The 129,604-nt window shown below is 40.0% G+C and overlaps 2 protein-coding genes across 3 annotated transcripts; both read left to right on the forward strand.

The window, feature by feature from the left end:
* The first annotated feature begins 26,050 nt into the window (after nt 1-26,050).
* On the forward strand, nt 26,051-90,549 carry gnaz (guanine nucleotide binding protein (G protein), alpha z polypeptide). Of its 2 annotated transcripts, none has more exons than XM_079805163.1 (3): nt 26,051-26,752; nt 68,557-69,833; nt 87,162-90,549. In XM_079805163.1, the coding sequence occupies exons 2-3, from the start codon at nt 69,111-69,113 to the stop codon at nt 87,504-87,506; spliced, it is 1,068 nt and encodes a 355-aa protein (XP_079661289.1). In that variant the 5' UTR covers nt 26,051-26,752; nt 68,557-69,110; the 3' UTR covers nt 87,507-90,549. The 2 variants fall into 2 exon arrangements, with proteins under 2 accessions (XP_079661289.1, XP_079661290.1); XM_079805164.1 differs by lacking the exon at nt 26,051-26,752 and adding an exon at nt 67,411-67,566 and having other exon boundaries at nt 87,162-90,466.
* Nucleotides 90,550-109,762: 19,213 nt separating this feature from the next.
* Nucleotides 109,763-126,609, forward strand: rab36 (RAB36, member RAS oncogene family). Its single transcript, XM_079804206.1, has 11 exons — nt 109,763-109,834; nt 110,290-110,376; nt 114,831-114,922; nt 124,530-124,604; nt 124,688-124,789; nt 124,887-124,951; nt 125,036-125,087; nt 125,165-125,246; nt 125,797-125,887; nt 126,004-126,120; nt 126,211-126,609. The coding sequence occupies exons 2-11, from the start codon at nt 110,323-110,325 to the stop codon at nt 126,264-126,266; spliced, it is 786 nt and encodes a 261-aa protein (XP_079660332.1). The 5' UTR covers nt 109,763-109,834; nt 110,290-110,322; the 3' UTR covers nt 126,267-126,609.
* Nucleotides 126,610-129,604: the final 2,995 nt, after the last annotated feature.

Consider the following 129,604-nt stretch of genomic DNA (forward strand, 5'->3'; position numbering starts at 1 on the left):
TTTCGTTTCTGTACTGATAGCTTCAAGACCTTGACAGACATTGTGCTTGGTACATTTTTCATCTTCAAACCAAACTTTAAGACAAAGTTTAAATCCTGCCTGGCTAGTGTACTTCCCATAATGTTTACGCATTAAGTCAGTAGGTGGAGAGTAGGCATCTTTTGCAGCTGTTCAAACGCATTCGACCACAAGAGCATTTACACTACGAAAACAATCAGGTCAAATGTGTTTTCGACTACCTCTGAAAGTGGTCGAAAGTGGACAAGCTCAAAATGCTTTAGAACTCGTTTACACCTGTATTTATCGTTGTCCACTTGTGATTATTCGATCGACCAAAACGCATCTTAATACCAGGTGTAAACAGGGCCTATACTGCGTTCATGCCATAACTACTGTAATTTGGAAGAGATGGAAACCTGTGACGTTATACTTGGAGTGGTTCGTGACTCGAATATGCATTTCATTGGTAACACTATTAACGCTAAAATGACGCTAAAACTCTGTACCAGTCAGGTCATCTAACCCAACATTGAAGGGTTCATTTGCAGGGTGTAATGATTATATTAGTAGCATATGTATACACTAATAATCACACAATATTAATAATTGGACAAGTCATATTTTTATGAAAAATAATTTATTATAAAAAAAAAATTCAGATTGTGTTTACAAAACATGATGAACTGAATGAAAATGTTGGCATTTATGCGATTTAGCTACGTTCATAGCCATATTCAGTTATGATAGTCCCAAAGGCAGTTCTTGTCCTCTGAGAAGCAGAGGTGGACATTGCACTTGCTGCAAAGTGTGTTGGTGTAGCCTTTACCACAGTGTCTGCAGCGTCCTCTATTTTCTTCATATCTTCTGACACAAACTTTCAGAAATATTCCAGTGGTATATTAAGTTCGGCATCAGTAGTGATATCCTGACCTGAAATATCAGTGTTAGGACTGATAAAATCCTTTATCAGCCAGCGATACCTGTCACGGGGCATGGTCTGTGTTCTTGAGTGACTTCATTTTGTTGGCATGATGTCCACATAATCATCAGACGGGTGGTCAATGGGTTGTTCATTTTACTTTTCCAGTTCACCGGCATCTCCACATTAATCTTCTTAACTTGTATCAGAATCCATTTCAAAATCACTGTTCCCATTTTGGATGGCATCAATGACATCATACACGTTGTTGATAATACAGTCTTTCCTGGCTGGTGGCATTCTGAAATGGAAAAAACAAAAAAACACTGGTTATTTTACATATCCCAATGACATTTCCACATATAAAGAATTCACACATTCCACATAATTCATACAATACAGTCTGGCTAGCTTATTGTGCCCTCTACTATCATGCTAATAGCACTATTACCCCCCACATTCCTGAACATTATCACCTGTCCCTCATGCAGGAAGCAGATATTTGGGCAAACAAAGCCCATAAAAGGAAACAGGACCAGTTAAAGGACAACTCCGGTGAAAAATGAACCTAGGGGTAATTAACACAAGGTTACCGAGTAGATCGTTCTCTGGGATGCGTTTTCATGAATATCGAATGTAAAGAGTTTTATCTCTAAAAACAGATTAGCTTATAACGCTAGTATATGGGGCATACAATAAGTAAAATTAAATCGCTAGTTAATACCACTAACAAGGCTCAAAATAGCCTCACACTAACACAATAATGAGGGTCCCTACATGCAAACCGAAGCATTGAGAACGTTGTAAGTGTACAAACAGTTTAATAAGAAGATACTTTATAAAGACAGTACATTACGCGTATACAGACAGGAGCCATCTTGGAAAACAGTCTCGACAAGTCTAGTCACGAACGCTGTGCTAAGTGAAGAACTGTGACTTGGAATCTCATATGGTCTGTTGTTTCCGGAAGAAAGCACTGAACGCAACAGAGAAAATAGCCATTAAAATGTCCTAAACCCCCTAGAACAGTGTTATATATTTTGTTGACTTGTGTACTTACATTATCCCAGATGTTTCCAAGAATGTTTAAATCCAAAGAAATAAGCCTTTTTTACCGGGAAACTGACTGAGTCGCCTATCAATGACATCATACCCGGGTTACCCTCGATTTCCGAAAACTATCCATCCATCTTCTTCCGCTTATCCGGGGCCGGGTCGTGGGACACCCAGGCTTCCATGTCCCTAGACACGTCCTCCAGCTCTTCCGGGGGAATGCAGAGGCCTTCCCAGGCCAGCAGGGAGACATAATCCCTCCAGCGTATCCTAGGTATTCCCAGGGGTCTCCTCCCGGTGGGACGCGCCCAGAACACCTCCCTGGGAAGGCATCCAGGAGCACACCCTCCCATCCCCCTTCTTGAAAAGAGGGACCACCACCCGGGCTGCCAGTCCAGAGGTACTATCCCCAACTGCCACGCGATGCTGTCAGCAAAGTGATGCGTGTCAGCCAAGACAGCCCCATAACATCCAGAGACTTGAGGTACTCAGGGCGGATCTCATCCGCCCCCAGTGCCTGGCCACCGAGGAGCTTTTTAACACCTAGATGACTTCAGCTTGGGTGATGGGTGAGTCCACCTCCGAGCCCTCAGCCTCTGCTTGTTCAATGAAAGACATGTCGGTGGGATTGAGGAGATCCTCAAAGTATTCCTTCCACCGTCCGTCGAGATCCCCAGTTGAGGTCAACAGCAGCAAACCTCCACTGTAAACAGTGTTGGTAGGGCACTGCCTCCCCCTCCTGAGGCGTCGAATGTTTTGCCAGAATCTCTTCGAGGCAGCCGATAGTCCTTCTCCATGGCCTCACCGAACTCCTCCCAGGCCTGATTTTTGCTGGTACCAGTCAGCTGCCCCAGGAGTCCCACAAGCCAGCCAGGCCTGATAGGACTCCTTCTTCAGCTTGACAGCATCCCTTACTTCCGGTGTCCACCACCGTGTTAGGGGATTGCCGAGAACGACGGAGTCTCCAGTCTGAGCACTTTCCAGCACCCCTCCTAGAGACTCCAAGAGGGCCGGGTACTCTGCACTGCCCTTCGGCCCGTAAGCACATATGGCAGTGAGAGACCTGTCCCGACCCAAATGCGCAGGGAAGCGACCCTCTCGTTCAATGGGGTGAACTCCAACACATGGCGGCTGAGCTGGGGGGCTATAAGCAAACCCACGCCAGCCCGCCGCCTCTCACCATGGTAGAGACTCCAGCCTCTCTCAAGCAGTGTGGTTCCAGAGCCCAAGCTGTGCATGGAGGTGAGCCCGACTATCTCTTGTCGGTAACTCTCAACCTCCCGCACAAGCTCAGGCTCCTTCCCGCCAGCGATGTGATGTTCCACTTCCAGATCGGGTCGTCGGGGGCCCTCGTATTCTATCCACTATGCACCGGCCCCTTACGATCCCTCCTGCAGGTGGTGAGCCATGGGAGGGTGGCCCCACATCACTTGTCAATCGTCACGTCGATCGGGCCCCTTGGGGGGAGGGCCTAATATCGATTTAGCTAACTGCAGTGTGCAACAAGTGTCTCATAATAGCCACAGAGCAAATGCAGAGTAACGTTACGACATAATTTAACCCGCTCAAATGTATCTAATATGATAAAATAACGCTGCGTTACCCCGAATACGCATGACCGGAAGAAGCTGAAGCTGTGGCATAATAAAAGCTCCGCTGCTGTCGAGCCAAGTGTCGCGTTCGTCTCTCATTAGACAATTGCTCCAGCAGCCAACTACAGTAATGTTAATAATCTCCTCCATGAGCATGATTTTTGCCTGAGCTCCGTCCCTATTCTTTTCCACCGACTGATAGGTGAAGATGACATCTCCCATGAAACTGCGCTCTATCTCGGTGTAATAAAGCTACGCCATCGTTTTGAATAGTGCCTCTAGTGGTGAAAAACTACATAGTGTACCTTTAAGGAATATTAGTATAGGAATATTAAAGGTCCCGTTTTTCGTGTTTTTTTGAAGCTTTGATTGTGTTTACAGTGTGCAATATAACATGTGTTCATGTTTCGCGTGTAAAAAAACACAGTATTTTTCACACAATTTACTTATCTGTATACCGCTGTTTTCACTGTCCTCAAAACGACTTGAAAGATTTCCCTGTTCTATGAAGTCCCTCCTTCAGAAACACGTAACGAGTTCTGATTGTGCCAGCGGTTTTCCGTGTTGTGATTCGACAGCAGTTTAGTGCACGCAGAGCGCATGTTACCGGAAAGGTCACGCCTCTCACCATAACGGGGATGCATGATCTCAATGATCTGTAAGTACAGCGTCCCTGGGAAAGCCAAACAAAGGTGACTTGACTCCGGGATGAAAATAACAGCGTCTCGACGACATGGCGACAAACAAACTATACGAACGCAACACTTCCTATTCTCCACGCGGGAGCAGCAAGACCACGCCCCCTTTTTCGCGTGTTCTTGTGGGCGGAGGTTAGTCGACAAACTGCTCTACTGACGTAATTAAAGCAGGAAATACCAGGATGTAGTCCAGACCGGCCGTTCGCTGTAGGCTTTGAAAGGGAACTTCTGTTAAATAAAATATCTCGCTTGGCATTGAACTTTGAGCTTTATAATTTTACAGGTATTATAAATGCTCTAACAGCAACATTACACACTAACTAAAGTTTGAAAAATGGGATCACGAAGAACAGGACCTTTAATACAGACATACTGTCACACTGTATAGTAGAAACACCCGCTGAAAGCAGGACTTCAAATCCACAGAAGTTTTATTTCAATTCTCAAACAGAAGACTAGGGAAACACAGGAGAAAATGCCACAACTAAACAGCTTATACAAGACCAATACCAGACAAGGGGCAAACTGAAACTGAGGGCTTACATACATAGAAAACAAGCTAATTAACAAAACACACCTGGAAAAATAATACTCAAATCAATCAGAAACCATAGAAACAAACCAAGAGAACCAAGGACAACTGAATTACAGTGGGGAGAACAAGTATTTGATACACTGCCGATTTTGCAGGTTTTCCTACTTGCAAAGCATGTAGAGGTCTGTAATTTTTATCATAGGTACACTTCAACTGTGAGAGACGGAATCTAAAAAATCCTGGAAATCACATTGTATGATTTTTAAATAATTAATTTGCATTACATAAGTATTTGATCACCTACCAACCGGTAAGAATTCCGGCTCTCAGAGACCTGTTAGTTTTTCTTTAAGAAGCCCTCCTGGGCCGTTTCTCAATACCAAGTACGCGAACTTCTGACTTGCGTCCTTGGTAGTTCAGACTTGCAAGTTCGACTCGGGAGAACGAACTCCAGAGGACGGGAGGAATCGCCATCAATCGTCAATTGTGAACGTCATCAGTTGCTGCCCAAGTACTGTTCCAATTCAAAGTTCACATCTAGCCAAGTCCAGTTCAAATCCCCGGATGTGTCCTTGATCCGCCCGTTTTATCGAGGATGCATCAGAGGAGACTTGTGTGCTGCGTCCCAATTCGCATACTATCCGTACTAAATAGTATTCGAAAAAATAATTAGTATGTCCCAAATCTTAGTATGTTGAAAAGAGTATTCCAAAGATTCCCGGATGGTTTACTATTTCCGGTCAGAATCCGAAGTGCAGATCGATGCGCACTCTAACGGCTGATATTGCCCACAACCCATTGCGAGATGGACGAGGATTCGATTAGAACTACAAACGCGGATAAAAAGTGTTTAAAAAACTACAAACATGACGGTTACGCGAGTCTGATGGTTAAGTGGAGAGGATTAGATAAAGTGGTTTGAGTGAGCAATTATCAGTATTTAACCTGACGAAAAGATATTTATTCAATATTATCCACATTATATTTCTCATTCAGCAGCATTGAGAACTTTTGTAATGATACGTTTGGCCATTAACTTTGCAAACACATGAGAGGAGTCTCTGCATTAAAGACCCACGAAAGGCAGATCAACGAGCGACTACATTTCTCTCCGATACGGTAGGAAATTAAATTGAAAGTGGGGGATTTGAACTGTAACGATGATTGACAGGGCAGTTTAAACGGTGACGGGACGCACGTAACAGAGTCCGTTAAAGATGACGAAGTAGTATGTCCCAAAGCTTGCATACTCTTCTGCTACACACTCAAAAGTATGTACTTTTTCTTCACAAAAAGAGTACATACTTTTAGGACGTATGCCGCGTTCCAGGCAACCCGTAACCCTTGTTTTTCCAACCTTCTACCCGTGAAAGTGCACTGGAACGGCAGTCAAACCCGTGACTTCCCACCCGTGAACTCGTACTAGATCGATGTACTCCCAGTTACGAGTTTTGACGTCACATAGCCCGCGAAGCAACAATGGCAGCCCCCTACAGATGCGGTGTTTATGAAACAAATATACAAATAACGTAATATAAAAGGTATAACAGCATTTCTTGCCGTCTGCGCTATTTTTCTCCTCCGTTTCCCTCAAATAAGCAAGGAGTAAGCACCTTTGGCGATAGAAATTATTGAAAATGAGCCTACACCCCGTACGGTCCGCCACGCTTTGTTTACATCAAACTACCACACAATTCCTTGCGCTCAGGCAGTTTGGCGTGACTTTGCCTGGAACACTACAAAGTCGTGAGTCGTGGTTTGAAGTTGTAATTTACGGGCTGAAAAACCTGCCTGGAACGCAGCAGTAGTATAAGTAGGCGAATTGGGATGCAGCCGTGGACTTCAGACAGACCGGTATCCCAGAATGCATCTTGCACCAACCAGCAAACGTCAATAGCGGATGAGAAACCCCTCGTAATTTAAAAATACTACTGTTAATGTTTCACAAAATGTAGTTTTAAGACTTTTTCAGGCGAGAATGTATTTGTTTAAAGCTCAAATCTGTGGTTTATTTATAAAGAGAGCGCCTTTTTGAAAATTTTATCTGGCGTTTTCGGAGTTGTGAGATCCAGTCAATCAGCGGCGATCAGCGGGCGCTCTCCCCGCCGAAACCAGCCTTAACACGGCCAGTCCTTCTGCCGTCTGCCGCTGGCTCTGATGTCTTCAGATATAATTCGTCTTCTAACGGGCGATCTTTGGTCTCATGAATCTATAATTTGTTCCCTGGCTAATCGTTTTGACTGAGGGCAAAGTGAAGTTTCATAACTTTATATTTTTAGGCTATTAAACACAAACTGACATTTAACAAAAATAGACTGGGTTGTTTTATGTCATAATTCATTTTATATAGTGATAATCACACACTTGTCTGATCCACATATTAAAGTTTTTTTTATGTAAACGAAAAGAGGCAGGGTTTTTAATATTTCGTTTTGTTAGGCCTATTTATAATATACATGCAATAACATTGCCTGCACTACATTTGTGTGGCTATAATATGTTTAATATTTTTTAATGAAAATGAAAAGAGGCAGAGTGGTGTTTTATCATATATTTCGTTTTATTGTAGCCTAAAATATACATATATATATACTGAATAACACTATCAAGAACGCTGCTGTTCCATTAGCAGAGTAACGGACTATTGTCCTCCCGTCCTCGGGAGTTCGTTCTCCGGAGTTGAACTTGGCGAGCCTGAATTAACCACGGACGCAAGTCAGAAGTTCGCGTAGGCCTACTTGGTATAGAGAAACGTATATTTTAGACTACAATAAAACGAAATATGTCATAAAACACCACTGCATCTTTTCATTTTTTTTTTTTTACAAAAAAATCTTAAAACATATTAGCCACACAAATGTCGTTCAGGCAGTTACATTGATTATCTTATATATTTATAACAAAACGAAGTATAAAACACAACCCTGCCTCTTTTCGTTTAGATAAAAAAGGCCTATATTAAACATTAATATGTGGTTTAGGTAAGGTGACCAGGGGCACGTTCAACGCTCAAATCGGTGCGCAACGTTTTGCTACGGTTTCCGGTTGAACGTCATGTTTCCTGGAAACGGTGCGCACCGGTGTGCAACAGGTTTGAGATGCGTTTTTTCTCGTTTGGTGGGTGTGTCAAATATGTCAGTCCAATCAGCAGCAACATGTATATAAACCACGCGGTATTAAAGAGACAGCTCACACAATGGGTACAAGTGAAGATGTTTACACAAATGTGTCCGCTGCAGCTCAGTATACACAACAATTGAAGATATTAGAAGACATGATTGTCGTAAGAGTTTATATATATATATATATATATATATATATATATATATATATATATATATATATATATATATATATATATATAAATAATCAACATGATGATGTATTTATTTATATATTTAGCTTCATTGCAAGGCAAGTTTATTTATATACCAAATTTCATATATGGTAATTGCTTGATATGCAGTGAGAAAGAAAATACAAGCTTTTAAAAAAGTAAGAACTAGAAATAAAATGATTTAAATTAGAATTGATTACCAGGAGATTAAAAAGTTAAATAAATGTGATTGGGGTGTTGTCATTTATTCTGGATGGCAAGGGAAGTGATTGCGTGTATTTTGCAGTATTAAACACGTATTTATATCGATTTTATCAGACTCTGACGAAAATTCCTCAAAAAGAACACAAAGAATGGCCTTCTCGGCTGCCATAGTTACAACTCTTGCGTCAACAGAACAGGGTGTTCAACGCAGCACCGTTTCCGTTTAAAAAACGTTTTGCAACGTTTTGTCGGGGCTGAACGCAGCCCAGATTTCGGAAATGGAAACCGGGGACATTTCCTATTTGAGTGGTCAAAATATCACTAAAATCTCATTTGTTATTATCTTTTAATTAAAAAACGGGATTTTTAAATGTTTTTGTTTGTTTATTTGTTGTTGTTGTTGTTGTGGGCTCTCTATATTATTATAATATTAACATTAATAATTATTATGATTTAGTTTGATTATTAGGATTTTTATGTGGATTTAATACAATTCAACGCACCCGAGAAAAAAAAATTAAATTAAACAGTTAATAGTTGCCATTGTAAATAACAAGCAGTTCAAAACAATATTATAACATGACTTAACAAAAACACATTACAACAATAAAACATAAATATGCTAAATAAAACTATTTAACAAATATTTAAAATGTTTATAATTGCATTTAATATTTTAATTTTCACAAGTTTATACTACAACATAAGTAATACATAAAAAAACATTATTTTACTTAAAATGTTTTTTTAGGCTTGTGCTTACTCTTACTATCCTAAATTGGTCTTGTTTTGCATTTTAGGCTTATTTTAAGCAGAAATGATGTGTATTTTAGGTGTTTTGCATGTGACAAAACAATGCCGTTCCCCGTTGACTGTTATAAAGCACATGCAAACAGTATTATTATATGATAATGTCGCTCTGCTCTCGGTTACGTTCTTAGTAGTAGAGGCTCGCGCACGACCAAGTTCAGCTTATCATGCGGGGGTGTTGGGGGGCATTACTGATCGTTGCGTCCGTCGGTGCGAGATGCATTCTGGGATACCGGTCTGTCTGAAGTCTCCTCTCGATGCATCCTCGATAAAAGCGGATCAAGGACACATCCGGGCATTTGAACTGTACTTGTCTATGGCTAGATGTGAACTTTGAATTGGAACAGTACTTGGGCAGCGACTGATGACGTTTCACAAGTCCACGAGAACACAAGTACAGACAAGTACGCATATTGAGAAACGGCCCTGTTCTCCACTCATTGCCTGTATTAACTGCACCTATTTGAACTCGTTACCTGTGTAAAAAACACCTGTCCACACATTCAATCAAACAGACTCCAACCTCTCCACAATGGCCAAGACCAGAGAGCTGTGTAAGGACATAAGGGATAAAATTGTAGACCTGCACAAGGCTGGGATGGGCTACAGGACAATAGGCGAGCAGCTTGGTGAGAAGGCAACAACTGATGGCGCAATTATTAGAAAATGGAAGAAGTTCAAGATGACGGTCAATCTCCCTCGGTCTGAGGCACCATGCAAGATCTCACCTCGTGGGGCATCAATGATCATGAGGAAGGTGAGGGATCAGCCCAGAACTACACGGCAGGACCTGGTCAATGACCTGAAGAGAGCTGGGACCACAGTCTCAAAGAAAACCATTAGTAACACACTACGCCGTCATGGATTAAAATCCTGCAGCGCACGCAAGGTCCCCCTGCTCAAGCCAGCGCATGTCCAGGCCCGTCTGAAGTTTGCCAATGACCATCTGGATGATCCAGAGGAGGAACGGGAGAAGATCATGTGGTCTGATGAGACAAAAATAGAGCTTTTTGGTCTAAACTCCACTCACTGTGTTTGGAGGAAGAAGAAGGATGAGTACGGAGGTGCATGGAGGTGGAAACATCATTCTTTGTGGATGATTTTCTGCAAAGTGGACAGGACGACTGCACCGTATTGAGGGGAGGATGGATGGGGCCATGTATCGCGAGATCTTGGCCAACAACCTCCTTCCCTCAGTAAGAGCATTGAAGATGGGTCGTGGCTGGGTCTTCCAGCAAGACAACGACCCGCAACATACAGCCAGGGCAACTAAGGAGTGGCTCTGTAAGAAGCATCTCAAGGTCCTGGAGTGGCCTAGCCAGTCTCCAGACCTGAACCCAATAGAAAATCTTTGGAGGGAGCTGAAAGTCCGTATTGCCCAGCGACAGCCCCGAAACCTGAAGGATCTGGAGAAGGTCTGTATGGAGGAGTGGGCCAAAATCCCTGCTGCAGTGTGTGCAAACCTGGTCAAGAACTACAGGAAACGTATGATCTCTGTAATTGCAAACAAAGGTTTCTGTACCAAACATTAAGTTCTGCTTTTCTGATGTATCAAATACTTATGTCATGCAATAAAATGGAAATTAATTACTTAAAAAATTAGATTTTCTGGATTTTTGTTTTGGATTCCGTCACTCACAGTTGAAGTGTACACTCTAAAAAAAAAGGGTTCTATATGACACCAAAAATGGTTCTTCGTCGTAATCATAGAGGAACCACTTTGGTGCTATATAGCACCAGATCTTAACATGTTCTGTATATGGTAGCGGTGCTATATAGCACCTTAGTTAGCGGTGCTATATAGCACCTTAGTCAAAGAACCGGTGAAGAACCTCTCAAGAACCGCTGAAGAACCAAAATTGGTGCAATATAGCACTTTAAAAGGTTCCCCTATGATTACGAGGCAAGAACCATTTTTGGTGCAATATAGAACCTTTTTTTTTTTAGAGTGTACCTATGATAAAAATTACAGACTTCTACATGCTTTGTAAGTGGGCAAACCTGCAAAATTGGCAGTGTATCAAATACTTGTTCTCCCCATTGTAATTAAAAGACTAGAAGATTAATAAAGAAACTCAAACACAAACAAAACAGAGAAACAGATAAAAAACAAATTCAAATGTGACATACACTTGCTTTATTACTTATTTTTTTAATTTCTACCTATTTATGTATTTGCATATACTATTAAATGTGATGTGATGTTATATATTTAATAGGAAAGTAAATAGTTGTATTGTAAATTGCAAGCATCACATTCTTTATTCATCATACAAAATGGGCCACAGGTTGTATTCAGGCTTCTTTTTTATATATAAGACATACTCAGTTGACACTGAAGAGGACAGTGTTTTCCACTATATCGTTCGGTTTTGAATCAAATCATTCTCTACGTTCAGTTGTTTTCTTATGTATAATCTCTATTTGAAAATTCATATATCAATACTGTTTTATGCTTAACACAATTTAGTTATTTAATTTGAATAGCATTTTTTTGGCAAGGGTCACAGGAAGTTTCTACAATGAGTTTGGTTCTGGGTTTAGTTGGAATCGGCCGCTATTTGTATGGCAGAGGTTACACTAAACAGATGGTACTCCAATTATCGCTGTCTTTTCCTGAAAATGTTTTGTGCATTGGGTGAATAATCACTGACTCAATCAATAAGAGGATACAAGGGCAATCTCCTGCTAATACCAAAGCCAAAACTACAGGAAAGGGCACATCGTTGTTCTTTTTTCTCAGTCCAGAAGCTCAAGCGAGTGTAATAGAGCTCAACGGCAGGGTCTTTGTGTATAAGGTATAGAGGAGTCAGACAAATCCCCCCTCCACTTCCAACCCTAGGGGGTTCATCCTGGGATTACAAAAATCTGCAAGGAGCTGTTGTTCCCAGAGATTATTCCCAATCTGCCCTTGTAACCACAACAGTTGCTTATAGAGAAGGAGCTGCCCAGTGTCAGCGGCCCATTGATGCTGAGAGTATGACCTTAACTCCCCCATTCAACCATCTACGTATATCTGAAGGGTGTTATTTGCCCATTTAAAACTCACTTCCCCAATTTTAAGGTTTGGTTGCCATATATATATATATATATATATATTACAAATTGTTATCCTGTTTGTTGCTGGGTAGTTGTTATGGCATTTCTACGCACCCTTCCTCAACAAGCCATATGATTTAAAGTATCATTGATATCTGTGTAGCACAAACAGTTACACTCCAAATCCCTGACTCTGACCCTGTTATAGTAACAACAGTTATAGTGTTGCTAGAACTCTAACAAGACATTTTAAACCGTCTTGTGTCAGACTTGTTTGTTTGGGAAGTCCTAGCATTTTTACAGCCCCCTGAATGCTTGACAGAGTGCATGCAACACATTATATTGTGTGATAGTTTTACACTGTTTATTAAAACTGCTTAGGTTTTGACATCTTTTGAGACATTTATTGTGTATAAAAAACATGCCCACTTCCTCTCATAGCTAGTATTATGTATAACCACTAGATGGCAGGCCTGTGAAAGAGAAAATCAAGCATCAATGACTAGGGAATGACAGTGTGGGTGAATTCAATGATCATCATTGTCCTAAATATATTTACAAAACAGTGCATCATATTAGTAATTTAATCAAAATGACCTTTGTTGTATTCACCCGATTGTAACTATAATAATGTCTAACTCAATGTATGCAGTCAGATTTCTTAAAGTGACTCAATAAAATGTCTTTCATGACTCATGAAATACATTTTTTGAGATGTTAAGAAGACAGTTAGCAGGGCTAAATGATTTGGGGGAAAATTAAATGCGATATTTCTGATAAAAAAAATTGAAATTGTGATTCAAAATATAGGAAAAGAGAAAAATAACTATTTTTGCTGTGCTTGTTTGCAGGGCTGCACAATTTGGGCCCAAAATGTGTGAATATCAATATGGCAATAATAATAAATATTATTATAAGCAATATTATTATTACTAAATAAAAGTAGTATTAAACATAAGAAGTTATATTACTATTGTTATATTTCACTGTAAAATAAAAAAATAGTATTTAAGAGAAATATAATAATGATACTACTACTAATAATAATCTTTTTATTTTACATTACAACCTATTAATTTTCGAACTGTAAACCATTGAGCTTTTGATTTGGCAGAAAACTGCAGGGAGCCCTTAATGTTGTGGTAGTCTTTTCTTCCCTATTGTTGACGTACTGTATATCCTAGGGAAATGGTGCCTGGAACAAGAAATGTAGGACGGGAGTTGATTTTGTCCATGAGGAATTGATTGGATGTTTGGATGGTTATGGTTTGCTATTGGTGGATCTCATGTGAGTGACAGGTTGTCCCGCCCTCGTGCCAGTAAATAATGCATCATTTAAGAAGAGAAGAAGAGAGGTCACTGCAAGAGGGAGGGCAAGTTATTTTGATTAAAGATTACAAGGACACATAAATAAAAAAATAATAATAATAATAATGATATGCACAGATAAATTTTACAATAATTACTGTAGTATAAAAAAAAATTGTCCATTTTGATTTCATGGCGACTTTAAAGCCTCTCTTTTGATGACAACAGTGGGTTTATAAGCACTTTCATTACAAATTTGACCAATGGAACATACAGAAAAGAACTGATTCAAAAGAGTGATTCATTTGTGAATATGGACTTCTTGAGGTCAATAGGTCAGTTTATGATCACTCTTTAGTTACATCTTCATGTTACTGTAATGGTGAATTTAAAGGTTTAAGGACAAAAAATAAAATGAAATGTTAACAAAATGTTTTTTTTTTTTCTATCAAGCAAATGCTATTCAGATGAATGGGAATTCTAACAGATTAAGTTTGTTGTGAGGCAGCATACATAAAAAAAAACATGCACAGATTGATTGTTCACAATAACATCTATATTATGCATTTAGAAAGTAGACAGGGTGAATTTTCATTTCATAACAACTTTTATTTATTTATTTTTTATTATTCAGTTTTATGCTTGTGGTGCAGAAATGCTGTGGACACATTGTTACAACCGAGTTACAGACAAAGTGAAAGAGATGGTTCAGAACGAAAGAGAATAATGTGTTAGCTGTTGCATGCTATCTAGGTCATAACTGGAGAGAGAGTGAACCCTTTTCTTATCATGGCTTAAATAATGGATTTCTTTATAGCCCGCTGACAATGCGAGGACTAATGATCCTCATCTGAATCAACAGGCATTATTGGACATCCGTACCCATTAGCACACTTTTACCACTGTCAATCTGGTTTAAGCCTTAAACAGAAAAAAAACAGTGTTGATGGGAACTGATCACTATTACTTGCTGAAACTGCAGAAAGAGATCAAGGAGATAGTGGCTCGTCGAGGTGGTTGACTATCAGATGCTGTACTTCCTGTACACATCTGGGGCGCACCTATGCTCACGCAGCTGAACTGATACAAAGCACATGATTACAGATCACATGCACCTGCAAAATCTAGTGGAAATATATAGCTGCAAGCAGCCATTATGGGGTTAAGCACAAAGAAGGCAAGATAAATTATGCCAGTGTGGCTGGGAGCATCAGACCAACTGCAACACTGAGCAATGAAAGGCATATTAGTGGACTAGACTAGTAATGTGATTTAATGATTAATCACTTTTGACCAATAGATGGCGCTGTTACGAAATTGATGTGGTTCGTAAAGCCAAAAGTATACTTCATTTGTTACGCATGCGCGATTGTATGCGCACAGTTGAACGCACAGCCTTCACGTACACAGCCGTTCGACACGCAGTTTTGAGCAATCTCGCGCCACGGGTTACAACCCATGTAAATACTGTAAATAAAATTAAATGCGCATGTGCAACCTAAGCATACAAAGTTTGCCATGTGGTTAGAAAAATCCGGAGGTGCACATACTCTTCTGATGACAAAATTTGCATCACGTGCACTGTTCGCTGACCCTCGCATACGCGTAAAAAAGTGAAGTATACTTTGGCCTATTGAAAATGTGGTGTATATGGCTAAACATTGTAGAGATACAGCCTCGGAGTCGTTTTGGCATCATGCCATCAACTTTGTTGATGCGGTATTTGAAAACGATTTCGTCTATCAACTGGCATATTTTGCTGGCAAGTCCTGAAGATGATACAAATTCAATCTCGAAACTTTTTGAGTGCAGTCAGGGCATGGTGCCAATGACACTTACTGAGTTTCGTAATGATTCGCCAATGTGTTCTTAAAATATAGCCTTTGACGACATGGCAGACTCGCAAAATGGCCGATATTGGAAAATTGGGAATCGTTCGACTCGGCATGCCGCACCAAATCTTTTGTGATTTTTGGCCGAAACCTTCAGAAGTTATGAGAGAAAATTTTAATTTTACACATCTCTTGACCACTAGGTGCCACTATGCCAAAACTGCATGTACCCTCAGGTCATAGTTGACTTTGGCCTTGTCCCAAATGGCACCCTAAACCCTCACAGGCTTCCTCTGAGTCTGCACTTTCACGACGTAATGCCGCTTTGACTGCCAGGAAGAAGTCAGCTGCGTAGCTTGCACCAGTGCGGGCTCGGCAGAAGTGCGCATCGAGGGCACATAACGACCTCAAAGGGGGCGCTCGCGAGTACCCTTCTGAGACCTAAAATGACAATGGAACGCCCTGCGTTCTCATGGATTTAACTGACACGCGCACGCAGCGGCCACATGAAGTGTGCCATTTGGGACAGGGCCATAATACACACCAAGTTTGGTCAGAATACGCTACAGCGTATAGCCTCACATCCTTTTTGGCATGCACTTCGTCAAATTCGTTTGCATGTTATTTGAGAAAGGTTTGACGAATCTACTTGATTTCCATAACTTTTTGTCGGCATAGTCTGAAGATGATCTGGCTAAGTTTTTGTGAAAATCAGAGTCTAGGAGGAGTTAGAAAAAGTAATTTTTTTCTGAAAATTCAAAATGGCGGTATAATAGAGTGCAATCCAACCGCTATGAGCCAAGGTGGGGGAAATTTTGTTTCAGCCATTATGGTTCAAAAGTTAGTGCAATTTTGGACAGTTGGTGGCGCTAGAGCAATTCAGTCCACATTTGCAGTGTATATCTATCTATCTATCTATCTATCTATCTATCTATCTATCTATCTATCTATCTATCTATCTATCTATCTATCTATCTATCTATCTATCTATCTATCTATCTATCATCTAAATAAAGAAATAAGGTCTGTTAAGCTCTGTGACAGGAAAAGTTTGGCCTATGAATGTGCCTTGGGGAAACTGTTGACATATAACAGATTCCTTTAAAACACACAACAAACCCAATGCTATGCTTAACTCATGAGATAAGATGTCCGGCTTTGCTAAGTTCACTTCCCTTGAGTATAAAGTTTCTGTCCATGTCAAATGGGCACCCTAGTTACCCGTCAGGGTATGAGATATCACTGTGCAGGATGTGGAAAGTCTGCATCCCCTGGGCGAGCAAAGCTACTCAACAGCAGACACTCAAAGGGTTTGAGACCAGCGCAAAACAAACACCACACCTGCTTCAGCAGATATATATATTGAAGGAATATGCCTGGTTCAATACAAGTTGACCTCAATCAACAACTCAATTTTAATGTTGATTACTAATTAAATAATTCTGACTTGGCTCTTTTTTCTTTAAAAAAGAAGCAGAAATTGAGGTTATGTTGAGGCACTTACAATGGAAGTGAATGGGGCAAATGTTTTGAGTATTTTAATCAGAAATGTGAAGATGATTTTTAATTTTATAAAAGCACTTACGTTTTTCTGTTGAAACGTGTATTATTTGTAAACCGTTTTAAGGTTTTAAGTATAACGTTGTCATGGTGATAAAGTTGAAACATTGGATATAAATTTACACAGGAAAGATTTTCACACTGAAATCATGTTAACGTGCATATCTTTTTTTGTTTTGTGCCTATACTATTGAAACATTGAGAATTGTAACATTTATGCTTCCTCTTGTAAACCGTACTTTTGTAAAGAAAAGAAAATCAACATCTTCTATCACTTGAGAACTTGAACTGGAATATTCCTTTAAAATTAAATCAAATAAATTTATCACAGAGGCTCCTCACTTAATGTAGCATTTAGCAGCTCAACGTGAGCTAGGGTGTTTTTGATTCTATTACGCAATTTCCTATGACGTGAATCAGTGTTATTTCAGTATATCATTGAGATAGTGTTCAAGTTTTTTTCTGGATTTAGTTTAGTTTTAGTTTCAATTAAATAATAACCCTGACATGAACAATATATCGTGAGCATGCATTGGGCACTAGCAAGGGTCTTGATCTGCACTCATCATTTGTTTTTTATGGGGTCTTTATAGCGTATAATAATGAGAAATCCAGTTGCAAGTTGTGATGCATCATAAGGTCTTTAGGATGATGGCGTCTGGCGTTGATGAACTGCTGTCAGGAGCGCCTGTGCCAGGGCTCCAGGGTTCTGTGGAATCCGGGTGAGCTGACACCGAATCCACCGTTGATAAAAGAGCCTGATCAAAGCCGCCCTGTTTCGCCTGAGCGATTTTCACAGGATTACGGATTAGGGAGACAGGAAGCAGCGAGAGAGGCGCGGAGACAGGCAGAAAGAGAGAGAGGGAAGATGGAGAATGAGAGAGACAGACAAACAAAGGGATAGAGAATGCTATAATTATGTGGAATCAAATGCTGAATGCAGAAATGCGTAGTAAAATAGTTGTGAAATGTGTGTAAGACCCAAGAGGTGGGTAAACAAATTTGTAATTGATTGACCGTTGACCTCTTGAAATACAGACACCGATCCGTCATAACATTATGATGACAGGTGAAGTGAATACGTAACCTGTTAGGGGATGGGATATATCAGGCAGCAAGTGAACATTTTGGCTGTGTCCGAAAACCTAGGCAGCTGACTTGTTGCCTCACTGCCATATCAGACAATGGCTTGTAAGGCAGCGTTTTTGGATGGCACCTCACATTTTTTTAAGGCACCTCACGAAACAAATTTTGGACAGACTTCTTAGGCAGTGTAACCGTTTAATGATCTACAGCAAAATAGAGAGAGCTTGGTGAGAACTAAACAAATATTTAATTACTACATTAGTAATTTCTCTGTAGAAATGACATCAGAAATGGAAAATGTTGGTAAAAAAACTTACATTTACACACAAACTGACCAGCAAATGCAACTTTCGGACGGCATCTTTTTTTCCCAGCTCAACTGTCACTGAATGGAACGCACGGGATTGTGGGATATCAAAGGCAGCGAAGGATACAAATAGGCTGCCTTCAAAAATTTATCAGATGAAGGTATCTCAGGAGACAGGAAGTGAAGCTAACATTAGATTTGGATGTGCCTTGATGCCTTCCTGCCTTGAAATGTGTCCTCCGAAGGACACATTTTGTCCTCAAAGTTGATGTGTTAGAAGCAGGAAAAATGGGCAAGCATAAGGATTTGAGCGAGTTTGACAAGGGCCAAACTGTGATGGCTAGACGACTGGGTCAGAGCTATCGCCAAAACTGCAGCTCTTGTGGGGTGTTCCCGGTCTGCAGTGGTCAGTATCTATCAAAAGTGTTCCAAGGAAGGAGCAGTGGTGAACCTACGACAGGGTCATGGGCGGCCAAGGCTCATTGATGCACGTGGGGAGCGAAGGCTGGCCCGTGTGGTCCTATCAAACATACGAGCTACTGAAGCTCAAATTGCTCAAGAAGTTAATGCGGGTTCTGATAGAAAGGTGTCAGAACACACAGTTTGTTGCGTATGGGGCTGCATATATATTTATTTATTATATATATATTTATGCATTTGGCAGACACTTTTATCCAAAGCGACTTACAGTGCCATTATTACAGGGACACTCCCCCTGGAGCAACATGGAGTAAAGTGCCTTGCTCATGGACACACTGGTGGTGACCGCTGGGATCGAACCAGCAACCTTCTGTGTATCAGTTCCATGGTTTAACCCACTGGACCACCATCTCCACTATCCTTGAAAAAATTTTGTTGAATGGTTTGAGGAGCACAACAACGAGTTTGAGGTGTTGACTTGGCCTCCAAATTCCCAAGATCTCAATCCAATCGTGCATCTGTGGGATGTGCTGAACAAACAAGTCCGATCCATGGAGGCCCCACCTCGCAACTCCAGATCCCACAGCACCCCTTCAGGAGTCTTGTGGAGTCCATATGCCTTGACGGGTCAGGGCTGATTTGGCAGCAAAAGGGGGACCAACACAATAGTAGGAAGGTATATATATATATATATATATATATATATATACACCGATCAGGCATAACATTATGACCACCTTCCTACTATTGTATATACACTCACCTAAAGGATTATTAGGAACACCTGTTCAATTTCTCATTAATGCAATTATCTGATCAACCAATCACATGGCAGTTGCTTCAATGCATTTAGGGGTGTGGTCCTGGTCAAGACAATCTCCTGAACTCCAAACTAAATGTCAGAATGGGAAAGAAAGCAATTTTGAGCATGGCATGGTTGTTGGTGCCAGACGGGCCGGTCTGAGTATTTCACAATCTGCTCAGTAGTGGTGTCAACAATAATCGATTCGGCAATGCATCGCAATGCGGGGCATGCACGATTCAGCATCGATGCGGCTAAGTGCCATAATCGATTATGTCATCGTTTATTTTCTGGCCTTGAGTTGGACAATAAAGTTGTGAAGTTTCAATTACTTCCGGGGTCATAACAACAACAAAAACAATCAAGATTGCTGAGGCGGAGGGAGATTACTAATGAATTAGAACACTTATGTTCACTACTGGAAAAAGTTGGCTGTTATTATTGCTCTATTTAATTTCAAATGGTTCTAAAGCAGAGAAGAGAAAAAAATTCTCATTCAAAGCACTGAAAGCAGATTTATGTTTTCTTTTTCAGGTTTGAAAATGCCATATCCAATACCCTGTACCATTCAATTTTATTTTATTTAATGACATTTATGTCAAAGATACAGGAGAGTGATAATACACACATAGCAGCCAATAAAATCTGTTGTTCAATATCTGACTGCTTGTATTGCCTCATGACTGATTAAAAATTTGCCTTGTTGTGTGCAGTAGAATTTTGATGCATTGCAATGCATCGTAGAATCGAATTGAATCGAATCGTTACCTGGTGAATCGTAATCTAATCGAATTGTGAGGGCAGTCCCAATGCACACCCCTACTGCTCAGTTACTGGGATTTTCAAGCACAACCATTTCTAGGGTTTACAAAGAATGGTGTGAAAAGGGAAAAACATCCAGTATGCGGCAGTCCTGTGGGCGAAAATGCCTTGTTGATGCTAGAGGTCAGAGGAGAATGGGCCGACTGATTCAAGCTGATAGAAGAGCAACTTTGACTGAAATAACCACTCGTTACAACCGAGGTATGCAGCAATGCATTTGTGAAGCCACAACACGCACAACCTTGAGCCGAATGGGCTACAACAGCAGAAGACCCCACCAGGTACCACTCATCTCCACTACAAATAGGAAAAAGAGGCTACAATTTGCACGAGCTCACCAAAATTGGACAGTTAAAGACTGGAAAAATGTTGCCTGGTCTGATGAGTCTCGATTTCTGTTGAGACCTTCAGATGGTAGAGTCAGAACTTGGCATAAACAGAATGAGAACATGGATCCATCATGCCTTGTTACCACTGTGCAGGCTGGTGGTGGTGGTGTAATGGTGTGGGGGATGTTTTCTTGGCACACTTTAGGCCCCTTAGTGCCAATTGGGCATCGTTTAAATGCCACGGCCTACCTGAGCATTGTTTCTGACCATGTCCATCCCTTTATGACCACCATGTACCCATCCTCTGATAGCTACTTCCAGCAGGATAATGCACCATGTCACAAAGCTCAAATAATTTCAAATTGGTTTCTTGAACATGACAATGAGTTCACTGTACTAAAATGGCCCCCACAGTCACCAGATCTCAACCCAATAGAGCATCTTTGGGATGTGGTGGAACGGGAGCTTTGTGCCCTGGATGTGTATCCCACAAATCTCCATCAACTGCAAGATGCTATCCTATCAATATGGGCCAACATTTCTAAAGAATGCTTTCAGCACCTTGTTGAATCAATGCCACGTAGAAATAAGGCAGTTCTGAAGGCAAAAGGGGGTCAAACACAGTTTTAGTATGGTGTTCCTAATAATCCTTTAGGTGAGTGTATATATATATATATATTTGTCAGTGAAAGGAGGTGCTTTGCCTTCTGAAAACCTCAGGAAGTCAACCCAAGTATTTGGTTTGAGAGCTGTTTTATTTTCTATTAACTGAAGTTCCTTGAAAACGTGCAGCAATATTCAATGTGTTTACATAACTTCCACTGAAACAGGAAGACAGGTGAGGAGATATCGATCAGCTCCTCCCCTTTTTTAATATAGCCCAATAGTATTTAGTTTATATCACAGCTCAGCTAAGTTAAGCCTTAGTTTCCTCCTAATCTCTAATCACTTCTCCTTCTAATATCCTACATTATTGCATAGCATTTTGTATAGAAGTCAAATGGGTCCGATATGTTTTGTGGTCTGCACCGAATCGTGCATATGATCCGCTCTGTGCTATCATGTCTCTGGACCAGAGCAGACTGTGTGCACGTCGCGGCGATTCACGTTACAACGTGAAACCAGACTTCTTTCCCCTCAGTGGAAAGCATATTTACACTGAATGAATTGTTCCCTATAACTTAAATAGTGCACTATGTGCCATTCACCATGTAGAAAATAGTAAATGTGTGAACAAGTGACCGATTTTAGCCGCAGCTTCAGCGTCTATTTGGGGGCGGGGCACTTTAGATTGTAGAGAGCATGATTGGAGAGAATCCTGTTGATGAGAAGTTGAAGTGCAGCGTGATGTCATAAAAAAATCCATATTGGCGGAAATGAGAGATTGTATGAACTTTGAATGAATGAAGCTGACCAAATATTGTTATTGATAAACTCAGATTTCTCATACATTTTTCTTACAAAACTTGTTAAATGGTGTTTTGAGGAATATTATTTTTCATAATAGTATGAATCGTTTTTTTTAATGTGGGAAAATGCACGCAATATGACCACAGCTATTTTATGTTTTTGGTCATTATAATTACTTAATAATTAAAAATGATTGTAGTACAATTACTTGAATGTCAATATCACTTCCATCCATATAGAGTGACGTGTTTAAAACTAGCTACTTCTCATGCTAGACTAATTTTACATTGATAATAGTTTATAAAACATCTGTTTTCATAATATTTGTGCCACTAATGTCATATTTGTAGAATGAACCTTGACGGTATGTTTTGGAACTACAAAACAAATATTTTTCAATGTCATTCTTTGCCTGGTTCGATCTGATAAGACACATAAGCCTGAGGTCACTTCTTGCATCTGTGACATCTATTTCCCCTGAAAGCCTTTCAGTGAGGCCCTGTATCCGCCAGTCACACAGCACAACCGCAGGTTCATTAGGGTTGTGCTTGTGCAGTTGTATGCACTGAAAGCTATTAAACATGGTGCAAGCAACCGAACACATGGGTCTTGAATAGCTCTAATTAAATAAAATGCTGAACCAATTGGAATTGAACCTTTAGTAATATCCGTGCAAAGACAGTTATTGTGAATTGCATCCCAGCGTGCATGAGCAGATTAGGCAAGCAATATGATTGAAAAAAACAAAATATATAAAAATGTGGCCCACATGAATTTTTATGCCTTGTGAGATCAGATGACATGCAGCAGTATTCAAGCAAAAAATACATAATTTTGTACATAAACTCATGTTACCTGTTCTCTCATGGAGATGCGAGGGCCAATCCGACACTGTTGTGTGACATGATGTTTTGCACAGCATTTTTCATATGCCAGACTTTTCCTTTTGCCTGCATGGACAGACTGCACACACATCACGCCTCCCACAGGAGAGCTGTTTATAGAAATGTAGCATCAATTCTCACCCAGAAGACAAGTATACATGCCCAACATGTACTTGGCTTGCTACAAAACAGCTCCTTATTCTTAAGGCCCTGATATACTCACAGCAAAAGTCCTTTTCATTCTTCACTTAGGGGTAAAACAAAGTTTGAAATACTTTTGCAGTGATATACTGTTAGCGAACATATTGGCACCATCCACATTTACATATGGAAATATGCTGTGCGGTTTCCTCTCAATAACAAAACAAACATACAACAAAAATGACAGCGGTGAGAAAACAGCCGTTAAGAAAGCATCTGATCAAAGGCATGTAGGCATGTATTCGGCACTCCATAGTCAATAAAGTGTTCATTGTATGCACACTTCAGAATCTCGCCAGAAGAAGGAGGTCATCTGGGTACTTTTTGCCTACTCTTTTACGAGTACTGTGAATTTGGACATGCTTCTTTTGTAACATACTGTATTTCGCCTACTATATAAGTATGCGATTTTGTAGAGGGTTGAAATACCTGATCAGCGATATACTGTTATCGAACATCCAATGCTGCATCCACACTGCTGAGAGCAATGGTTATGAATATGTAAATATGTGCTGCGGTCTGTTTCGAAATATCATTGCCCCCTAAACAGTTTTACCATTCTTGTGCCTCCTTTGTTTGCCTCATTTTGGCTAAATTGTAAGGCCTTACATGTTCCTTGCAAGCTGTTTCGAACTTCCAAAACGAACTCCTACTGAAGTTCATTTTGGCCTCAGTTTGTTCTTTGATTTTACTTGAAGCAAGCAATAACCGTAATTTCACAGTCTCGGTTAACCTGATATAAGTCTGGCTATGAATAATCCACTTCTAGCCAAAATAACCTTGAATTTGGTTACATGTCATTTTTACCGATATAACTTGCGAGATGTATGATATTCCATCATGTAAGCAAAATCAACAGTGATTACAAGGTGTTTGGTTTCATTTCTTTGACATGTTCTATGTGTTGATAGTCTATTCTTGGGCTATGGTTAGACGTCGATTAAATTTTCACTAACAGACCCAATTTTGCCTTGTTTTATCCTAGACGTCAAGACTGTATTGGGTTAGCGATTATACATCTTTTAAATGCAAAATTGATCGCTGGGCTTTAGCATATTGCTTTTGCTAACAGTGTGATACTCTATGGCTGCGTCCGAAAACCTAGGCAGCTGACTCGTTGCCTCGCTGCCTTTTCAGAAAATGACTTGTAAGGCAGCAATTGTGCATGAAGGCACCTCACAAAACTAATTTCGGACAGACTTCTTAGGCAGTGTAACAGTTTAATGATCTACTGCAAAATAGAGAGAGCTTTGGTGAGAACTAAACAAATATTTAATTACTACATTAGTAATTTCTCGCTAGAAATGACATCAGAAGTAGAAAATATTGGTAAAAAACGTACATTTACACACAAACTGACCAGCAAACACGACGCCATCTTTTTTCCAGCTCAACTGTCACAGAATGGAACGCACAGGATTGTGGGATATCAAAGACAGCGAGGGATACAAATATGCTGCCTTCAAAAATCAATCAGATGAAGGTATCTCGGGAGACAGGAAGTGAAGCTAACGTTAGATTCGGACGTGCCTTGGTGCCTTCCTGCCTTGAAATGTGTCCTTCGAAGGCAACATTTTCCAGGTTTCAGACGCAGCCTAAGTAGCAAACATAGCAATGACCAAAAACACACAGCACACACAAAAGGTTTATGATTAAATGAAACCATTTTTTGGTGATATTTTAAAATGAACTATATTTTTAATTCAGAATTTCTCTCACGTCAATCCAATTTCTATGTTTTTTTTGTCCACTGAGCTTATTGCAATGCACAGTGGGTTTGCATTTTCCACAAAAAAAAAACATGCAAGGCCTTACAATTTAGCCAAAATTAGGCAATCGAAGGAGGCAGAAAGGTAGGAGGCACGAGAATGGTAAAACTGCTTGGGTGTCAATGATATTTCATATGAATATTTCTTGTTTCCTTTAGTGCATTATTTTGAAGTGAAATCACGTTGCGCTCGCCTGGCGTTGGAACGACAGGTTTGACAGCTGTATGCAAGGGAAGCAACAGGGCAGCGGCACAATCTGATAGGATCAGATGTCAGAGTTTGTTCATTAATCATCCACTGACGCTCACACATGACCGAAGACCGCAGGACGATCCTTGCCACAGTCACCTACAACATAGAAGACCACCATGCAGGTAGAGAACCCATGAGAATAGTTGCATGTGCACCCAGTTGTCATTTGTAAGACTGTATGATACACTGTCAGGGGTACACTTTAGGGGTACAACAGCATGTCACTGCTTTGTAACTCAGATTAGTAATATGTACCCTTAAGTTACTACTTTAAATTATCCTTACCATTTTGAGGGTGCTGCCCCAGGGACAAACGGCTGTCCCCCGGTAAAATTTAGTGTATGTTCTTCTGTGAAAGACTGAACATGTCTGCACTTCGTTGAGAGACTAAGATTCGTCACACAGGCAGATAATCAGTCATCAGTAATTATGTCACACCAAGCAATCATAGACTACTGATTTTTACTTACAGCAAGAGAAATTTCCCAAAACTGTAGCTAAAATCATACAGTGCTTAAGCTGAAATGTACTCTAAAGAACATTGATGGGTTGCACTTTTATGTTCCCTACACCTCTCCGAACGTGTAGTGCAACCAAACGTGTGCATGTTAGTGTCCATGAAGTGTTGTTTGGGATGCAAGGCGCAAACGCACTGGATGTGGTCCTCAGCTGCCTGGGGTGAGGCAGAATCTTGCCTCAACAGGGGGCGGGAGGTGAGGGGTGGGAGGGGAGGGGGAGCATCCTCCAATCACCCACAAGCGACTGCTGGATATTTTATTTGTCAGCACATCTATCCTTATAAGCAGGGGACCAATGGCTGTAGAGGAAGCGGTCCTTCTGTCACAGAAACAGTTGGCACAGAAGCAACATATTACAGCATTATCCAACCCCCCTCCTGGTCCCTTGCCGTCATCTCCTCTCTCCCCTTCAACTCCCTCCTTTGCCTCTATCTCTCGCTCTGTATCATTTTCCAGCAAGCTCTTTCAGCCATCAATGAAATCGCAACCAACCCTGCTGTGGACTGACTCCTGCAGCTGGCCGAGCAAACCAGCAGGGCTGCAGAACATCTGCCATATCTTGCATGCACACAGATAATTCATACCCGTCGTTCTTTGCGATACGGCTTGTATTTTCTCCTCCAGAGATCTCTCTGTACCCCGCTCTGCTTTTTCTTTTTCCTCAGGATTTAATCCTACTAGCTGTTTTCCCCTCTCTTCTCTATCCCTACTGACTCCTCCCTCCGTTGCTCTCATACTCCCTCACTCACTCACTCACGAACACACTTGAACACAAGCACACATACATACGCACACACACACCCTCCTCCCCCATCGCTGCAGTGTCTCTTAACTGCCTTGGAGCTAACAAGAGGGGAAATAGCACACCGACAATTATAAGAGGAGGAGAGAGCACGACACAACGAAAGAGTGTCAGTGAATGAGTGCATGTGTGAGAGGAGATTCAGGCAGATCGGAGGATGTTGGCGATTCAGGACTAGGGGGACGGATCGCACGCTCCCTCTGCCTCCCAAGTGAATGTTTGTCTGCAGTGTTGCTGGTGAATGGACGGCAAGCGGTGAAACGGTGAGGAAATCTTTTCCTTTTTTCACTCTTCTTTTCACACACCCTTATTCCTGTTGTTACACCAAGGCTAGCGTAGTGTCCTTGGGTTTGTTTTTGGCTTGGGAATGTGACCGTGTTTAGTACCTCGGGCAGGAGAATGGTATTTTCCTCCATCTCTGTGAGGTGATGCTCAGGGATGATGCTAAAGCAGCCCCCGAGTCCTGAATTGGTCTATGTTTGAGGACTAAACATCTTTGGTTTCTTGGCCATGTATCGTACCAAGTGATTCAGCTTGTGCAATGTTAAATGGTCACATATTATTGAATCTCAAATGGAGCAGTGCACTAGGTGTAGTGTGTTCATGCCACGCTCTGTTGGCTGGTGAATATGGAAGAAGATGAATAAGGTGCACACCCCGTGAAGCGACAGTGCTGCCGCTTCTCCTGGCAGTGTACCGAAAGCCCCGTGTCAATATTCTCCGTTCGGCCATACTCCTGCTGATCTTTGACTCCCACTGCTCCATGTTAAACAACGACACATTTGCTTCCCATTGATCGCCGTCGATGTGTTGGCCTGAGTGTTTGCGTGTGCCAGAGGCGGGTTCGCGGTTCCCCCGTAGGCAGGCCCCCTTCCCTTCCCCAGTAAGTGTCATTTGAAGCATTTTTGCCCTATCTAAAAATTCCTGGGATTGTTATTAGGGCAGCGGAGGGCGGTGTAGCCTAGTGACAGGGTTGTGCGTGCATGTGTGCGAAGGGAACCTGCACAGGGAGGGGTTAGGTGGCTGGGGTGGGGGTATAATGGTGGAGAGATAGTAGGGGCAGAGGGGCGGAGGATGATGCGGTACAAAAAAATGAAAGGAGAGAGAAAGATGAAATATATCCTAAGAGGGCTTTGCGAGAACCCGCCACAAGCAAGGGAACGGATGTACGGGGAGACCCACGGACCCATTACAAATGAAATCTCATTAAAGTCTCTATTGTTTCTCCTAAATAGCAATGGGATTAAAGGGGAAGCAAATTGCCTCTCTTGAGTAAAGAGAGTTTGCTTCTCTTGAGTAAAAGACTCTGGTAATCTTGCACTTACATGTATTGAGTTTCTCAGCAGTGTCTCAGACTCTGCTCCGATTTGCCTAGATACTAAAGTCAGAAGTTTCAATATAAACTCAATTATTTCTCATCTCATTCCTTTTAATATAATAATTCATAATTTGAGCAATGGTGTCCACATTGATATTTTTGATCTTACACATACTCTGTTAACATCTTAAAAATATGATTTCAAAAGGGTTTTTCTTTTCCAAAGCGATACCATAGAATAACTATTTTGGGTTCTTCAAATAAGCTTTCAGTAAACAGTGCTTTCTTTTTTTTAATCTAAAGAACCTTTTTTACACTCTTAAGAATCTTTGTGCAATGGAAAGATTTATGGAACCACAGGTGCCAATAAATAACCTTTATTTTTAATAATGCATTTTTGTTTCTCCAAAGGAACATCTGAGACAAAATTGAGACGTATATTAAATGTAGCTGAGAACTCCTGAGCTTTAACTGTTGAGCAGTATAATTTTCCTCTGGGGAGGTTTGGCAAGGCCAGCGAACAGTTATGCTAGCTAAGTTCACTTCATTACAGCATAGTAGCACCGGTGTTGCTCAATAGAGTGCTAATACAGTAAAGATGCTGTGTTACTTATAAAGAAAGGAAAACACAGCACTCCCCCCTCCACAACCCACAAACTGCAGGATGGTTGTGCAACATCAGCTAGTACCAGTTAATATTTGTACATCCTGTGCTGTTGTCTGATATGACGGCCGTTATGGGAGGCGTACCCTCATTTTCATTTTGCTCCCCATTTGCTTAGAATGAGAGAATAATCATGGATGTAAAAACACAGGCGTCAGTGTCAGTGATATTCAAACACTACAAACGTCCGAAATGATCACAATGAAAGCTCAGATTCAAATGATGGTTAAAAATAAACTTCACAGTTTGACTCGCTACACTTTGCTTGCCAGGTAGCTCATTTAACTGTGAACCGAGATCGTGGCGTAAACAGAACCATCTAAAGCACTGAACGTCGGATTGTTATGCATTTGGGTCATGTTTTAAAAATACCTGAGCTTGGCGCTTTGATAGCAAAGCACGGCGTGCACGCGGGTTTCATTCCGATTTATATTTTACAAAAGAAAGTCATTACATTTATTATTCATCATGTTTCTGTCACTGAAGCGTTCACTGGAGTGTTTAATTTGTGGCTTCATACAATCTACATGAGTCTGATGGAGACTAAATAATTCTGCCCATGTTATTGAGAATGTGCTTAAAAGAAACAAATGGGATGCATGAGCATAACATTGATAGGAACATTCTTGAAAGGGAAATGCCAAAATATACACATGCTACTTGCGGAGTGAATGCTTGAATGATCACAACTAGTTTTTGGCACTACAGAAGTGGTTTGGCAAAACACCTCGCTGGTGACCTTACATGCTCTGATAGCCAGCTGTTCATTAATGCTCAGGACAAATCACACATCTGCCATTGAGGATAGAGTTTCTAAAGGGTACTGCTTATTAAAACAGTAATTAGTTTTATTTAACACTCCTGACGCATTGTTTATGATTACTGACTGTTTTTCAGTAAAACGTGTGACATTTTTAAAGGTTCGCAGATTAGTCAGATCATTTATAGTGTTAAAAGCGAACAGTGATTATTTAATAGCTCAAATGTGCAGCATGTTACAAGCATGCTAAATCTACTCTCAGGAAGTCAGTCAGTCTTTTTTAATGACAATGATGTGTGTAATTTGTTCAATGTTGTTTAATGTGCAGAGTATAGGTTGAATAACCAGAAAAGTGTTAGCACATGGCAATTGAACATTTCACTGTTTGAGCGTTTTGACATAGCACCACTGGCTCAACCAATGGTGGAAGCAATGGAAGATGGACAGAGTGTTTGGAAACTGATTTGAAAAACAGTCATTATCTGGTGCCACTAATGGCACAAAAATGGCTTTTTTGCCCATACATAACAAAACTTTACGGTTATAATTTACTCACCTTCGTGTTGTTCTTAAATATGACTATTTCTTCTTTAAAAACCAAAGATGAAATTCTGAAGGATGCTCTGGTTGCTGTTTTACATGCATTTACAATGAATGGGAGCTGAATTAAAAGAGTGATTCATTTGAATCAACAGAGTGATTCATTTGGACATCAGTACTACAAAGCTGTCAGTACTTCAAATAACTTGAAGTATAGCGCACTGCACAAATGATATGGACCGCTTTTATGGTGCTTTTGCATCCTTTTTGAGGTTTTAGTTTCCATTCATTGTATTTCAAGGAAAAACAGTGACCAGTAAATTATTTCAAATGTTTCCTTTTGTGTTCCATGAAACAAACTCATACGGTTTTGGAATGTCATGAAGGGTCTGACTGATCATTGCAATCCCACATAACACAAATAATAATCTCTCGTTTCAGATGGAGTTTCTTTTTAAGTGATATCATATTGGAAAAATGCAGCGTACATATTGTGCAAGACTTGTCTTCTGACATAGATTGGCCAGAATTGGTGTAGCTACTCTGTGAAGTCAACTGAAGGGGCTTTTCTCAGTGAGAGCATGGAAAATCCAACACTCTGACAAGTTTGGGGTCAGGAGGTGACCAGGCCCTTGTTTTATGGAAACACATGTGAGAGAGGCCCTTTGTTGAATTGAAACAAGTCATTAGCTATAATCAAGTGGTCTGCTTATAAGAAGCACTGTGGAATTCTATATGATATAGGTCGCATTCCAAGTCTTAAGTTGGTTCTGTTAAACATCAGTTTAAACATTGTTAGAAGAGTGTTAGAAGATTCAAAGCAAAACCAGGAGCTTGTGCTCATACGGTCTGGGAGAAAAGTTGCTATTGAATGTTGCCCAAATGGTTGACTTCATGTTACTATGAACTAAACAAACAGGCCCTGCCAATGCCATTCCCATTTGAACACGGATATATTATTGGTTATCATAAACGATAAACATTATACACTTGTAAGGTGTTCTGGGTGATTCTTAACGTGTTCTCAGTTGCTAGATGATTGCCAGAGTGTTCTGGTTGGGTTACAAGTCAAAAGATGCAAGTAGACTATACATGACATTTTAAATGAAGCCACCCTCCCATTCATGATAAGTTTGTATCTGTATCATCTTTACATGTTTGCTTATTGCACCTTTATGCGTGTTCATTTACAAAGCAAAGTGATTTGGCATAAAAGCACAGTTGTCATGACATCAGCAGGATGAAATGGATCCGACTGTTAATTCTGTAGTCAAGATCACATTTCTCCTGATGAGTCAACTCGCTATTGGCTTTTGTGTACAGTCGTTATCAGCAGTTTGTTCCACAGTACAGTTTTGCATATCACAAAGAAAAGGTTTTATAATACCGTATTAAAATGTGCAGAAGGAAGTAGGTTCGAGAACTGAAAAGACATGTTCGATTTTGGCTTTTGCAAACAATGTTATCTTAGACTTTAGCCGCAGGCTACAGAATGTATTCTGTTTTGTTCTTATATATTTACATGAACTTAAAGCATTTATTAGTCTTAGTTAATTTCAACATTTACCATTACTTTATTAAAATCAAGAGTTGTTAATATAATGTACCTGAGCTAACATGATCTAACAGTGAACAGTTGTGTTTGAGATTAATAAATACTATACAAATGTATTGCTCAAGTAATGTTATTTATTTTTTTGTACTCGTTTAATTTTTTTGGGGGTATTTCAAATTGCGTGAGAGCAGTGTGGCATGCTATATATATATATATATATATATATATATATATATATATATATATATATATATATATATATATATATATATATATATATATATATATATATATATATATATATATATATATATATATATATATATATATATATATATATTTTTTTTTTATTATTATTATTTATTTTTTTATGTTTTTTAACTATTATACATGTTTCAAGACTAAGTTTTATGCCCTCATTAAGTGAGAAACTACATGGAATGTCTGTACTTTTATCAAAATGTATCTGTCACTATCTAAGTTAACTGAAAAATATTAAAATGAAAACTAAAATTTTAAATTAAACAAAAAAATATTTTAATTATTAATTTTAGAGCAGGTTTAATGAAAACAGAAGATTTTTTGTTCCATTAGTATCACCATCATGCAAAAATAATGATAATTTCAAACAGGTTTCCTGAACACTCCCCCTTCTGCCACTGGTTGGACAAACAGATCCCCCAAATTCACTCCATTGGTTGAGCCGGTGTTGCTATGTTGAGCTGGTCGAGCCAGTTTTTAAATTTTTCAGGGAAATCAACCTATGAATGGCTTACTTATAGTCATCTCTACATATTAAACTGTAATAAGTGAAAGTATTTAAAAATGAACTAAATTTACCTGTAAAATAGAAACTCATTTGCAAAGTTTATTTTTAACCATCATTTGGGTCTGAGCTTTCATTGTGATCATTTTGTTGATGTTTATAGTGTTTGAATATCACTGACATTTGTGCATCATGTTTGAAACTAAAGGTTTAAAGGTGAACATGTTGGATGAGGCATTGGTCAAGCGTGGCCTGTCTGGCTCTATCACTCGGATATGGCACTTGGCAGGAAGAGGAGGCACGTACTCTTATCTAGGTCAGCAGGTACGGGGAGAGGGACTCAGAGGTGTTTGCATCTTTTTTGTGCACACACACCACCAAGGGAACTGGTTTAGGGGCTTTAACAATACCTGGAATAAACAATGGTTTAACAATACCTGAAAAAAAATCACATAATGTAATGCATCATAATGACATGTTCGATTGTAAAATCCAACATATCAACTGCAATTTATTTAGATGAAGTTATACGCGTGCGGCCATTTAATCACATTTTCTGCTTACGTGAACCACATCCAGCTTCAATAATGACATAAAGCAGATTTTAATGTATCAGTCAGAGTTTGATGAACTGGGAGGTATTTTCATACAGATTATACAGTTAGGGATTATGCCATTTGTAGGAATGGATTAAGAAACCCTGATCTAAAGTATTGCCATCACACCTGATAGGAAAGAGATCACAAATCTCTTGAAAAAATTGAATATTTTACTCAAGTCTCCTGCTTTCTAATATATTTATACGTCAATTTCAAATTACATTGTAATGTTATATATAGCCTACACCATATTCTCGCTGTATGTAAACAGTTTGCATCTCATTTGCATATTTTTTTATTTTATTTCTGCCTTATTTCGAAGCAAATTAAGGTGACTCATCTGAGGCAAAGTTAATGCTTAAATGAATCATAACTCCATTAAGACTCTCGGACTATGAAAGAACACCTCTGAGCCATGTAATTTTCTTCTGGGACTGCTGCAAAAACCGTCCTACAGTATTTGTGTGTGTGTGACCGAGCATAGATGAGCTAAGAGGGTCCTCTTTTCTGTTCTCATTATGCACAGAGCATCATTGTATTCGTCTGCATGGCCGTAACAACGGTCATATGACTGAGGGGTAGGTGGAGGGGTGCCACCACCCCATGAGCTCTCCTTCAGTCATATGACCACTGTTATGGCCATACAGATGAATACGAAGATGCTCCACTGGATGCATATGAGTCAGTCTAACCTATAGGCTACCTGAATAGGTAAACTGCTATGCTAGAGTTATGTTTTGAGCATAGGGGAATATTCCTGGTTCAATACAAGCTAAAGACCACATTAAATTGTTTAGTGTGTCCAGTCTTATATTTCCTGTGTTGTATGTTCCTATTGAAAAAGGAAGTTGTGGTGGGACATGTTAAACAACTCGTCTCCCTAGGCTTTAGCAATGTCACAGCGGTGAAACATGACTTGCTGCTTGCTAGTCGGTTGCGTGTGGTATTGGAGGAGGGACATTCACATTCTAGAGAGCATTTGATTAGATCAAAATCTGTAGTGCAAGAGAACTCATCAATATTTTTCTCTGGTTTCCGGAGTCGGCATGACTCTAAATGCATGTTAGATCTTATTGTGAATGATTCATCCATGCAAGGGATTTTTTTTATTATTTTGTTTTCGTAATTTTTTATCAATATGCCATAAATGGATGTTCTGGTGAAACCTCAGACTTCCCTCTGGTGACGTATGCTGGCCTTCTCCATTCATTGAGTCCACTTAAATCACGCCCCTTTCTTACAATCGACAGCAAGCTCGCATTCAGATCTGCCTCCATCCAATCAACAACCGGATAGCACCATCTGTTTCCCTTGGATGTACATCATAATACAGAAGTAAAGCTCTATTGCTGATTCCTTTATATTGCGACTTAATTTCGGTAATGTCGTGTACATTTCATTTTCTATCATTGTATTATATATCTCGATCAGACTCAACATTATGATAGTGAAGTGAATAACACTGATTATCTCTTTATCATGGCACCTTTTAGTGGGTGGGATATATTAGGCAGCAAATGAACATTTTGTTCTCAAAGTTGATGTGTTAGAAGCAGGAAAAATGGGCAAGCGTAAGGATTTGAGTGAGTTTGACAAGGGCCAAATTGTGATGGCTAGACGACTGGGTCAGAGCATCTCCAAAACTGCAGCTCTTGTGGGGTGTTCCCGGTCTGCAGCGGTAAGTATCTATCAAAAGTGGTCCAAGGAAGGAACAGTGGTGAACGGGCGACAGGGTCATTGGCGGCCAAGGCTCATTGATGCACATGGGGAGCGAAGGCTGGCCCTTGTTGTCCGATCAAACACACGAGCTACTGGAACTCAAATTGCTCAAGTAGTTAATGCTGGTTCTGATATAAAGGTGTCAGAATCCACAGTGTATCGCAGTTTGTTGCGTATGGGGCTGCATAGCCGCAGACCGGTCAGGGTGCCCATGCTGACCACTATCCACCGCTGAAAGCACTAACAGTGGGCACGTGAGACTCAGAACTGGACCACGGTCAGATGAATCACGTTTTCTTACATCACGTGGATGGCCGGGTGCGCGTGCGTCGCTTACCTGGAGAACACATGGCACCAGGACGCACTATGGGAAGAAGGCAAGCCGGCAGAAGCAGTGTGATGCTTTGGGCAATGTTCTGCTGGGAAACCTTGGGTCCTGCCATCCATGTGGACGTTATTTTGACACGTACCACCTACCTAAGCATTGTTGCAGACCATTTACACCCTTTCATGGAAACGGTATTCCCTGTTGAATGTGGCCTCTTTCAGCAGGATAATGCGCCCTGCCACAAAGCAAAAATGTTTCAGGAATGGTTTGAGGAGCAAAACAACAAGTCTGAGGAGTTGACTTGGCCTCCAAATTCCTCAGATCTCAATCCAATCGAGCGTCTGTGGGATGTGCTGAGCAAACAAGTCCGATCCATGGAGGCCCCAACTCGCAACTTACAGGACTTAAAGGATCTGCTGCTAACATCTTGGTGCCAGATACCACAGCACACCTTCAAGGGTCTAGTCGAGTCCATGCCTCGACGGATTAAGGCTGTTTTGGCAGCAAAAGGGGGTCCAACACAATATCAGAATAATACCTGATCGGTGTATATATACACTCACCTAAAGGATTATTAGGAACACCATACTAATACTGTGTTTGACCCCCTTTCGCCTTCAGAACTGCCTTAATTTTACGTGGCATTGATTCAACAAGGTGCTGAAAGTATTCTTTAGAAATGTTGGCCCGTATTGATAGGATAGCATCTTGCAGTTGATGGAGATTTGTGGGATGCACATCCAGGGCACGAAGCTCCCGTTCCACCACATCCCAAAGATGCTCTATTGGGTTGAGATCTGGTGACTGTGGGGGCCATTTTAGTACAGTGAACTCATTGTCATGTTCAAGAAACCAATTTGAAATGATTCGAGCTTTGTGACATGGTGCATTATCCTGCTGGAAGTAGCTATCAGAGGATGGGTACATGGTGGTCATAAAGGGATGGACATGGTCAGAAACAATGCTCAGGTAGGCCATGGCATTTAAACGTAGGGCTGCTCGATTATGGAAAAAATCATAATCACGATTATTTTGGTCAATATTGAAATCACGATTATGTAACACGATTATTTCACATGACTTTGGGAATGTGTTGTATTTATTAAAAATACACCTTTCAACAATTCAATTGAAATTGTAACATTTGTTGTACTTTTTGAACTATTAAAATAAATAATATAACATATATTCAAATCAAAGTATAAAAGTATTCACGTAAAAATGATAATCACAAATAAATAAGATCAACAATATGGTTCGGCTAGATATGCTTTTCAGGTCTAACCTTAGTTTTCAGGTACAGAAATGTCTCAAATGTAAAATAACATTGCATATTTGAGTGCATAAATTAAAGATGAATCCTATTAAACTTACAAAAGCTATTCAATCCGGATTGGATATGCGTCGTCTTTATCGACTGTATAAAGTTCACTTAAGGCATATACAGACTATGTCTGCTAGGATACTCATCAAGATGGACATGTTGACATACGTTTTGTGTGAGTTTGTCCGTTCAAGAGCAAGACTTGAAAGAGAACTCAGTATTTGCGCGCTGAGAGATGTGTGCGCGCTCTCGGATGAGCGCACAGAGATACATTTCCTCACAGCGCGCGGCTTCTCATTCGCGTCTTCTGGCACTAAACCCGGGTGATGACGGTGAAAACGACTGGTCATATTCAAACATACGGCAGCACTCGCATGCATTGAACAAAGTTTACAAAGAGAGAATTATTTGAAAAATATGAGGGGAAAAAGGACGTTTACACGGCACCCCTGCTCTCGTCAGTTTTTGTTTCTTTATTAGATTGTCATAGGTCACTCTGTTTAATTTTCAAGTGGTTAAACAAATTTGTGGTGTTCCCTTGCGTTGCAGCCACTACCATGTAGCAAATCTTGCACGTAGCATGTTTCTGCTCGTCGTCTGATTCCTCGAAGCCAAACTGTTCCCAGACAACGGAGTTGGTTTTGCCTTTTTTGCTCACCAAACGCTGCTGTAACTGCCCTCCTTCTGCCATCTTTACTCGCGCAGAGTTTTTAAATTCCAGCGGATGATATGCACACGAGACTCCCGATCTGAGAAAGTTTGTGGCTTCGGGAGGGGCGGATGAGCGCATGCGCGTTTCATTCAGAACGCAAGGCAAAATAATCGTTTTTTCTCGATTGTACTATTTTGGTGATCGTTGGGAGGCAAAATAGAAATCGAAATCGAAATTCGATTAATTGCACAGCCCTATTTAAACGATGCCCAATTGGCACTAAGGGGCCTAAAGTGTGCCAAGAAAACATCCCCCACACCATTACACCACCACCACCAGCCTGCACAGTGGTAACAAGGCATGATGGATCCATGTTCTCATTTTGTTTACGCCAAATTCTGACTCTACCATCTGAATGTCTCAACAGAAATCGAGACTCATCAGACCAGGCAACATTTTTCCAGTCTTCAACTGTCCAATTTTGGTGATTGTAATCAACACTATGCAATAACTTGTGTCGATAGAGCTGGAATTGCACATTTCTTCAAAGTCAGGTACATTCTTGTCTGACAACCTTTCATAAGCATCATTCTGGCCAGTTTTGTGGCGATACTCCCCCTCACGGTCTGTGTTTACAGCGAATAGTGAAATCACACCCCAGCTAAGTGCAGCATAGGGCTAGCGCAGAGATAAACCGACCCCTCCCTTCAGAAATCTGCTGTGCCTCAAAATCTCCTATCTTATCAAAGCCTGAATTTGAACATTACACACATCCAAAGCAGCGCTCGAAGACAGATTAGCAACATGTCGCTCTTGAGCTAGATCAGACCTCTTTTGTATTCCTTTATTTGACAGTAGCTGAGGTTAAAAGGTTGTGGACAAACGCAGACTTTTAGGCTCAGAACCAATAGATGGTACACCATTTCCCCCTCTTCAGTCTGGTTTCCCCTATATAGACGGTTCCCTTAGCAGCTATGCAAAAACATTCACAGTACACAGACATGCATTGTCAGGGCAAGAAGCACATGTGACTGAAAACAACACTTTTAATAGGGGCCAGGCCATGCCCCTACCTCTCATGGGACCCTTTATGACAAAAACAGATCTACTATACAGTCGCCCACCATCAACGCCGGCCCCAGCCAAATCAAAAGTCCTCTGTTTTGGGGCCTGCTATTGACTGAAACACTGCCACTCATTGTTTCTCCTGATGTTTGCACTGTGGTACAACAAAGCTGTGTCCTTTGAGCAAGACATCTTGGGTCGGTTTTGGGCCATGAGTGTACAAAGCTTTGGACAAATGTGATTGTTTGTAGCTCATCATGTGACGCCCCCATGCTCATTTCCAATGCATACGATCCCTTCATCCAAAAGGGATGAAACGCATATGCCTGGAACACTCTGAACTTCATATGCTACTTTCACTCCTTTTTGTATTTTCCATAGTGCGCATAAAAACCTTTTTAAAGACCTTGGCCAGAGGCCAAAATTAACATTCACAGATTGCCAAATGAGAGCAAAAATGCTTTTGGCAAATAAGTAAAAGTTGCAAGTTAGCCGCATGGTAACTATCGTACATATTATGCTGCGAGTGCAACTCATGAGAAAAAATAACTATTTTACAAGGTGGCAATTCCGTACAATGTGATTTGTATACCCCTAAACCTAACCCTCAGTTGGGTGTAAGCAGATCGCATGAAAACTTACAACTGAGATTGTAAGAATTCACATGAATTAGCCACTAATTAGCCAAAGCATAAAATATTTAGAAAGTGACGAGTGACACAATGTATCATTGTGGCATCGTTTGTCGCAAACATAAATGAAACTAAATTATTCCATTGTCATATATGGACAAAAGGTATTATTTAAGCCCCACTGAGGGTTGATTTTAGGGGTGGTACCTTTATGCTTACATATTTTTTTTAGTCTAAAAAATTGTACGTTTCTGTTCATATCACATTGTATGAATTCATACAAAGTTGCCACCTCGTAAAATAATTACATTTTCTCATGAGGTCTGGTTGTACTCACAGTATACCAGCTACCACAGAGCTAACCTGCAAATAACTTTTATTTGAGGCTGAAAAGTTCTTGCTTCGTGGCCCTTGGACTTTCTAAAGTTAAGTGGCTTTGCTTATATATAGACATATAACTAATTGAGCCTTCAGTATAGCTCAGTGGTTTATTGAGATACTGTGACTTCAGATGGAGATAAGAGGAAAAACTCTGACCTTGACTGATTTAGTAATTAGTCATAATGCAGAACGACTTCATCCTGATAACCCGACGCTGTGTCTCCTAATTCATTCTCATAAAGCTTTGTCTCATTTCTTTACCTCGCGCTCTTTGCCAATCTTCACAACCTGTCATAATTAAAATCTTCTAAGCACTATTACTTACAGTAAAGGGCCTCTATCTCTTTGTTCCCTTGATCCAGTACTTGGGCTGGACGTGACTCAAGTCTAAGCACTTGTCCCTTGGTAGGCCTAGTATCTTGTCATAGCAAAAAGAAAGGAAATTAAGCAGAATGTGTGAAAGAAAATGTATAAATGAATGTGATAATACGTTGTACTGGTAACCAGGCATGGCATTAAAGGAATAGTTCACGTACAAAGCATAATTCTGTTATCGCTTACTCATCCTCATGTCATTCCAAACCTGTACATTTTTGTTGTTGTTGTTTTTCATGGAGCACAAAAGGAGAAATTTAGCAGTGTTCCCGCTGCTCTTTTCCATACAATGAAAGTGAATGGGGACCAAAGACAATTAACAAAATGACATTTCAAGTCATTATTCGCTGATAATCATTCATTATCAGTGTCATTCAAAATGCTATTTTTCTGTATGTTTTTAGTCGTGTATGTGACACGCAGGTTAGGAACTTGTTCACTCAACTTATCAATTAATTCCTTTGTTTGATTTAAATTAAAATGAAGTATTAATTAAGACAAGATGGCTATGATTTACCTAAAACAAGGGTTTAGTTTGTCGTGGAAGTGATTTAATAAAAACAAGGGAATAAATTAAGTCGTGGGATTGAATTCACAATATATATTATCTCCGCAATATATTTTTATTTGAGACCTATGTCAGAGAAGAGTATTTTCAGTGACTACAATATATTCTATGACTTTTTTTTTTTTTTGGAAAATAGCGCTCGAGTCATTTGGGCTGGACTGATGATGCTTTTTTTTTCAGTTTTGGACATTAACAGTCCCTGGTCTCCATTTACTTTCATTATATGGACATGAGAAACATTCTGCCTAACATCTCCTTTATTAGCTATCCATAACATTAGGGTGAGTAAATGATGACAGATTTTTTCATTTTTATTACTCCAAAATTTGATTATGATGCTATTTGGACCACATCGGATGTCTTGCATAACGTAAGGCTTTAAATGCAGCGTGTTGGATATCTCTCAGTCTGCGACCTACATCTAACTTGTTTTTGATGTAGGCAGATTCCTGTACACCACTAATGAGTCAGAACCCCAGAAAGAGAACGCTGATTCCTGTCTGAGCTGGAGCACTGTACGATAGCCATTGTTAGCCATCTCACTACCGTCTAGTGGCAGAGGGGCAATCCTGTCACAGTGGTACGAGTGTCGTTTGAGGTTTTGAGATGAAATGAAAATCTTCCCCTGTTTGCAATCTACGTCTCAAATCTCAGAAAACATTCTCAGAAAACCCAGCGGCATCTCACTTCCATCTGATGTTGTTTCAGTTTTAGTCATTTCTGTTTTGCAAAAGCTACCGGGTTGGTTTACCCTTTTTCGTTCATCGATAGCACTAATATGGCTAACATGTTTCAGAGGCATTCAAACCAGAAATTATTAGCATAAGGGAAGCTGCCGTCAAAGTCACCAGAAGCGCTATCTGACTGAACGAGACTGGCACAATAACTTACCTGGAAAATTGTGAGTATTTGAATCATTTGGCAGTCACATTTGGGAAAAGAGCAGGCAGATTTCCCTTTCTGCATTTAGTTTTTACTTAGTCCAGTATAAATTCATGTTACATTAGTTTCGACAGTTTCTGTTCAGTTTCATTTACTTTTTATCAACAGGTAGATTATAATTCTGGCTACTATTTTTTTAGTTACATCAAAGTCTCATAAAGTTTCAAGCAATATAAAAATAAAAGCAATATAAAATAAAATAAAAATATAAACTTTTAAATGAAATTAAATCTTAATGATTGTTAGTAAAAACACCAAGGGCCGGATTTACTAACAGCTTGCGCCAGAGCAAACCCTCTTTTGACGTTAAAAAACTACTGTCAGGATTTACTAAAGACACACAGTGAAAAAATCCTGCTGATAAAGCATGGACACGGTTATTTTTGTGGCTGTCTTTATTGCATATATGCATTTGTAGGAGTTTCCCATTCAGACACAAAAATAATGGAAGAAGAGTATTAATATGAATCATGCAAGGCGATTTACTAAGGTTTACGCTAGTCAATTTACTGGTGTTTGTGCCATTGCCACCCCAAAAAAACATGTTTTAAAACAGGCGCTTATTTGCGCTGCTCTTGATAGATTGCGTTGGTCATTGTGGAAATGATCTGGCTGCATCTGTGTTCTTTAATTTGTGCGTCGTCAGTAGATCATGCGCAACAGGCTCGGTTCTACGGGGGTGCTAAGCACCCTCAAACGCAAGCAAAAGCACCCTCAGTTGATACTGTAATTTGGCAGAATTTGGTAGATTTGCAAATTCGTTTCCTCTAGAAAGCGTCAAATGCATCTATTCACAGCGTTTTTTTGCAGCGACGAGTAATGTAGCCAATCACAGATGTTGATCTCTCGAGTACTTTAAAGGTACTTCAGAGTTAAAGGTCCCATGGCATGGCATTTTTCTATTATTTTATAATGTTTCCTGAGGTATACTTATATTGTTAGCATGATTTTTACATCAAAAAATGTCATTAATTTAGAAATAAAAGGCATTTTTTCTATACTGTTATTACCCCTCTGGCTGAATGCCCTGTTTCAAGGGGCGTGTCTGCTGTGAGACTTCAGTGAAAACGCCCACTGTTGTGATTGGCTGATATCTTTGCATTTGAAATGAGTGTTAGATTATGTTGCGGAGGGGGCGTGGTTTAGCGAGGCACTACATATATGAGAGAGAGACGGACTGCGCACTCGTGAACCAAGGAGAGCTGGAGGAAGTTTTATTGTACCGAGTTGTTGACAGCGCTGTGCTGTTAGCGCGAGCTTATTTGTATCTGAGAGTTCTGAATAAACAGTCCCAGTCACGTCGACTGTCTTCTTCCACCTTATTCTACGTACTTTGTAACACACGTAATGTACAGCTGTCGAGATGAACGAATCGTCAAAGTGTGGATTATAGCATTATTTTATGATCTATTCTATTATTATGATCTCGTGTGAATGCAGTGAGTTTTCTCTCACAAAATGCTTTCACCACAACTAACAGCAAACACGACGTCGATATGAATACAGTAAGAGCTTCGCTGTGCTGCATAACAGCGCCATTCATTATAATGGCAGTTTGGGCAAGTGTGCAGATACACTTGCGACGTGTGATTGACAGCTTCGGACATTATAAAGAGTGTTTGATCACTCTCTGTAGTTTAATCACTTAAAAAACGGATTTCTTTCATGCTACTAACAGATACGATCGTTTTAGTCACTGGCTTGATTCACTGATGCATTACGCTTAGGGCATCAAGACGGCGATCATTAAACGATCTCGAAAGAAAGTCTGAGTGAACTTGAATGATTAGCTACACATCAGAAATCACTGATCACAGATCAGGCATTAATGAACACTGTTACTCACTGTTTGTCGCGGTGCTGTCGAATCCATATTGTAAAGTCTGTTTGTAAAGCCTGTGCTGCTCCGAATGCTCTGGGCGGGCAAAGCAGAGGAAGGGGAGGTAACCTTTCCTGGTATGATGTCATAACAAGTATGATGTCATAACAGGAAAATTCAAGATCAGCTCGTCTGAGCTGTCATTTTCTCAAAGGCAGAGAAAGACAGCCAGAACGTCTCGGTTACGGATGTAACCCTCGTTCCCTGAGGAGGGAACGGAGACGTAACGTTAGTGACTAACGAATGGGGGTTTTGCTTAGAAGCCTATCAACTTCGAGCTTTGAGAAAACGCCCAATGGCGTGCCAATGCCATGGGCATGCGGAATTTGCATACGTAACTCCGCCTCACTGCGTGAGTATATAAGGAAGTACGAGGCAATATCGCATTATGTTACCTGCTTGAGGAGCCAAGACTGAACTCCTGCGTTCCAGGTAGCACAACTGATGTGGCAAGGGGACGTTACGTCTCCGTTCCCTCCTCAGGGAACGAGGGTTACATCCGTAACCGAGACGTTCCCTTTCGTTCAGTCACTACGACGTAACGTTAGTGACTAACGAATGGGGGTCCCAATATAATCCCGCCACTCAGCTGTCGAATGTGAGCTGTGAGTACCCTGTCGTAAGACTAGTACGGACGAAGGACTCCCACTTAACACAGGAATACCAAGGTACACTGGGAAGCATATCCCAGTGAGGAAATGCCAAAAATGCCTACCCGTGGGGAGGACTTAAGAGACACATATGACCCGCTGAGGGTTGCATATGGAAGATCTCTAGGGTACCAGCCGAAGGTGGATTTTTAACCCTAGGGGTGGCGGGGACACGCCAAGGGAAGAAACCCGCTCACTGCGGAGACTTACGGTGAAATACACATGTGGGGGTCGCCGGAGGGAACCATGCACATGGGGCACCTGGCCGGACATGAGGGTCTGGGCTCGAAAGGGCAGACTGAACTGATGTCGGCGTCGACAGTGCTGGAGGAGCTCAGGGCTCTCGGGGAGCTCACCTGAGGAAAATATTGCACGTATCCAGTCCGTGGAGTGGAGTGGCGAGCAAGCGAAGACACCTGAGCCTGGCCCATCACCGGCCCCTCGGGGGGGCGAGTACATAGTCGGACACTGGCTCCACTCGGAGATTATAGAATCTGGCGAATGTGTTGGGTGTCGCCCAGCCTGCAGCTCTGCAGATGTCTGCTAGCGAGGCGCCATGCGCTAGAGCCCAAGAGGAGGCCACACTCCGGGTGGAGTGTGCCCTCACACCAAGGGGACATGGTCGGCCTTGCTGCTGGTAAGCCAAAGCAATGGTGTCCACTATCCAGTGAGACAGCCTTTGCTTTGAGAGAGCACTTCCCTTCCGCTCTCCACCATAACAGACAAAGAGCTGGTCTGAGGTCCTGAAACACTGCGTCATGTCTACGTAGGCGCGGAGGGCGCGTACTGGACAGAGCAATGCCAAGGCTGGGTCTGCCTCCTCCAAAGGCAGCGCTTGCAGGTTCACCACCTGGTCCTTAAACGGAGTGGTGGGAACCTTGGGCACATATCCAGGCCGGGGTCTCAGGATCACGTGAGAGTTAGCCGGCCCGAATTCCAGGCACGCTTCGTCAACCGAAAATGCCTGCAGGTCCCCGACCCTCTTGACTGAGGCCAATGCGGTCAGCAGAGCCGTCTTCATAGACAGAAACTTAATATCGACCGACCGCAAAGGCTCAAAGGGAGGTCTCTGCAGAGCAGTTAACACTACTGCGAGGTCCCAAGAGGGTACGAGAGGAGAGCGAGGAGGATTCAGTCTCCTGGCTCCCCTCAGGAACCTGATGACCAGGTCGTGCTGACTTACCTTCTTGTTCTCCAAGAGATCGTGGTGGCAGATATTGCAGCCACATATACCTTGAGGGTGGAGGGAGACAGCCTTCGCTCCAGCCCCTCTTGGAGAAACTCAAGCACGGACCCGATCGGGCATTTCCAGGGGTCTTCTTGGCGGGAAGAGCACCAGGTGACGAAGAGGTTCCACTTCAACGCATAGGCATGCCCAGTGGACTCTGCCCTAGCGGAAGTGATGGTGGCGACCACCGCAGGTGGTAGGCCACTCAAACCTGCCGCGTCCCGTCTAGGAGCCACACGTGGAGGTTCCAAAGGTCGGGACGCGGGTGCCAATGGGTGCCCCATCTCTGAGTAAGGAGGTCCGGTCTCAGAGGAATAGGCCAGGGAGGGGCTGTCGCAAGGAGTATGAGTTCGGGGAACCAGGTCCGGCCGTGCCAGTACGGGGCGACCAAAAGGACCTGCTCCTTGTCCTCCCTGATCTTGCACAGAAGCTGTGCGAGTAGGCTCACTGGGGGGAACGCATATTTGCGTAGGCCCCGCGGCCAGCTGTGCGCCAGTGCATCCGTGCCGAGCGTGCCCTCGGTCAGGGAATAATACAGGCTGCAGTGGGAAGAGTCGTGGGAGGCAAACAGATCTACCTGTGCGTCGCCGAACTGTTCCCAAATCAGCTGAACCGTCCGGGGATGGAGTCTCCATTCTCCCGGGAGAGGCTGAAACTGCGAGAGCTCGTCGGCTGCGTGGTTCAGGACTCCCGGAATATGGACAGCACGAAGGGACCTCAGGCGCTTCTGACTCCATAGGATGAGATGACGGGCGAGTTGAGACATACGGCGGGAGCGTAGACCGCCCTGGTGGTTGATGTACGCTACTACGGCCGTGTTGTCTGTCCGGACAAGCACATGTTGGCCCTTCAGCAGCGCTCGGAAGCGGTGCAGGGCGAACCGTACTGCCAGCAACTAGAGGCAATTGACATGCAGGAGGCGCTGGGGTCCTGTCCAGGAGCCCGCGGCTGCTTGTCCATTGCACATGGCACCCCAGCCCGTGGCAGAGGCATCCGTCGATACGACAACATGCCTGGAAACTCGTTCTAAGGGCACACCGGCCCGTAGAAAACTGAGGTTCGACCACGGGGTGAGTGTCTGTAAGCAGGCCCGAGTCACTTGGACCCGGAGCGTGCCAGACTGCCATGCCCATCTCGGGACTCGATCGCGAAGCCAGTGCTGAAGCGGTCTCATATGAAGCAATCCGAGCGGTGTTACCGCGGCTGCAGATGCCATATGCCCCAAGAGCCTCTGAAATAGTTTCAGTGGAACCGCACTCTTGCTCTCGATTTGTTGGAGGCAAGTCAGCAGAGACTGCGCGCGCTCGCTCGAAAGCTGCGCGTACATGGCGACCGAGTCGATCTCCATACCGAGAAAAGAGATCCTCTGCACGGGGCAAAGTTTGCTCTTTTCCCAGTTGACCCGAAGGCCCAGACGGGCTAAGTGGTGGAGAACCAGATCTCTGTGTCCGCAAACCTGCTCTCGAGAGTGGCCTAGTATGAGCCAGTCGTCGAGGTAGTTCAGGAAGCAGACCCCGTGCTGCCGAAGGGGCGCAAGGGCTGCCTCGGCGACCTTCGTGAAGACGCGAGGGGACAGAGATAACCCGAATGGGAGAACCGCGTACTGGTATGCCCACCCCTCGAAAGCAAACCGTAGGAACGGTCTGTGTCGAGGAAGGATGGAGACATGGAAGTAGGCGTCCTTCAGGTCGATCGCTGCAAACCAATCGTACGGACGAACGCATTCGAAAAGGCGTTTCGCAGTCAACATCTTGAACGGAAGCCGGTGAAGGGATCGGTTCAAGATGCGAAGGTGCAGGATTGGCCGTAACCCACCGGTTTTCTTGGGTACAATGAAGTAGGGGCTGTAGAACCCCGACTTCATTTCGGCTGGAGGGACAGGCTCGATCGCACCCTTCGCCAGTAGAGTGGCAATCTCCGCACGCATGACGGGGGCATGGGCCCCGGTCACGGTATAGCGGACTCCCCTGTAACGGGGAGGAGCCTGCGCGAACTGAATCGCGTAGCCGAGCCTGACGGTCCGGGCAACCCAGCGGGACAGCCCCGGAAGCTGAAGCCAGGCTTCCAGAGACTGCACCAACGGGGTCATACGGACAGTAGGCGTACCCTGGGTGGGGCAGCGAGGCAGCGTTACCGGCGCGGACAAGGGAGGCTGTTGGGCGTCCCGGGGTCGGAGCACGGTTAACGGCTGCGCCCTGACAGAGGAGACCAGGGAAGGACTCGCGTTCCACTGGGGTCTGCTCTGCCAGGGGGCTGGCGACAGAGAGGGACGAGAGTGGTGAGACCCGAGGGTGGCGCGCACTGCCGTCACCGATCTCTGGGGGCTCAGGGACGGGTTTGTCAGTTCTTTCTTTAACCACATTAGGGTGCTGCTGACCCGGGGGCCAGCAGCTGAACAAAAGATTCTCCCCCGGCCCTCCACCGGGGGAAGGAGCGGCCCTGCCGCCGTCTCCTGGAAAGAACTGTCCATCCCTGAGCCGTCCGCATCAGTAGCGCCGCTTAGCCTGGCGTTTCTTCGCGGGCTGCGGGGCTGGAGCGGACTGGGACGCCTTCCCGCAGGAGGACGTCCTCGGCGGCGAGCAGGCTGAGGCACCTGCGCGGGCGGTGGGGTGGAGGCAGCAGCTGACCGCCGGGGCAGGATGTGTTTTATCGCCTCAGTCTGCTTCTGAGCGGCCGAGAACTGTTGGGCGAAGCTCTCGACCGCTCCGCCGAATAGCCCATCCTGCGATATGGGGGCGTTGAGGAAACGGGTTCGCTCAGCGTCACGCATATCAGACAGGTTGAGCCATAGGTGTCTCTCCTGGACCACATTTGTGGACATCACCTGACCCAGGGAGCGTGCGGTCACCTTCGTCGCCCGGAGAGCGAGGTCGGTGGCGGCACGCAACTCATTGCTGAGTCCTGGATCAGCCCCTCTCTCGTGCATATCACACAGCAACTTGGCCTGGTAAGCCTGAAGAGTTGCCATGGTATGCAAAGAAGCGGCGGCCTGCCCCGCAGCTCTATAGGACTTCGCCACCAGGGATGACGAAAACCTACAGGCCTTGGAGGGGTGCTTTGGGTCACCACGCCAGGACGAAGCGCTCTGTGGACACAGTTGCATCGCAACAGAACGTTCGACTGGGGGGACCCCAGTGTACCCATGAGCCGCGGCTCCATCGAGGGAGGTGAAGGCGGAAGAGGCCGCCAAACGTTCACGGGAAGACAACGGGGACTTCCAGGAACGCGCAACCTCTTCATGCACCTCGGGGAAGAAAGGTATTGGAGGAGCGGCCGGACGGGTGTCCGGACGCGCCGCCCCCAAAAACCAATCATCCAACCGCGAACGCTCGGGCTGAGGCGGAGGGTTCCACTCCAGTCCAAGCGCTGCGGCGGCCCGAGACAGCATGGCTGTCAATTCTGGGTCTGACTCGGGCAATGCTGGCGCACCCGAAGGTGGCAGCACAGCCGGATCTTCATCCCCAGATGACTCCAGCCCACCTTGTGATGCGGCGATAGACATCACTTCCTCTTCCGCCGCGCCAAACGCCACAGTCGGGACAGCAGGAGCCGGCCCCGATGTAGACGCCTGAGCGCGGACCGGGTCAAGTGCATGAGAGGGGGGTGTGGGCCGAGGAACTAGCGTCGGAGCTTTGTTCCACACCGTCACCCTCAGATCACCCTGGTCACCAGCCAAAGTGCCGCCTCCAGAGGAGACCGCAGATTGGGGGGTGGCGGAGGGGACTCTCGTTCCAGCATCAGCACGGAATTCACGGAGTCTCGATCGAAGCACTGAGATGGCCAGGTTCCCGCAGAGGGAACATGAGTCATCCACAAGCGCTGCCTGAGCGTGCTGAAAGCCCAAACACGTCACACAGCGCTTGTGCCCGTCAAAAGAAAAAAGCGATCTACCGCACCCAGAAGTGCACGGACGAAACATCCTGAAAAGGACGCGTCACGTGCAAGCTCTTTTGTGAGAGGAAACTTTGCAGTCGATGCCGAAGCGCCCAGGGAAACACACACCAGCTGTCAGGCGGACCACTGCACAGATCAGCAGGCAGGAAGTATGCGATCACTGGAACGCGCCGTCACACCAACACCGACTGGAAAGCTGCTCATCTCGAAGAAGCTGACAGAGTCTCAGAAAGGTCTGCTTCTAAGCGAAACCCCCATTCGTTAGTCACTAACGTTACGTCGTAGTGACTGAACGAAAGGGAACTCGGTTTACACCCATCAAAATGTCTAGCCACTTGGGGACCATATACAGGCTAGGGGAACTCATATTAATGTTAAAAAACCTCATAAAATGAAATTTTCATGCCATGGGACCTTTAATGCAGGCTCGCGTAACCTCTCATTAACAAGACACAATGTAAGTTGTTGACAACTTAATTTTTATAACGGAGCTTTGTGAGATCGTGATGAACTGACGAAGCAACAGCATTTTAGTGATCGTAGCGATCTTGGCTCACTTTCGAGGCTACAGTCTGTAACAGTCATTGAATAAAACTATTGTTGCTAAGAGGACCGATGGCCAATCGCATGCTGCAAAGTTTAGGAAGTGACATCTAAATATAAATGCCACACTGCACGAGACAGAAATATCCTCCTGAGAGGTTTTGCCTCTGTAGAGGACATTATATTTTAGCACATTTCTCTGACAACATGCACAGTTTTAAGTATGGATATTCATATGAAATATGAGACATTCATATGAAAATATTATTATTATTATCTTTTTACATTACATATTGTCCCAAAACACATTCATATGCAAATGATATACAGTGTATAGATGCATTGCATAGAATGGGAATGGCATATGGCCATGTTTACACATATTGCATAGAAAAATGGTAGCCTATATCAAATTTTTCTGTTATATCTTTCATAACATTGGGAATCATCTTTATACAAAGTTTAGATTAAAAAAAGCTTGAAGCATAAAAATTGACTGGTGAATGAAAAAAAATCCCACTGTTTTTGTCTATTTATGTCTTTTCATTTTCTCAATCAATAGTTCTGGTGTCCTCTACAGAGCAGAGGATATAGCATATGACAGGATTTTTTTTTTTTAATCCATCGGGGGCTTTTTATGCTCCAAACAATGTAATGGCCTAAAAAAAAATCTAAATTCACAAAACCTTTTTTTCTGGTTCTCAGGAAGATGACATGTTAAAATACTAGTAACGCATTAAAACAATGTAAAGGCAGACTAATAGATTAATAGGCAATTTGTAGCAAACTATTTTGGAAATTCCAATTATTGGTAAAAGTGAATAGTAAATAAATAACCATACATGTCTCACTGTACACTGCTATGGTGGAGCACATTTACTGGAGCACCCTCAGTAATTTCAGAAGCACCCTCAGTGATTTGATTCTGGAACCGGGCCTGATGCGCAGAATGATCTGCACTCCCATCTGCACTTTTATGGGATTAGCCCTCACACCAATTTTTACCCTCTTTAGTGGCCCTACGGGTATTGATGGTAAAAGGTATTGAAGAGCAGCTTTCATTAAAATTAGATGACTTGTCACTTTAGGCCGATTAGCGGACCAAGTTTCAAGCATGATAAGGGATAATTAGCCAATCACAGCAACATGCCTCCTTTCATGTGACTTTTTTTGGAGGCACTGCCTCAATTGACCCTTTGGTCAAAATGTCCATGGTATCAGACTCTGATAATCGTGATAAGGTCTCTGAGTGGGTGTAACAATACTGACTCAATGACCATGACAGTGTTAATCAGTCAGTGCTAACAACATCCTAAAGTGACAGACTTCCACAATTGCATCCATGCCTAGGTCTTATGTATATTCGTTTTATTATTTTATGTATTAATCATTAAAGAAAGCAGTCCTTTTATTGCTTCATGGCTCTGGCACTAGCGCAGTGTTGAATGTGTTGCATCAGAATCATTAGCTGTAATTGTTGTTACAACTGTGGCAATCTTTAAAAGCTGACAAGTCATGCTGGGTGTGTGTGCTGCTTCTTGGGCGTTAGCGCTCTTCAGGGGTTTAGTGTACTTTCTGTGCTGAAAGTTCGTATTGTGACATCCGTTTGTTCATAACGAGCCTTCCCTGACATTGACATCTTATTTAAAGATTAGTGGTGAAGGCTAGTTGATTTAGCTACATTAAGGAGAACTTCCACAAGCTTTCTAACTAAGGGGTAATTTACACAATGGAAAACTTTTTATGGAAGCTTCTGAAAACGGGTTTCAAAGCTGAAAATGATACCGTTATCGTCTCCATGTAAGCTACAAAAACGCAAATTTGTGAACACAGTGACGTCATGTGCATAGGTGCGTAGTGTTTCTTTACAAAGTGACATCGCCAAATACTGGCCTGGCATGAATAATACAGCGTTTTTAGTCGATTTCATGGATCCGTGTGAACATAGATCTTTTCAATGACGTTGTCGTCTGTACGTGAAAAACGCAAATTAAAATCTTTTCTGTTTTTAGTACACCGTTGTTGTGTAAACATATCCCAAGTAGGATGGCAGTATGCTAAATAGTAAGATAGTACACTCTAAAAAAAAGGTTCTATATGGCACCAAAAATGGCTCTTGGCTCGTAATCATAGGGGAACCTTTAAGTGCTATAGCACCAATTTTGGTGCTTCAGTTTTGACTAAGGTGCACTATATAGCACCACTAACTAAGGTATAGAATACTGAACATATACAGAACATGTTAAGATAAAGTGGTCCCTCTGATTACGACGAAGAACCGTTTTTGGTGCCATATAGAACCTTTTTTTTAGAGTGCATGCTAATTAATAGCAATTGGCTTGCAATCTTACCATAATGATATCCCTGCAGGAAAATCCAGTTGTAGATGCTAGTTTTGTTTTGAAACATGCGGCTGATTTCCAGCTGTTCATTAGCTGATGCATATGGCACACTTTTCTGGAAACACTTCGGGAGTTTCGAAGTCGTCATCTGATTGGTTGAATTCTACAGGATGTCCACAAGACATCCTGTAAACAAATGCCATGAAGCCAAACCCCTTCGTGAAAGAATAACACATGTTTACAACTGTGACAATGAGTGCTTACCCGGATAAACTAAACGATGGAATTTCAAAAGTAGGCCTGTGATGTTCGCGGCTACAACCTTCTTGAATTAATTATTTTTTTTAGATGCACGCCGGTCTGTTATTGCAGCGACATCGACTTTACATTTTCACGCCCCTAAACATTATGCAGAACAAAACAAACTGTGATTGGTTGCGTTACATGTCGTCCTCTTGGGCGGTCCTTGGACAATAAAAAGCTGCGAAAGGGTCAGTCTAAAGGTCTGGCTACGCGAGACTAGGTATTAGCTACATTGCTTTTATGTTCCAAAAACCAGATTGAGTTCTGTATACTTTCCCTGGGCCGGGATTGTAATAAGGTTAAATCTAATTGATAAGCTAGTTGGTCTGCAGCCACACAGAATGTGATGCATATTGATGAAACTAACTACATATGGCAAAACTACCTGGAGGGATATTTTGTTGCTAACATTTGCCACAAGGGGCTCTATGGTGTTATAGGTGCAGTAAGCGATTTCTGAGAAATGCTGTTGAAAGTGGACACTTATAGCCAATCAGCAGTAGGGGGCGTGTCCACTCATGATGGGGGAGGAGAGAGAGTGAGCAAGTGGGAGATTTGAAGAAAGACTGTATAAAGAAAGATGGCCGAGAGACATTACAAAAGAGAAAAGGTCAGAGGAATATTACTAGAAAAAGAAGGGTTATGATCAGGCAAGAGCTTTTAGCCTGACAAGCCAGACCCACATCAAGATGTTGGGTCAGGGAACTCACCATTGACCGGGCTCAATCCGAGGTGGGGGAAAAACGGTTGTCTTTCAAATTCCCTCTGCACGCAATTGGATAGCGCTACAACCAACCAGAGAGCAACGTGAAGTGGAGCTAGCTGATGGATTAAACTTCCGCTGTATCCGGTCGGCAAAACTCCGAACACATCTTCCTTTGTTCTTTTCTCAAAGAAAAGCTTAACTCTAAGTCTTCCAGAGTCACGGCCAAAGCCGATTCAAAAGACCGCTGTTCGCCAGCTTCTTTGTTTACGAGTAGCACGCAGAACCTCTGCAACTCTGCCGTGACGTGCCGTCATTATGTTAAGCCTGCCCACCGACTCTATACACGATGTGATTGGCCTGACCAGAGTTTGGTTTTTCCAGCTCGCAGGTCTACCGAGAGTTGCTAGACCACACTCGCGGCAAATTAGATTTGCTGCTGCTAGGGTGCGTCTAGATTTCTAGGCTAAAGAGCTTTAGGACCCACGTTAATATTAGAAAGATAGCCCTAAATAGTATTGAATATTACTAATTTCACATCCTATTCAGTATGGATAGTACTATGCACATTGAGATGCAGGCAAAGAGAAATACACTCTTGCATTGCATGTTCGTGCATTTTGGCGGCAGAGCAATGAAGGGAGGAGTGTGTTTTTTTGAGAGAAATCCCTTACTGCGATAAGGCTAGAAAGCACTACACAACTATTGTAATCTGAAAAGTTTTTAAAACTAAGCATCACACTTACTGACCTTGCAAATGGTTAAGGTCAAAAACTGAATATCATACACAAACGACTGAGGATCACACACTACCAGACTTTTAAATTGTTCTGAACACAACAATCTCATAGAGTCTCCTCCGACTGGATGGAATCATAGTCTGTAGCTAAAAAAATCTGAATCTGTGCTCCTCGTTCACTACCTGATTTTCTGCAATATCGGTCAAACTCTGACTACTCAAAATCTTCAGGCTGGCTTTTCTTTCGGAAACTATAGGATCCACTTGTCCAGAATGCAAATCAGGGCAAAAAACTGTACAAAAGTCATGTAGCATATTCAAAAAAATACAAAATACAAAACAAGCTGTAATATTGTGAAATATATTTGTAAAATGTTAAATATCTGTTTTCTATTTGAATATATTTTAAAATGTAATTTATTACTGTGACGCAAAGTAGAATTTTGAGCATCATTACTCCAGTCTTCAGTGTCACATAATCCTTCAGAAATCATTCTATTATGATTTGCTGCTCAAGAAATATTAATGTTTATTATCAATGTTGAAAGCAGTTGTGTAAAAAAGATTTTTAGGATTCTTTGATGAATAGAAAGTTAAAAACAACAGTATTTATCTGAAATAGAAAGCTTTAATAATATCTTATTATATTTATCATATAGGCTACATTAACCCTCTAGATTAAAACTGTAAAAAACATATATGGAGCTTCTCTCAAAAGCTAACATTTTAAATATTTATATTAATTCCAATAATTCCAAATTATGGTCATGTTTTTCTATTAAAACAACAAAAAGACTTTTTGCAGCAACTACAATCGTTTAGTCAATATTCATGTTTGTATTTGTCAGTTTGTCACTAAGAAGGTTTGCTCGCAGATTTAGTCAGAGCAAATGGCACAAACGGCCTCATGAAGGAACACATACGACTTTCATCTGAACAGAATATCACTATGGAGATTGTTCATAAATGTTTGTTGATGTTTTCAGATAATTAGCAGAGAGATCATGAGTGCATGGTTGCCAGGTTGGAAAGATTAAGTGAAACACTTGGAACATTTTTTTGATTTTCTGATTTGGGAGTTTGAACATATGGGAACCCCAATCATTAGCTTGTCACTAATTCAATATAATTAAAATGTAAAAAATATATATATGTTTTTAGGAGAAATACAGTAATGCAGGGATGTTGTATTTTTGTAGGCCAAAACCTTGAAACTAGTTCACATTCCGGTTCACTTCTAGACGAACTCCGGTTCATTTATAAATTGTAGAACCATTGACACCACGTTGCTTTTGAGAAGCGCAGCCCAAAAGACAATAGGTCTGAAATAAGGTATGTGTTTTATTCTACAACATAAAATATCCGATTGAGTTTTTGTCAAGGGAACCAGATTGATGTGAACTTCCGGGTTGGCCTAAAAAAAATATCTCTATAACCAGTGGGCCTATATTGCAGACGTTTATGCATATAATTGAGAGAAGCAAATCATGATCACAATTAAAATACAGCCCCAGTTATGAGTTTGCGGTCTATATGATCACTCTAATAGAGACACAATTCAATCGAGAAAGATTATATATGTGATATTTTCTATAAAAGCTACTTATCTTCTATCTGCACTCACTTGTAAAGTGGACTGCGCTGGAATTCTCAAGAACAATTAACTGGCTGATTTGAGTCATGCATGTTCCATTAAACTCTCTGACGTCACACGATGCAACTCAGAGTTTTCTGCTGGCCAAATTGAAACCCTGCGTCTTCAATCCAAAGATGAGAAACGAAAGAAGCAAAAAATTAACAGTACAACAGGAAATTCTCCCCAACGGCACTTAAAAACGATTGCAACAGCGGTCGCGAGGCATTGCAAATTCCCCTCTGATACACATCTCCTGAAACAATGATTGTTCTTGTGACGGATGGTTGAAACCAAGAGGACAAATTAAGGGAAATGGTATCTGATTCTAACATCATTCGGTGAATTGTATGATTGTTCACTGTTGTCAATGTGATCAAAAGCCAAATCTGTTCTGGTTGGTATGTGGCCTCAGCTGCCCACTGACACAGTAACCCAGGACTCTTCCTCGTGTAGCTCAATAGTCAAAAAACACACCTATCCTGATGCGCGATATAAGAAGTAGCTTAGCGTGGCATGGATTAATAGCTTTAGAGTTTATATCAGACATATTAATGCTTTAGCATTTAGTACTTGTACATTTGACAACAAATATCAGCAGTCGTTTTCCCTCAGGAATGCTCATCCACTTCGCTCTCTCATGTGAATGTGGTTTCCTTTTCCATGATGCCTTATTAATAATACAGAAAGATGAGATGTGCTATGATTTATGAGTCTATTTCATTAAACTGGGATACTGTATGGTTTCTGTATAACCGTTCTCAAATTATTCTGCACTGTAATCCGTTAGCGTCTGTAACTGGGGCATGAGTCATTGTGGAGGAAAGACAGCGGTGTGATATATAGACAGCAAACCTCCCTCAATAGTGTGCCAGAATACCAAAGGGACGGAGGGTGGGTGGAGGGGGGGAAAGCGACTGACGTCAAGCCATCCACAACACAGATGGCAGTACTGAACTGGATCGTTTTACTTTATATAGGGGAGGGGAAAGGTCATAAGTTAGTGATTGTTTGTGTGAACGATTTGTTTGGGAGAATTTGTCTAGATTATCTTTGACCTCCAATGTTTTGTTAGAGTATTCCCCCCATTTTTTCAATGAAGCACTTTTCCTTCCAAATTTGCATCATAATGTGAAAACAAATAAAAATTTAGCTTCCTGTAGCTCAGTTAGTAGAGCATGACACTAACAATGCCAAGGTCATGGTTTCGATTCCCAGGGAAAGCAAGAACTGATAAAAAATGTGTACTTCGAATGTCACTTTGGATAGAAGCATCTGCCAATTGCATGAATGTAATGCAAAGAAAATAAACAACAGATTTAATAAAAAAAAAAATTCCCATTGCGAAGTATAACAAATGCATGTATTGTACTGTAACAGAGTCATCGGGCCCTATCAAACACTCGGCGCAATGCGGTGCCAGGCGCGACGCAAGTGTTTTTTGCTAGTTTCATCCTGACGCAGTAAACATTTTCACGTCATGCACCACATAGCAAATGCATTTGCGCCCATGGGCATGCTGGTCTGAAAACGAGGTGTGTTCAGGCGCAACTGAAAATGACTGCGCCATTGACCAACAAAAACCTGGTCTAAAGTCAATAGTGCAGTATTTTTTGTGTTACTTATAGTGTGCGTTAGTAATATGCGCCTATAGGTGGCTGCATACACTCTGCTTGTTACACAAACAGGGACGCGCAGCAGCACACAAACATTTTTAAATATTAAAATAAAGGGATTACAATGTAAAAGATTATTGTTGTGTACATAAAGATAAAAATGCCTACATGTCATAATGGATAGTCATTGCATGTATCAGAATGACCTATTTGCAGTAATGACGAATGAAGTTGGCTACTTATTTAAGCAATCGTAGCTAAACACACATGTATTTAAACTGACTCGTCAGGTTGAGGGTATGTACACTCACCTAGAGGATTATTAGGAACACCTGTTCAATTTCTTATTAATGCAATTTTCTAATCAACCAATCACATGGTAGTTGCTTCAATGCATTTAGGGGTGTGGTCCTGGTGAAGACAACCTCCTGAACTCCAAACTGAATGTCAGAATGGGAAAGAAAGGTGATTTAAGCTATTCTGAGCGTGGCATGGTTGTTGGTGCCAGACGGGCCGGTCTGAGTATTTCACAATCTGCTCAGTTACTGGGATTTTCACACACAACCATTTCTAGGGTTTACAAAGAATGGCGTGAAAAGGGAAAAACATCCAGTATGCGGCAGTCCTGTGGGCGAAAATGCCTTGTTGATGCTAGAGGTCAGAGGAGAATGGGCCGACTGATTCAAGCTGATAGAAGAGCAACTTTGAATGAAATAACCACTCGTTACAATAGAGGTCTGCAGCAAAGCATTTGAGAAGCCACAACACGCACAACCTTGAGGCGGATGGGCTACAACAGCAGAAGACCCCACTGGGTACCACTCATCTCCACTACAAATAGGACAAAGAGGCTACAATTTGCACGAGCTCACCAAAATTGGACAGTTGAAGACTGGAAAAATGTTGCCTGGTCTGATGAGTCTCGATTTCTGTTGAAACATTCAGATGGTAGAGTCAGAATTTGGCGTAAACAGAATGAGAACATGGATGCCTTGTTACCACTGTGCAGACTGGTGGTGGTGGTGGTGTAATGGTGTGGGGGATGTTTTCTTGGCACACTTTAGGACCCTTAGTGCCAATTGGGCATCGTTTAAATGCCACGGCCTACCTGAGCATTGTTTCTGACCATGTCCATCCCTTTATGACCACCATGTACCCATCCTCTGATGGCTACTTCCAGGAGGATAATGCACCATGTCACAAAGCTCGAATCATTTCAAATTGGTTTCTTGAACATGACAATGAGTTCACTGTACTAAAATGGCCCCCACAGTCACCAGATCTCAACCCAATAGAGCATCTTTGGGATGTGGTGGAACGGGAGCTTCGTGCCCTGGATGTGCATCCCACAAATCTCCATCAACTGCAAGATGCTATCCTATCAATACGGGCCAACATTTCTAAAGAATGCTTTCAGCACCTTGTTGAATCAATGCCACGTAGAATTAAGGCAGTTCTGAAGCCGAAAGGGGGTCAAACACAGTATTAGTATGGTGTTCCTAATAATCCTTTAGGTGAGTGTATATTCAGCCATGTAAATAGTGAATCCGCCACGGTGCAAACGCAACTGGCTTTAAAAAGGAATGGGATATTGGTTTATTGCACGTTATGCCCAAACATGAAAATGCGCTGGGCACGCAGACCATTGTTCCCATGGTTAAACTAGCAAAAGTGGATTCGGACACGCCCTAAGTTCATCCCCGCTTAGATCATTAAAATAGGGCCCTTCATTTATCACCATTTGCCACACTTTTTACTCCCATAATGTGATATTTTTCTGAATGAAATTGAAAATGAGTAAATTGATATTTGGCAATTAGTTTACCAACAGGAATACAGCTGCTGAATTGAACTCAGTTCATAACGGACTCAGTTATTGAACAGAATAGAAAGGACATTGAACTAAATTTAGCTAAATTGAATGATGACACCATTATCTTCTGTCGAGCTGCTAAGAACTGAAATAGAATTTGTTTTATAATTGATGAATTTTACCAAATTAACCATTTTTCCCCGTTTATTAATCTGAAGCTACTTACAACATACAACTTGAATATTGTTAAATTGAGCAAAAACATAAAAGACCACAAGAGGTTCTTTCAAATCTGTGCATCATCACAGTATGCTTCACTTAATTTGACACAGGTTTCCTGTTCTGTGGAATGTATGTGATATTTGTCAGACATATATGAATTGGGCCAAGATTGTATCCCAGAGAGTTACAACTGGCTGGCAGCCTTACATAACACAAGCATTCATCAATAAGACAGAGATGCCATTGCGTGTTATATAACAATCTATTTTTATTGCACAGAGCTGGGTTTGTTCTGGGGAAAGGGAGTAGTCAGTAGTGGCCAGGGTCACATGGGTGACCAACTCAATAAAAAATATGACCTCAATGTTCCTCAAAAAGTATTCATCTGACAGGTACACAGACATTCATTTGTTTCAGACTTTCCTTTTCCCAAACTATTTCAGTGTCTCCAGAGGAACAGTCAGTATCAACAAAGTCTGTGTCTGTGCTAGCTGAGTTGGTCCCCCTGCGCTCAAGGCAACATGAAATCAAAATGTATACTTTTAAAACGGATAAAATCAAGTCTTGTCCTAGATTTTTTTTTCATTGAACGTTTGTTTTACTCTGAAAAATGGTTAAAGAGGTTATAAGAGTGTAGGGGTGTGCTATATTGCCTACATTAATAACGTAATTGTTGTTTTAACAATGTGTGATCTGACATTATTGAGTATGTCCCTCACTTTTGCACTGTTATTTAGTCTATTAAAATGCAGTCATGATCTCCGTGTTTGTCTTTGGACTTTTGTTTCACTTCCTGTCTTGTGTGCCATAGTTGTAGGTTTCATCTTGATTGTTTCCATAGGTTCTTAGTGCTCCCCTTTTTACCTTGTTTTAGACGTGTATTTAGACCGTGGCTGTTTCTCAATATGCGTTCTTAAGCGATTTTGCATCCTTGTGTTCTCGTACTACATCATCATCATCTGTCGAAGTTCAATTCCAATCCTCAAGAACGCAAGTACAGAGGACACTCGAAAGTACCTGGATGTGTTCTTGATATCGAGGGTGCATTGAATGCAGATTTGATAGAATTGCACCATTAAAAATCCCAGAAGATGCTGCGGGCGGTCGGCGTACGTAAGCCTGTAAGCTTCAAACTTCTCGTTCTCATATTCTGATATTTGTTTGTGATGTTATGTTGTATTTATTGTGCATTAGCCACTACTTAAAGGGTTAGTTCACCCAAAAAGGAAAATTAGCCCATGATTTACTCACCCTCAAGTCATTCTAGGTGTATATGACAATAAAAAAGTTGTATTAAAAAAAAGTCCTGGCTCTTCCAAGCTTTATAATGGCAGTGAATTGTCCATAAAAGTGCATCTATCCATAATATAAATGCTCCACACAGCTCCGGGGAGTTAATAAAGGCCTTCTGAAGCGAAGCAATGCGTTTGTATATAAGAAAATATCCATATTTTTCTCACACAAATGCATCGCTTCGCTTCAGAAGGCCTTTATTAACTCCCCGGAGCCATATGGAGCAGTTTTATGATGGATAGATGCACTTTTATGGATTTCAAAAACGAAACAACAAGTCACTGCCATTATAAAGCTTGGAAGAGCCAGGACTTTTTTTTATTATATATAACTCCGATTGTATTCGTCTGAAAGAAGAATGTCATATACACCTAGGATGACTTGAAGGTGAGTAAATCATGGGCTAATTTTCCTTTTTGGGTGAAATACCCCTTTAAGATATGCTGGGATGATCAGCTGAGAAACAAGATCACAGCACATCTCAATTCTCACATGGATGTGTTCTGTGTCCTCGCGTCCTTCCGAGTTCGTTTCTTACAAGGTCGCCTGGCAAGACCGGTCTCCATGAGAACGCAAGTCCGTTCTTTGTGTTCTGGGAATTGAGAAACATCCCTTGTGTTTCTCCTGTTCTTGGTCAGTCCTTGTTTTGGCCTGTTGCTGTATGGTTTGCATTTCCCTTGTGGTTCTAGTTCTCTGGTTTCTTTGTGTTCTGTGTTCCCATGATTTCCGTGTTTGTCTTTGGACTTTTGTTTTACTTCCCGTCTCGTGCCAAAGTTTTAGTTTTGTAGTTTTTCACCTTGATTTGTCCTTGATTGTTTCCACAATTTTCTCTTGTTCCACCCACAGTCAAATGCTTCATTCCTGAAAGAACAATGAACAAATTGATTTAATGAATGACTCAGTCATTAACAGTGACTTGCCACATTTGTGCCCCCACCTCTGCATTGCAAAGACGGATTTTGTTGAAACTGATTTCATTTTATTTGTTAACAGCCCTGTAGTGTCTTATTATCCTAATTGAATTTGGTTAAATATACGAATTTGACACAAAACATGACACGCATTTAATTAGGTTAGAAAAAAATTACCATAAGAGGTAAGAATCAATTTAAACTTATTTGACAAGTTCATTTGTCACTGCTACAAACAAACTAGCGCACAAAATATGAAGAATATCAAAAGTTTTCAGAGTCTACTGTCCTAAACCTGCCAAGGTACCAGCAGAATAACACTTCATCAAAATAATATTGTCTAATTATCATTGTCAACAAAATGCCAGAAAATATTTAGATATCATATAAAGCCCTGTTTACACCTGGTATTAAGATGCATTTTGGTGGATTGGATCACAAGTAGACGAGGAAGACATACCTGTTTACACCTGGTATTTTAATCCGTCTCTTTTGTCCTCTTTCAACCTCTTCTGTCCTGATTTCTTCGAGGGGAGGGGAGAGTTTTTTTCAGATCTTTTGATCTAATGAACGCACCGAAGATGACGGAAAAATGTACGGAGAGCAGCAGATTTCATTTCTGCTCTGACAGCCGCAAGACCACTCCGAAAGGGGAGAGTGCGTGTTAGAAATCAGGAATGCTGAGAGAACATTGTACTTGGTAAATTTTTCGTCTTCAAACCAAATTTGGTCTTCATCCAACAAAGTTGAAATCCCCTCTGGCTAGCGCTTTCCAAAATGTTTATGGATTAAGGCCCTGATCAGACAGAACGTGTTTTTTGCAGCGTGTATAGCGCGTTTTTGTAGGAGCACTCTGAGCGAATGAAGTTGAAAATAAAAAAATGTATCGACGTCATCGAATTTTTTCCCCATTGTCCAATCGAGTGAATGGAGAGACGGGCCTTCCATTGTGGTGAGGGTTACCTTGATTAGATTGAGAGCACAGCTGATGCCTAGCAACATTTAAAAAAAAATGCAGTGCACTGCTCTTTTCTAAATTAAAAAACGTCAACCAAAAAACGGCAGTGCGGTGAGCCTCGCGTTTTTCAAACCTGAAAAACACGTTCAGTCTGATCGGGGTCTAAGTCAGTAGGTGTCTTTTTTGGCTCTTCGAACACTTTCAACCACATGGGTGTTTACACCCGTCCTTCGGATGAGACGTTAAACCGAGGTCCTGACTCTCTGTGGTCATTAAAAATCCCAGGATGTCCTTCGATAAAGAGTAGGGGTGTAACCCCGGCATCCTGGTCAAATTTGCCCATTGGCCCCTGTCCATCATGGCCTCCTAATCTTCCCCACATATATATACAATTGGCTTCATCACTCTGTCTCCTCTCCACCATAAGCTGGTGTGTGGTGGGCGTTCTGGCGCAATATGGCTGCCGTCGCATCATCCAGGTGGATGCTGCACATTGGTGGTGGTTGAGGAGATTCCCCCCTTCTATTTGTAAAGCGCTTTGAGTGCCTAGAAAAGCGCTATATAAATGTAACAAATTATTATTATTATTACACTACGAAAGCAATCCGGTCAAATACGTTTTCGACTACCTCTGGAAGTTGTCGAAAGTGGACATCGCAAAACCTTGACACCTGTATTTAGCGCCGTCCACTTGTGATCCGATCGAACAAAATGCATCTTAATACCAGGTGTAAACGGCCTAAGAGTGTAAGATTATAGAGGTATGGGTTTCAAACCAGTTTTGTGTTAATTGTCTCTTGTTCTATATCATAAAACTGCACAACTCAAACATATTGAACAAGAGTATGACACTGAGCTTCCCTCACATGTGCAGCTTTTTGAAAAATCATTATAATTATGGGTGCATTAATATCAGGAAATATGAAGGACTGACAGAAGCTGATCTCTGGAGGCGAAAGGGAGCCGTTGGGGTCAGATTACCTCAGTGCTCATGAGAAAACACAAGTCTGAGTCGTGAGACCTCTGTCATTCTCTATCCACTCACACATTCGGTCATGGCCTTAGGACACATGTATGATACACATTGCCAATGCATTTCTGATACACAGAACCAAGCGTAATATTTTGGTTTCTAGGTTACTGTTTGGACTGATACTTACGTCAAGCGACAGTGTTAGTTTAGACATCCAAGCAGGGTTGTGTTACGAAAGCGGAAGTGGTAAAACAAGACTTGGTCGGGCACATTCTGTATTTCTCAACCATTCCAGCTGTCATCCTTCGTCTCCAACAGCCATTAAATTTAGCAGAATAATCAACTATCATAAATATACTCCAATTGCCAGATTACCTCTGGAGTAATTATCTTAAATGGTATTAAATCTAAAAGCATGAACGTTTGACTGATGTAATGCTGAAGTAGAAGAAATGCAGAAATGAGATCAAGCATGCTTTGAATATTTATGGCACTTTCCACGAACAGTGTACAAAATAAGGGCCTTTTTAATTTTTCAACAAACTAAATATTGCATGAGCTGTTTTAATCTTCTAACAATTTTACATCTACACTTATGCATCTGACAGTGTCCAAAGTGACTTAAATTGCATTCAAGCTATACATTTCATCAATTCATCTTCCGGGAATTGAACCCATGACCTTGGCCAGAGATGGTTTTATTATTGGGAGATGGCAGGGTCCACGGCTTTATAGTCCGAAAAGTCCATTCAGGATCAACTTGATAGTAAAGGCAGCTATACTATATAATATGAGGATGTAGACTTTATGTAAACATATTGTGTGCAGTGTTCGTCCAATCAGTGCCACTGACACCACAAATAAGGACATTAACCCAGCGTGAAACAACATTATGAATTAACCCCAAGGTAAATTATGACCAGTGTGAAACAAAATAAGCAAAATAACCCAGGATTTCATTTACCCGGGGTTTAGAATGAAGCAAGTTTAACTATTTCAATTATATATTTTTTCCAGATAAACTTCCATAAATTAAAAAGAATAATAATTTAAATGTTTTCTTACAATAACTTGGGTTGAAGGTTAAAGGGATAGTTCAACCAGAAGCAGATCTGTTTTTGGGTGAACTATTCCTTTAAGCCATAATGTAGTCCACAATATTTATTGAGAAATTAGAATAAGATTATTCACATTCTTCCCATCATGATTAAGAAAGTGATATCACTTCCGCATGATGTTAATTCTTTGGTTTCACAATGTTAGTAGGAAATGTTTTTGAAATTGGGGAAAATTATGTGGTGTCAGTCAGACACAGCTAAATATTATAATTTTGGTAAGACAAACTAGGTTACAGTTAAAAAGTTTTTTTCTTCTTCACTTAAATGAATGTCAATTATTGCAATAGTTTGTCATTTTTTATTTTAATTGTTAGAGACAGTCAAGAAGGCCTAACTGAATTTCATTAGAAAACAATTATTTTACATTGTGGTGAATTGGAGGCTAGTTTATACAATTTTGTATAAAATGTTTACAATTTTATTAGTATGAAAACGTTAACATTTAGAAAAAAAGTAAATCCTTACCCCAACCTAACCTTCAGTGGGGCATAGAAAACAGCAGATCATACAAAAACTAACAAATGAGATGGTACGAATTTGTCATAACATAAAATAGTTATGAATTGTCATGAGAGTGTGTTTGTAGGCCTCAAGACATCCGAGGTGGGACAAGCCAAAATGACCATTTAAGGGCGAATATTAAATGTTTTACTTGCTACTTATTCTGTGATTGTGTTAATTGTACATTAGACAATACAATAATAGTACAAATGTAGGGGTTACTGTCACTAATGATTTAAAAAATGTCATGGGATTAAAAAGTGTACCGTATTTGGAGTGTACACTCAGAACAACTAGCTTAACTTAAACTAGTTAGATGAATCTTCAAGGGATTTTTGAATCTTCCTGTGCTGTTAAAAGAAATAAGAGCCCTCCATATACATTCTTTGTGTACGTTGTATTTTTCTGTGTCTTTTCCCTGTCAAATCTTGCCACACATATTTGTGCAATAATCTTTCCAAGAGCAGGATTCTGTCTGTGACAGATCTTGGAGATGTATTCTCTCTCTGTGAGACCAGTCTAGGAAATGTAATCTCTCCGTCGAAACTAGGCCATGGCGTGATTTCACATTTGTTACACCGCCAATAGCACACGGCCTGTCACAAAGAGCATCCATTTATTATGCTGTCCCTCGGGCACTTCTGTTTTAACAGATCACCTTTAGAGCTCATCTACTCCCCTTGAAAGCACATATTTCATTATGAATTGTTTTAGGGGTCACATCATATTAAGGGTCCTTTTATCCATATATTGTTTGCCGGGATGCTTTCAGTAATGGATGGCATGATACATTCAAATGGTGTCAGACCGAAGAACGAGGTGTTATGCAAGGATGTGAAAAGAATGACTGGTATGGATTTTGGTATGCTTAACTGTGAGTGTTTAACTAAAACATAGATTGAATTTTAAAATGTAGTATCTTTAATAATAAACTTGATTTATTATTTTTAATGCTGTCAAATCGATTAATCGCGATTAATCGCATCCCAAATAAGTTTGTGTTTACATAATATATGTGTGTGTACTGTAAAAGTACACACATATACATGTATATATTTAAGTATTTATTTCTAAAATATTTTTATTTTTAATCTAATTAATTACACAATGTGGCAATTAATTAATCAAATTAATCGCAAATTAATCGCATATCAAATTTGGCTGAGAAATTACTCCCAAAAAATCATTTAAAGTCGTTATTATGTAAAAAAATCAAACAGACATTACAAAAAGCTTCAGAAAGAAATATTTTTGGGTAAACTATACCTTTAATGTGTGTCTTTATTCATATTGAAATTATACTCTAAATAAGAAACTGCCAGTAGGTGGCGGTAAATGTCCAATTGAGTCATCGAGTCATACATTCATTCGATTCGTTCATTCAGGAGTGAAGTAGGCCTAAATGGTTCTCTTTATGAAAATGGTAAATGTAAATGGTTCTCTTTATGGTCCATTGAATCATTGGTTCATCCGATTCGTCCAAAACGCGGATTCAGAAAATAAATGCTGTTTATTGCTCAGAATCGTAGACAAACAGCTCTGTTTTGTCTTTATTTTATTGATAAACTGGAGCAAAACAACTAAAAACACCACAATGTTGTCTAAAACAACACAAATATTAACTTATTTATTTTATTAAACTGTTGTAAACGATCAGCCTCTCCTTTGCACTCTGGACAGAAAAACAGAACTCGTGTGATATTGCTTACAGGCTTAGTGTATATCATGATGTAACTGTGAGGGCGTTTTTCACACTGGCAGGTCAAAAAGGGGCACGGTTCACATGAAACATTGGTAGGCTAATGTGCAGCTGTCATGCGAGCTCAGGGCTACCGAACCCGAGACTGCCTGAAGGAGGTGGTCTGAGTTCAGTTGGGTAACATTCTATAGGCTTCATCACACAGTGAGTTGTTGCCCAGCATCATATTCTTCATCAATCAACTGTATGAAGATATGCAAGAACCGTATGCAAGAACCGTATGCAAGATGACCTAAGTAGGTCTGGGACGGGACAAGTGTGTTATTTTTTACCGTAACCAGAGCTGGACATAAACTAAGTACAGTTACTTGAGTAGTGTATTTAAGTACACTTTTTGAATATCTGTACTTTACTTGAGTATTATTTTTTTTTCTGGAAACTTATTACTTTAACTTCACTACATTTGAAAGACAAATATCGTACTCTTTACTCCACTACATTTCTATCAAGGTCCTCAAAGTCGAATGGCGTTTCTGTAGCAGCTTTGAAAGTCAGTGGATGATTTTATTCTTCTTTAAAAAAGTTTTTTTTTTTTTTTTGCAGACAGCCTATCAGTAATCACTCTTGTAGGGTCATGTGAGGTTTCCCAAAATTTTTAGTACACTGATCAGTTTATAGCAAAATATCTATATAGAGTTGTGTACTTTGTCCACCTCTGACCCTAACTAATTAATCTAAGTAACGCAACAGTTAAGTATATATATATATATATATATATATATATATATATATATATATATATATATATATATATATATATATATATATATATATATATACACACATGCAATTTTTTTTAAAATATATACATGAATGAGTGCATTTATATACATAATAATTATACTCAGCACACATATATTTTGTAAACACAGACTTTTATTTTGGATACGGTTAATCGCGATTAATCGATTTGACAGCACTATTATCTTTATAATTGATTATTTTTCCAGCATTTGAAGAATCACCATTAATTACATTTCTAAATGTTATTCATTTAATGTTTTTAAATATAAAAAATTGCATAAATACTGTTACACAAATTGGTTACTTAAAGGGTTAGTTGACCCTAAAATAAAAATTATGTCATCATTTACTTACTTGGTGTTGTTCTTATGCAGTATGCCCTTCTTTCTTTTTCGGACCACAAAAGGTTTTAAAAAAAAAAATGGTCTGAAAATGAAAGAATGGCAATAGATAAACACAGAGCGAGTAAATGATGACTTAATTTTCATTTTAGGGTAACTATCCCTTTAATGGGGTTGCTAGATATTCTTTTTTAACCAGTGTTTAATAAAAAATATATTTTTTTAAATGTGACATAAAAAATGTGTTGGTAAAAAAATTAAGTATATCTTTTTGTTTTGTGGTGGGGCCAGTCAACAGTAAAAAATACTGACCTTAATTGTTGAGCCCTGCCGTACAATTATTACGAACCGCTTCTAAAGGGATATGTTGCATTTATTACATTAGAATGAATTGCAGTAAAGCACCTGTTGGTCTGAGCCAGTTATTTTCCACCATGACAGTAAATAAACAGTCCACCTGCTATCAGTTAGCTCAGTGGTTGAGGCTTGGGGAAAGGGAGAGCAGAATGGGCGGTACCTATTGCTTCAGGGAAGGACATTCATCTCACATCTGTTTCCGTTTCACACCCTGCCTGCCTCTGCTTGTGTGTGTAGATGTGTCTGAGAACAAAATGTATGTATGGGCTTTGTGTGTTGGATCACCTCCTTGGCAGACCTGAATCTATGGTCGCAGAGAGATGCAGATGACAAGGGAGTGCGTGATGGGACAGGTTTACCATGGAGAAGGTTAGATTTTTGAAACTTACCAAGGTGTGTGTGTGTTTGTGAGAAAGGAGAAGTGTGTCGCAAAAGTATATTGTAGCGCTAACAGAGGCTGACTGTGATAATGACCATGTCTGTTCATCTTTTGCTTGAGTGTACTCAGTTTATGTTACTTGAATGCAATTGATGTGATTTTTCTTGAGTTTGTGATGAGAAAGCACATGTGTATGCACACATGTACATTTGTTTATTCTGCATGTGTAATTCAAGTATTTTTGTTTGTTGAAAAGATTTCTGCAAGTTTTATGCAAGTCGACAAGTCAAAGTCAACAATAAATCAAAATGGACACTATTTACTTTTAGAATAAGGTTACCAAAAAGGTTTACATGAAACAATGATTTTTGTCTCACATCATCAAGGCCATGTAGCCTGTAACCTATTTACAATAGGCTTTATTTTAGGGCACTATGTAAAACAGCCTTTTCTTACATTTTATTCCAGTTAAAGTTAATGTAATTCAAGTTACAACAATAATAACAAATAATGATAGAAGTCTTATCATTGGGATGCATTTAGGAGCTATTGATGGTGAACTTTACCTTCAGCTTGCATGCCCTGGTCAAAAAGTATTCTCAAAAAGGGGTGCTAGCAGTGTTTCATTCAGGTTTGAGTCCATCCTGGTGTGAAATGCTCACTTCTCACAATCCAATCAATTACTTATGGACAAAATCAAGTCTTAGAGTTTATTCTCGTTGTATATTCTGTTGCACTCAGAAATATGTCACATTTACGAAGGTAAAACTTGGTTATGAATGCATGTGTCATGTTGACTTTGAAGTTAAGAACTGTGAAGTGATTAATGTTTAATTTGGTGGGAATATCGTCCAATCCAGAAGGTTTAGTAAGGTTTAAGATCTCTCTGATGGAAACTTTCTTCTTAGAATTCTTTTTTTTACTTGCCCTCCTTTCTGTTTCATGATTACTAATGTGTCTCTCTTTTTTTTTACCTGCAGGAACGTGGGCCTTTAGCTGCCTCACTGGCTTATGTAAGCAGGACGATCTAGTAAACAGTCCTCAAGAACAAAGGTCTGACATTCCATTGGACTGGAAAGTGTCTGAAGAAAATTAAAGGAGGGAGGAGTTGTCTACAGATGAATCAGTCACAGAAATACAGGGAAGCACACTGGACGCCATGAGGGAGGAGAGTGAAGGAATTTTACGATTTCGACTTTCTCTCGATGAACATTGACAAGTCCACTTAAAGCTCGCCGTGCTCAGGGGAGAGAGTCCCCTGATGTGAACCCCAAGTCCTTGGGATCTCGAAGGCAAATGCCCTTATGCCAGGGCCTAAGTGGGTCTTCCATCATGTCATGGTAGCATTGTACGGCAAAAAAAAAATCAACCCTTGAAAAAAATCATAAACTGTAGATTTGAACAGGTTTCCAGCAAAAGCTTCCTCTAGTCTCCACTCATCTGTATCAACATATCTTTTTTACATTGCATACTTTTTTTCCGTCCACTTTCTCACTCCCTGGGATTACCAGCTCAAGTCCAGCTGCAGTCAACCATGGGGTGCCGGCAGAGTTCGGAGGAGAAGGAGGCCGCCCGGCGCTCACGGCGCATCGATCGACACCTCCGCTCAGAAAGCCAGCGGCAGCGGCGCGAGATCAAACTTCTGCTGCTCGGCACCAGCAACTCTGGCAAGAGCACCATCGTCAAGCAGATGAAGATCATCCACAGTGGAGGCTTCAACCTGGAGGCCTGCAAGGAATACAAGCCCCTCATCCTCTACAACGCCATCGACTCACTCACCCGCATCATCCGTGCCCTCGCCACCTTGAAAATAGACTTCCACAACCCTGATCGAGCTTACGACGCAGTGCAACTCTTTGCCCTGACCGGGCCTGCTGAGAGCAAGGGCGAGATCACACCAGAGCTCCTGGGGGTGATGAAGCGCTTGTGGGCCGATCCAGGGGTCCAGGAGTGTTTCTGTCGCTCCAATGAGTACCATCTAGAGGACAATACAGCCTATTATCTAAACGACCTGGACCGCATTTCTGCCCCAGAGTACATCCCAACCGTTGAGGACATTCTGCGCTCACGTGACATGACCACTGGCATTGTTGAGAACAAATTCACCTTTAAAGAGCTCACCTTCAAAATGGTGGACGTGGGTGGCCAGCGTTCAGAAAGGAAGAAGTGGATCCACTGTTTTGAGGGTGTGACTGCCATTATATTCTGTGTGGAGCTCAGTGGCTATGACCTCAAGCTTTATGAAGACAACCAGACGGTAAGGAGAGCCCAATTTTGGGTAATACTTTCTATGAAGCCTGTATTTATACTACATTATAAGGGACTTCTTAATGCATTATAATGCATGCATAATGCCTTATAAACAACCTTATAATGTGCATCTCATGAATAATCATAACAACAGTTATAACACTTACCTATTTGTGGTTATAACTATGATGATTTATAACACACAATGAACATACTTTTATCCACTTAAGTTATAATGGATTATATATACCATAGTTTCATATTTTTTACTTTCCCAAGTCCCATAGCTTGACATTGTTTACATGGTTTTATTCATAAAAACTGTAAAATTACAAGGTGTTACCAAATCTAACACATATGTAGTAATATAGGGGGAAAAGTATGTAGATTTAATAGGTAGCTTAATATTTATAAATACAAAAATAAACTAGAAATCAGAAGGTCAATCCCATTTTAACAACCATTTTCAAATTATATTTAGAAGTGTTATAACACAAGAGTATGTGCATCTTATTTGTTATTTTTGTTCTTGTCCTGAAAATGATGAGCAAAGATCCATTTAAATATACGATGCAATGTTTGAGGTGCACAAAAATATGTTCTTTTACAGTCTGGTTAACCACATTCATGTAAGTTGTATTTTCTAATGTCATGTATAAGGCGGCCAAGAATGTGTGAGGAGCACACTGGCAAATACTGGCAAACCAGTATTCCCATTCAATGACCTTGAGGTGCATTATGCATTATGGATGCATTATAATGCATTAAGAATACCATTATAATGCATTATAAATCCAGGCTTCATCTGATGTTATAATGCATTGTACTCTTAAATGTTATAACCACGAATAGGTAAGTATTATAATGAATTGTAACTGTTATGATTATTTATCAGATGATACAACATATATGGTTGTTTATGAGGCATTCTGCATGTATTATAGTGCATTAAGAATACCCTTATAATGCATTGTAAATACAGGCTTCATAGAAAGTCTTACCCAATTTTATATTCGGGTCATTGGTGCGGCAAGATAATGCAAACAGGGACACATAAAACCAATGTTATCTTCAACGGGCTACATACATCTCTACAGTAAATTCATCCTCTTTGTGGCACTGACAGACAACTGCTTTTTATCATCTCGCTTCCACATTTCCTGCAGCACAGAAGCTTTCAGTTACATTGAAACTATTAAGAGAACTAACAGTACCCTGCTAAAGACTAGTATAACTTGTTGTGTTTTACACACTGATATTCTTACCAGTAGGGGACTAAGCTAGCTTAACCTTCAATACTACTTTGGTCTTTATCAGAAAGACAATGCTGGGCGACCAGCTTGGCAAAGGCTAGGTGGTTTACCATCTTAAACAGCTTAAGCTGAATTGTCGGTCTTGGTATGCAGGTCTCCCAGCCTGTTGAAGCTGGTCTGTTGGCTGGTCTTAAGGTGATGATACACGGGGCAACTTTTTGAGCTATGCTGCTGGGCAATGTTGTTGTCAACGGGCAACCAGGTAAAGCACAGAGCCCATGGCCGATCTAAAGTATCCAAATAGAAATTTGTTGCCCATTCTCAATGGGGAAGTGCCCAAGCAACATCGCTCGGCAACATTGCTCAACATTTTCCCTATGTATTATCACCTTTAGAGGGGTTTTGGGTCCTTATCAGCAGGTTAGACTGGGAGATCACTGCCTCAACTCCCAACTAAAAACCAGCTTGACCAGCGGTGCCTTTCCTGTACAGTGACATAACTCACTGCCTAACTTCCATAGTTTCACAAGTTTACACTTACATATAATTTATAGAGAGTACATTTAAATGCGTATTTGGCGTGCTGTCCGGGGGGAGGGCTTCGAGCTCGGAATTTGGCACGAACCCAGAGTACCCCCCTTGTATGTAAATCGTTAGAACTAAAAGTGTAGAGAAGGGGTGATGGAGGAATGCTGATAACTGAGGTAGGACTGCTGTGTATAGAGGGTATGCATCGACGTCACTTTCCCGGCGGAACACGCCCCCTCAGCCGGGACTGAGTGGCAGAAGAGCTGCTGCGTGACTAGAGTTAATAGGGCAAACCGCGAGTAAAACAAACAGTTATCAGTTTAAACTAAAGGTTGGACACGATATAGTGTTCTTTACAACTTGGCAAAGATCCAGTGATCCACGAATATTGACATGCAGCCAGGAATCGTGTTTTCCTGACATTTATATGAGCCTGATTTCGATACATAAATATCACTGTCAGTCATCACAATTTTCGAGAATGAATTATTCAAATTCTGAATATATTATAGGCCTATTAATATTTTTTTTATATCGCCTAGACAGCGCGCAAATAGTGCTCCCTTTATAATCACTAAAAGCTGTCACTCATTCAATGAACCCGATCTCACAAAGTTCCGTTATGTTAAAGGGTTAGTTCCCCCAAAAATGAAAATTCTGTCATTAATTACTTACCCTCATGTCGTTCGACACCCGTAAGACCTCCGTTCATCTTCAGAACACAAATGAAGATATTTTAGTTGAAATCTGATGGCTCTGAAAGGCCTCCATTGGCACAATGCACGGTACACTCTCAAGACCCTTAAAAGGTACTAAAGATGTCGTTACAAAGTCCATCTCACTTTCTCATCTCACAACTCAACTTTATGGAGTGACGAGAATAGTTTTTGTGCGCAAAAAAACCCTAAATAACGACTTATATAGTGATGACGATTTCAAAACACGGCATCATGAAGCTTCGAAGCGTTATGAATCAGTCGAAGTTGATTCGAGTCGAATCATGATTCGGATCGCGTGTCAAACCCCCAAACTGCTGAAATTTGGCGATCCAAACTGCTGAATCGACTCACTGATTCATAACGCTTCGAAGCTTCATGATGCCGTGTTTTGAAATCGTCATCACTATATAAGTCGTTATTTAGGGGTTTTTTGCACACAAAAACTATTCTCGTCACTCCATAAAGTTATTGTAGAACCACTGTAGTGAGATGGACTTTGTAACGACGTCTTTAGTACCTTTTAAGGGTCTTGAGAGTGAACCGTGCATTGTGCCAATGGAGGCCTTTCAGAGCCATCAGATTTCAACTAAAATATCTTCATTTGTGTTCTGAAGATGAACGGAGGTCTTACGGGTGTCGAACGACATGAGGGTAAGTAATTAATGACAGAATTTTCATTTTTGGGTGAACTAACCCTTTAATCAGTGAAGCTGACGGCACAGTGAATCTCTTATTTACATGTCTACACTTTATTTGAGAGGATTAGCGCGTGTGCAGAACTGGACAACAACTCGAGCGGTGAGTGGATTCTAACTACAACACCTGTGATTGTCCATTGCGTTTTTAGAAATCAATAAACATGTCGGTGATTGGCTACATTACTCACCGAAGAGGAAACACGTTGGAAATTGTATCATTTGACGAGTGCAAATAGAGAAACGCACTGGCTCTTTTGCCAAATCTTTTTCGCTAATAAGATGCTATTATTACAATTTCTTACAGTGGATTACAGATCCTGGATCAGCATTGTTGGGCAGCTTTTCCCTCTAAAAGCAATAAGCCGAAGCAGTAAATCCTGAGTGTCAGTGCACTGCCTGGGCAGTGGTTTGAGTGCGAAAATGACACGCTATTATCAAGTCCATCTCCCTCGGTCCGGAGGGGGGCACAGGGATGTCCATGGGGTCCGTGGCCAAGCCTCGTTCGGTGCACACCCGTACCGAACGGTTTCCGAGTGCAATCTTTAACAGTTAACAGTTGGCTTGTTTTAAGCACGGAACACACTTCAATCCGAGTTCCCACACGAACATATTAAGTATTCAGTCCATTTTATCACGAAATTCAAACGATAAATGTCGTTTTGACACTCTATGTGGCGTGACTGATCACTGGTCAGAGTTCAAGCGGCCGCGCGATGCGCGCGCGCGTGAATGCGATCATGTATGAAGGCGATCGATCATCTCTTCCTAAAGAATAAACATGAATGACCATCTGAAGGTATGCTGAGGATACATTACAACTTACTGTCACGTATCATATGTGGTGTAATCGGCCAATCAGTGTTTCAACGGCGGAAATACCTCAATATAACCGCTTTAAACTAAACATGTTTATGTATGTCATGTAAAGTTTGCATCACATTTAAGTTAGCTCAGGAGTTATTCAGTGTCCACAGAATTTTATTCACTAGAGAAATCAACTCTTTCACTAAATATATGCTCTAAATTAGCCTATATATTCATTATATTCTACTTAGCTGTTAGGGATGTCTTGATTTTTTCATGCATGTTAAATAAACCTGTCATGAAAATGACAGCCACTGTGTATAAATGATTATTATTTCAACAACGAATTGGAGAAAAAAACTATTTTATAATTAGATTTAGAAGTTAATGCAGAAGTATTCTGCCTTATGTGAAGTTTACATGTTTGCATACAATGGGTTATTTGAGTGTTGATTATTATACCTAAAAATAAATAGCAACTGAATTTATGCTAATAGTTTGGGCTCTGTTGTTAATCTTTAATATTAATGTGCAAGTAAGGGCTCCCTATATAGTTTACAGCAATATCTTCAATAAACTTTTAGTTATAATTTAATTCATTCAAGGACAGACACTTTTTTTTCTTTTTCAGCAAACCCCTGTTTAATAAAAATAAATAAAAAGCAATTTTGTAAAACTGCTGCACCGAACTCGTACCGAACCGTGACTTCAAAACCGAGGTACGTACCGAACCATCAGTTTTGTGTACCGTTACACCCCTACTAGCTAGTCATGTCTGTTTCCAGAAACCGTAGTAACTTTGTCACTCATTCATCTTTCCAACCATACTATCAAGAAACTATGCTTCTAACCGCAGGTTGAGAGCTGTAGTTCCAACCACACAACTTTACGATGCAGTTTGGGAATATTCATTGGTTTTGGGCAACATTGAATCGTTAAACTATTTTGGTAATGACGGAACTTGCGACCATAGTTGGCTAACGATGCATTAGGGAAATACATCCCAGACTGGGAGACCACGGTAAACTAGTTAAGACCAGTAAAATAGCTTAGGCTTTTTTTCACCAGGGTGGACAACCACTGAAATCCATGTTAGCATAAACTGGCTCCCCATTACTTAATAGCAAATGATATTTACAGAGTAAACCTGATTGAATTTGCCTCTGACGTTAAATAAAGTTGTGTTTGTGTTAAAATTCAGCCTAACTGCATACATTCTCTTTCCATGTGGTGAAGCTAATTGCTTATCAGTGAGTTCAAATACTGCATACCTATGTGCGCAACGTTAAACCTTTTCCCTCGACTCACAACAAGAACTTCCAAGTAGTGCATTAGCCTGGAATATCAATTAGCGTTGGGGAGTTAAAAATAAAAGTGTTCTGCGAGTCTTGAGGGGAGGGGAGGGGGGATGTACAAAAGTGATAATTGAGTTCACAGTGCAAGGTGTCAGGGTGTACCCGCGAGAATTATCAGATTTAGCACTGGGGAAAATCACTGATGTGATGGGGGTCAGAGAAGTTGTCTGCTAGAAAGTTTGAAACAAAAAGGAAGTAACAAGTCAAAGAGGAAGTGAGGAAACTGGAGCACGGAGTTAGTGTCTGACTAGGGGAGTGGTGAAAAGGAATACTTTGAAGGGGGAAGGGTGGACCTCCTCCAATAGCCTTTGCGGATTTGCCATTTTATCTAGTTGAAAACCATCGGAGCAGTTAAACATAGCATGAGGTAATCTTCAAATATGATTTATTAGCTCTAGCTGCACCTGTTTACAAGGTGTGTTGCTCATTTTCATGCTAGATTTGGATAAAGTAAAGTGTTTTCTATGGCTTTAAAGTGTATTGTTCTTTCATAAAACAAGTTCCTGGTTTTAAAGTATTCTGAATGATCCATCATTTAGCTTTAGGGTTAGAATATACTGAACATCCTGTTTCATGTTACGGAAGTAAAATAGTTGGTTAATGTCATTCAATGATGATTTTAAGAGATACAGTGAATAAATATGATATATCAGGTCTTTTTTTTTCTTCTTCTTGACCGTCTAGGAAAGGCTCATGGAAAATCTGGGCTACACAGGGCCTCACAACTTTCGTAAACATACACTAACAGCTAGAAGAGCGTGTGTTTGAGCTCCAGGGTCTGGGGTGAGCCTCTGAATTAGATTACTCAATAAGCACTCATCTCTGAACTGGCCCACATGTGCTGCAGCTTGAGTGCTGCCAATCTCCTCTGGTTCTGCCAGTGGAGCAGAATTTCTAAAATGACACCCCTCGCCCTGCGAATTCACTCACTGGCACGCATCGGATGAGGCAAAGGGGATCAGCGCGGTCACCGAATGATTGGGTTGGAGTGGCAGCGAAGGGTTTTAAGCAATGCTCCGTGGTCATTACAAATGGGCTGTCAGCCATAGGGAGAAACACGAGTATTACAAGAGAAGTAGAGCGATGATGCTCTGAATGTTGATAATAAGAGAAAATCTTGGTGACGTGTGATAAATAGACAATGTTGACTAAGATGACAGGGTTGGGCTAGTGACACTAAAAGCTTTTGCGCTACAGCAATGTGTCTACAGCCATTGCTGTATATAGGACTGCTGAACACAGTCATTATACAGGAAACAGGGCTCTAAAACGTCTGGTTAACGCAGCATATTAAACCAGAATGAAAATACAGCAACAGGCGTAGAAGTTCACTCAAACAGATTTTTGAACCAAGTGTATTTTGAATGGAACAAACAAGTCAAACTGTGTATGTATATATTATGTAAGGGATAATCCGTGGCTAGCTGTGCATTAAACAATTTTAATGCACGATGAAGTGCATTAAAATCATTTGTGATTCACCGCTTTGAATCAGACACAGAGGTAAAGTAGTGCGTAAGATTACATTTATTTGAATGCATGAATTATAGCATTTATTTGAATTAGCTAATTATCGAGAGAAAGAGAGAGAGAGAGAGAGAGAGAGAGAGAGAGAGATTCGTACTTGCGTCTGTTCAGCGCCTCTCTCTGTTAACAATGAAGCTATGAGTTTTTTACTTCAAAATAGCAATGTAAACTCTTTGATGTCATCAAAATCATTTATTATTTCTTAGCCTTGAATATCGCCAACTGTTCCGGCCGCCATCTTGTTGGCCTCCCGTGTGTGAGCAGGACGATCTCCTCTCTCTGTCTGAGTGACGCGACTATGTGCGCGCGCTTAAATGAAAACAGTGCATTATTATAGAGTGGTGATTAAAGGGATAGTTCACCCAAAAATGAAAATTAGCCCATAATTTACTCACCCTCATGTCATCCTAGGTGTATATGACATTCTTCTTTCAGACGAATAAAATCGGAGTTATATTACAAAAGTCCAGGCTAATCCAAGCTGTGAATTGGATTTATAGTTGCTCTGTTTTTGAAGTCCATAAAAAGTGTATCTGCCCATCAAATAACGTGCTCCACGCGGCTCTGGGGTGTTAAAAAAGGCCTTCTGAAGCGAATCGATGCGTTTGTGTAAGAAAAATATCCATATTTAAAACTTAAATCAAGTAAACTTTCGGCCGACCGCCTTCCCTGTTCAATATATGGAAAAATTGTTGAAAGTTCCCCTGCCGATCGAAAGACTAACGCGACCAGGTAGGCTCGTCATGACGTCACGTACGCATCTTGAGTTTCACTTTCAACATTCAACACTTTTCCACAGAAGGCGGTCGGCCGAAAGTTTACTTAATAAAGTTTTAAATATGGATATTTTTCTTACACAAACGCGTCGATTCGCTTCAGAAGGCCTTTATTAACCCCCCGGAGCCGCGTGGAGCATGTTATTTGAAGGACAGATGCACTTTTTATGGACTTCAAATACAGAGCAACTATAAATCCAATTCTAATGCTTGGATTAGCCTGGACTTTTGTAATATAACTCCGATTTTATTCGTCTGAAAGAAGAATGTCATATACACCAAGGATGACTTGAGTGAGTAAATTATGGGCTAATTTTCATTTTTGGGTGAACTATCTATTTAAACTGACGTGGAATTACCTGTGCATTAAACGTTTTATTGCGCACATTCAGAATATTAATTAATGTGCTGTTTTCATTGAAGCATGTGCCACACACACGTCACTCGCACACATTCAGGAGCGCAGACACTTTTCAACGCTGCCACGCTACTTTTAGTGACAAAATAGCTTCTCTACTGAATCGCTGCATTTCCTCCACGTTGTGCATTAAAATTGTTTAATGCACAGCTAGACGTGGATTATCCCTTATATATATAATATCCCTTATATATTATATATAACAATAGTTTGAACCCAGGTCTTATTCTATTCCAGTAAAGAATAAAACTACTATTAAAGTATTGTTTTTTGTCTTTGGTCAGGTCTTATCTTGCCTAGGGCTCGATGTGAGCAAACACTGCTGCCCCCTCAAAAAATAAATAATTAAAAAATAGCTACACAATGCCCCTGGCCACATGAAACATGTTTGTAAGATGTTCCAAGGCAAGTTTTCCACAACACTGCAAACACAGTACCTTCCCCAGATAATAAATGATCTATGTATCCTTGCCCTTGAAAGTCTAATTTCCAACTGTCATGAGCTTTGCAAAAAGCAGTTTCATTCAGGCTTAAGCGGAGCGATATTTTATAGATTGTGGTTGACCAGAATTCTAAATTTTAGTTACCGCATTTAAAATCCCACCTAATGATTTGCACCAGGCAAACTAGCTAAAGCTTTGAAGACAGACCATATTTGACCAAGAAATACTGGCAAGAGTCCTTTCAAGTCATTTTTTACCTAATGAAATAAATTTTACAATTTAATTAGCTAAAATTCAACAGATTTGTATTAGAAATGTCCTCCCTGCTGTAGTCCCACAGTCCCCTATTAAGGGAACGCGTATTGCTGCACATCTGGTACAAAAGCTTTCCAGTAATTCAGCGCCTGCTGGGGACTTCAAGCAACAGTTGTCAATTTTGTGGCACGGCGCATTTTATCTTCGTTTCCCCCTTAAATATCCCTTTCTACGTTCCTTTTTTTGACCCAACCCTCCCTTAAAAAAGGTTTCCATGGCAACTGTTGCCAAGCAACAGAGCAGTCAAACGCTCCTAATCCTGTGCTGTTGACAATGAGCTGTGACCAGGAGAGGGGGGTTTACGTGGTGCTCGGCAACCGGAGAGAGGGTAGACGTGTGCTCGTGCAAGCGGCGGAGAACGTGTGCTTGTGCCGAGAAGGATAGTGCGAGGAACTGCATTGCGCAATAGTCAGTCGAAGCAATGCAGCTCCGGTGCCAGTTGGCTGGGAGGAGTTGGAGAGAGACTCAAGATCTGGGTCACGGGAGGGATGCTTGGCCAGCATGGAAGGATATATATGGGCTTTGATGAAGTTCATTAATGGAGGACTTCTGTCATCTCTCACCTTATGCGTGACACCAGGCACTGAGGCACATTATATACATTATAATTTTTTTTAACCGGACAGAACATTTTAAATCCTGTAATCATTTATTTGCACTCATGTTGTTGCAAATCAGTATGACTTTCTTTCTTCTACTGAGCACAAAATATTTCCATACAGTGATAAACAAAGGATTGTTTGGTTCTCAACATTCTTCAGAATATCTTTTGTGTTCCACAGAAGAAAGAAAGTCATACAGGATTGCAACAACATGAGGATGAGTAAATGATGACATCATTTTTGGGCTATCTAATGATTTGAACAAACCTTTAAGTATTAAACTTTAGTGTGTAACTCGTCCCTCATTGTGCTACAGACATGGATTACAGTTTAAACTTTCCTTTTTTAACAATCATACTTATTTCTAAGGATGTGCCACGTCTTTTCTTCCCTATTGTGATGTATATGAGTAAAACAGTTTCTCGAACAAGAACAAATGTATGGCAGGACTTGATTTTGTTCAAGGGGAATAGATTGGATGGTTGTGGTTTGCTAATGGTCGATTTCATGTTAGTGACAGGTTGCCCTCACGCCAGTAAACACATCTTCCGAGAAAAGAAGAGATGTCATTGCATAAGGGGAAGTTATTTTGATTAAAGATTATGAGGCATATGAATAAAAAAAATATGTGTACAGTTAAAACACATATAATAAATACTGCAGTATTACATAAAAAAATCAATTTTGATTTCATGGTGACATTAATTAGCACTAACATTTTGACAGCAACCCAAAATTACACAGTGCAACTCACTAACTAACCGATTTACTGCATAGCAACCACCTAGAACCCCAGCCTAGCAACATGCTAACAGCCACTCGTTTGCCACATTAGCTGAATTAATTCATATTACGATTGTGAACACATGAAGGTGGTAACCAGTTTTGACACTTGAGTTTTAAGACAAACAAAAGTTTCAGAGTGAGCTCCTACTTTCATCCATTTTTATGAAAAAATGTATTCCAAAAAATTGGAAAAACACGCCTTGCTAACACACAAAAACAGAAAATATACTGGTCATTTTCTGCCAGGATATCATCTAGTAATTTTTTACGAAAAAAAAATTAACCCTTAAAACCCAACCTAATGCAATGTGTAATTCAAAATACAGGTAAAACATCAATAAAAACTAATACGGAAAATTCCTTCATATTTTTTACAGTACATTGTGCCCTATTTTTACGTACTTTTTTTTTTTTTTTTACAGTGTACATACACCTACACACACAGTTTCCAGATCAAAAATATTAAAGCCACTAGTGTCCCGTGAGAAGAAAGCTAAAGTAACATGGTTGCTCCAGCAAATGCATTTTTATCTCTTTACGTTTGCTTTGCTTAAATGGATAGTTCACCCAAAAATGAAAAGTCTGTCACCATTTACTCAGGTTGTTCCAAACCTGTATGAGTTTCTTCTGTTGATCACAAAATAAGATATTTTGAAGAAATTTGGTAATCAAACAGTTGACGCTAGCCACTGTCTTCCACAGTATTTTTTTTTTTTTTTGGCCTACTATGGAAACCAATGTCTCCCGTCAACTGTCTAGTTACCAACATTCTTCAAAATAGTTTATTTTGTGTTCAACAGAAGAAAGAAACTCACTTTACAGGTTTGGAAAAACTTGAGGAAGAGTAAATGATGACTTTTAAACCATCGTTGTGTTTATGTTAGGGTTTAGTAGGTGTTATCTTCAAATGCAATATAGAGCATTAACCTTTTAGCGGCACTCATTTTATTTCCATACTACCAGGATATGTACAACAACCAGCGTAATAAAGCGTTGCCAGTTTTACGTTCATCTGTTTCGGATAAAGCTGAACCCGCTTTTAGTGTCACTCGCCGGACATTTCACTTTGAAAATGTTGCGAAACATGCAAAACCCTTGTAATATCATTTTGCAGAAATGTCGCCACAGCCACATTTTTCCAGTAAGCCCTGGTTTGTGGTTCTAATAATAGTTTAATAAAAAGAACCGATAACTAGGGGTGCTTCTACAATATAATACAGCTAATCTTTGTATAATGTTCTTATCTTCAACAAAGGAAATGGGAGCGGGGCAGGATAAAGAGAACAGAGACAAATGTGAGATGCAAAGCATGGCAATTACGAGCAGGTATGGTGTAAATGTATTTTACAGCTCTCTCTCATTGCTGCTGGGGCTATTAGAAGACTAGACAAGAGTCGTTTTCACTCAGCTTCAACGAAATGGATTTTCTAGAGCGAGACGTCTCAATTCAACAGTTCTTATTTACAGGAAACAAAGCATTAATACACTGTTGAACCTCCTTATTAATATTTAAGCCTAATGACGGCTTGTGTCTGGCGTGTGCAGCGAGAGGCCAGGCGTCACGCTGTGCCGTGTGTCTCGGCGGGGGTACCCCTCCCGCTGGCTTCCTGCCTCCTTTTCTCTGTCTCTCTCTCTCTCTCTATTCTCCTTCCATCTCTCCCACAATTGGCTCTGGAGAAGTGTGTAGTTGGAAACACCATGAGCTTCAACAAAGCACTTCCACCCCATCCCCTGGGCTGCCCAATTGCTTAATGGACACCTTAAGATCTGCAGAGACGTTTAGCTAATGGTGTGACCTGATTTCAGAAAGCCCAATTCAAGACCATTCGAGGGCCTCTCTCTGCAGGAATATGAGTACACTCTCGAGCCTCTGCGCGAATCGTAGTGCCTCGCAGTCTGACAGCAAACTAGACATTACGGACAAATGTTTATGTGTTTACGACAGGTTTTTCCAAATAATCATATCTGTGTGCACTATTTTTTAAAGATTACATTACAATGTCATGGAGGATTACTCACACTACAAGATATCTCGGCCCATTATGTCACTTGCGTGACCAAAAAAGCCAACAAAATGATACATATTCCCCAAGAGCATGCTTTTTGTTCAATTATGCAACATTTGTTCTTGATCCTGGAACAAATTTTTCTGTCAAAGAAAAGTCTTAACCTTATCCCTAACCTAATAGCAGGTAGCTAAAATGATGTTGTCCCCCTCGGTTGAAATGGGGTATCAGGGCCTACCTCAGTTGAAATCGAGAAATCGCAATCAACTGCTCACTAATATATATATAAATATATATAAATATATATATATATATATATATATATATATATATATATATATATATATATATATATATATATATATATATATATATATATATATATATTTGTGAGCAGTTGATTGCGATTTCTCGATTTCAACTGAGGTAGGCCCTGATACCCCATATATATATATATATATATATATATATATATATATATATATATATATATATATATATATATATATATATATATATATATATGATATATATATATATATATATATATATATATATATGATATATATATATATATATATATATATGATATATATATATATATATATATATATGATATATATATATATATATGATATGATATATATATATGATATATATATATTCTCTCTCTATATATATAACCATAGTGACCAAAGTAATATCAAATATGGTGGCGTCCTTAGAACTGAAAAGTCCAATTGAGCCTTGAGTTTATCCGTCAAAGCTTCATTAACCAACAGAGAATCTTCATTGTAAACATGCAGTAGGTGGACCCTTTATGCTGCTTTTACACAGGGTGTCGGCATTAATGCTTCTCATTTACGTTGAATGGGTGACATCATGCGTTGCCGAACTGAATTGTGGGTTCCAGTGCGTTGCGTCACTGGTGTTGCTCGCGGCAGAAGATGAAAACGTTTAAACTTTTCAAAAGCCAACGCAATCGTCAGCCAATCAACCTATGGAAATACCTTAGCGCAGACGCTAGCCAATTGCGTTCATGCAACACTGGAAAAGTAATGTGATTGGCTGTTGTCACTATGACGGTCACGTCAGCACCATATTCAGACACACCCACTACCAAGTGCCGACTAGTAGTGGGAAGTTTGGATCATTTTACTGACTCGGATCTTTGAATCTGGTTCAGCAAAATCAACAAAATCTTTTTCCAAGTCATTTTGTTCATTTCAGCAGAATCGAATTAAAATGTTACATGTTACATTTTTCAACACATTTAGTACTTTTGGAATAAAAAATAAACTATAAGCTAATGCAGCCAAAGCCAAACTTTGAGAAATAAATTATTAATGAATTGCTTAGCTTGCTTCAGGCTATGTATGCAGTCTGTTTGTTCACCTCACCTCCCAAATACATATCGTTCTTTCTTTTGTCACTTTTAATCACGTCTGTTCCATAGAAAGATTAGTTCACCTCTCGTGTCTTCAGGTTCGAGCCGTTAGTTCCGTCATCAAGTCTGATCTGGGCCGTGACAGCCTCATATACATGCGTCCGGAAACAGAAAAGATTTGTTCATTTCTCGAGTCTTCGGGTTCGAGTCATTCGTTCATCAAGTCCCAGCCCCATAGGCAAGGCTATGCAGTCACAGGAAACTCTCGAGGAAATTTCTCGAGTCTTCGGGTCAGAGTCTCGTTCTTTTTTTAGGTGACCGCCTCCCGATTCAGTGTCTCACAACATATACAATATACAGTCGTATTATTGACTGCATGTTGTAATATATTTATTATTATAAAATCATCTGTTTTGCCAGCATATTTTTATTTTTTTTATTTTTTTCGTGAAAATACATACAGAAATTGTACACAATACATATATTGAGACATAACAAGAAAAATAACAGTATAGACAAACACTTATATTAGTGGGAGATGAAGGAGAGAAAAAATAAAATAAAATAAAATAAAATCATCAGAAGATATGTGCAATAAACATTTGTTATGCCTGGCCATTCTGACCAACCCAATCTGTCCAGGCTTCATAGGAAAATAAATGATTATACTAGCTAAAAAACTGAACTAAACAAACCAAAAAAACCTGCAAACTTGTTTGTAAGGAAGATTGGGAATTAAACTAATTTCTGTATCCAACACGGCTGTCACGTCACGTGACAAAAGAACGAGACTCGTACCAGAAGACTCAAGAGATGAACTAATCTTTTCTGTTTCCGGTGACTGCATAGCCTTGTTTATATGGGGCTGGGACTTGATGAACGAATGACTTGAACCCGAAGACTCGAGACGTGAACTAATCGATTCTGTTTCCTGTACAGAACATATGGGATTTGTGTTGCGCATGCGCGGTCAACACAAAATGAACGAAACGATCTCTGAGACAACCCGTTGTTCTCGAGTCATATTAAAGGTCCCGTTCTTCGTGTTTTTTTTAAGCTTTGATTGTGTTTACAGTGTGCAATATAACATGTGTTCATGTTTCGCGGGTAAAAAAACACAGTATTTTTCACACAATTTACTTATCTGTATACCGCTGTTCTCACCGTCCTAAAAACGGCTGGTGATTTCCTTGTGCTATGAAGTCCCTCCTTCAGAAATACGTAACGAGTTCTGATTGTGCAAGCGGTTCCTGTGCTGTGATTCGACCACAGCTTAGCGCACGTGAAAGCGGTTCCTGTGTTGTAATTTGACAGCAGCTTAGCGCACGTTGGAAAGGTCACGCCTCTTAACGGGGAGATGTATGCGTTCAATAATCTCTACAGCGTCCCTGGGAAAGCCAAACAAAGGTGATTTGACTCCTGGATGAAAATAACAGCGTCTCGATGACATGGCGATAAACACACTCAACGCAACAGTTCCTTTTCTCCACGCGACCGTCCGCTTCTCCACGTGGGACAGCAACAAGACCGCGCCCCCTTTTTCGCGTTTCTTTGTGGGCGGAGGTTAGTCTGTTCTACTGCTCTACTGACGTAATTAAAGAAGGAAGTACCAGGATGTAGTCCAAGCCAGCCGTTCGCTGTAGGCTTTGAAAGGGAACTTCTGTTAAATAAAATATCTCGCTTGGCATTGAACTTTGAGCTTTATAATTTTACAGGTATTATTTAAGCTCTAACAGCAACATTACACACTAACTAAAGTTTGAACAATGGAATCGCGAAGAAGGGGACCTTTAAAGATTCATTCAAAACTATCGAATCGTTCGCGAATGACACATCACTAGCGCCAATGCCCTGTGTGAATGCAGCGTTAACCGTTGCAACCGTCACGTCCTTTGCAGCGTCTCGCGCATGACAGGGCATTTAATTCGCGCATACAACACAAAACTCACGGGAGTCACTTCAGTGGAGAACTGTGACTGGATATAGAACCTTCAGATGACACACAGCTTATATCTCTGACGCTGTAAGTTAAACAACACACAAAACCCCTTTGCAGAGCGACTCTCTCACACTATATGATGTGACAGACAACTAGTTGTCCAGTGCGGTTCCGTTCACACAGTGCAGGTTTTCCCGTAAATAACTGTTCTGTGTGTGAACGCAACCGTATTAACGACTCAAATACCGGACTGACGTAACGTATTCTGCTGCTCTGTGAACGTGGCCTAAAAAATCTTAAACTCTAAAGTTCATATCTGATTGGTGAATGGGAACGTTGCTTCAGGACCAACAGGAATAACCTTTTGGTGCAGCACTATAGCAAAAGAAGGAGATAAAAATGATGAAAGAGCCCCAGTGATGAGGTCTTTCAATATTTTCTTAATCACAGCAACAATTCCTCCATCGTTTTCACATAGTTCCCTGCTTTTACTCATCTCTCTGTGAAACCCACTTACACTCTCTCGTAGATGATCTTGTGATTTGCTTAAAGCACGATGATGTTTTGTGTAACCTTTCAAACAGCAGCCCAGTCTTCATATCAGATTCCTTCCTCAGTCACAAGCTGCTCGTCCCAACCACGTGCCCGCAACCATTGCAGCTCGCACTGTGGGAGGGGGCGAAAGGGTGGATCCACCCGCACACACTCCACTTACACAAAATGTGGTAAACGCTACACACTTAGGATAATCGATAACTGGCATATTTGCTATCAGATTTGCTATGACTACTAGTAGACTTGATGTGGTCTTATAGTCTTATCTAGCTAAAGTAGATTATGTAGTAAATTATGTTTAGTAAACACGATCACCTTTGAAATATCGGCAGAAAGCACATTTTCAGGGATTAAAATGCATTACTTGGATGGATGATAGTATCGTAAAAGGCTCAGCCAGCAAAATGGTTCTGCACATTTCACGGGTGTTATTTACATCCTGTCCTCTGCCTTTGTTTTATGGGCATTACCCTGGCAAACACAGCAAGGTAATTGAACATGGGCAGGTGACTAATTGAATTAGATAGGGAACTCAGTGGGGGCTAAAGAAATAGAGGTTAATAACCTCGGTTGGCCATATGATGCCTGCTAAAATCGACATGACTCTGTGAGCTGCTTGTATCTCTTAGGGATTTTGTGGTGTCTGGGTTTTAATATTATTTGAAAATTTCTTTAATGTTTAGAAGCTTATTAAAACATTTAATCTGCAGAATAGAATCCGATATGCTTATGTCTCTACGAGATTATTGTTCCTCAGGTTTCTCTTTCAATGCACCTGTTTTATTGCCCGCCATGGGAAAATTGTAATTCTGAAGTAATAGCACTCTTTCCCTCAACGAGCCACACAATTTGAGGTATCATTTGTGGCTGTAGCACAAACAGTGCTAGATAATACTTCAGGTTAGAGGCATGTTCAAATCCCTTAAGTATGTAATAGTTAATAGCAAGTTTGTGGGAGTTAAACCACATCATCTGTGTTGCCACAACAATGAATGGCCCTGATGTAGTGATTTATTGTCCTCACATTGGGTCATCTCTATTGACATTCAGCCCATCGTCTAGATCTAGAGTGTCTCTAGGAACTTAATATGTTACCCTGCTTGCTCTCTTCAAGGTTAAAGGCCACTGATTTCATCAACTTCAGAGGGTTTTCCCCCTCGAGGGAGCCAGATCCCTTTTGTTAGCGCTTCAACTAACCATTTCTTGTTTTTGGTTTCCCAACAGAGCCGTATGGCGGAGAGCCTGCGTTTGTTCGATTCCATCTGCAACAACAACTGGTTCACCAATACCTCGCTCATCCTCTTCCTCAACAAGAAGGACCTGCTGGCCGAGAAGATCAAGCGCATTCCGCTGACGGTCTGCTTCGCCGACTACAAGGGCCAGAACACCTACGAGGAGGCGGCCGTGTACGTGCAAAGGCAGTTTGAGGACCTCAACCGCAACAAGGAGACCAAGGAAATCTACTCGCACTTCACTTGCGCCACTGACACCAGCAACATCCAGTTTGTGTTTGACGCGGTGACGGACGTGATCATCCAAAACAATCTCAAGTACATTGGATTGTGCTAGGACGAGGGGACGGGGGAGAGGGGCGACAGGCGCGGCAAAAGAAAAACCCTTTGGCGAACGATGAGGCTCGCCTGTCGATCGATCCGGGCGCCCTCAAAAACGCTTGTTGAAACAGGAAACTCAGATAAGGCCCAGAGGAAAGGGCTACATGCTGCCATCCTGCTAGATTTATCAATGTCAAAAACATAAAGGTCAAGAAGGATTTTACAAGGTTGGTATAAATGTGTTTGCACTGAACATATGACTATGTAGACACACACACACATGCATCGTTACGTTTGTTCACACACAACGGACTTTGGGATCAGTTGTCAAGCACATGTTTGACATGGAAACACTGGAAACAGATCTCCCCGCTCCTCTCTTCCCTGAGAAACAGCAAGAAAACTTTACCATCAATGAAAGGGATAGTTCACCCAAAAAAGACAAAAAGTCATTATTTACTCCTATCATTCCAAACCTGTATGACTTACTACTTTCTTCTATGCAACACAAAAGGAAATGTTTAGCAGAATGTTCATGCTTCTCTTTTCCATACAATGACAGTGAATGGTGAAACCATAACTTATGACTTGTGTGCATATTATTAAGGAAAATTACCATATGTACATATTCAAATTTGGTGCATCGCAATTGGTTAAGAGTCACACTCACACTACAGTTCAAATTATAATTATAATGCATTAGATGTGCTTTAGTATTAAAGTCAACACATCAAAAAAGTACTTTTTTAAAGTCTGAAGAACGATTATTGAAGCACAATGATTGAAAAAACACTTTAAAGTAAAACTTTTAATTTGACATTACAAATTGCACTTTTTAAAAGTGTACTTAAGTGTGCTATGTAACCTAGTCATGAAAGTGTACTCTCTTCAAGCAAAAGTGCACTTAAGTGACCCTTTATTTCATCAATATTATTTTATCTGCAAGTAAAGTTTTTAAAAATAAACAGTTAAGATTTGAAGTACACATTCAATACAATTAAGTGCACTACTTTTTCACAAGAGAAGAAAAGAATGATTCTCTGAATCGCAATTTTTGATGTCATCTGAAGAAAGCAGTTGGTTGTTAGGGTATTCTGGGAATTGTGAATGGTTTCTTGGTGGTTTCTTATGGGCAAAACAGCCTATAACCCAATGTCTCTATTTGTCCCTCAGGTTTGTCTTTTAATGCAAATCAAAGGTTTGGCCTATTTTGTAATTTCTCTGTCTTAGAAAAGTAACACTTTCAATTTAAAATATAATAGAAAAGCTATATGCACATACTCAAATTTGGTGCATCGCAATTGGTTAAGATTTACACGTCTTGATGTGCCATATTTGAATATACCATGAATACGATTTGCGAGATTATCAGTGAATAACGACTTGCATTTCCGCGTTTTCCTCACACAAATCTATTGCATGACTTCATAAAACTTGGAATATAGATTATGGACTGCTTTTATAGTACTTTTTGGCATTTTTTGGCAATTAACTGCCCCTGGTCACCATTCACTGTCATTGTGTGGAAAAGAGCGGCATGAGGATTCTGCTAAATATCTCTATTCACATTCCACAGAAGAAATGAAGTCATATAGATCTGAAGTGACATATGGGTGAGTAAACTACAGTATAACATTTTTATTTAAAGGTGAACCATTCCTTTACATTTTGTATTTGTCTTTTTAGGGGCTTTAATTTTCCCTGATTTAAAGGGATAGTTCACCCAAAAAATGAAAATGTTATCATTTAGTCACCCTCCAAACCTGTATGAGTTTCTTTCTTCTGTTGAACACAAAAGAAGATATTTTAAAGAATGTTGTTAACCAGACAGTTGATGGGCCCCATTATATTTTTTTCCTTCTATGGAAAGTCAATGGCTACCGCAAAATTCAACAGAAGAGAGAAACTCATGAGTAAATAATGATACAATGTTCATTTTTGGTTGAACTACCCCTTTAAGTAATGCTGCTTTTGGAGAGGATATAAAGAGTTTATATGAAAGTATAATTGTATATGAGAGGTTAAAAGTATCCTGAGAGAGAGAAAAAAAAAAAATTAATAACGATGTCATTTGGTTTTGCTTGAAAGGTGAAATCTGCCACTGTCTGAATATGGAGTCAAATGGCTTTTTTAACTCACATTCACACTGTACTTTATTTTTGGTTGACCCCTAGGAAGCAATCTATTTTTCTTGTTTCTTTTTGTTCTGTTTTCCTTTAGCCTAAAATAGGATGTAATCCAGAGTTTTTAGAGCAAGCGTCCTTCTTTCCATGAGAGTGTTACACTGAAGTGAGCATTAAGTGTTTCATAACGATCATTCCAGATTCAAAGAAAAATAAACAGTGCCAATATTATTGTAAATAAAAAAAGGCCCGCCAATCATGTTACTTTTTCGGTTTTTATGGAAAGAAAAGTATATATATATTGAAACATTAAATATGCATGATTTTGTTACTTTGGGATTTTGATAAATTATAGTTTGATTTGCTTTCTTATATTTTTAGTTTTACTAACATGCTCCAAAAATATATCAAAGTCAAACACTGTGTACGATTGTACAGTTGTTTCCTGCGAGGTATTTATTGAAAAGAGTTTTATGTGCAGAAAGAGTCATTTTACGTCCAGCACAACCTAATCTCAGCACGAAAACATTAAAAGAGGATTTACTCCTCAAATTTTGTCTGCAACAGAAAAAGAGTGGAAGAGAGAGAAAATTATATCTATAAAAGAGCAGAATCTTTTTATCCTGGTGTCATTTTGAGTGGACGTTGTCCGCTGTATGTGTAAATACTATGTGAGGTACACTTTGTGAGACAATGGAAAAAAAAAAGAAAAAAAGAAATCCCTTTTTAAGATGTAGGGCTGATTGACAGATTAAAGGGGTCCACCCCGCTCCAGTCCTCCTCCTGTTCTGCTACAACGATGTACAACAAACCCAAATAAGGGCTTCAGGATTGATTTTACAGGATGTCCACCAAAAAAAAGAGAAAGAAACAAAGAAACAAATAATAAAGTATAAAAGAACAATAATAGTGAATAAAAACAATTATGCAAATGTTGTTTGTGCTGCAGGTTTGTTTCTTGTGTTGGGGTGAATGAGGCTTCAGTAACTCTGTCATCAAAGTTACACATAATTGCTTGTGTTTGACATATATAATATGTTCTGCAATGCAATCTAACAGTTCTGTGTAATACTGATATTTTATATTTACTTTAATACAGGCATTAACCAACCACAAAAATGTCTAGGTCATATTTCACCCCCCAAAAATAATAATAATTATAATAATAAAGAAAAATAAATATATTTTTAGAACCATTTAGACTTTTTGCATTGTGAAATTATCATTGATGACAAGAATTTTGACAGTTATTATGACAATTAAAAACACCATTCAGAATTTATACTACTGTAATGCAACCAAATATATTAAATTCTAATTTATTTACAGAAATCTACAGAGCACCTTAAAGGGATAGTTCACCCAATAATGAAAATTAGCCCATGATTTACTCACCCTCAAGTCATCCTAGGTGTATATGACATTTTTCTTTCAGACGAACACAAACGGAGTTATATTTAAAAAAAAATCTGGTTCTTCCAAGCTTTATAATGGCAGTGAATTGCTGTTTCTGTTTTTAAGTCCATAAAAGTTCATCCATCCACCATAAAACTGCTCCACACGGCTCCGGAGGGTTAATAAAGGCCTTCTGAAGCGAAGCAATGTGTTTGTGTAAGAAAAATATCCATATTTAAAACTTTACAAACTGTAATCTTTAACTATTTTTATACAGTAACATGATAAAAAAAAACAGCCATATTATAGTAATGACATCAACACTAAAATAATAATCAAAGGTTCCGGACACATGCTTAATTAATTTATTTTGTGCAAAATGTATTTTCTTTTGTGCGTGAAATTCACTATATTCACTATATTCACTATATTCACTGATATCTGTTTATATAAATTCTAACTTGTTGCCTGTACTTTACAATAACTGCATCTAATACGTTAAAACATAGCATATATATAGTATGCTGACTGCAGTGGAAAATATAATCCATGATATTATTTTGCTGCCAGCACTGACCACTAATGCAAGACAATACCAATATGGTCAACGATATGCATCCCTCTTTTTCTATATGCATGTTTTTCAACAGCATTATCAGCCTCATTAAATGTTAGCAGCAATAACCTGGGGCACCTAAGATCACTGTAGTGGGTTGCCTCAAAGATAAATCATTTGCGCACACATGTATTGAGTACTGTCACTCTAATTCAATGGCATATGCTGCAGGGTTGAGACATTGCATGTAATCCATGAGGAAATTGTTTCTTCCTGCGTGACTGTTCCTGGTCATCAGATTCTAGGAAATGTCTCCCCAGATCAGTCCGGCAACAGCAGAAGCTCAACGCTGCTTTTATTTATGGTGCATTGCACCACGGCAATCAACATGCTAATTAAATGTGCAATTAAATTATTCTTCAATTGATTTATGTCTGCGGAGAGTTTGTCTGAGTAGTAAAAAGAACTGTGAGAGTGAGAGATGGACGGAACAGAAGGTTAGGGAGAAAGAGATGCTGGAATGGTCTCGCATAATGGACCAATTAGCCAATGACCGCTCATTGTTGGCATTACTAACACAGCCCATTGTTTATAATTGTTGTACTGGGACAAAACAGCCCACAGAACTCACAAAATAAAAGTTTATGTACCGTGGAAGCATTTTCAATGAATATGTTCAAGTTGTTCTGAGCTATTCAATCATGTGTGGGTGCCACCTCCACCATTTTATTACAAAATGTGTTTTTCCTTGCCACTTACTGTACAACTCCTTATGTATTCACACTGGCAGACACAAAATATAAAAAAAATAATCTACATCGATTAAGAATTAATTGAGAATACAGAATGGTTTCAAACTGATCTTCAGCTCCATCCTTTGGATAAAGTCTGAATGGTTTATATTTTTAAAATTTCTATGAATAAAATCATATTTATCAGCAGTGCTCCCTCCGTTTTAGTCCAAGTGTATTATAAAGCACGTCCCAAAAGCAAACAAACCAAAAAGTAAGTATGTTACCTTTCATTATTAATATCAGTGGTGCAAAATCGTCGCCTGTCGGCAAAACTCGGCTAAACTCGCCACAATCGCCAGAATGTGTCATTTATGCTTAATTCGTGCAACACTATTTTATTTAGTCTGCCTTAAAATAGCTATTATTGGTTAATAGCTATTGCACACAAACTCAGCGCGCGCTCAGGGAATCTGATTCACACGCTATTTGTTGAACTCGTAGCCTAGTAGATGACATATGGAAAGAAGACCTTCGGGATGAAGACTAATTTTATAATATGTTTTTATTCATGTTTTCGAACCCTTGAGGTGTATTTTGAAAATGAATCGCGAGTGGACAGGTTGCTTTAAAAGACACACATTTATATTTCTGTATTCTGCTGAACACGTTCTTACCTGGGAAAAATAATAATAATCATGTTTCTCACCATTGTTTATGAGGCGTGTGGGAGGTGTCGATCTCGTTCAGACCCTGGAGTTTCTCTGGGCGTGGCCTTGAATTTCACATGTAAAGCTGATGAAAAAAATTGAAAAGGAGGACATGACATATTCACATATATTTCATGATTTTCTAATCAGAATGGCAGGGGGAAATTATGTGCCTGACTCAGAAGACATGCCCTTTGAGACTGTAGTAGCTACTGGTTTATGCCAACGTGACCATGTGACTAGATTATGGAAAGAGTACATTTGCCCTGAAAAACAGAAATAAGCATGGAGGAGGGCCAGCCAATGGAAGACCTTGTGACTGTCATGAGCAGCAGGGAAGGACACACCGCAGAGACGAAGAAGGCACTCCATTTAATCTCATTCTTCATAATGGTAAACATTGGATTCAAGCTTTAGAGTCTTGAAAACAAATTGGTTTCAGAGTTCAAATCATTCACAGGGACAAATGTGATACTCTGATAAGGTGGCTGGCTGAAACTCAGCCAGGTCACATTTAACGGTAACACTTTACAATGAGGTTTCATTAGTTAACATGAATTAGGAATAAACAATACTTCTACAGCATGTATTAATCTTAGTTAATGTTAATTTCAACATTTACTAATCCATATCAAACATTGTATTTGCTGACATTAGTTAATGCACTGTGAACTAACATGATGAACAACTATTTTGAATGAACGACTATTTTTATTAACTAACATTAACAAAAATGAATAAATACTCAAACAAAAGTTTTGTTCATTGTTAGATCATGTTATTTAACACATAATGTTAACTAATTAAACCTTATTGTAACATTTAACATTTTAAAAAAACTATAGAAAATTATGCCTCATTAAGATTTTACTGTAATACATCTGGATGTGATTTCTGTAAATGTTTCCCAATGGTTATTCAAATTAGATTCTCATTACTGGAATACAGTTTTTCTCAATGAAAATGTTGTTAATAAAATCAATTTAAATCAGCCTACATTAACATAACATATCAATCCAGCAAGAACTATGTATAAATATGACTGATGGATAAACACACACACATATATATATATATATAGGGTTAGGGTCAGGGTCATGGGCGGCCAAGGCTCATTGATGACCGTGTGGTCGATCAAACACACGAGCTACTGTAGATCAAATTGCTCAAAAAGTTAATGCTGGTTCTGATAGAAAGGTGTCAGAATACACATTGCATCATAGTTTGTTGAGTATGGGGCTGCACAGCCGCAGACCAGTCAGGGTGCCCATGCTGACCTCAGTCAACCGCCGAAAGTGCCAACAGTGGGCACGTGAGCATCAGAACTGGACCATGGAGCAATGGAAGAAAGTGGCCTGATCTGATGAATCATGTTTTCTTTTACATCACAGGTGCATGTGCATTGCTTACATGGGGAACACATGGCACCAGAATGCAGTGTGGGAAGAAGGCAAGCAAAAGTGGAACCAACACAATATTAGGTCATAATGTTATGCCTGATCAGTGGGTGTGCATCAGTGATGCGCGGGTTGATCCAAAATGATCCGCAGTTACGAGTCATCCAAAAATATTTTTAATGATAATCGGGTCGCAGTCGGTTGGGTCGTCAATAAATCCTAATTTACCTTTTGAATGTTGAGCGTTATTAACTTTTGAATAAATGCTGACGCAGAACAAAATGCCCGAATTCCCAACACGTTGAACTGAGCAATGCCATTGTACCATTTTAATAGGCTACCTTTAAACTCATATAGCTCAGTAAAGTCAGTTTTATGTATTTTCTGAGAGGGTGCGGGATTTTTGCTAGGAAAGTCGGGGGAGAGACGCACACTTCGATTAGACTGGTTAAACACATGCAGCATCTTAATTGTTAAGAAAATGAAACTAAATTAATTAATAAATCAAGCCTTTATTACATAACACTAGGCTATATCATACAGCATTCAGAAAAATAACAGTTTAGGCCTTCTCTCAGTTTACCTGCTGATGAATTCTTCAAGCAGGGTCGAAACATAAATATCGCATTCATCAATAATATGCATCTAGACAGCTGAAATGGAAAATGATGGGCCGCCTCAAGAACTGCCTGCTCTCGCCGCTGCACCTCTGAGCGCACCGCGTCAGGGTCTGAAACATTTTCTCAATGGCCCAATGACGCTACGATGAGCATTTACTACTTTTAAAAAATGCGGGTCAGGAAGCGGTCGGGTATAATATTTTCTTCTTTTTTTGCGGTCTGAGTTGCGGGTGGGTTAGTTGAAAACGTTGGTCGGGTGCGGGTTGTTTATACATTGACCCGCGCATCACTGGTGTGTATTTATATACAGTGGGGCAAAAAAGTATTTAGTCAGCCGCCAATTGTGTTAGTTCTTCCACTTAAAATGATGAGAGAGGCCTGTAATTTTCATCACCGGTACACTTCAACAATGAGAGACAGAATGAGAAAAAAAAATCCAGAAAATCACATTGATTTATTTGCAAATTATGGTGAAAAATAAGTATTTGGTCAATAACAAAAGTTAATCTCACTACTTTGTTATATACCCATTGTTGGCAATGACAGAGGTCAAACGTTTTCTGAAAGTCTCCACAAGGTTTTTACACACTGTTGCTGGTAGTTTGGTCCATTCCTCCATGCAGATCTCCTCTAGAGAAGTGATGTTTTGGGGCTGTCGCTGGGCAACACGGACTTTCAACTCCCTCCAAAGATTTTCTATGGGGTTGAGATCTGGAGACTGGCTAGGCCACTCCAGGACCTTGAAATGCTTACGAAGCCACTCCTTCGTTGCCCTGGCGGTGTGTTTGGGATCATTGTCATGCTGAAAGACCCAGCCACGTTTCATCTTCAATGCCCTTGCTGATGGAAGGAGGTTTTTACTCAAAATCTCACGATACATGGCCCCATTCATTCTTTCCTTTACACGGATCAGTCGTCCTGGTCCCTTTGCAGAAAAACAGCCCCAAAGCATGATGTTTCCACCCCCATGCTTCACAGTAGGTATGGTGTTCTTTGGATGCAACTCAGCATTCTTTCTCCTCCAAACATGACAGGTTGAGTTTTTACAAAAAAGTTTTATTTTGGTTTCATCTGACCATATGACATTCTCCCAATCCTCTTCTGGATCATCCAAATGCTGTCTAGCAAACTTCAGACGGGCCCAGACATGTCCTGGCTTAAGCAGGGGGACACGTCTGGCACTGCAGGATTTGAGTCCCTGGCGGCGTAGTGTTACTGATGGTAGCCTTTGTTACTTTGGTCCCAGCTCTCTGCAGGTCATTCACTAGGTCCCCCCGTGTGGTTCTGGGATTTTGGCTCACCGTTCTTGTGATCATTTTGACCCCACGGGGTGAGATCTTGCGTGGAGCCCCAGATCGAGGGAGATTATCAGTGGTCTTGTATGTTTTCCATTTTCTAATAATTGCTCTCACAGTTGATTTCTTCACACCAAGCTGCTTACCTATTGCAGATTCAGTCTTCCCAGCCTGGTGGAGGTCTACAATTTTGTTTCTGATGTCCTTTGACAGCTCTTTGGTCTTGGCCATAGTGGAGTTTGGAGTCTGACTGTTTGAGGTTGTGGACAGGTGTCTTTTATAATGATAACGAGTTCAAACAGGTGCCATTAATACAGGTAACGAGTGGAGGACAGAGGAGGCTCTTAAAGAAGAAGTTACAGGTCTGTGAGAGCCAGAAATCTTGCTTTTATGTAGGTGACCAAATACTTATTTTCCACCATAATTTGCAAATAAATTCTGTAAAAATCAGACAATGTGATTTTCTGGATTTTTTTTCTCCTTCTGTCTCTCATTGTTGAAGTGTATCTATGATGAAAATTACAGGCCTCTCTCGTCTTTTGAAGTGGGAGAACTTGCACAATTGGTGGCTGACTAAATACTTTTTTGCCCCACTGTATAAACATCCTATTACATTCTACTATAGGACAATATATGTATACTTTTTATGTTTGTTTAGGTATGACCTGGACATCTGGATTCATATGTTTTGACGTCATTTTTTTATAAACACGAGAATATTTGGATTAAAATTTAGGTCATTAATAACGTAATCACTGATGAAATTTTGATGCGTAATTAATTTATTAAAGACAGTGACGCACAAATGTTATTTCACATTTGGGTGCCGTATCTATAAAAGGATGTGAGAGGAAAACAGACAATTTCTGTTTCCAATTAGCCATGTCACATAAGAGTCCTTACAGAAGTCCACAAGGGTGTTATTAATATGTTCAAGACATCTGATTGTCTTTTTTACTCCATTGAACCTGCCAGATGCATTACTACACTATATTTGTTGGCATTTGGCTGTTTAACAACAAACATGTGAACAAACCAGTTAACAAGTTTAATTGAGCGGAGCCTGCATTCTCGGTTAATTGCAGTTGTCAAAGTGGTCAACTGGGAGTTCATTGAACGCTTTATTGGCTGTAAGGCACATCCACACACCCAAAGCCTTTTCTGAAAATGCATCATAATATACATCACAGCATGGAGACAAGTAGGATCAATTCGAAATGAATCAATTTAGCTTCACATACTTTCAAACTGTCCATCATTATTGATGACAGTGAAATGGAATAAGACCTGAGGCCAGAGGCCAGAATGAGCTTTTCAACCTAGTCACCTTTGGCTTTAGCAGCCTGGCCTACTGACACTGACCTGAGGTGATCTAAATCTGTTGAAAACTACAATGCTCATTCTTGTTTAAAAATTACACGTAAAAAGAAAGGCTTCACTAAGGGGAAATATCTTCAAGTAGCCTATATCAAATCCATCCCTGAACTGAAGCGCCATGCACGAAGAGCGCAATCTAACTTGCTTGGCATGACACAGCACTCTTGCTCGACTTACCAAAAGCAGAAGAAGAGGATTTGCTGCCACCCTGCTGTTATTCAGCGCAACGCACGCCACTACCAGGTCAAATACCGTTAAAAACACACATCCACACAGTTTAATACTGAATGCATTATGCAGTGGGACAAACCAATAGCATTATATCTCGCATTATATACTATAAAATATCCAAGAATCCAAGAGAATTTTTATATTTCATAATTCGGTCACCATCAGCTTGAGTCCTGAAATCACTATTACACTATTTTCACGCTTGCTATATCTTTTCAAACTGACCTGACCTATGGTTTTCCTAAAATATTAAAAATCATAAACTTTCCCATAGACTTTCATTGAGGGGGTCAAAACTTGTTAACATGTTAACAATATGTTCATTCATGCTAGCAACTTGCTAATTACATGTTAAATCTTAGCAAACTTGTTAAATCATGCTAACAATGCATTAAATGCAAATAGCAAACAATGCAAATTGCAGCATGCCAAAACATGTTAGCAACATGCTTATTTGTGTTAAAAATGCTAATTCATACTAACATGTTAAAACATGCTAGCAACATGGTAAATAATGCTAGCAAACATGTTAATTCATGCTAGCAATGTGTTCATTTATGATAGTAAACATGTTAAATCATGCTAGCAATGTGTTAAAACATGTTAACAACATGTTAATGTTAACATCATGCTCATTCGTGCTAGTAAAACACGTTAAATCATGTTAACAACATTAAAATGAATGCTAGCAATGTGTTAAAACATGCTAGCATTGTTTTGATTCATGCTAACATGCTTAAACATGTTAGCATTCTGTTAATTTATTTTAAATAATGCTAGCAACATGATCATGTTAAAACATGCTATCAACGTGTTAATTCATACTAACATTTTCAAACATGCTAACGACGTGTTAAATCATGCTAGCAACATGCTTATTTGTGTTAAAACATGCTAATTCATACTAACAACATAGCATCCTGCCCCTAACCCTAACAACATGTTAAAACATATTAGCATCCTGCTAAGTAAAGCTAAATCATACTAGCGACATGAAAAACATGTTATCAAACATGTTTTTTAACGCTAAATCATGCCAGCAATGTGGCAAATAATGCTAGAAACGTCTGTGTTGCTTTGCTGTCCCAACCTTCAATTTCAACAATTCAATTCAAACTTTAAGCTTGTCAAAGTTTTTTCAAACTTCCAGACAAGACTTTTCCAAGCCAACTTCAAAGTTTGTTTACAAACTTTACTCATCTATATTTGTTTGATATATAAGATCTACAGTAGCTTTTCATCTAAATGTTAAAAAGCTAGAAATATAAAGACATAAATTTCATTTTTTATTTCCGGTCTTGACACAGTCTAAAGCTCCCCCTAGTGTACAAATGTTGTGTTACTATCCTGATTTTCCAAGGGGTAGTCATTATATCCAACACTATTATTGATTTGACTGCACTGACACTGGATGAGAACTGAACTAAGATGGACGATGACATCCCTGTTTTCGGCAGAACTGCTTTATGGATTAAATTCAGTAATCTAATAATTGATTAATTTAACGTAACAGCTGAACAATGACAGTGTTTTCTTTTAGAGCTGCTGTACAGCCGAAATGATTTCTGCTTACATCAATTGCCACAACAATCTGTAAGCGCTAATAAAGGTACTTGACATTATTTACTCACACTGTTGTTGTTGTTTTTTAATGTCCGTCTATATAATGGCTGTGAACATTAACAGTGAACAAAGCTGAGAAAAAACGACTATAAAAGCAGGAATTGTACCTCAAATAATAAAACAATATTTTTTAAATATATTGTTTGCTAAATGTTGAAAATGGTTTAAAGGTTCTTGAAAATTAATTATTCATATAACATCCAAATCGGGATATGGACATACGGAAACATAATTACAACACTAGGTGGCGACAAGTGAGTATCTTTTTACACTTAGTGAGTGCGTCGCCTAAGTTCCTTTTAATACCATTAAGTGCCTTACATTTAATACCAAGGCTGCATTTATTTGATGCAATATCAAAATACAGTACAAATACATAAAAAATAGTAATATTGTAAAAATATTATTAATTTTGTTTAATTAAATGCTTTCTATTTTAATATACTTTAAAAAGTAATGTATTCTTGTGATGGCAAAACTTGGAAAACAATTACGCCACAAGATGGCGATAAATTAGTGTGTTTTGAATGTTATTTTATACAAATACACACCAAGGCTGCATTTATTTGATCAAAAATACAGCAAAGAACAATAGCCTAATATTGTAAAATATTATTACAGTTTAAGTAACTGTTTTCTATTGTAATATATTTTAAAATAGACTATAATTTATTCCTGTGAGATGTCAAAGCTGAATTTTCAGCATCATTGCTCCAGTCTTCAGTGTGAAATGTTTTTTCAGTCACATACCATTTTTTCCCCCAGAATTCTTTGAAATACATATAATAAGCATTCTTAAATGCTTCATATTGAGGGGATTTATTTACTCTCAGGTCACCCTGACTATATTTCTCTGGGAGCTTTACCTTTTGAAATAAGTTTGTTGCTCTTTGTTGGTCATGTTCTACATAACTTGTACTTTCTCCCCTATGATTGAACTATCATTGGCATCAGGCTGATGGCTTTATTTACAAAACCTATGGCTCGTACAATTGGCAACATGAAGCTTTGCAGATTAAAATGTTTTTAGAAAAAATACACTCTTGAAAGATATATAGATAAGATATATATCGTAACACATCTCAGTGCAGCCAAAGACTCTTTTTAAAGTTCAAATAGCTGATATTTTGCAACTACATTATACACGAGGTGTAGACGTCAGATCAAATCTTTCTAGTGGCTGTTCTGCGTTAAGCTTTGAGTTTTGTGTAATTCTTAAACGGCAAGCATTTCACAGTGTTTGGTCAGCCTCGTTGTTCTGAAAGGAGAGTTTCCTGCTCACGGAGCCTTTTGTGCTCCTCTGGGAGGAAGGCGGTTTATTTGCCCGAGGGGGAGGTTCTGCGGCGTCTGCGGGGGGAGGGCGCATACCACGTAACAAAGAGCTCTTCTGCGTCACACCGAGGCGTCCAACCAAAGCTAGAAGAGACAGGCTTCTTTTGCATATGCTCTACGGCTCAGAGAATACTTCGGTACAAAACCTACACCAAATTGCTAGTTTGAAACAATTCCTGGTTTTTATAGGTTTCCAGGTTTACACCACCATGATTCACAGTCACATTTGATGTAAGTGAGTAGAATAAGTGGTTATACACTTACCACCACTGAAATGCATTCCGGAGAGTCCGTGGTATATATAGCTGTCCTCCATTCTCTCTGATCGTGCTCGCTTCGGCAGCACATATACTAAAATTGGAACGATACAGAGAAGATTAGCATGGCCCCTGCGCAAGGATGACACGCAAATTCGTGAAGCGTTCCTCATTTTTATTAATTATGAATTATTAATGATTCATTTACTGTAAATTTTCATATTTTGTACTGTATCTAGTGAAAAAACTATGTTTGAGCGTGCAGTACGTAGCCCGACCGCCAGATGGCGGCATTGCACTGGCACTCTCGCGCTAGAGCGTCTCACTCGCTCACAGCAGAATTTACACCTTCGACTCGGGATAAAGTAGTAACAAGAACAGAAACGGTTTGCTTTCAAGCTAAAAGAATGCTGCAAGAATTGGCAATGGTTGCATTTACCATCCTGATGATCAAATTTACCGTTTCTTAATCGGACAGTTGTCGGGGGGAGAAACTGGGAATCGCCGCCACCTTTCGCTAGCAACGGCTCTCCGACCACAGCTGAAGAGTTCCTAAAATGAAAGTTAAAAAACATTTACGTTAATCATTTGGATTTCTCTGATGTATTGTACATTTATGTTGTGACTTCTGCTTAAGTATACACAGTTTGAAGGTTTTGATGAATTTGCGAGGATATAACTTGTTATTGATATCTATTTTCTGAAGCTTAATATGCTATTCCAACACAAATAAATAACTGATTCTTGAGATAATGGACAAAACATGTTTTAGATAATGTTATGAAAAAAAACCAACACTACTAAATTGGTATTTTTGTTGGCAAATGTCTCAGATAATGAATCGTGTAAGAGAACAGGCTTATTTCTAAATATTCTTTGTCTAAAAATGGATATTTATTCACTTCATTATAGAACTTGTTTTTATAACAAACAATTAACTGAAAACCCCGTACACAAAATAAATATTGTGGAAAATACATTACACATTAGGGTAACTGGTGGCATCCGCCCCCCGCATGCATTTCTTAGTATATTAGGGAGGGGAAAGGGTTTAATTTCATTTTCGATGAAAATCATGAATGAAACTGTACTTTTTATACTGAAATCATATGTTTTAGGTGGGTTACACGTCATCATAACTTTACGAACGACTCACTACACACATTTTATTCTCCCGCCTCTTCTGCATGCATAGATAAAATGCTTATTATAGGCCTATTTAGAAAAACGAGCGCCTCTGAAACAATTCCCCGAGAGCCAATGGGGCGAGGGTGTACCGGGCGCGAAACGGCCAATCCGAGCGCGGAGCCTGAAACAATTCGCCGGCCAGCCAATGGGCGAGGGGAGCTGAGGCGGGACTTGTGAAACAATTCCTCCTTCAACTCCAACATTTAATCTTTCCAAAAACAGTGTTACGTCTTCAGTTACAGTATGTAATATTGGTGTTTTAAAGGCAGACTAACAGGTCTTTGAGGGTCAGAATTCTAGCTGATAGACAGGTGTTCAAATACTTATTTGCAGCTGTATCATACAAATAAATAGCTAAAAAATCCTACATTGTGATTTCTGGATTTTTTTTTTTTTAGATTATGTCTCTCACAGTGGACATGCACCCACAATGACAATTTCAGACCCCTCCATGATCTCTAAGTGGGAGAACTTGCAAAATAGCAGGGTGTTCAATAGTGGTGTCAACAATAATCGATTCGGCAATGCATCGCAATGCGGGGCATGCACGATTCAGCATCGATGCGGCTAAGTGCCATAAGTGTCATCGTTTATTTTCTGGCCTTGAGTTGGACAATAAAGTTGTGAAGTTTCAATTACTTCCGGGGTCATAACAACAACAACAATCAAGATGGCTGAGGCGGAGGGAGATTACTGATTAATTAAAACACTTATGTTCACTGCTGGAAAAAGTTGGCTGTTATTATTGCTCTATTTAATTTCAAATGGTTCTAAAGCAGAGAAGAGAAACATTTCTCATTCAAAGCACTGAAAGCAGTGATTTATGTTTTCTTTTTCAGGTTTGAAAATGCCATATCAATACCCTGTACCATTAAATTTTTTACATTTATGTCAAAGATACAGGAGAGTGATAATACACACATAGCAGCCAATAAAATCTGTTGTTCAATATCTGACTGCTTGTATTGCCTCATGACTGATTAAAAATTTGCCTTGTTGTGTGCAGTAGAATTTTGATGCATCGCAATGCATCGTAGAATCGAATTGAATCGAACCGTTACCTGGTGAATCGTAATCGAATCGAATTGTGAGGGCAGTCCCAATGCACACCCCTAGTGTTCAAATACTTATTTTCCTCACTGTATATTAAATCACATTATACAGACTTTTTGAAAGCACTTGTCAGACATCAGACATAAAACCTGACAGAGTTGATAAAATTGAATACATTGGAGCAATTTTTTTTTTTTCATCAGTTGTAGCTGCCTTAATAAACCTACCAAACAACAAGGCTAGATTTATCCCACAACTATTTACAGAAACTATTACACTGCGATGACGGAGTTGACATGTTAAAGCTGTGACCACAGAGACTTCAATATTATTTGTTTAAAATATTTAAAAATATATACCTTCCAGGACTATGTGTCCTACTGTGAGTGAGATCCACCATGAGATCCACAATGAGCAGGAAATAGTAAGTGCTCCTCAGATAAAAGCTGCCCGTGACACTGCCTGATTTATTCAGAATCATTTTAAAAAATCCCAACGGAGTTGATGCAAAGTGAGGACACAACTTTGTTAGCCATTTTTTAATGGAAAATGTAATTCAAGATTTACTTTTTGTATGGTTTAATGCAGGGACGTGCACAGGAATTTTGAGGGGCAGTTCCTTTGATATATATATATATATATATAACTGACTATTTTTAACTGTACTATTTTGATTGTTTTTGAAAGAAGTCTCTTCTGCTCACCAAGGCTGCGTTTATTTGAACCAAAATACAGCAACAACAGTACTATTGTGAAATATTTTTACAATTTAAAATAGGCTAACTTTTTTTTCTATTTGAATATATTTTGAAATACAATTTATTTCTGTGATTCACATGATCCTTCAGAAATCATTCTAATATGCAATATATGCAATTATATAATATATCTCAAGAAACAGTTCTGATTATTATCAATGTTGAAAACAGTGGTGCACCTTTTTTTCAGGATTATTTAATGAAAAGAAAGTTAAAAAGAACAGCATTTATCTGAAATATAAAGCTTTTGCAACATTATAAATGTCTATACTTGATCAATTTAATGCATTCTTGCTGAATAAATGTATTAATTTATTTGAATTAATCATAAATTGATCTTATTAAATTTAAATTGATCACAGGAATAAATTACATTTTAAAATATACTCAAATAGAAAACAGTTACTTAACATTTAAGTAATATTTCACAATATTACAGCTTATTTTGTATTTTTAATAACATAAATGCAGCCTTGGTGAGCAGAAGAGACTTCTTTAAAAACAATTAAAATAGTACAGTTTCCAAACTTTTGACTGGTATAGTGTGTGTGTGTGTTTATATATATATATACACACACACATAAACAGAACTATATAGGCTACAATCTTAGGGCTGTTTTCTTTTAGACATTTGTGCTCTCTTCCCCACCTTTCTGAATAGATTTCAGCAGTAAATAGAGAAAGCATTTGCAGTGATGGTTTTTCTCCATTTACCTGACAATTTATAGTTGCTGCTTGTTCTTCCACGGACAACCGAACCGATGCTTCTACTACAACCATAACTCGTGTGATGATGTGACGTCAAATGCACACGAGCAGCAGCGGTTGTTGCCAAGTATTCATTCCCGGGGGATCAATACAAACTAATAAACGGTTCCATTTTCATATTTCTTTGCCTGCAATTTTTGTTGCGGCCGCGGTACATTATAAAAGTAGCCTAAAAAACGCAACCCGCAGCTCCGTAACCTTTCCCGCGACTCCTTTTTTAAAATAGCCCACTTGTGCGGGAAAACCGCGACCCTGGCAACTATGCTCCTAGTGCTCAGGTGCCGGTCGCGTGCAGCGCTGCAGCCACGTAAACAGAGTGTGCCCTTCCCCCTACTGACTTTCACTTTCGGACGGGTGCCCGAATATGGAAGTGAATGAGAGTTTGTGATTTTTTTTATTTATTTTTTATTTTTATTTTTTTTATGCCTACGTGAAATTCTGCATCCATTGTACGATTTTTGTATTTATTTTTGTCCACCTCGGAAGGGCAACATGAGTGGAGAAGGGCATATAGGCAGTTGCCTGGGCAACCTGAGCAACCCCCCTGTGCACGTCCCTGGTTTAATGTAACTGTGTATTTTTCAATTTGTTGCAGTTTTACATTGTGACCTCATGATGATGACAGGTTAAATCACAAGCGTTTCCAAGTATATAGGGGAGACCCATAGACAGTAAAATAAATGGACACAGTGACCCCATAGGCTTCGACGGGGAAAAGTGAAGTCAATTTGAAGCACTCACTTCCTGATGGCTGAGCGTACTGCGCAGCCTCAGACTGAGCTTGACGACGTAGATGTGACGTGAGCAACCTGTCTGACAGTTGTAAGCCTTCTAGAAGTTGTGCAAAGTGAAATCTGAATCACGTTGTTGAAATATTTTGTCCCGTTGCTTTTGGCTCTCTATGAGCTTATCCCCATGCTTCTCCCTGGACTTTATGCCTCCACGTCCCCCCGATTGCCTCATAGACAGCAAAAGATTGCCTGCGAGCTTCTCCTCCTGTCTATACAGTAATTTCTCTACTATGCGACAGAGTCGTGTGGTTATGACGCAATCGTTAGCCTATTTTTTACAAAAACGGCTTCTACGGGGCGATAGTGTAAGACACAAGGTAATGGAGCCTTTTATACATTGTCGTGTTTCTTTAGAAATAAACAATGGTCAAATGGAGTCTTTAAACGCCTCAGATGTAAAGTTATTCGCTGTCAAAGTGATGGCAAATGAATGGGAGTCAATGGGATGCTAACAGCATTGACTTGGTTAGCAATGGCTGCCCCTATGGAAGGTACGCTTTGGATTACCCCCTTGGGGAGACCTGGGATGGTTGTAACACGGGTTAGTTGTAACACTTCCGATTTCTCCAATCAGGAACTAGTTACTAATCACCTTATTCACTTCACACATGATCAGTTTAGTCCTTATTCCACATGTGATAAAGTAGAGCCCTATGGCAGACACAGCAAATGTTAGAGTGGAAAAACCAATTTCGAGGTACGAAAGTAACTTTTTTTACTTTGTTTATTTTTGTTATGGGAATTTCTGATTTGTAGTTAAACTTATCAAAGTTAAATTATGTTTATTGTGTCGGTGAAGATATTTTTCATGCAAGATGTTAGTGCTAATGTTTTAGCTTTTAGCTGTAAAAGGTGAGCTAGTTCATGGCTACAAGACTCAGGGTTAAGGCCTGTTCACACCGGGACGATATTCGCACGCGTTTATCGCCGACGTTTAACGCCTCGGGACTAAACAATGGGCGCCAATATGAGTGTTCACACCGACGCGCAAAACGCCAGGCGTAAAAGCGTAATTTTTTTTAAAAACGCCTCGGGTTCGTTTTTTTATTTTGACGCGGCGCGTAAAAAACTGTCCGACCAATGAAATCGGCGCTTTTGTTCACGTGCCTGGAGCTGCTGAAGTGACAGTAAAACACGACTTGGTGGCGCTCAAGGACAGAACGGTCTTGCCGAGCACACATTGATACGACGAAGAAGTAGTAAGTATACAAAGAAGAAGATGAACTGCTAATGCTGCTTGCCAGTTAGCAAAAAGTGTGTGAATGGTTTTGTCCATATACATAATATGTCTATGGTTTGGGCAAGCACGTAAATACTGTCTCTCTTCTCCTTCTGTGTGACAAGCGAGTGTCAGAGGCTTAAAGTGCCGCAGCACCATCTTGTGTACCGGGAGCGCATCGACTGAATGTGCACGTTCACTCGGCGCAGCGCCAGTGAAAATCGCTTGGGTGTGAACACTCAAGACGCGCCGAAAAACGGCACGAAAAATGCTGGCGATAAGCGCGCGCGATATTCGTCCCGGTGTGTACAGGCCTTTAGTTGTAACAACAGTGAAATTATAATCTACCCCAAGAAAATGTTGTTGAATTTATATATGTTTTATTTGATTTTCAGTATGCCTAAGTCTTGGAAGATGTTAGAAGAGAAGGGATCAGGTGAACTTCCAAGTATACCACAGTGGAAAGAGGGTCTTCACTGAGGAACAATAACATCCTCAATTGTTCAAGTTCAATTTATTATTGTCAATTACTATGACTGAGAGTGACAAACACACTGACAGTTATATTGAAAAGTCAGTGTTGAATAAAAAGCTATCAATTTTTTGTCATAATCTTTATTTCATTATGTTACATATCACCCCGGTGGATATCATAATGTTACATCTCACCCCTATGGGGTGAATTTCACTCCTCTTGTTTGAAACTAAACCATGCATTTTCTTTTTGTGTTGCAAAGATAATAGCTATGTCCTTTAATAGCAGACACTTGTAACTCGTTTTAATCACATTTTGAACACACTGGCTTAAAAGTACTCCAAGATATAGACAGAAAGGTCAAACATGTTACAACCATCCCCGGTCTCTGTGCTTTTAAAATAATACTAAATAAATTATTTAAAAGTACAAGCAATGAATGTCCCGATTATGCCAATTTTCTTTAGATGTAACTTTAAGTATTTTTATTTTGTTGATATTCTTACTTTTTAACATAAATAGGGCTTTTGTGTTTGTTTTGTCTCTTATCTTAAGAATCCATGAAATACTATACATACTACAAATATTTTATTAAAAAATAAAATACACCAGATATTAGCAAGGGACTTAAAACATTAAGTGCTGAAGGATTGACTGCTGATAATGAGCTATTAGCATTCATTCTAGAAGAAACCTAAAACCAGTGTAAGAAAATCTTAGACAAATTGCTTTTTTAAATAGGCCTAAATTTGCACGCACATTTAGGCCTATAACATTTGCTTATGCGTATTATCACCTCAGTGAGTGCATTCATTGTCATTAATTCAACCAACGATGCCTAATCCATGTCCTTTATGGTGTTTTTCTAAAGTTAAGTCAAAGGACTTTCCTAAAACACTAGTCAAATAAATATGTTGCCTTCTATTGTCTTTCTCGCTCTGAAAGCTATACGATTTCCCTGCAGTTTTTGGCCATTTTTGAAGAGCTAAACAATTAATCTAAACGATATAGTGGTTTTACAACAAAAAAAAAAAATTCTCAATTTCTTCAAAGCGATTAAAAAAGATTTCAGTAGAGGAGGATCGAAGCAGGCGTTTGAGATAAACTCGTGCACGCGCATCATTTTCATTTAACATCCAGGAGCAAACATCTACATATATGTACGTTTAAGAAACTGTGTGCAAGTTTTTACCTTTCAGAATCATTCTAATGGTACGCTGACTTCTGACAAGGCGATCAATGGCTTCTGTTTCTTTACAACGCTCTTTCTGTAAGTTTGTTGAGCGGACAATCTTAAAGGGGTATTTCACCCAAAAATGAAAATTCTGTCATCATTTTCTCACCCTCAGGTTGTTCCAAACCTTTATTTCTTTCTTGTACTGAACACATAAGATATTTTGAAGAATGTTGGTAACAAATAGCCCACATGAAAAAATATAATATTGTAGTAAAATTACTATACTATTGATTAGTAAGATACAGTAAATTGTAGTAGGCCTATAGTACACACAGAGAAATAGGGTGTCAAAATTGTACCTTTAGGGGTACAACAACTTGTCGCTGGGGCAGTACCCTTAAAAGGACATATTTGTACCCGTTTTACTCCTAAAAGGTGCATATTAGTACCTTAGAGTACAAATACGCACCTTAAGGTCCTAATATGAACCTTTTTGTGGTAAAAAAGGTACAAACGTGTCCTTTTAAGGGTACTGCCCCGGCGACAAGCTGTTGTACCCCTAAAGGTACCATTTTGACACCCTATTTCTCTGTGTGTATTTACTACACTTTGTTCATTTATACTACAGCATACTGTAGTATATTTACTATATGGTATTTACTAGAGTAATTTTACTATACTATAGTATTTTCATGCTGGTCCCGATTGACTCCCATAGTTTATATATATATATATATATATATATATATATATATATATATATATATATATATATATATATATATATATATATATATATATATATATCAATGGGACCCACAGCTGTTTCCATATATTCTTCAAAATATATTTATGTTCAACAGAAGAAAGAAATTGAGGATGAGTAAACGATGACAATTCTAATTTTGGGCCGAACAATCCCTTCAAGTTTTCGCATCGCGTGATATGTGACGCCCACACACAAACAAGTTTTATTTTAGTGGTTGTTGTTAGCGTATTTTGAATGCATATCAGTTGATTTAAAAAAAATTGAACGGGTGAGTTAGCGTGAGTGGCCATAAATGCTTTTTAGTTTGTCTATTGTTTTTTTTTTTCTTTTTTCTCCAAGTATATCCATTAAATATTTCCTGGTTTAACGCATGTTGCCATCATGCGGCGTATCTACTGAACCACGTGACTGTGGGTTCCGGCTAGTGGTTGCCATGGCGATGACTTGAGGATTTGATGCGGAGAGTCGGCAGGAATTAGACTGCGCTGCAGGAATATATGTGAGTACACGACAACCTATTCATTTTATACAGGTTTAGCACATATTAATGTGCTAAATCGAGATTAGCGGTGCATTTCAATGATTTCTTTATAGACAAAATATGAACTGCGACGTTACAGCGCTATGTTGTGTTGCCATTCTCGTACAACAAATGCAGCTCTGCTAATTTAAGTTAGTGTTTATAGAGGAATTCACTTAACAAATTTAACCATAAACACCATAACCACAGTCTTCTGTATGAGGAAGAACTACACTAAAATACATCTACAGCATTTCTGCACGTTGCAGTGTATTAGTTATTAAAATGATGACTTTGCTTGATATAATACTATATATAGTATACACTTATTGTATAAAGTATGGTATATAAAGTCATTCAGGTTGATGTAAATGTATAGAGTAAACACACACAGTGGGTCTGATCTGATTGTGCTGACAGTGTGTCTTTCACAGGCGAGTTTCCCCAGACAACCTGCTGACAAGACAATGCATTTCAGCCCTCCTGTCAGCAGAGACAGGATCATATCTACATTTCCAAAGGTACACTGTCTAGAGTCACATTATGTTAAATATTTACAGGTACTTTAATTGAAGAGATCATTCAGTATTTGAACAGGTTAAATCATCCAGTCTGATTCATTTTGCAAGTCGTACTATGGGAAATTCAGTACACGTTTTGTAAACTGCAGTGAGCACACCTGATTAGTTTATTGAGAAAGTGTGACATCCATATAAAGGAGCCTCACAGCAGATGAATCCATCAGGATCACAGGACTGCAGCCAATTCTGCGAAATAAAAAAGCTTCCCACAGCTGTGTACTAGTTTTCTCAGCAGTGTGGTCATATTAAGGGCAAATGTTGCGGATTTACTTTCTTAATGCACATTCCTGGCCTTATAGGCCCTTTTCATATAACGTCACACAACCTCCGTTTTGACTTAAAGCGGTGTATTTTTACTTCCGTCAGCATAGTGGAATACTAGCGCCACTCAAATTTAGTATACCCAATATTTATATATCTGCCACAAATAGTGTGCAGGTACAACGTCACCTTGTAAGCCAATCAGCATCACACTGATTTTTCCATAGGATTTTGGATTATTGCATAAAACAAGCTTTGTGGTCAACAAAAGTTTATGATAGTTACACGTTTTGTCCATCAAGATAATTTTCCCAGATGAACAAAACTTTTATGAATTTTTAAGCCTAAATGCTGTCACCAGCAAAAGTACTAAAGGTAGGCTATAAACTAAAATATACCAGTTGCACAACTTCAATGTCACTAACTCTTTCGGATTTTGGGACAGATTTACTAACAGTTTGCGGCAGTGCAAACCCTCTTTTGCCGTTAAAAAAACTACTGTCAGGATTTGGTAAAGGCACACAGTGAAAAATTTGCGATGAGAAGGCATGAACAGTTGTTTTTGTGGCTGCCCTTATTGCATATGCATTTGTAGGAGCAAAATTTATGGGAGTTCTACTCAAGTACATATTTCAAGTATATGTACTTTATCACAGTTTTTCTTTGTAAAACTTTTACTTCACTTCATTCAAAAGCATAATATCGTACTTTTTACTGCACTACGTTTCATAAATAAAAGTTTTTTTTTTTTTACTTTAATACTTAATTACATTACAAATTATGTACTTTCTTACTTTTACTCAAGTAAAACTTTGAATTACTTTTACTTGAGTAAAAGTATACAGTACTACATTTTTAATGGAAATAAGTATTAAATGATATTCAATATGAAACGTAGTGCAGTAAAAATTCAAATATTATGTTTTGGAATGTTGTGAAGTAAAACTTTTCCAAAGAACACTAATAAAGTACATATACTTGGAAATTAAAAATACTTCACTATTGTCCGCCTCTGACTGTGATGACGTTTAATGTCCCAGACACCCTCTGTAGTCCCATTTAGCCACTTGTTAGCAACCGCCTTTTTCAAGACACGTAACAGCTTAAAATAATCACGAGTGGGGTAATACTGATGTATTTTATGTTGTAGAAAAAACGTGAAAGTATCTTGAGCTTGTGTTCACCATATACCTTATTCCAGCCGTTTAAAGGATTAGTTCAATTCAAAATGAAAATGTCCTGATATTTTACTCACCCCCATCTCATTCAAGGTGTTCGTGTCTTTCTTTCTTCAGTCGAAAAGAAATTACGTTTTTTGCAGAAAACGTTCCAGGATTTTTCTCCATATAATGGACTTTGATGGCAACCAACGGGTTGAAGGTCCAAATCAATGCAGTTTCAAAGGGCTTCGAATGGCTTCAAGGGCTCTGCGCGATCCCAGACGAGGAATATAGTCTTATCTAGCAAAACGATCTGTCATTTTCCTAAAAAATGAAACATTTATATGCTTTTTAACCTAAATTGCTTATCTTGCGCTGCTCTGCAACGCGCCACGTATTGCGTAATCACGTCGGAAAAGTCACGCTAGACGTAGGCAGAAGTACCGCCCCGAGAGAATGTGCAAAGACTAATACAACGCCCTTTACCAAAAAAAACCTCCATCTTCAACTTCAAAATCGTCCGACATCGTTGTTTTACCTATTTTTGCTAAAGGATGTTTGTATTAGGCCTCGATCACACAGAACGCGTTCCCTTTCGAGAGTACTCTCGTATTGCATTTGGCTAAACGCTATGGGGAATTTCCTTTCCTCGAGATTTTGAAGCAATTTTCTTCCTAAAAATACCATGTAAAACGCAGTGCAGCTGAACAGCTCTCAGCAGGAAGCAGCTGCGTGCTGATTGGTTGTGCTGCTGCAACTGCAAGAATGGCGAGACCGCTGGGCGGGAAGGACCAATCAGGTCCCTCTAATATTCCCGCCACAGGGGGCAGCAGAATTTGCATAGCCAACGGTATAAAGACCCTGTCACGCCAGGTTCGTCAGGTTAATCGACTGAAGCGACTCCCTGAGCAAGCGAAGCACGGCAAGCAAACGCAATACTCGTTCCCTCTTCTCAGGGAACCGAGGTTATGTAATGTCGCCGCCGGTGTGCGTACACTCATTGAAAACAATGTGTTCGAATTTTAAAGACGTGGCACGGTGCTGAGATTCACGTCCGGTGTGCGACCCCCTTTAGAGAATGACTGCAGTCGTCTACTTACATCTACATTCAAGGTGAGGCGTTCGGCAGATCTCAAACGAACTTATTGATTGGCAAGATTTGCCACTTAAAGTCGGGGGAGGAGTTGAATATGGAGCACTGAAGTCGCACACTTTCTACTTCCCGTAGTGACTCTACAGAGTGTGTTTGCTGTCTTTATTGCAGATGAAGTTGGTTAGATGTATTTGTCAGCATTTTTAAGTAAACAAACGTTTCAGACATTTACATGTAGCAACAGAAAGACTTTTTATTCAATACTTTATGTACTGCTTAATTAAGCGCCTGTATGTACATAAGTATGTACGTATGTCAACATTAAGAGCTTATTAATTTTAAATGCCAAAAAAGAGGGGTCTGTAATTTTTCTGTTTTATTCCGATAAACATGACATAATAAATAAATAATAAATATATTTAAAGTCCCTGTAAAGGCAATTGTGAGATTTGTTTCTCACATTATAAATAACACATTATAAATGTTAGAAATGTATTGTTGAAACACGTTACAAAGACTGAACTGTGGAGTTAGAGTAGACGACAGTTTTTTCATCATTGCTGTGTTCAGGATTTTTTGGGCGGGACTAAAACGGTTGCTCGATGACGCACTGGAGCCACTATGTATATGGCCCCTCCCCCAACACGATCATAACTAGAGCACATTCACATCAGTTTGCCCGCTCGATCGCGAGTTACTGTCACTACCGTTAGTTATTACAACCTACAACTTACAAAACAAAACGATGATATCAATAAGCGGTGGATTAATTTTGTGCTACCTTGATGGAGAGCTGAGGATCACCATCAACACCTGCCTCTGCAGTGACTTTACACCGGTTAGTTTTACAAACTTTCAACTGGGTACTGGGATTCACTGATAATCCGCTGCAGAATGGGGCCGAACCGATTATCTCTCGCGCTGGCATTCGTTCGTCCCGCCGACATCTGGTGCCGTCGTGAACTGTATGTGAGTGCCGCCGTTGTCGTGCGCTTACGGCAGCTTTCCCGCGAGTGGGCGTGGTTTCTGCGCCAACAACGGACACGCCCTCAGCGTTTGAGAGCAGAGAATGCCGCTTATTTTTTCAAGATTTTGATAAGCTATTTTATTTACTTGCTGGATTTTTTTATGATTCAAATTTGTCTGGGTGGTTAATAACACATTTGTCTGTGGTGTGACAAACTCAGAACACATATTTAATTTGAACTTTACAGGGACTTAAACAAGACTTTTTAATGTTATAAAAACAAATTTGTGAGCATTGGCGGAACTGAATAAGGTCTCCAACTCGCCATCACAGTCTCTTTTTTATTTTGAAGGATTAGTTCATTTTAAAATTTAAATGACCCCATGATTTACTCACCCTCAAGCCATTTTAGGTGTATATGACTTTCCTCTTTCTGATGAACACAATCAGAGTTATATAAATATCCTGACCCTTCCAAGAACATAAAATATGATCAGTCCTGAAATAATTAATAATAATTCACAAATAAAGAAGAGGGCATACATGTATATTTAAATTAAAAGGAGGAATTTAAGTAATTGTACTTAGGGTACAAAGAAGGTCTTTGCAGTGCTTCAAAATAAAGCTTAACTTTATTCTCGAACTGGATAGTATTGGGTTTCCTTTCAGACCACATACATTAATGGATGTGAAATTTGACATGAAATATGAGAATACTTAATATAAAATATACAACGTCATTGTGAAAAAGAGTCTATTGTGAATGATTCCAAAATTCAAAGTAACGGACACAGTTTCAACAGACTGGACAAAACTACTGTTCATAAACACAAAAGTATCTAGTAGTATTTTATGTTATTTATGACACAAAGAGTTGGTTGGCATTTATTAATTCTGTCCTATTATTCTGTAGTGTTATAATCCACAAGCCTGCCTACAGATGAAGGATGACTGGAATTCAAAAGCCAAGACGGCTTGCCAAGACCGGGCAGCCCGCCTGCAAGGGTATGTATGTACGCATGCATGTATCTATCTATCTATCTATCTATCTATCTATCTATCTATCTATCTATCTATCTATCTATCTATCTATCTATCTATCTATCTATCTATCTATCTATCTATCTATCTATCTATCTATCTATCTATCTATCTATCTATCTATCTATCTATCTATCTATCTATCTATCTATCTATCTAATTCATAAATGTAATTTATTCATGTCTATCATGTAACGTGTAGTAGAAAACTCACGACGAGGAAGACTTCAAGGAGACCAGTTTTAATAGCAAATTAAAACAATAAAAAAACAGGCTAAACTCAGGAGCAAAACACATTAACAACCACGCTTACGTTAACGAAGACGGACATAGACTAATGCAGGGTTTTTCCTGGGTCAAAAATGGTCTTCGGTGGTGGTTCACACACACACACACACCCTACCCACGTGATCTGCGAGTGCAATACTGACAATACAGTTAAAAAATGCTAGTACTTTTGATCATCTTATTTTGATCTCATATTATGTATGATCTCTTACATCGATGTTTGTTTCTTTTGTTCCTCATTTTTTACACTATTTACAGATAATTGTTTTGGTATATAATCATATCATCAGCTAGCTAATAACAACTTTGTTCTGGTTTCACCTCCAGTCTAAATGATTGTAGGCTATTTGTTTTACTACACATTGTCAACAGAAATAAGCTAAAATGCTGTTGATAATTAAAAATAATTCTTACTATCCACTCTTGCTAAATTGGGTAAGCACACTTGTGTTCTCATTTCAGATGCGTTCTGAGTAAATTAATAAACTGATTCGTTAGTTCAGTGTTGGACAGATCAGTTGTTCTAACCCAGTGTTTTCCTTTTTTCAGTCATGGCACCCTTTGAAAATGTTTGCATACTTTATGCTAGGGGTGTAACGGTACAGATTGCTCATGGTTCGGTTTGTATCACGGTTTCGGTACGGTTCAGTATTTGCTATGTTCAGGGAAAAAAGGACTACTGTCAAATAAAAATAAAGAAATTAATAAGAACAAATAATTTAAATACAAGCAGCAGCACAAATAAATACTATTGAGCCAAGATACTAATAAAATAAACTATGCTTTTCAGGTATGTCTAACATTTAGTTTTCAGGTACAGAAATTGATCAAATGTAAAATAACATTGCATATTTGAGTGTATAAATTAAAGATGAATCCTATTAAACTTACAAAAGCATTTCCATCAAGAGCAGTGAGTTATGTCCTTGTCTTTTGTTGTTTGACATTAAACAGACAGCAGTAAAGGCTACTGCCCCTTTAAGACCTAATGCATGGATATGCGTCGCCTTTCTGACTGTATAAAGTTTACTTAAGGCATATTCAGACTATGTCTGCTAGAATACTCATCAAGATGGATATGTTGACATACTTGTGTGAGTTTGTCCGTTCAAGAGCAAGACTTGAAAGAGAACTCAATATTTGCACGCTGTGAGACGTGTGTGCGCTTTCGGTTGAGTGCACAGAGACATTTTCCCACAGCGCGCGGCTTCTCATTCGCGTCTTCTGGCACTACACCCGGGTGATGACGGCTGAAATGACTGGTCATATTCAAACATACGGCAGCACTCGCATGCATTGAACAAAGTTTACAAAGAGAGAATTATTTGAAGGACTTTTACACGGCACCCCTTCTCTTGTCAGACGGCACCCCGGTTGGGAAACACTGTTTTAACCAGACGTTAAAATTATTCGGTTCAAAGGAGTCATTAGGTCACGAATCGGACAGCGTTGTGTGTGAATACCGTCTCTTAGAACATCGCGGAAGATGTCAACACACAGAAAACACTTAATAACTGAAAATAATTTGTTTCCCGTTTATTGAAAGTATGGTTTATGTCAGCTGGTCAGAGAAGAGTCGACGTTTTTTGAGCGCAATTCACACCCAGCGCTAATTCAAGGAAAAAATTGTCTGAATGTTCCACGTGTAACATGGTTTCGGTCTTCCGACCTTTTGATTTGGATTAATATGTGAAATATGAGAAAGCTAACACAGTGATTATTTTGAAGACCCAGAGAGTGCGCCGGGGAGGAGCTCTCTGATCGTTCTCTCTGTCACTCAGTCACAAGCGCAGCATCTATTCCACATCATTCATAAATCACAATAACTCATCAAATTAGGCTTTGGCGGGACAAAAATTTGTTTTGGCGGCCGCCAAAAAAATTTCAATGCAGGAAAAACCCTGTAATGCCGAGTTCAGACTGCACGATTTTCAAACTGGTTGGATTACTGCTCTTTTCACACTGCATGACCATCTGTGATAGCATTCAGTTGCTGCTGTGTTCACACTGCACGATGAATCGGCGACAGGTGGTTTCACAGTACATGACTGTACAAGAGGAAGAATCGCCGACAAATCTGTCTCGTCCACAAACTACATTTCACAACCAAGCACACGTGAGAAGTGACAAGGAAACAACGCGAGATCACGCGTGCATCAGACTGGAGCTCTCGCACGAGACTGGAATTGTTATTAAAAATATAGACTGCAGAAAGCTTGCGATCCAAATTGTCTGTGTGCTGATTTGCAGCGAAAAGGAGAATAGGAAAAAAAGAGTATGGAGGAGGAAATGGTTGGGGAGATGTGGGGATAAAGGATAGTGTTCTGCAAAGAGTGTTGGAGGTAAATACATTATTTTGCACGGTGCTGCTGTTGCGGCTGGTCAAGCAAATGTTTGTGATTTGTTTCTGTTTGATATAAGTGTAAATAGATCTACTAAAATACTGATATTTTGGTCTATAACTCCTCCCCGAACTTCCTGCTGCCTTGTATCTTGCTCTCTCATTGGCTGTAGGTCATCGCAGATGTAATTTTCAGTCAAAACACATTTCACACAGCAGGATTTTCCAGAGTCTCCCCAACCATTTTCTACATAATGTTTTTTTCATTTTCGCTGCAAATCAGCGTACAAACAATTTGGATCGCAAGCTTTCTGCAGTCTATATTTTTAACTGTCACCGATTCTTCCCATTGTACAGTCATGCACTGTGAAACCACCAATCGCCGATCCATCGTGCAGTGTGAACACATAAGCAACTGAATACTACCCCAGATAGTTGTAATAATTTCACTTTTGGGCCCAAACAAGGGACGCCAATTATGTAGTGATTTTACTTTCGTCCATCCAAGGACGTTAAGTAAGGTAGTTATTGGTACTCACGTCACCGCTGACGTTGTGATTTTTGGATTACACGTCACTTAAGGTGTGGTTATGAGTACATCAGATGACCACCTTCCCCCTCTCTTAGTTTGGGACACTAGTCAAGGCCTTTTATCTTGGCTCTATGAGAAAACTCCAAACAGGAGGCTGTTCAATCATTTTAGATTGAATGTAAAGTGGGGAGAGTTGGTCAGCTGATTTATCTGAAAGATTGGTGAGATTTCTAACTTGTAGAGCCTTTTCTGTATTATCAGCACAAGTAAGACACAATTGTAATAAAATAGATTTTATTAACAAAAGATAAACAAGAATAGCTAACACAACTACTAAATGAATACAATGAATGATAAAGGAATAAAGTGCATAAGATACATAAAATACATGTGATTAAGTTGAGTGTGGCTATGGAAGAGTTGCGTTATCTTATGGAAAGATAAACTGTTGTTTCTCTGAAACTAAGGTGAAGAACCTTATTATGCATCAAACAAATAACGGAAGATTATTTGTTATTAACTAGCAATAGTTAAATTACCTCTAATGTAAATTAGAAAATCATATACTGATAATATACAACAATGCCAAGGTTTCTGGAAAGAGGTTTGGTTAAGTGATATTTACGTTCCACTAAGTAGTCCGATGGAGGTGACTTCTTCCACTGGTTGTACTGGGTGACAATGCAGTGGGAAAGGAGCTGGAATCCGTTTCAACAGTCTTGAACACGAAGATCTGTGGGATGCTGATCTCCTGGAGCACCAAAGGGTCCTAAAATCTGGAACACGCAGATGAGGCCCTGAAGTAGGTGCAGAAGGTCCTTAATCTGGAACATGCAAACGAAGGAACCTTGAAGTGAAGGTTTGCTCTCCTGAGCTTAACCTTGTTGCAAATGTCTCTGTGTGTCTTCTGACTCTTTGGGTCAGACACTCAGGACTTGGTCAATCCGCTTTGGTCTCTCTGGCATGGAGACTCGGGACGTGCTGTAGTCTCGCTGGACTAAAACTCTGAACGTAGTGGTTGTTAATGTCTCTTTCCTCACAGGCTGGAGGCTCAGAACGTGGTCGTATCTGTTGCTGCCTCACAGGCTGTAGACTCAGATCCTTGGATCTTTTGTTGTCTCTCTGGATGAACCAGAGACTCAGAACTTGGTTGCTCTGTTACAGTCTCATCCTTGCTGGTGAGACTCAGAACCTGTTGCTCTGTCACAATCTCTCTCAAGGAGAAATTCAGAACTTGTTGCTCTGTCACAATCTCTCTCAAGGAGAAATTCAGAACTTGTTGCTCTGTCACAATCTCTCTCAAGGAGAAATTCAGAACAAGGTGTGTCTGTTGAAAGGGTACCTTTATCCTTTTCCGAATAGGAGGAGATTGCAATTTGGCGCTTCTCCATTCCAGTGTTGCAATTGGCTGCTGGCATCAGAGGGGGTCCACAGTGAGACTCACCCTCCTTTCTCCTGTGGAACTCATTTGCATACTGTACACAGTTAGAAGTCTTTAAAGTGTCTTTAAAGTTTACCAATGCATTTCTCACTTTCCAAATCACCATCAGAATATCCGTGGCAATATTCTAAAAAAATAGAAACCAAACATGATGGGAAAAGATTGAACTGTTCATTCATTTGTTCATTAACAGCTGATTCTGTGTAAGATGTTGCATTACAAATAGCTGATACTGAGAATACTTATTTCTCTGAATAAGTATGAAATGGATGTGTGTAGTTTGCATCAGTCTTAAGGTTTCCAAACATAGTTATGAATGGATTTAGATGAATCATTGTGGTATTTGTTTCACCCAGTACTGCTAAGGTCCTGTGGAATTTGTATGGCAGTCATAGACCAGGGGCCTCATTTATAAACGTTGCGTACGCACAAAAGAAGGCGTACGCCGCTCTCAACGCAATAATTGGTATTTATAAAAAGCAAACTTGACGGAAAAATGTGCGGTCTTTCACGCAAGCTCTGACCCAGGCGTACGCACAAAAACGGGTGAAATGAGAAATGGCGACACCGTCGGCAGATGGAAGAAACACGTGAAAGTGTGTGAAACTGTAGACCGTTGTGTAAAAGAAATGGCTATGCCTCTCATAAATAACATTAAGACTTCACAAAGTAAGTCTTACAATGAACAGCCTACACGAACACCCATTTGATCGATCTGCAGTGTAAAACAAACAAAATCAACCGAAAATTACAACATAAATGCAAATTAACACATATTTGCAAAAAGAAAAGTGAAATATGTTCTGCAATAATATTGGCATGTTATGCATTGCAATTCATCCTCATAAATATGGTAAACAACGAAATAGCTAATGTACAAAACTGATATTCTCGTCAAGTGTCCGTCTGGCGGAGCAGATAGATGCAATTAGACAGATAGATAGATAATTAGGGAGATATATAGATAAATAGATAGATGTATTAATTGTCCACTGGGGAAAGTTGTTTTCATAGTAAAATTTCTTCATCAGCTACGTTCATGGTATTCATGCATATGCCTTTAGTTTTATTTTTGATAAAATGACGTAGGCTATGTCACAACCATTCAGAAAGCTGCAAGACATTACATTTGCACGGAACTATTTCCCATTTCCACGTAGATTATAACCGACATCTGTAGCTTGTCAGATTCAATTAAATGGATGGAAATAAAATGCCCCATCACAATGCGTAAAAGACGCACAATGGCTGATCTTGTGCTCTAGAAGATGTGGCGAATGGAAGGATTCGGAGTGAACGCATCTTCAGACAGCAAGAGGACACACTCTGGCGATGGAGCACTAGACGCTTTTTTGCCTCGACTTTGATGTCCGATCATTTCTTTTTTATTTCGGCGATAGTCCGAGGTTGTGAGGCTACAGCATTTACGGCGTCTGCAACCTTTTGCCACTCAAGTGTCTTTTTGGCATTAGTAATGCCCACACTGTGCCCTCCAAACAACACTTTTCTTCTCTTTTCAACCTCGCCAACGATAACTTCTACCTCACATTGAGTGAAGTTACGTTTTTTTTTTTATTTCTTCTCTGTGTTTGCCATGATTTCGCAACCTATGAATATTAACTTGTGGGCGTTTCACGGACTATTTATGGGCAACTATGGGCGTGACATGAAGCCGCAAAAGCTGCGCTACATTTAGAATTGATTGTGATTTATTAAGGGAAAACTGCGTAGGATGTGCGTGCGCACGGTTTTATAAATCCGAATATTTCTGTGCGTACGCACGTCCTATGTTTCATCCGTACGCCAATTCTGACGCAAATCCTACGCAAAGTTTTATAAATGAGGCCCCAGGACACTAGAGATGGGGGTGAAGGGCAGGTACTGCATTTGGGCCAATGAGATGTCTTGTCCTTCCTGGGCTTGGTACAAGAGCTGGGGCCTCATTTATAAAACTTTGCGTAGGATTTGCGTCAGAAGTGGCGTACGGATGAAATATAGGACGTGCGTACGCACAGAAATATTCGGATTTATAAAACCGTGCGCACGCACATCCTACGCAGTTTTCCCTTAATAAATCACAATCAATTCTAAATGTAGCGCAGCTTTTGCGGCTTCATGTCACGCCCATAGTTGCCCATAAATAGTCCGTGAAACGCCCACAAATTAATATTCATCGATTGCGAAATCATGGCAAATACAGAGAGGAAATCAAAAAAACGTAACTTCACTCAATGTGAAGTAGAAATTATCGTTGGCGAGGTGGAAAAGAGGAGAAAAATATTTTTTGGAAGGCACAGTGTGGCCATTACTAATGCCAAAAAGGCACTTGAAGTGCAAAAGGTTGCAGACGCCGTAAATGCTGTAGCCTCACAACCTCGGACCGTGGCCGAAAAAAAAAGAAATGGTCGGACATCAAAGTCGAGGCAACAAAGCGTCTAGCGCTGCATCGCCAGAGTGTGTCTGCCACGGGTGGGGGAGACGGGACACCGGAGCGGACCCCTCTTGATGAGAGACTGGCGGCAATTATTGGGGAATCCCTATTAATCCCTATCCCTATTATCTACGTGTAAATGGGAAATAGTTCAGTGCAAATGTAATTTCTTGCAGCTTTCTGAGTGGTTGAGACATACGTCAGTTATTTTATCGAAAATAAAACAAACTAAAGGCATTTGCATGAATACCATGATTCCGTAGCTGATGAAGAATTTTTTACTATGAAAACAACTTTCCCCAGTGGACCATTAATACATCTATCTATCTATTTATCTATCTCCCTAATTATCTATCTATCTGTCTATCTAATTGCATCTATATCTGCTCCGCCAGACGGACACATTGACGAGAATATCAGTTTTGTACATTATTTCGTTCTGTTTACCATATTATATATGAGGATGAATTGCATAACATGTCAATATTTTTGCAGAACATATTTCACTTTTTTTTTTTTTGCATTTCTGTTGTAATTTTCGTTTGATTTTGTTTGTTTTACACTGCAGATCGATCAAACGGGTGTTCGTGTAGGCTGTTAATTGTAATACTTGTTTTGTGAAGTCTTCAAGTTATTTATGAGAGACATAGCCTATTGCCATTTCTTTTACACAACGGTCTACAGTTTCACACACTTTCACGTGTTTCTTCCATCTGCCGACGGTGTCGCCATTTCTCATTTCATCCGTTTTTGTGCGTACGCCTGGGTCAGAGCTTGCGTGAAGGACCGCACATTTTCCCGTCAAGTTTGCTTTTTATAAATACCAATTATTGCGTAGAGAGCGGCGTACGCCTTCTTTTGTGCGTACGCAACGTTTATAAATGAGGCCCCTGGTCTTTTTGGCCTCTAAGAGGTGTCTGGATGTTGTCATAGCATCTTATCTGATGGCGTTGGACAGTTTGTTTGTCTCAGTCTATCAAGATCCAATCAAAATGTAGCAAACCTTTGTCCACTGTTATGGACAGAGAGTGGCCCGGCCATAAACTGGGCCCTGGAATGTGCTGTCCACTACATAGTCGTGCAGTCTGAAAAGAATAGTGATCTGACGAGTTTGAAAACCGTGTAGTTTGAACTCGGCATAAGTCATTGGCGATGTAATTTTTAGTCAGAACACATTTCAAATATAAAGCATGTCAAATATCTCAAATATCGACTCATCTGCGATTCTCTCAGATCACGACTTTGATAATTCACACTGCGTGATTGTCTCTCGTGTGAACGAGCACCGATTTGCCTATGATTTCAGGCATTTGTCTGCGATTTCGCAAAACCTGTCGGCGAGTCAAAATCGGGCCTAAAGTCTCCAAACAAAGAGAACAAATTAGATAATTGACAAGGCACATGTGAATGGCATAACTAATTAAACATACTTGGAAAAACTGAGGCTACATCTACATTAATCCGGATACATTTGAAAACGGCGTTTTCATTTTAAAACGCTCTCTGTCCACACTAGCATTTTCAAAAAGTTTCTTGTCCACACTGAAACGTCGAAAAATGCTAAATTCATCTTACTGTGCATGCGTTAAACCTCATAAAAGCTCACCGAGATGACAGACAGAACAAGACATTATCAAGTTATCACACAAGTCTTCTGGCAGGATCATTTTATTAAGCAACATATCTCACCTTTCACTTTCACACATCCAGGTCACTCTCACTCACCATTATATGTTTGGTCTAAAACGCAACTGCTGTCATGTTTTGCCACAGGACAGCAATTGCGAGTAAATTTTGTCATCTTTGCAGGACTGTGATATGAAGAGTGTGTGAAGTAACATATTTTATACATAGCATATAATAGGCACAATATAGCGGTTTGCGTCACATGACTAAACATGCGTCATTGTTTTCAAATACCTCCGTTTTCACAGTCCACATAACAACGCGAAGATGCCGTTTTCAAATTTATCCGCTTTGTGTTTTCAATAAATTCCGTCTCAGTGTGGACGGAAGGCCAAAACGGAGAGAAAAATATATGTTTTCAAACGAAAACGTATTAGTGTGGACATGGCCTGAGGCTGAATCCGAAATCGCCCCCTATACCCTCAAATAGGGCATAATTTGAAGGGACAGCCTTTTGTAGTGGTGTCGGAAACCATAGTGGACGTTATTGAGTGCACTCATTCAATCGCACATTGCACGAGTGTACAGCCGATGTACACACAACAGCTGTCCGACTTCACGCACCCGTTTGTATTCACTCCTTCAAGTGAACTGTATTAGTGGACTAACATAGGGAATAGTGAATGAGGGTTTAGAGGATGATTTCGGATTCAGCCTAGGTCACAGAGACAGAATCAAAAACACAATGAAGGGGGAACACAGAACACAGGCTACATGTAACAATGTGATGGCAAAGCTGAATTTTCAGTAGCCATTACAACAGTCTTCACCAGCGTCGCATGATATATACTGTATATATTCGTACATTTATTACTTAAACAATATAATAATTTGTTTTATATTATCTTCCAGGTATGACAGGCTTAAGATGTCAAAAGCAGTAGTGGTTGGAGATCTGAATGTGGGAAAGACCTGCTTAATAAACAGGTAGAGTGAACAGGTTTACTTAAAAGGGTACATGTTGTATTTTTCATTGACATTAAGGTCCATTATGTTCTTGTATATCATAGGTTCTGTAAGGATGTGTTTGAGAGAGACTACAAGGCTACTATAGGTGTTGACTTTGAGATCGAGAGATTTGAGCTGTCTGGGCTGCCCTATTCTCTTCAGATGTGAGAAGGTTTTTTTCTGAATGATATATATAACAAACTGTTCGTTTGAAATTTTCATGTGTTTTATATTCGTTTTTACCCATTACAAATTTTGTAGATGGGACACTGCTGGCCAAGAAAAGTTCAAATGCATTGCATCAGCATATTACAGAGGAGCTCAAGGTAAAATGTAGATTCTCATTTAATTCTCTAAATAAGAGTATGTTTAAACTTTAATATAATTTTTTTCTGTTTCTACTCTAAAAGTTATTATTACTGTCTTCGACATGGCTGATATCAAAAGCTTGGAAAACACACAGTAAGTCATTTGGAGATGAAAATGTCCGTTTTTATTATTTTATTTATTTACATATTTTTTGTTTGTTTGTTTCTCAGACAGTGGTTATCGGAGGCACTGAGAGAAAATGAACCAAATTCCTGTTTTGTTTTCTTGGTTGGCACAAAAAGAGACCTCCTGGTGAGAATAGTCCCACACACAAGCATGCATAATTGCATATGTACACATACAACATGTAAAATCTATTACTAAAGGGGTCCTACATTTAGTGAGTAATGTTGCTCTTTTGAGCAGGAAACAGGTCTGAAAAGTTACAAAGCACAAAGTTATTCCCTATATTAGTGCTCACTGTTTCTAAACTCCCTGAAACACTTGATTGTAAGTGAGTTTTCTTCCAGGAACAAACACATTAATTCTCGTCCAAGGCATATGCAAAATAAAGGGCCGAAGCCTGGTTGAGTTAGTTAGTTGTGTGTTGAAACTCAAGGTTATGGTAAGGGGCATGACATTTCAGAAACAACCTTAAAGTGGTTGACCAATCACAACACACTGTTCCAGCGACCAGTCAGAGCACAGTGAGCTTTTCAGAAGGAGGGTCTTCATAGAGACAGGAACTAAAGAGAGTTACTGACAGACTGGGCAGAGTGTACAATATGTGAAAAATTTGTTTTTTAAACATTCAAGCATTAAAACCTATTGTACTAGACCACAAAACTATCTTTATTTGAAGTCTGCAGAAGAGTGCGAGAGAACAGAGAGGGATGCCATAAATATTGCAGCAGAAATGAACGCTGAGTTCTGGTCGGTGTCCTCAAAAACAGGTACATTCTAAAAGGATAAGAATATGCATAATGCATATACTTCATCTAGTCCATTGTCCATTATAAGGATTATAAGACGGTTACTACATGTAACTGTTACTACTATTGGTTTCAAGGGGAGAACGTCCAGGAGTTTTTCTTTCGCGTGGCAGCTCTGGCCTTTGAAGATTCAATTCTGAAGGACCTGGAGACAGAAACCAGCACCGCTCAGATCGGAGATGGAAGTATTCTCAGTAAGAGATTCCACTCTAAAATCATAAAACAGAGATGTTCACTTATGTAAATGTTGTGAGGTGTAAGATGATGTGGCTTTATTATTTCAGATGATAAAGCTCTGGAAGAGGCACAAGAAAAGCCGAAGAAGAAGTCCTGTTGTTGATCCTGGATGGGTCAAGAAGAAAAAGAACCAATTTGTATTACAGAACAGAATAAATATTGAAAAAATGTTACATAGTTGAAAAAGAAGTGTTTTTCCCTGACATAACCAACTCCTGAGTTGGTGCATCACTAAAGTTACTCTCTGAGAGGGACCACCTTGTCAGAACACGCATAAGGGACTCATATCCAATATAAATTCAAACATTTCATTTATACTGTAGTATTAACGTCAGTATTTTGTACTGCTCGATAAACTGCCATTTAATTAATATATTGTGTTATATTGCAACCTTTTGTACTTTTTTATTTTCCTTTGGCAGGCAAAATAAACATACATTATAATTGAACACAGCTTATGAAATTAATTATTATTTGTCTTTAGATTACCCAAACTTGAGAAATCTACATATTCAGCAGTATTAGAAGGAAACATGTTGTTTATCAGTAAAGCAGCATAGGTTGACAATGTATCAATTGAACGAATTGTTTCGCAAAATGAAATCACTGTTTCAAAGCATTCGAAACGCCACACACTGGTGACCCCTGAGTTACAAGACCAGTGGGCGAGGCCATAAACAGAGGGGCGTTTTCCACTGCGTTACCTGATTTGCCCACATCATATTGTGGGTACGGTTTAGGGATGGGGTTGGGTGAAGGGAGTCATTTTCATTGCATGAAAATCAGTTTAAAGTGGGTATAATAAACAATTTTTACACTGTTAAAGACTTGGATTTCCATGCTAAACTTGGCCAAAATTTCAAAAAATAAGTTGGGCAATTGATGGAGTATTTATGTGTCAAAAATACTCCTTCCGGTTTCTCACAAGTTTCAGAAAGTTTTTGCATCAGTGGGCCTATGTCAAGAATAACAAGGCCGGAATTTCCTTGTACGGGCACTTCTCCCAGAAGGGCGTGCGCGCACACGTCGACCAGAGCGAGCTGAGAGAGCAAAAGCAGGGCGTCAAAATCAACGCGCTTTGCTCGGCTTTAGGGAAGTCGTCGGCTACGCTGCACAGGTCACAGGATGTCACAAAATCAACAAAGTCACCAAAGAAGTGTGTTTTTGGTTGTTAGGGCAAGACAACCCTGTTCAACTTCTCAAAGAACTCAGCGTTAAGGGGGCAGTGGATGGAGTTTGTTTTTCCGGAGCAGCAACAGAGTTGCGCAAGTGTTTTTGTTTGTTCCCTGCATTTTCCGGATTTGCAGATCGTCAAATGCTGAAAGATGGAGCGGTCCCAACGATAAAGGTCCACGGTCATGGGCACAATGCGCGCTTCTTCATTCAAATGCGGTACTATTCCATTGTTTTTCTATGTAAACACGCACTAGTCTGACGTGCGAAACCGTTCTGCTTAGTCTCATACAATAGTCCATAAACCAAATCATGTCCTCTTAAACCACGAGTAAACACACAAATGTTGTAAAACTCGGGCATGATATGGTGTTCTAAAAACAGGATGTCCCTTGTCTGGCTATCTCTAGCCTGACAAGCCAGACCCACATCAAGATGTTGGGTCTGGGAACACACCATTGGCAGGGCTCAATCTGAGGGGCGGGATAAACGGTTGTCTTTCAAATTCCCTCTGCATGCAATAGGATAGCGCAACAACCAACCAGAGCAACGAAGAAGGTGAAGCAGAGCTAGTTGATAGATTAAACTTTTGCCGTATCCGGTCGGTAATACTCTGAACACATGTTCCTTTCTTAAGAATGACTTCAGTGCCGTTCTTTGTTTTTTTCTCAAAGAAAAGCTTAACTCCAAGTCTTCCAGAGTCGTGGCCAAAGCCGATTCGAAAGACCGCTGTTTTCGCCAGCTTCTTTGTTTACAAGTAGAATGCGGAACCGCGGCAACTCTGCCGTCATTATGTTAAAGGTCCCATGGCATGGCATTTTTCTATTATTTTATAGTGTTTCCTGAGGTGTACTTATATTGTTAGTATGATTTTTACATCATAAAATGTCATAATTTAGAAATAAAAGGCATTTTTTCTATACTGCTGTTTGCCCTGTGGCTGAATGCCCTGCTTCAAGAGGCGTGTCTGCTGTGAGACTTCAGTAAAAACGCCCACTGTTGTGATTGGCTGACATCTTTGCATTTTAAATGAGCGGAGGGGGCGTGGTTTAACGAGGCACGAGCAGGCACGAGTCTGCCAGAGAGACGGATGGACCTGAGTTCACTTCTCATCAGTTCTCTCAGCATGTCTCAGTTCAGGGTGAACTGTTGTAGTTACTAGCATCAGGTTATTAGTTTATTTCTAGTCGGAGGGACTGTCACTCATGTCAGAAAGTTAGTAACTTTAGTAAATTATGGATCAGCGCTGACTCGAGACGCGAACCGTTTAGAACGAAGAAAGCGTCAGTGACGCGCATTGAGTAACTTACACAGCGCAAACAAAGACACAACAGCAGTAATCGAATGTAATCCAGTTTATTGTGGGGAAAGCTGGCTAGCCTAGCCCAGATATGCTCACGCTTACCCTCCTTCTGCTTAATCTCACGCCGCGTTTGGTGCCTCCGCTGTGGGCCAGATGCAGTACTGGGGGTCGGGGATGTTGAAGGTCGAGCTTTGGCGTGTGTGAGGTTTATCTCTAAAGATTGTGACTCTGCTGGTGTTGAGCAGAAAAGACTGTATGCACATTTAACAACAGATAGACGCGACGAGGACGTACAAAAACACTGACTCACAAGATAGAAAACACCGTTCTGTCGGGAGAGAGAGAAGCAGCAGTGTGTGCACGAATAATAAATAATTAGCTACACATAAGAAATCAATGATCACAGATCAGAAGGAACTGAAGAAAGACTTCTGTTTTCATTTGAACATCCAAACACTGAGAAACTGCCAGCGTTCACTCATTCACAAGTAATGATCTCTCAGCGTTTGCATGGGTGTGCCTGATTCTCTGGGTGGAGGAAAGGGAGGAAACCGTTCCTGCTTGGACGTCAAACCAGGAGACTTCAGGATTGGCTAGTCTGGCCTGTCATTTTCTCAAAGGCAGAGAAAGACAGCCAGAACTCGGTTTTACACCGATCAACATTTCTATCCACTTGGGGACAATATTCAGGCTAGGGGAACTCATATTAATGTTGAAATACCTCATAAAATTAAAATTTCATGCCATGGGACCTTTAAGCCCGCCCACCGACTCTATACATGATGTGATTGGCCTGACCAGAGATTTGTTGCCGCTAAGGGTGTGTCTAGATTTCTAGGCTACTGGCTATCACCAGACCAAGCTCAATTTAAGATTGAACATTGGTCTGGGGAGTATGCTATGTATTTTCTACTGCACAAGAGGTGTGATTAACGAGCATAATTCAAATGACTGTACACAATTGG

The sequence above is a fragment of the Gobio gobio genome, assembly GCF_949357685.1.
Source record: "Gobio gobio genome assembly, chromosome: 22".
NCBI classification, from domain to species: Eukaryota; Metazoa; Chordata; class Actinopteri; order Cypriniformes; family Gobionidae; genus Gobio; species Gobio gobio.

Coding starts and splice junctions, on each gene's coding strand:
- gnaz (XM_079805163.1), top strand. CDS start 69,111: ATGGGGTGCCGGCAGAGTTCGGAGGAGAAGGAGGCCGCCCGGCGCTCA. Junction 69,834..87,161: donor TTTATGAAGACAACCAGACG/GTAAGGAGAGCC, acceptor GTTTCCCAACAG/AGCCGTATGGCGGAGAGCCT.
- rab36 (XM_079804206.1), top strand. CDS start 110,323: ATGCATTTCAGCCCTCCTGTCAGCAGAGACAGGATCATATCTACATTT. Junction 124,605..124,687: donor AAGACCTGCTTAATAAACAG/GTAGAGTGAACA, acceptor TGTATATCATAG/GTTCTGTAAGGATGTGTTTG. Junction 125,088..125,164: donor AAAAGCTTGGAAAACACACA/GTAAGTCATTTG, acceptor TTTGTTTCTCAG/ACAGTGGTTATCGGAGGCAC.